Here is a 123524-nt window from a genome sequence, read left to right on the forward strand (position 1 = left end):
ATAGTCTTGTTTTTGGCACCTCTTGAAAAACTCTTTTTTTCTTTGTTTCCACAAGCCTCCCCAGGCATGTAATTTCAACATGCCATTTTATTGTGAAAGATTGTTTTTTAAAACAATCAGGAAGGCTGATCGATCGCCAAATGGCTGATATATTGCAACATAGCAAACAGTCTGCTTAATAATTATGAAGAATAACTCAATAATGTGGAAGGTACTGTATTTTTAAATCTCAAAAGGAAGGTTTGGACAACAGCCTGGACTGGAAGGATTAATGATTTGGGAGTTGCCGTGACATTAAACTTCAGAGAGTTGGATAACAGCCCAGATTGGAATGGAGCCAGTTGAAGCTGCGCTAGCAAAAAGACAGTTGGAAAAGTATATTACACAAATAAAGCTATACTCGACGGACGAAAGGATATATGAATTCTGACATGATAGAGAATCGCAGAGCCAGAGACAAGGAGTTAGAGTGTTATAATTGAGATGTGGAAATATGGAAACAACAATGAGAGGCAGGATTGAGATTTGGAATTATGCTTCAAGGTCCAGACTATGAGAAGCCTGAAAAAGTAATAATTACAATTTGTAAGATAATTTGACCTTTTTATTTTAGTTTTTTTCTTTTTATTGGATTATGATTTGATATGTTAATTGGATGTTTTTACTGGGAAATTAATAAAAATGATTTAACAAATAAAAGCACAATAAAACATCAAACGTTAAAATTAAATTTAAAAATCCCTTCCAGTAGCACCTTAGAGACCAACTAAGAGTGTTATTGGTATGAGCTTTTTATAAATTCACACTTCTTCAGATACATCTGAAGAATTCATAATTTGAAGAAGTGTACATGTACACGAAAGTTCATACCAATAACAAACTTAGTTGGTCTCTAAGGTGCTACTGGAAGGGATTTTTTTTTATTTTGTTTCGACTACGGCAGACCAACATGGCTACCTACCTGTAATCAAACATCAAAAACTTCCCTAAACAGGGCTGCCTTCAGATGTATTTTAAAAGTAAGATTGTTTTGTATTTCCTTGACATCTGATTGCAGGGCTTTCCACAGGGTGGGCACCACTACCAAAAGGCCCTCTGCATGATTTCCTGTAACCTCACTTCTCGCAGGGAGGGAACCGCCAGAAGGCTCTCAGAGCTGGATCTCAGTCTGGGCTGTACGGTGGGGGTGGAGACGCTCCTTCAGGTATACTGAACCAAGGCCATTTAGGGCTTTAAAAGTCATTGTCAACACTTTTGAATTGTGCTCAGAAATGTACTGGGAGCCAATGTAAGTCTTTCAGAACTTATCAAGTTAGTGGCTGTATACCCTCTGTGCTAACTTTATGCGAACCATCAAGCCACTCGATATATCTTGGACGGTTTCACCCAAGGTTTGAGGATCCCAGTGATGGGTGAGCACAGTTGCCATGAGGCTTCCAACCAGAGTTTATTCTTGGAGCATCCTGACATTGCTGCAGAAAGAGAGAGAGCCACAGAGAGGATTTCTGACCCCTGCCTGGACCCACCCCTAGGGGATTTTCAGGTGCATACTTTGGGCATCATACCTAAAAAGGCTCTGGGCAAGTTAATTCACAATCTGTCATATCCTAGGCAGGGGGTGGGTGTGTCTGTGAATGATGTAATCCCACATGAATTATGCTCAGTGTGGTATGCCTTTTTGTATCACAACGAAGTTGATCAGATCCTGCCACACCTTTGGCAAAATGTGACACTGAATCTGCTTTCTGCCTGCTCTCCTGTACATCCAGGTGATTTCTGACTGCTGGGTTTTGAATTGAATCACTGCTGGTATATTGATAAAGCCATGCCCATGGGCAGTGCCATTTTAAAAAAAAATAGAAAAAGAGGTGCCGGAACTCAGCATGAACACCTTCCTTGTTCTCCTAGAAAGCGTGTTCTCTTTAAAGGAGAGCACGTGTTGCGGATGGGGCCGAGCAAAGCACCCCATGGTTGCCAGGCAGGATAGATTGAAGGGGCTTGGATCGGATTGGTGGTTGGTGTTACTGGGGTAAATTTGATGTTGCCATTTTTGGGGTGGGAACAGAGGTTATTTAAACAAGGCTCACAGCATGTTCCTTTCTTTTCCGCCCTCCCTTGATTGGGCTTGTGCTTTGACCTTGCTATGCCTGTCATGGGGTCGTCCGCATTGGTGCGGGGGCCTGGTAGGAATTTTCCTTTTGGCTGATTAGTGTGTGCCAATTGGTTTTTGCCTACTGTGTAGCAAATTGTCACAACTTGTAAGGTTGGCGGTTAGGCATTGGTTAAATTGGTTGGTGGAGGGGTATGGATTGGCTGTGCCTGCCCCTCCAATGCTGCTGCTGCACGGGAATTCCATTAAAGGAATTCAGGGGCTTACCATCCTCTCGTCCAAACCCCTGGAATCGGGTGCGGACCGCGTAAGCTCCTGGGAGCATGCGGGGAGAAGCTGAGGGTCTGTGTCGCAGCTCCAGTTATCCCTGATCTTGTTCCTCCACACTGGCTCTCGCTGGAATCCGGGAGTCAGTGCTGTCCCCCAAGGCGGGGGGGACAGCTAGTCATAACCAATGCCTAAGCAACCACTCACAATTTGTATTTTAATAAAGTTGTGGCAAAATTATGCCAAAAACCTTAAACAAAAATTATGTGTGATGTGTGAGTTATTGGGGTTGCGGTGTTTTGGGGACCTCAGCACACAAGGGCAATGGTACCCACCTGAAAGGTGCTGGAACTGGGGTCTGGTGAGTTCCAGCTGAAAAAAAGCTCTGCCTATGGGCTGCTTAATTCAGGTTCTGTAAGTGCTTTTGCACAGATAAAATTGGCTAGAAGAAATGCTTTCCCCATGAGGATATCCTCATGGGTAAAGCATTTTTCTCATCACTATGTATTGGAATGCATTTTTCTTTTTAAATTCCTCATAGGTTCATATTATGCATTCTCCCCGGAGCTTAATTTGCTGTAGAGAATTTGTTCATTATTTGAATATATTCTGCTCTCAGGATATATCAGATTAAATCCTTGTAGTAGGATAGCACACAGATCTGATTTATAGAACCACTGGATTGAGTAATTGAGTATATATAGTGGATATGTTATATAAATGAAACCTTTTTGTTTCTATTTCTATTATTATCAATATTATTCACTCTGTTTAGAAAAATATTAATGCAGCTCCATTACCCCCTCCCTTTCACCCAAAGAAAACCGAAAGTATAAGTGTCATGACAGTTTAAAATAATGTGTAAACACACTAGATTCAATCAACACTATGACTGCAGTTTCTTCTCCACCAGCCTTTTAAGTGCTCCTAAGACATCCTGGTTTCTCAGTGTATAGATTAAAGGGTTTAACATGGGTATCAGTGCTGCGTTAAAGATATAAATAATTTTATCAATAGTATGACTGTCCTTAGATTGAGGTTTGATATATGTGATTATAGAATTTCCAAAGAACACCAGCACTACAACTAGGTGAGATCCACAAGTAGAGAAAGCTTTCAGTCTGCTTCCAGATGAATGGATTCTCAAAATGGCCACAAGGATACGTGCATAAGAAAAGAGGATGAAACAGAAGGGGAAAAGGACTGTGCAGGTGCTGGTGAAGTACATTGTCAGTTGTCCCACAGCCATGTTAGAACAAATTAATTTCATGAGGGCTGTGAGCTCACATGCAAAATGATCCACCTCATTATGTCCACAGAAATGGGCAGGATTTGCAAGACAGGGAACAATAGCAAGTAAGAAGGCCATTGTCCATGATACAATAGCCAAAACAATGCAAACTTTCCAATTCATGATAAGCATATAACGGAGCGGATTGGAAATGGCAACATACCGGTCATAAGCCATGAATGCCAACAAGAAACATTCTGTTGATCCAAGGTATATACCAGTGTACATCTGAATGTAACATTTAGCAAAAGACATGACGGGTCTGTCCACCAAACAGTTGGCAATAGATTGTGGAACTGAAGATGTACAAAGACAGATATCAATGATGGACAGATTACAAAGGAAGAAGTACATTGGATTATGGAGCCGAGGATCAGCTATGACTACAAATAGAATGAGTCCATTTCCGATTATGTTTCCTAAGTAGATGATGGTCATTAAAGCCGCCAATCCTATCTTTGTTTTGGGATGTCCAGAAAAGCCAATGAGGACAAATTCAGTGATGTCAGTCTCATTCATTTATACGTTCTGCAGAAAGATTTTTTGGGGTGATCAAGGAAGATATTAAAGATATTCAATATCTGAGAAAGCTACATGATTAACCATATATAACTTATATATAAATCTAATTTATATGAATATTGCAAACCAAGATACTGATACCATTAAATTGCATCAACAATTTTTAGGATATGAACTATAGAACTGGTAGCTAAATAGATGATCAAGAGGGGTGGGGTGGGGGGATTGGGTTGTTGTTGTTTTTTGATTATGTATTTTGTGGCTTTATATTTTGATTTTATCCTGTGATCCACCCTGAGACCTCTGGGTATAGGGCATAATAATAATAATAATAATAATAATAATAATAATAATAATACCATGCAACACATAACTGATATACAAAAAACCCAGTGATATTGTGGGGAAAGAGACTTGGGTGGGGGGAGTACATGTACTTCATAACCAGTTTGTCCAATATGCTAGCTGAGTAAATCCAATTAATGAAACCTCACATGCTACATGTTATGTATCACTGTGTCCAAATTAATTTACTGAATCAGCAAAGCTTGAAACAGTAGGAAATATGAAGTGCATGAGACAATACAAGGGCACAGCTACCAACTGCAAGTTGAGGCATGCATGAGGCATGCATTGCAATGCAAACATATTATTTCATGATGATCATATAATATATGGGACTGGAGATTGCAACATACACCTGGTTAATGGCATGATAGGTCTGTCCACTAAACAGCAATAGCTTATGAGAATGAAGTGGTGGTAAAACAGTGTCAACCATGGAAAAATGAAAAATGTGCATTCAACTTAGCAACTACGTAAGACCATGAGTCCATTTATAATTATTGTCACGAAGGAGGTTAAGATCAGAAAATTCATGAAGCCCATTCTGGCCTTGATTCCAAAGCAATACAGTTAATTTAATATATCCAATATCCAATGAAACACAAATATTTCTGTAAAATTCCCCTAATTCCAACTGTAGAATTGTTCAATAGAAAGGAAACCAATTCAGTTACATATGGCTCCTGGTTTTGTACTGGGATTTATTAGAAATAATTACAAATTAAAATATGACTCTAACAATAGCAGTACAATAGATCTGCCAGACTAAACTGAAAAACCCGAAGATGAATAAGTATCATCCGACCTTCTGATTGGGAAGCCCTAGGCTCTGTGGTTTAGACCACAGTGCCACCCACGTCCCTTTGGTAGACCAAATACACAAAATGATTGATTCAGCCAAAATGATTGATACCAATAGGCATTCATGTTATCTGCATATACCTAATGTCATAATATCTGATAATTTAGGAAGGAGGGCTGCAGCTCAATGGAAGAGCATCTGCTTTGTGTGAAGATGGTTCCTAATTCAATCTCTGGCATCTTCAAATATGGACAAAAACGCTCCCTGTCTGAAACCCCAAAGAGTCACTGTCAGTCAGCTTAAAAGATAATGAGCTAAATGGCCTAATAGTGTGACTCAGTATAAGGTAACTATGCTATGCTATCTAATTATAATTTACATGTGAAATGGGGGTTTTAAAGCTATTTTCTCTTGTTATCTTCCATTTTATCTAGAACTATGTGATGGTTTCTACCCTTTCAAATGCACACTAATAAAAAACAAAACAATGTTTTCATTTAAGGCACATTTTAAAATTTCCCAGCATGTTTCTAAAACATTTTTAAGAGTTGCAAGAGGAAGGGGGGGAAACTGTTTTCAGTTGGCTGGAAGCATCCCAGATTATTATTTCATTGATTTTCATCCCTTTCAGATGAAGGTTAAAAATGGGTAAGGCTTTGTCAAAGTTAAATCTTTAAACATTCCAGGGATTTCAGTTGGACTGATGCATTGTGACACTTTTAATGAAGCTTTATAGAACAGAGGTATATTATTTTCATAATTATTATTAAATTTATATATTGTTCTTCATCCAAGGATCACAGAGTTGTTTACAATACAAATCGAAACAGTGGAACCAAATAATCAGGTCAATTAAAAAAGAGCTTACCTTTTAAAAAATCTCTTCAAATGAGGGTGAAAAATCTACTCAGTAGTGACAATATGCTTTTTTAAACATCAGCTCATTGTGGTAGATTTCTCCCCACAATTTTGGTAAGATAATGCAAGAATATTTTGGTAACATAATGCAAGACTGAGAAGAAGATGTTTGGAGCTATAGTGGCATTTTTTGCAAATTAAAAACGTAATATACAGTTCTGGATCTAGTGTATTACTAACAACGCATGTTCAGAATCTATGTTACTGATTCCTTTTGACTCACTATGTTCATCAAATTAAAAAGAAAGGAAAGCAATAAAGGTCTGAAATCTGGCTATAGCACTTTTACTTTCTTAATTATTTTTCTTACATTATCCAGGCCTTCAGTAATTATCCTTATATAAGTAGCATAAGTTTAATTCCTAAACAACAGGTATGTGTATTTGTGTGTGTGCATTGTTACATCCAGCTAAAGATACACAGTGCTATATTAGTTCTTGATTTCTGATTTGCCCTTCCGCATTCCCATATGATACAATCCCCACTGACTACTTTGTTTGAGAGCGTTGAAAATAGATCTACAACTATCCAGCTTATAAATCTGAAGTTATCATCAGAAAACTAGGTTTCACAACGAAACTGTAGACCTCAACAACTTGAGCAAAATTAATTGCACTGAACTTACTTGAACGCACTCAAGGGTTATTCTGATCCCCTCCTGCATCCACTGACTCTGGTCTTTAAAAAGTGTAGGTGGCACTTTAGAACTTTCTACCAACAGATATTAGGCAGACAACATTATGGCATTGTTTTGGGTGCCTGCTATTATCTTTTGTGCTCCAGAAGTTGTGTTATGTTAAAAAGTATACACATTTTATACATGCTAGTTTACACACACACACACGTCCACACACACCTGAAATTAATGTTTATTTTGCATTTTATTGGTATTCTGGAAGAATATATTAGACTTGTAAAATGCTTATAGGTCTTCTGTTCTATTATACAACACACAAATGTTGTCTATATTATGCTGTATCTCATTTGTCCAAAGAAATGACTGGAAATATGGCAAGGATGTGCATTGGACTAAAAAATAACCTTGCAGTTGTAGGTGTTAATTTTTTAAAGTTGCCGATTTATTTTTCTTTTTTTAGTAAATGTTATTGAAATTGGGGGGGGGTACAAATATGACTATCAGATATCTTTTTATCAAGACTAAAATGCTAATCTAAATAAAAACACAGGGCAGAAATAGAGAAAAGAAGGGAATAAATGAATGGGAAAGGGGGGGGGGGATAAAAATAAAGAGAACTTCTGATTCTTCATCTGCCAGCTATATAGAAAATTATTCAACATGCCCACTCCAAGATAACACCCAACAGGAAATCTACCTTCTATAAACCAACACTATTTTCAGTTTTCAAAGCCAGATATTAAAAGTTCATTTTCTTTTTCATGCAAAAAGTCTATAAGAAGTTTCCAATCTATTAAATGTAAATATTAACAGTGATTATTCTGATTAAGCACATTGATTTCACTAACTCTGCTAAGTCCAGTAATTTTAATAAAGATTCTCCTCCCTGGAAGAGAGGGGAGTGATTGTGGGCGGGAGCCCGAGCTCCGCCTCCCCCACTCACCTGGCTGGCGCCCACGCCCATCGGCAGGCTCCCAACCAGGTGCCTCCGAGGGGGCGTTTACAGCAGCCTAAATGCTGCGGCGCCAGCCCCTCCTCGGCCTCATTCTCCGTCATCCTGTCGCGAGTCACCCACCCTCCACTCCCTTTGAGCTCAGGGTCTTAGTTTTTCCTTGGCCTTGCTATGGACCTTATGTTAGTCGCCCTGGTTGTCCGGGGGGCCTGGTAGGAATTTTTCCATTTGGCATTAGGCTTTTTGGTTTTTTCGCCTACCTCGTAGCAATCGTCACAACTTTTGTGGTATTGTTGGGTAGGTTAGGCATTGGAAAAATGTGTTGTGGTGTCGAAGAGCTAGGTGTGGCCATCGCCTATGCCTTCAATATTTTGGGTATTCCGTTAAAGGAATCTGGCGGTCGTGTATTCTGTCCGATGCCTGCTTGGCAGGAGGCCATGGCACGACCCTTGGTGACATCAGGGGAGAGCCTATAGTTGGATTAGCATCAACAGGCTCCACCTACTGGTGAATAAACCCCCCTTGTTTTAGATATCCAATGCCTAAGCCAATACGTTTTTCACTGCTGTAATCAATAAAGTTGTGGCCTTTTCTTGCCCATTAACCTTATATCTTGTGTCCTTGTGTATTCATTTCACATTGCGGGGGTTGGGTCCTCGAACCACAACTATCCTCAACTGTAGGTATCTGTGCATATAAATGTATTGCTGCTATATTGAAACAAATGTATTTCTGCTATATTGAAACATATTGAAATAAAGTTTCAGTCTTTTTCTAATTCTATATCCATTAGTCCCAATAGGAAGAGTTCTTGTTTCAAATGAAACTTGATCTCCAAAATCATCTGTATCAGCGTATGTATTTGAATCCAATACTTTTAAAAAGCTTTTTCACATGTCCACCAAGCATGATAAAATGTCCCTTCATTTTTCTTGACACTTTCGGCCGGTATTTGGAACATTTTTATACATTCTAAATAACTTCTCAGAATTTAAATTTTTGACATCAGGTGTAGGGTGGGAGGGCATGGCTTGACTTGGCAAACATGACTTTGCAGAACAAATTAAGATCTCTGCCGGGCTTATTTAGTTCCGGAAACCAGAGGTGATTCAATGCTAGGTTATAGGAAGATTTCATCTGATAAATGGGCCTTTTGGTTTCCAAATTATTTGCTTTATCATAGGGTTGAGGAACCTGTGGACTTCTAAATATTGCAGGACTAAAGCTTCTATCATCCCTGACTACTTATTACGGTTGCTCAGGCTGCTGAGAGAAGGAGTCAAACATCATTTGTAGGACCACCAATTCACCATTTCTGCTTTATCAGTAAAATAATAGCTTATCTTTCTAATATATTGAACAGATTAAATCATTCGGGTAGGATAGCCCATATCTGATTTACAGAACAACTGGATAGATAGATGATAGATAAAGAGGTCATACATTATGACAACAAAACCTGTGCTTTAGTTTCTTATTATTATGTTTTATTTTTTATGTTTTTATTTCCTTTTATTGCACATTTCAGAAATATAAAGTTCTTTACAAGGAATTTTTTTTAAAAGCTTATTAAAAACATGACAGTGATATGATAATTTAAAATGCCATTAAAACTCACAAGATTCATCCAATATTATGACTGCAGGTTCTTCCCCACCACCTTTTTAAGTGCTCCTAATACGTCCTGGTTTCTCAATGTGTAGATTAAAGGGTTTAACATGGGTACCAGTGCTTGATTAAAGATATAAATAATTTTGTCACTAGCCTGTTTGTCTTTAGACTGAGGTTTGATGTATAGTGCTATAGCATTTCCAAAGAACACCAGCACCACAGCTAGGTGAGATCCGCAAGTAGAGAAAGCTTTCAGTCTGCTTCCAGATGAATGGATTCTCAAAATGGCCACAAGGATACGTGCATACGAAAAAATGATGAAACAGAAAGGGAAAAGGATTGTGCCGGTGCTGGTGAAGTACATTGACAGTTGTCCCACAGCCATGTCAGAACAAATTAATTTCATGATGGCTGTGAGCTCACATGCAAAATGATCCACCTCATTATGTCCACAGAAGTGGGCAGGATTTGCTAGACAGGGAACAATAGCAAGTAAGAAGGCCATTGTCCATGATACAATAGCCAAAACAATGCAAACTTTCCAGTTCATGATAAGCATATAACGGAGTGGATTGGAAATGGCAACATACCGGTCATAAGCCATGACTGCCAACAAGAAACATTCTGTTGATCCAAGGTATATACCAGTGTACATCTGAATGTAACATTTAGCAAAAGACATGACGGGTCTGTCCACCAAACAGTTGGCAATAGATTGTGGAACTGAAGATGTACAAAGACAGATATCAATGATGGACAGATTACAAAGGAAGAAGTACATTGGATTATGGAGCCGAGGATCAGCTATGACTACAAACAGAATGAGTCCATTTCCAATTATGTTTCCCAAGTAGATGATGGTCATTAAAGCCGCCAATCCTATCTTTGTTTTGGGATGTCCAGAAAATCCAATAAGGACGAATTCAGTTATTTCAGACTCATTCATATCCTCTAAGTTCTGTATAAAGATTTGTTTTTGGTGATCAGGGGAGAAATAAAAGTTACTTAATATTTGAGAAAGTAAAAGAATTGACTATATATAAACTAGACATTTACAGTATTGAAACTACAGTATCAACCTTGAAATTGATAATGCTATGATTAGATAAAAATGTGTAGGATCAAAATTATAGAAACTCCCTGGATAGACAGATCAACTAATATTTATACGCATCACAGGTAATTTATTGAGAAAGCCTGAGATCTTATTAGATGTTTCCCTTTTTTTATTTCCTACGTTCCTGCGTTCTCACACCACATCTGGGGAAACATCACAAACACATTTTAAAAAGATTTCTAAGTGAATTCACTAAAAAATTGTTTAACATAAAAATAACAGGTCAATAGAATGCAAAATAATTTTGCCTATTTCTTGTGCTATATTAGAATGAGATTTCAGACATTTGAATATATGACTCCCATATAATATAATTTTATTTCTAGATTAGGACACTGGGTAAGCCTTTGAAAAATTTAAGTACTTTTTCATTCTTGTCAGTGGTAGATATGTAAGTATGCATGTAACTCTTCTAATGAAGCTATATAGAACAGAGGCATAGTATTTAATGTACAAGCTAGCATATCCAAGAATAACTAAGTGGAATACATAAGGTTAATTAAAAATGATAGCTTACCTTTTAAATACAATCTTCAAATCTATGCAGTTTTGACAATAGGCTTTCTCTAAAAACATTCAGTGTATTCTGGTTATTTCCAAATATTTCCCCCATAGTTCTGGTAGGATAACACAACAACAATTTCAAGAGACTTTGGGAAAGAAAGTGGGGCTTTTTGCAGCTATGATGGAGTTCCTTGCAAATTAAAAAGTAATATTTTTAATTATCCCTTAAATTGAAAACTGTTCTGTATCTAGCACATTAATATCAATATGTTTGCAGAATCCTTTTTTCTGATTGCTTTTGGCTTACTAGCTTTATCAACTTAAAAATGAACTAATACAATTAAAATCTCAAAGCTGGCTATATGGCATTTACTTTCTGAGTTCTTTTTCATATGCTCTCTGGTCCTTCAATAGCTATCTGTATATAGATAACACAGATTTGGTTCTTAATCAGGTGTATTTATGTTTCAATGAAAAAATATACTGAAGCATTGTCACATCTGGATAAAGATACATAACATTATATTACTTCTTGATTTCAGCTATATCCTTCTGCATTCCCATATGAAATAATCCCTATTGACTAATTTACTTGCAAGCATTCAAGGCACTCTATAACTAGTCATATAAATATATAGTTATTATCACAAAACTATTTACAGTGGTACCTTGGTTGTTGAACTTGATCCATTCTGGGAGTATGTTTGACTCCTGGAACTGTTCGAAAACCAAGGCATGGCTTCTGATTGGCTGCAGGAGCTTCCTGCACTCAATTGGAAACTGCTGAAGCTGCGTCACATGTTCAGCTTCTGAAAAACATTTGCAAACCAGAACACTCACTTCAGGGTTTGAAGTGTTTGGGAGCCGATTTGTTCGGGATCCAAGCCCCTTCGACAACCAAGGTACCACTGTATGTTCAGCAAAGAGTGTTTAGGCCTCAACCATTTAATGAAAAGGAATCACACCAAGTTTACTAGAAAACAGTAGAGTCTTCTAATGTGCTGGTGGCACTTTGCAACTTCCTGCCCAGAAATATTAGGCCAGTACTATCATCCTGGAGGAACTTTAGCCAAACCAATACATAAGCTTTGAAAGCTTTTGTGAGACTGACATGATGATGGGGAGCCAATATGCAGGAGGGCTAGAGTTGGGCTAGAGAAATGCAAAAGACTCTGCCTGGGGCTATAACCTGGCAAGTGAAGTTCAGGTGACTGAGACGGGATTGCACCTGCCTTGAAGTGGCCTTCTTTTGCTGTAGCAACTGAGCAATCAGACCTTACAGACTAACTTTTCAGTCTGGGCCACTGAATCTTATTATATCCCTAATAGTGGCTGGACCGCTGGTCTTATCTGCGGCCAGTGGAATGCACAGTTCCCCTGTCAAAGTGGTGAACTCCATGAGTTGCCAACAAGCCTGCAATGAAGCTGGCCCCATGAATACATAATCATCTAGATAGTGTCCCCTGAAGGCCAGACCTGTAACCCTAACCAGTAGAAATCATCCGCATGTCTAGGCAGCAGGATTCAGTATTACATTTTGCCATTAATGTGTCCATGCTGCATTTTCTAACTAGCCTTACAGCCTGTAATGAAGGCTAACAGGGAAGTGCCAGGCCCCTGCAGGTCAATAAGAAAGAGGCCAGAGACTTGGAATGCACTTGACTTTTTATTCACAGAAAGTAACATAGTGAATTGTCCCGGGCTTAACTCCTTCAGCTTGAGATGTTAAAGGAAACTTGAGCTCTGGCCCTGCCATTCCCCTCTAGCCTCTCACTCTGGAGCCGTCCCCAACAGACAAGAGACTGTGACGTGGGGATGAGCTCCTACTCTGGGTCTTTCTGGCTCATTGCTAGGCAACATGTAGGAGTCTACTAAAGGGGTGTGTGAGAGGAGGAGAGCCAGCAGGACTGAGACTACCCTGCTATGGTATGGCAGGTGTACTCTCTGATTCCTCCCTGTTTGTGTCTGCATTCACACCAAGATGCTCAACCTCCAGCCCTGTCCTGGAAAGGCCTTCTAACCCCCCTTGATCACTCCACCCTCATGCTTCCACCACCACCCAACTCAACCCTCCCCATTGTCCCACCACCAGGACCAGGGGTCTAAGTCTTCATCTTCCCTGGGGAGCTCCTGGGTGGAAGGATCCTCACACTCATCCAGACAGTACCTGACACAGCCTGATTAAAGGATGCATACTAACTGAAGAGAACTCATGTTATATAGAGTAGTTAACCAACTCACCTCTTGGATTTATTTATTTATTTATTATAATGTTTATGATTTTATTATCTGACTAGGTTCACACTCCTGTCTCAGTGACATCTGTGTTGGCTTGCCCATGTCCACAGTATGGAATATGTCAGGGTCTCCAAGGATGTGCTCTATGTGGAGATGGCTTCTGGCACCAGGCCTGTTGGCAGACTAACTCTGTGTTACAAAGATGTCTGCATACATGACCTGAAGGCAGGGAACATCAACCCTTGTGTTGTGACGTGGGGTTTGTGATTTCAGCTCTCTTGACATAATATGCTGGAGACAGTTCTGTAGTAACACTTCTTTATTAAAGCAAACAAGACTGAGAACTGAGGAGGGGAGAGCTACATTTATAGGGACAGGGAACTAGCTAGAAGGGATACATTTTGGAGGGAACAATATCAGGCAATCACAGTCCTGCCTTTTGGAGGAAACCAATAAGACAGAGGATCCAAATACAGCAGCTTAAATGAACCAATAGTAGCTGTACCCTCTGGAACCAAAAGGCAGTTACTTTACCCTAATGCACACACAGACAATAATAATACAGATATAAAATCCTTTGACTCAATACACAACACCCCTCCCCCCCTAGTGAGCACCGCAGACGTAATCTCTCAGGTACTGTGGGGGCCTACAAACTCTACTTGATCTCCTGACAACAGGTGTTGCCGGTTCTGGATTGGATGTTACCTGTGGTAGGGGGGGTGCTATAGGGGTTTCGTCAGGAACAGATGGAGTCCCAGACATCGCAGGGTCCCCTACCTGTACCTCGTCATCCTGAGGACTAGCAGACCCTGGTTCATTTGCTGAAGCCCCTGGTGACTGCACCTCTGGGCCATTTTCACTCTGGTCTTGCAGCTCTGCGTCGTTAGCCAGGGATGAATTATCTGACCCCTCCCTGCTGAGCGCCCGGCGCCTCAGCTGATCTATATGTCTCTTCCAAACTTGCCCATTTTCCAAGGTCACATAATAGGACACAGGTCCACTAGTCCGGGTGACCACACCAGCCACCCACCGCGAACCTCGTGAATAGTTCCTCACCCAGACCAGATCTTCAGGGGCGAGATACCTTGTTGTGTCAGTCTCAGCCTGGGGGGGTTGCTCTTGAATTACGGTTTGGCATTTTATCTGGGTGGACATAATCCAGCACCGTTACCAGTCTTCTACCCAAGAGCAGCTCAGCTGGCGACTTGCCCGTCGCAGTACACGGCGTCGCATGCTGCAAAAATAACATTCGCGCGATGCGAGCTGACCAGTTACCCTCCATTAAGCGCGCAATGAATTCTTTGGCTGTTCTTACCATGCGCTCAGCCTGCCCATTGGAGGATGGGTGAAAGGGCGCGGATGTGACCCCTCTTATGAAGTTATCAGCCAAGAATGCCCTGAATTCTTGGGATACAAAAGCTGCCCCATTATCTGATACAATGGTCTCAGGTAACCCGTGGGTTGCAAACAGCTGCCTCAACACCTCGATTACGGCAGCTGATGCCATGCTAGGGACCATCTCCACTTCTAACCATTTGGAATATGCATCGACAATAACCAAAAAGACCTTCCCCTGGAATGGCCCAGCAAAATCTAAGTGCAGCCGGCTCCAGGGAGATCTGGACTGCTCCCACCAGTGAACTGGTGCTCTGGCCACTTCTGGCCGCACCTCTTGGCATGCCTTGCATGTTCGTACCCATTGTTCTATGTTCTGGTCCATTCCAGGCCACCACACATAACATCGGGCTAGCGACTTCATCCTGACCATTCCCGGGTGTCCCATGTGAAGCGTCTCAAGAACCCTGTTTCTCAGTGGTGCTGGGATGATCACCCTATCTCCCCACAGGAGACAACCCTTATGCATGGACAACTCGTGCTGCCTTGTCGCATAAGGCCTGAATTTGTCTTCATGCGGACCACTTGGCCACCCCCTCCCCACCCAAGTGAGCACACGGGAGAGAACAGCATCTTTCCTCGTTTTCTCAGCTATATCAGTAGCCGTTACAGGAGCCCCCGGAAGTGTTTCCAGCATCATTATGTGCTCCGCTGGAGCAGGATCCTCATTGCTCCCGCCAGGAAGGGGCAATCGACTCAGTGCATCAGCGTGGCACAACCATTTCCCCGGCACATGGGTCAAGGTGTACTGGAACCCGTTCAGGAATATAGACCAACGCAACATTCTGGGGGAGAGAATTTGTGGCGTTTGTTTGTTTGGGTTGAACAACCCTAACAGTGGTTTGTGGTCCGTTTCAATGGAGAAATGGCGACCATACACATAATCATGGAACTTTTTGATTCCTGCCACAATTGCAAGCGCCTCTTTGTCAATTTGAGCATAGTTGCGCTCCGTGGGCGACAACGTACGGGAATAGAAAGAGATGGGCTTTTCCGACCCATCCAGTTCCCTATGACTCAGCACCGCCCCCAGGCCGTATTGAGAGGCATCACATGCCAGGACCAGCGGCTTCGACTCATCATAATGAGCAAGGACGCTCCTGCTACTCAGCATTCCTCGCAAGGAGTCAAAAGCCTTCTGCTGCCCCTGCCCCCATCGCCACACATTCTTTTTCTGCAACAGTCTATGTAATGGTTCAGCTACCGAAGCTTTCTGGGGTAAAAACGAATGATAAAAGTTAATAAGTCCCAGGAATGACTGCAACTCCGTCTTGTTCTGTGGTTGTGGTGCCTCGATGATGGCCTTAATCTTAGCATCTGTGGGGTGGATGCCTGATGCATCAATTTTAAACCCCAAGAAATCCACAGTTGGCACCCCAAAACTGCATTTTTCCCTTTTCAGTTGCAACCCCACCTCCTTGAACTTGAGCAACACTGCACGGACACGCGCAACCAGTTCCTGTGGGTCTTTTCCAGCAATCAAAACGTCATCAAAAAATGGCAAGACCCCCGGCAGACCTCTTAACAGGCGTTCCATGAGCCCTTGAAAAATCCCTGGGGCCACACAAACTCCAAATTGTAATCTGTTAACTCTGAACGCCCCTTTATGTGTGACAATAGTCTGTGCTTCCGCTGATTGTGGGGTTACTGGCAGCTGTTGGTAAGCTTGTGCCAGGTCAATTTTGGCGAACACCTTGCCCCCAGCCAGTTTAGCCAACAGATGTGATACGACTGGAATGGGGTATGAGTTTCCCCTGAGTGCCTTATTGATAGTACATTTGTAATCTGCACAGATCCTGACTTCCCCATTTGCTTTAAGGGGCATGACGATTGGAGTCTCCCACTTAGCAGAGTCCACGGGTGAGAGAACTCCCTGCTTGACCAATTTATCCAGCTCTGCTTCGATCTTGGGTTGCAGTGCAAATGGCACTCGCCTTGGTTTGAGTCGGATTGGGGCCACCCCAGGGTCCAATTCGAAGTCAACTGGGGGCCCTTTATAACAACCCAGTTTCCCATTAAAGAGACCAGCAAATTCTTTGCATAATGCCTCGCTCATCTCAGGGCAGGTTTGGATTGAATTAAGCCCTGATATACTCAGTCCCAGGGCGGGGAACCAGTCAGTGCCCAGGAGACTGGGGCGACTGCCCTTCGCAATCACCAGTTTGAGTACCGCCTGTTTGTCCCGGAACTGTACTCTCACGGCACACATTCCCATGACATGGATGCGGCCCGCTGAGTATGACTGCAAAGTTGCCGGGAAGGGCTCCAGAGGGGGCAACTTACCCCTGGGGAAGAATGTCCTCGCGGTCTGGTCCGACACGATAGTGAATCCAGATCCGGAGTCCACCTCCATGTCGCACAGCTGACCCTCAATCTTCACCTTGACGTGTGCCTTGCCTTGCGCTGGAAACTGCACGACCCTCCTGTTGATCTCCGTTACGTAGTGGCAGTCCTTTAGAACATGGTTTGCCGTGGGTGGTCTGCAATGCTCCAGTCTAGGTGCTCCTGTTGCTCCCAACGCCGCCGATCTACAGACCCTGGCGATGTGACCTGTCTTCCCGCACGTCCGGCACATAGCATCCCGGAAATGACAACTCTTCCGCTCATGGTTTCCGCCACAACCAGGGCACCAGCCTCGGTGCTCTTTGTGCACTGTGCAGGCCTGACGCACTGACTTGACCCCACGGACTGGGCTTTGGCTCGGAGTAGCCTCTAGCTTGACCATGGCATGCGCAACTTCTATCTGTGGCTTAGGGGCCTTGCGACTGGCATCAAGCTCCTCTCTTTCATAATTCTCCGTGGCGGTGGCCTCCTTCAAGGCTGAAGCAAGGGTAACCTCTTCTTTAGCCACGATGCGTCTTCTGGCTTTCTTGCTGCTCAGACCACCGATAAACCGATCCAGGAGAGTCTCTTCCAGATCTTTGAAGTCGCAGTGCTGAGCGAGCTTCCGCAGTTCAGCTAGGAATGCAGATACAGACTCCCCAGCACGCTGCTGCCTCTTATGAAACTCCAACCACCGGGCCATTTTGGTCTCAGTAGGCGCCAAATGGCTTGTCAGGCAGGCAAGAATATCTTCGAGAGGTGTCTCACTTAGCTTCGCTGGAGCAAGCAATGCCTTGGCCAGCTTGAAGGTCTCAGGCCCACAGTAGCTCAGGAATGTGGCCCTTCTTTTGCTGGCATCGGTGATCCCTTGAGCCACTGCGAAGAACTCGAAGCGTTCGACGTAGTCTTCCCACGTGTGGGGCTCTGATGGCTGGAAGGGCTCCAATACCCTTGGACTCTCCATTGTCCTGTGGGCAGGGTCGTCTTCTCAGCTGGCCAGTGAGTCTTGTTCTTAGCTGCAATCCGGACTCTGAGGCAGGGCTGCGTTTAACCGCTCCTCAGCATTCCGGATCCCATCCTCGTCGCCAGTTGTTGTGACGTGGGGTTTGTGATTTCAGCTCTCTTGACATAATATGCTGGAGACAGTTCTGTAGTAACACTTCTTTATTAAAGCAAACAAGACTGAGAACTGAGGAGGGGAGAGCTACATTTATAGGGACAGGGAACTAGCTAGAAGGGATACATTTTGGAGGGAACAATATCAGGCAATCACAGTCCTGCCTTTTGGAGGAAACCAATAAGACAGAGGATCCAAATACAGCAGCTTAAATGAACCAATAGTAGCTGTACCCCCTGGAACCAAAAGGCAGTTACTTTACCCTAATGCACATACAGACAATAATAATACAGATATAAAATCCTTTGACTCAATACACAACACCTTGTATACAACCACAGTGCCTAGAGACAGACAGGCAAGTTGTGTATCCATAGCAGTGACCAAAAGAGGAATGCCTACAGGGAGGAACACAATGAGAAGAGCTATGGTGCATCCTTTGCAGCACAACTGGATGCCTTCATCTGCCACAGCTAAGGTACTTATATATGAAGAAGAAGAGGAGAAGAGTTTGGATTTGATATCCCGCCTTTCACTCCCTTTAAGGAGTCTCAAAGCGGCTAACATTCTCCTTTCCCTTCCTCCCCCACAACAAACACTCTGTGAGGTGAGTGGGGCTGAGAGACTTCAAAGAAGTGTGACTGGCCCAAGGTCACCCAGCAGCTGCATGTGGAGGAGCAGAGACGCGAACCCGGTTCCACAGATTACGAGACTACCGCTCTTAACCACTACACCACACTGGCTCTGTATACAGCAGATACATTATGTGAAGAAAAACAGCAGATTTCCTTTATTTTCTTTTTTTGTTCCTTTTAGAAAAAAATAGACATCTCCATATTCTTAATTAACAAAACTAACAACCTATTAAAAGGGTTACATTAAAAGAGAGCACTGTATAAATATATATGTGGCCCCTTCACATCTCTTTGGCCTAAGGAAAATGCAAAGATTAAAGCATCATTTCAGTTTAACATACAGTGGTACCTTGGGTTACATATGCTTCAGGTTACATATTCTTCAGGTTACAGACTCCGCTAACCCAGAAATAGTACCTCGGGTTAAGAACTTTGCTTCAGGATGAGAACAGAAATCGCGCAGCAGCAGCAGGAGGCCCCATTAGCTAAAGTGGTGCTTCAGGTTAAGTACAGTTTCAGATTAAGAACGGACCTCCGGAATGAATTAAGTATGTAAACTGAGGTACCACTGTATTCTCAAGTATTAAGAGAAACCCTAAGGTTCAGTCAACAATATGATTACAGTTTCTTCCGTATCAGTCTTTTAAGTGCCCCCAGCACATCTTGGTTTCTCAGTGTATAGATTAAAGGGTTTAACATGGGTATTATTGCTGCATTGAAGACAAAAATAAATTTATCACTATCCTGATTGTCCTTAGATTGAGGCTTGATGTATTGGACTATAGCATTTCCAAAGAAAACCACCACCACAGCCAGGTGAGATCCACAAGTAGAGAAAGCTTTCTTTCTGCCACCAGATGAATCTATTCTCAAAATGGTCACAATTATACGTACATAGGAAAAAAGGATCAAGCAGAAGGGGAAAAGTACTGTGAAGGTGCTGGTAAAGTACATGATCAGTTGGCTCACTGCCATGTCTGAACACATCAACTTCATGAGGGCTGTGAGCTCACAGGCAAAATGATCCACCTCATTGTGTCCACAGAAGTGGGCTGGTTTTGCAAGACAGGGTACTATAGCTAGCAAAAAGGCCATTGTCCATGATGCAATAGCCAAAACAACACAAACTCTCCAGTTCATGATAATCATATAACGCAGTGGACTGGAGATGGCAACATACCGGTCATAAGCCATGACTGCTAACAGGAAACATTCCGTTCCTCCTAGGTATATGCCAGCATACATTTGAATGTAACATGATGCAAAAGGCATGACAGGTCTGTCCACCAAACAGTTGGCAATAGATTGTGGAACTGAAAAAGTACAAAGACCAATATCAATGATGGACAGATTGCAAAGAAAAAAATACATTGGATTGTGAAGCCGAGGATCAGCTGTGACCACGAAGACAATGAGTCCATTTCCAACAACATTTCCTAAGTAGATGATGCTCATTAAAGCCGCTAATCCTGTTCTTATTTTGGGATGTCCGGAAAATCCAATGAGGACAAATTCAGTGATGTCAGTCTCATTCATGTCTCCTAGATTCTGCATAAGCAATTTGCTTTTGGTGATCAAGGGAAGAAACAGAAAATGCACAATATTTGAGAAAGTATTGGCTACATATAATACAGGCATTTATAAAAAGAATAGTAGAAATGTGATATTGAAATTGATAATTTTATAACTAGATTAAAATGCTTGTAATCTGAATCATAGACACACACAAACAGGTTATATAGGTCAAATTAAATCAATTTTTAGTTTTACAGCCAATGATCGTACAGAATAAAAGGAAAACAAGTGGGGAAAATATGTACATTATTCAATGAGAAATAGGTCAAGAGTTATTTCTATGCATTGCATATATTACAGGCAAAAAACCTATATTTTAATTTTTTATGTTAAAAAGAAATGTTATACAAAATTCAACAAAATACAGTATTATCAAACAGGATTTGGCAACAATAAACATCGTCCATATACAATTATAGATCACTGTCAAATGAAATCAGAAATAAAATAAAACCAAATAAAATAAACCACGGGTATCTGAATATGTGGAACATAGTAACTGGAACTATTTATAGGACAGACATAATGGTTAAACCAGAGAGGGTTACAAAACATGGATGCTATTATACCAGAGAAAAGTAATTAAAGTTTTCAAATACTCTGAGTCGCAACCATAATCATTCACAGGCCAAGGGAGTTTCTCAGCCATGTTCTTCCTTGCTTACAAATGAAATATAGTCAGACCAAATAGGTATGGAATCATCCTTTCTTTCTTTGGCCCCTAAGGACTCTAAGCTCATTAATTAGTGCCCCCCCGGCAATAACCCACATGTAATTTATGGTCAGTTTTGCTTTTATTTATTTTTTCAACTTTCTAAAAGAGACTCATATTTGGGGAAAGATCTCAAACTTATTTATAAATAAATAAATAAATAAATAAATAAATAAATGGCAGTGTGTCGATTAAGTTGTTTAACATACAAATCACTGGTCAGTAAAATGCAATTTTGAGGCCTATCTTGTGTGATATTAGACTGGGTTTCTAGATATTTGAATGTGCAAGTTTCATAGAGATGCAAACTACAACTAAGTGGGGTTCAAGTGGGAGAGAGCTTCCCACCTGCCATGTGCTGAAAAGTGTTGCAGAATGGCCACAATATTACCTGTTAAGGGGAAAGAGCAGTATATGTATTTCATAACCAAGTGACCCAGAGCACCAGCTGAGCATTTAATGCAAGCTTTGACATCACAAGCTGCATGATACATTCTATTGTTTCCAAGTCACCCTGCTGGCTTAGGCAAGGCTGGAAAAAGGGAACATAGGAAATCCATGAAACAACCAGCAAACCATGGAACAAACACCAATGCAATGCAAATTTACCAGAGCATGATAATCAAATTACGTAGGTGCTGGAGATTTATTTTACTTAAAGCCCATTTTAAATTTGTTACATTTTCATGTTTCTAAGACATCTTTAACAGTAGATGAGCAATCTTTTGTTTTGAATTGACTGGTATTCTATTTTAGTATCCCTATTTATTGTTTTGTTGATTATTATCCTTTTCAGGTGCAGGTTGTTGATTCCTTATCCTCTTCTGCAAAATTACAAGCTAAACAACACTGCAGATTGCACAAGCACACACATACAGAAAAATGACACAATGTTATGTTATTTCAAAATCATTTCACTGGGTAAGACTTTGTGTAAGTTAAAAACATAAAAGTCCAATTGATTTCAGCGAGAGAGATGTAAGTAGGCATATTATTATTATTAATTATTATTATTATTATTATTATTAACTTACCTTCATCCAAGATTAATGAGAATTGCAACATAAAAACACAAAATGTATAAAATAAATATGAAAAATAATAACAATCAAACACTTCTAATGAAGTTTTATTGAACTGAGGTTCAGTGCATAATGTAAAATGCTGCACCCAGTTATAAGTAAGTGGAATACAAGTAATAAGCTCAATTAAAAGAGAAAGTTACCTTAAAAAAACCTCTTCCAAATATTGAGAATAATCTACTCAGTTGTGACAGTATGCTAAAAAAAAATCGGTGCAATGTGGTAGTTCCCCTTTTTTCAGAGTTACAGCAGGATGATGCAAAAATAATTTCAAGAGACTTGGGAAAGGTGAGAGAAAGAGCTTTTGAAGCTAAATTGGAGTTCTTTACAGATTAAAAAGAAATATTTTAAATTCTTCCTTAAGGTTATTCCAAATCTAGTGCACTCACATCAATACATTTTAAGAATCCATTTTATTGATCCTTTTTGATCCGCTATTAGCGAATTAAAAAGAAAGTTATACATTGAAGGTATCAAACTAGCTACAACATATTTACTTTACAAGTTCTTTTTCTTATGTTATCTGGGCATCCAATAACCATAGCTATGTAGGAAACATATCTTCCATTCCTGAACAGCTGGATCTATCTATATGTGAGTGAAAATGCATCTTGAAGCATTGTTACTTTCAGGTAAACAGGAATAACCTTATATTAGTTCTTGATTTCTGCTTTAACCTTCTGCATTCCCACATGACCTAATCTATACTGATTAATTCGCTTGAGAGCAATCAAGAACCACCAATAACTATTCAATGTATAAATGAAGTAATGATCACAAGACCATCTACGTTTCAAACAGAGAGAATAGCCCTCACCCATTTAATCAAAAGTAATTCCACTAAGTTCACTAGAAAGCAATAAGATTTGCTTTGATTTCACCTCATGAATCCAGTTAGATAAAGTATAGGTGGCAGCATCTACACTTATTTTTAGTATGAAAATGCTTTTGTTCCAAAAAGCCTATGCAGCCCTGTGATTTTAGTAGGTGTAAGAGTTTTAAAAATTCTTCTTTTATTTGAAATTATATTTTGTTTAACAGAACCCGTTTTTCAATATTTGGCTTTTCATTGGCATTTTATAACCAATTTTTAAAGTGTTTCTTGAAAACTACTTTTTCTTTTCCCTAGTAAAGGGTTTACAAATGTTTGTCAAATAAATAAATAAATAAATGCAAATCAATGTGATCTATTTAAATTTCCAAACATTCACTTTGCACTCAACTTGCTTTTTTGCTTTTTTAAAGGCTCCATTTGCATGCCCAGCCGCAGTCCCCCATCCCAGCACGCCTAACAGCTGAGTGGTAAATGAATGGACACAACTGTCTTGGATTTAAACAGTCACAACTTTTTTTATTTCAGATGTAGGAAGCTTTGGCATAGGCCAGGGTTCCACAAACTTTTTCAAGAGTCCCTCTGACCTTGTGGGTTGCTGGATCCACCCTGTCCTGAAAGGACCCCCTGCCACCACTCACGCCGCCACCACCTTGTCTTTGGCAGTGTCGTCGTCCTCTGCCTTGGCCAGGGGTCCGTGGGGCGCAGAGCCCAGGCCACTGGCCTGGTGGTGGAGGCAGCCTCCCTGCCACTGTTGCTTCCTTCCGCTTGGCTCTTGGCCATACACGGCCCCCTCAGCGGGAAGGGGCATTGTCCAGAGGCACCCACAGCTTTGGATTGGCTGCAGGAACTTCCTGCAGCCAACCTGAAGCCGTGCCAGCATAGTGGAAGTCTGTCCCCACACAGCGAGGCCCCTGTGCCATGCAGGTTTAGTGTGGGGACTGACCGCATGGGCAGCAGGGTCCACAGGGTCTGAGGGCCAGATTTACGATCCCGGTGGGCTGCATCCAGCCTCCGGGCCTTAGTTTGCTGACCCCTGGCATAGGCATTGGGTGTGTATCCCTCTCAGCCCCCCCTTCTGGGGCAACTGAGGCATGACAGAGTCTATTCAGGGGTGAATTCATCACAAAACACAGGTTTTACCCAATGCTCATTCCCCAAGGGGGAGAAATGGACACCATCAGGATGAAACAATTTGGGCATATTGGGCTTAATGTCTGGGTATTGAATTATGCGACACTGAAGATGCTGCATTACTTGTCGCAAGGCCCTATTGATTTTTACAAGGGCATAGTTTAGGTGGCTGATCTCATTGTGCCACGCCACTGACAATGTGGGAGGAGCTATGACTAAAAGATGCAGACTGCAGTTGTTCTAGGTCAGCGATTGCTGTCAAAATCAAGTCCGTACTTTTTCAAATGACAAGGTTGTTCTCACCCAGTTGGAGGATCGGGGCATCAGGTGGGCCGTGACTGGCGATGGCTATCTGGAGTGTAGGCATAAACACATTCCAATGCAATGTGAGAGAGAGTGAGAGCGAGCACAAAGGCTTCAGAGAGTCACTCAGGGTCCAAGTTAATGCTTTTGTGTGTGCAAGTGTGAGTCAGTAACTGTATATTACAGTTATGGACTGCTTCATTATCTCTAACCATTGGTTAAGACACATTTTACTTTAATCAATTACTAGTTCTTAGATTGCTGTCCCCCAACCCAAAGTGTAAATATGACTGTGATAAACTCATTTCAACATAGTTACTTTTGATAACTTATAATTTTATTATTGGTTCATTACATACACAGATATATACATGCACCTGGAAAGTATGCAAAAAATAATAATTGGGAGAGTGTTAATGCTCCTTGCAGTTTGTTTGTTTGTTCCTTACATTTTGGTGTATCAAGACAGAGAAAAATTATATTTCTATTGGCTTATTCTAGCTTGAAACCTTTGGGGAAGATAGCCTAAGACCCAATATACATATAGTAAAACACTTACAGTAGATACATACAGAAAAATGTTTAAATGAGTTTTCCTAATTTTACATTAGTGATGCTGATGATGCTGATATATTTTGGGGAAAATAATAAGTATTATTTTGAGGACAAAATTATCATGTGAAATAGGGCCAATGCAGATAGAAGAAGAGTGAATTTGTACATGTCTACCTCATTATCATATAAAGTGAAGGCAAGGTGAGGCTGTTTAAAACCTATTGAATGGAAGTATGGAACTCAGCCTTCTCATCTCACACACACTAACTCCCCATAATTCATCCTATTCTTCCACCAGTAAATTGCTGATGTACTGGAAGTGAGATGTGTATGAAGCAACAGAATTGGGTTAGGAAGGTTCAGCTCTATAAAACCAAGCACAACACTTGACATAAAAGAAACTTCACACCCCCCACCTTGTTTGGTAATAAGACAGACACATGAACCATAAATATGGCCAACCCCTTCTGGTCTATATTGGCCCTAAGGAAATACAAAAGATACGCATTTTAAGGACCTTTAGGCTGAAATCCCAAATAGTCTTTCTAAAGCGGAAACCACATTGGACACAATATATACATACAGTGCTTTTTTCTGGGTGGATGCGGGGATATGCATATCCCTAAACATTTTGTGAATCTAGGTTTGGCCTCACTCATATTTCAATATGAGTAGGAAAATGAGAGTACCCCCCCTTTTTTAAGAATTCATATATATATATAAATACAGATTCAATGCTGAGATCTCTGTTTCTTTCCAGTCAGCCTTTTAAGTGCACCTTTCACTTCTTGGTTTCGCAGTGTGTAGATTAGTGTGTAGGTTTAACAGAGGAACAACTGTTCCATAAATCACAGGTATAACTTTGTCTTTTTCTTCTATCACCTTAGACTGAGGTTTCAGATATGCATGTTCCATAGTAGATGCACACCACAGTCAAGTGGGAACCACAGGTGGAGAAAGCTTTCCACCTCCCACCTGACGAATGAATCCTTAGGATGGCCACAATAATACGTAAATGGGAAAAGAGGATGAAAGAGAAGGGGAAGAGGAGAGTGAAGCTGCTTGTAAAATACATAACAAGCTGGCCGACAGTGTTATCTGAGCAAATTAATTTCATGAGGGCTGTGAGCTCACATGTTATCTGATCCACTTCATTGTGTCCACAAAAATGTGCTGGGTTAGCAAGACAAGGAACTATAGACAACATGAAGGCACCTACCCAGGAGATAGCTGCCAAAGCAATGCAAACTTTCCAATTCATGATGACCATATAACGTAAGGGATTGGAGATAGCAATATATCTGTCATAAGCCATGACAGCAAGCAGGAAGCATTCTGTTGATCCAAGGTATAAGCCAGTGTACATTTGAAGGTAGCACATATTAAAGGACATGACCGGTCTGTCCACCAAGCAGTTGGCAATAGCTTGAGGGACTGAAGTTGTAGTGTAACAGACATCAAGTATGGACAAATTGCAAAGGAAAAAATACATTGGATTATGAAGCCGGGGCTCAGCTACGTATACAAAAATAATGAGTCCATTTCCAATTATTGTCACCAAGTAGGCTAAGATAAGAAAGCTCATTAAACCCATCCTTGTCTTGGGTTTCCCTGAGAATCCAATGAGGACAAATTCAGTTATCTCAGTATTATTCAGTTCTCCTAGTTGTGGCATCAGGATGTTACCTGAAGCAAAAGAAATTAAATGCCATTTGGATTTCTATAGCCATGATAATATCATTAAAACCTGGTCAGGTCTAATATGTTAGTAGTACTTGGGTTACACTGAATTCAGTGTGAAAAATTAGCCATCAGTCCCATGAATTTCAACAAAACCTAAATGTGACTAACTCTATGATTCTATGATCTTAGGTTTGATTCAGTCTAATTCTACTAACCTAATGCTATCATACTGATATTATAATAGAAACTGCAAAGTTCCCTTACACTGAATGTGTAAATTCTTAAACTGAAAATTAGTAGAAATTACAACAAATGTGAAGCTCTAGACAACCATGCAGAATGAAATTTTTTTTAAATAAATGTTCCCTTAATCCTATTAAAATAATTTCCAAGTGGAAAAGAAAGATGTCATTCACCAGAAGTACCATATGAAATTTCTAAGACATTTCTACACTACTCACTTTTCTAATATAAAGAGAGTTGAGGTAGCAGGTCACTTCCTTTACAAGCACTGAGTCTACAGAGAAATAGTCATAATGAAATTCATTTGTACAAGGCTGTCTCTACTATGCTTGTAATAGTCAAAGTGTGTAATGTTCAAACATCTTACTACAAAGATGGAACAAAGAAGAATAGGTGGTGTATTCATGTTATGCTTGTGAAAAGCTCATGTAACAGCAGCTTTGACAGTGAGAAGCACTGATTAGAAGCACTGAACTGACAATGCATGACAAAGCATGACAAAACTTATGCTCCTATGCTCCTATGAGAAATATGAGACCTCCATTTGGAAGAAATAGTACCTTTACAACTGGACTTTTTATCTGACTGCAATACTATATCAACTTTTCTACAAGTAAGCATTTTTCTACATCTCTTGGTCTGATGTTTCTATAGTTTTATGTGACTCCTTTTATTTATGGAATATAGATTCAGGTTTACAAGTGAGTAAATAAATACAAGTAAATCAGATTTTTTATCTTCTGTTCTTTATTGATTTTCAGGTCAATCTACCCCCCCCCCAGTGATAGTTGAACTCTTAGCCAATAAATATCTACAAACTGGTAGCCAAAATTGGACGGGAAGAAGAGCTTTGCTCCAGTTATGTTAGTGCATTGTAATTCTAATTTTTTATGCTGTAAATGTTTATGCTGTAGGCTTTTACACCATAGACTTTAAAGGTTATGGTGTGATTTTAGAGAAATACCTTGCTGTTGCCCCCTGTTGTTCATTGTGAAGGCCTTTGGCTATATACAATAAATTGATTGACTGAGCATGACACTGAAGAAAAATAAGGCAGTCAACATTACATTTCCAAAAGTATGTAATAGGGATAAAGAATAGAAACCATGTCAGAACAATTTTTGTCACTCTGAGAAAGTATCCATACAACTAGGCTTACAGAAAGATTTGAATTCATATCCTACATGGTCAATCTTATTTTTTCCAAGCAATTTATCTGTCTTATCAAGACATGGGATTACAATAATTATGAAAGTCCAAGTAACAGTGACCAACATGATGCAAACCACCCTCTTAATGATCTGTGTAGTACTCATGGATTGGTGAGAACAATGTTTCAGTCATGAGCCATGACTGATGCAAAATCTTTTTGTGACAATTGTAATTCCCCCTCCTTCTCCCTCGAAAATCATATTTCTCCTCCTTTTTTATTTCACTTGGTGGATTCAGCCAAAATGTCTGCTCCCCACCCAAACTGATAGAACTGACATCAACTAAAATGAAAGGAAGCCCATCTTAGGAGCGAACCAAAAGCAGGTAACAGCCTGTCAGTCTGCTGCTGAGATGCAAACACTATTTTCACCAAAAGTATATTTTTGAGTTTCAGTTCTTGAACTAGCAAGTGTTTATACCATTATATCCAACTTGTGAAGCACCCAAGATGGAATATGTGTTCTTATTGCAGGACCATTAATTGAGATTCCTGGGCAAATTCTATATACACGAATGGGCCACCAATATTGTGACTCTGCTGAGCTAGAGATCAAGCTGTTGACAGGTTTATAAGACAGGGAGAATAAAAATAACACCACAGCTAAGTTCACATTCTGTAGGTAATTATATTTTTGGATAAGATATGCCATAACATGAATGTTAATTTTACATTCCTGTTACATTTGTAGTGTATTTCCATTTCATTGCCAAAAACAGTAAAAAGAAGTGACACTATGGGACAATCAAGGAAATGTTGCTTCACATTATGAAGGAACAATGCAACTAAAACAGCTGCATAAACAAGTTTAGTATGTGATGCCTGGCTTTTTGTTACCTAAAAGTCTCTTCAGTGCTCCTAAAACTTCCTGGTTTCTGAGTGTGTAAACTAAAGGGTTAAACACAGGTGTAAGCACTGCACTGAATGCTGCAAGTACTTTTTCCATCTCATGAGTCTTCTCATTCTGAGGGAAAAGGTAGACAAATATGGCTGTGCCATAATACATAGTCACTACCGCCAGGTGAGACCCACATGTAGAGAAAGCCTTCATTCTGCCTCCTTCTGAGTGCATTCTTACAATGGCTGCTAGAATGCGCATATAGGAGAAAAGAATAAAACTAAGGGGAATAATTAGTGACAAAGTGCTGGTGAAGTATACACTTATTTGGCTCATAGAGGTATCCGTACAAATGAGCTTAAACATAGATTTGAATTCACATCCTATATGGTCCACCTCATTGTTTCCACAAAACCTAGCTGGCTTAGCAAGACAAGGGGCTACTGTTATAAGAAAGGCTGCTATCCATGTGGAAGTGGCCAACATGATGCACACTGTCCTGTTAATGATGAGTGTGTAGCGCAGTGGATTGGAGATGGCAATGTATCTGTCATAAGCCATAACAGCCAGGAAGAAACATTCAGTTGTACCAAATAAGAGAATAGAATACATTTGTGTATAGCATGCAGCAAGAGACATTACAGGCCTATCCACTAAGCAGTTGGCTATAGATTGTGGGAGTGACGTTGTTGTGAGGCAGAGGTCAATAATGGACAAATTGCAGAGGAAAAAATACATGGGGTTGTGGAGCCGTGGGTCACATATCACTACCACAACAATAAGTCCATTCCCAAGAACTGTTATGAAGTAGGAAATTATAAAAACTGTCATTAAAACCATCCTTGACTTGGGTCGACCTGACCAGCCGATGAGGATAAATTCAGTCACAGCTGTCTCATTTTCGCCTACTTCCTGCATAAAGGCTGGCCTGGAACATAGCAAAAGAAATACAATGTGAATAATTTGAAAATAGCTATACTTAAGCAAATTTAAAATAACAGCACTCGATGCTGTGAACTGTTGTGAACTGCCTTCCACAACAACAACAACATAGTATGCCACCCTTTATCTGTAGATAAAGGGTAGGATACTATGATGTTGTTGTTGGTGTACTTTTGGTCTCCTTTGGTGTCTGGCTTCACATAAACAGCTGATGAGGTTGTAAAATGTTTCCAGGACTATATCACTTCAGAGAACATAGTTGGATAGAGAGAAAGCACCTTGCATTTAGAAATTGCGGTGTCAGAGAGGAGAGTTCTACCTGAACCTCAAATTTTAAATACAATAAATTTCAGACAATACTACAGTCATACCTCGGGTTACAGATGCTTCGGGTTGTGTGATTTCGGGTTGCGCACCGCGCCAAACCTGGAACTGGAACAGGTTTTGGCGCATGCGCAGAAGCACTAAATGGTGCTTTGGGCATGCACAGAAGCACCTAATCGCTACCCGCCCGTGCACAGATGCAGCGCTGCAGGTTGCGGACGTGCTTCCCGCATGGATCACGTTCGCAACCCGAGTGTCCACTATATTAAGATTGTAATCTCACATGCCTTTATTAACACACAAACACACCCCAAATATAAATATAGGTGCATTGGGCTTTTCATAGATGATTATAGTAAAGAAGCAGGTAGGATCTAAATATTTTGCTTCCCTTTGGAAGGTATGGAAGTTTGCAAAACATTTGGGTAACAGACTCTTACACAACCAAAATGGAACATATGCTAAACTTTCTAAAATGGCACCAGAGTGCAAATGTGAAATATTTCTTGCATCAAGTAAGCATGAACTGCTCAATATTTACCATGTGTGTGTAATATGAACATTAGAAGAGCCTGACTGAAGCAGTTCAAAGTTTCTCATCTTTCCCCCCCAGTCAGCTCTAGGAGTTCGCAACAAAGGTCCTCACAAAAACTCATCAGCAATTTGGTATGCAATCTCCTATAATACACATTGAATGCACATTTGCCAAATGTGCAAATATGCTATTTCCCCCAATGAGTCCATTTTCAGGCATACTTTCCCCCAATATAAGCATTTTTGTAGACAGTTTTTGGTTGTACACTGAGTTTTTCATTGCAAAATTCAGATAGGTGCAAATAGAATAATAGAATAACAAGTGATGGGGACAGAAGAAAATGAATCCTCTCTTTATGCTATGCCTCTGCTCCCCACAAACATTATGAGCTAGCACATCGCTACTCAGAAGTAAATCCTATTGTTTTCATTGTAGCTTGCTTACTCACTGGTAAAAATGCATAGGATTTCAGCACTGGAAAACAGTTTCTGCGAGTTCTTCGATTAAATATTTAAGCATTTCAATAAATAGCTTTTGTTGACTCAAACAACATTTAAATGCCCCCCCCCATCTGAATGCATTGCCCCACCCACTCTGGGCAGCTTCTAATAAAATATTAAAAACAAAAAAACCCAAGAAACACTCAAAACCTCCCAGTACAGGGTAGCCTTAATATGTCTTCTAAAAGTCAAATAGATGTTTATTTCCTTGATGGGAGGACATTCCACAGGGAAGAAAAGAAAAGAAAATGACTAATAAGAAGGGTGTCAAGAGGAAATCTATATAATATTTATCTTTGTGGACCAAAATTAGATTGCACTTATTCTAGCATGAGAACAACATCAACCAAGCATTTTCTGCAAAATGCCCATTAAAAACAAATAAACTACTGTCGGATAAATTAAGAAAATTACTTTTGCTAGTGGAACAGGGAAGAAGGCTGGGTTTTGGGGAGCAACTGACACACCCCTAGCAGCCCCCTGCTCCACCTTCTGTTATATCTCAAAGGTTTCTCAACCCTCTGTATCAGATTTTAAAATGAAAACTGGTGCTGTACTGAACAGGCTAACCATATAGGGTTTTTAATGTAGAACTGGGAGGAGGGAAAATAGATGTTTGCATAAATCATACAAGGGGAATTAATGGAAATTTATGAATTCAAACATATCTTCATTAAAAAAAATAAAGATAATCATAATGAGGTCAGTAATGAGTAAGAAAATTCACTACTTGCCTTTTTAAGCCCTTCGCATAGCAGAAATCACCATCCTTTAGGCTGACAATATCCAATTGTCTTTTGAATTCTTATCTTAATTGGTATAACTCTTATCTCTAAGCTGAATTGTAGCAAGTTGATTTAAAAAAACATGAAAAATGTCCTCTAAGCTTCAAATGTGCTTCAAATGTCGGAAGCCTTGTTTTGAAATAGTTTACTACTTAATAAAAATGCACTTTAATCAGATGTTAATTTAAATACAGAATTGTGTACTAATGGCTATGCATACAACACATGCATTTATAAGTAGAAAAAAGTGCAAGTAAGACGCTGCAGTGTAATTCCCTTACTAACATCAATAAAAATGGTTGGAGAAATAACTATTTCCTCATTAACAAGAGTTTTTATCTGAGAAAACTTTGTGTCGTATGTGATTTTTAAGAAGAAAAAAAGAAAAACTATTTGCTTTCTTATTCCCTTTAGGCATACTCCCAAATGTCTCATTACTTCACAAAGTTATTCTTACCTAAAACTTCAAGTCATAGTGAATATCAGTAGTGGGGTTAACTTGAAAGTAAATTGAATTTGAGAAAGTTTTGAAATTCTGTGTGATGGCCTGGGACTCGGGCTCAGACTCGGAACCAGAGGAGTCTCAATCTGCACCAGATCCTTTGCCTCAGGCATCATCTGAACCAGGTCTGGGGCCTGACCCTGAAGAGTTCCAGTCTGCACAAGTTCCTCTGCAACAAACACCAGCTGGGCTGAAATTTGGGATGACTTCCTCTTTCCAACGGTGGAAAATGGCTGATCCCACACAATCGGACCTCAGCCGTTCTGATAATTCAGGGCTGATATGGGGGTAATTAGCCCTGGCAGCCTCCCCAGGGCAGGGGAGGACTGTCTCAACGACCCGCGGTCTGCCCCAGATTGCCAATGTGGCAGACGGCAGGTGCACTGGGTCACGGAGCTAGGGACGGCTGACACTCCTGCGATGCCACCCCATAGCCGGACGCATCTGTTTGGGAAAATATATAGATCTGGAAAACAAACAGACACACTCTGAATTGAAGAAGCTGGAAAAAATCTGCAGTATGTACAGTCTCTGGTGCAAAAGATCGAACTTCAAAGAGATCCTCATCATGACATTTGGAATGTGGAGGGGCTTGGTATGTAAAAAAACATTATTTTATCCTTAATATCAACAATCCGTAATGCATGCCAAGCCTCATTAAGAACTTAAATTGCTCTTCAAAAAGTGAGTTCAGGTGGACTTGCATATATAATTGGGATCTACTCACAGCCACTTCTCTTCTAAGACCGGAAATGTCTGTTAAAGACAAAAACAAAGGAGGACAAAATGGCTTCTACCCACTACGTCATTATTGAATATCTGAAATACTTCCCTGATTAAGAGGAACAGGAGCCAATGGATGGTTGGTTATAAAGACTGGAAACAATATTACATATACAACTGTTTGCAAAAATATGTTTTTTTGATTACAAGCGAGAGAGAGGGCTAAATGGATGTCTGGCAGCCCCCCTCCAGGGCCCGGAGGGGGGACTGGGAGGATTCCAAAGGCCAATTGCTAACTGTCTGATATATGGCTACACTGCAAACAGTCTGTTTAAGATAAATCAACAAGGAGGTTACAGAAGGAAATTTCTCTCTGTTTCTTTGATAACACCTGGACGGGAAAGATTAACGATCTGGGAGCTGCCAAAATAACAACTCTCAAAGAGCAGGACAGAACTTTGAAATTGGATGCAATTAAATGAAGTGGTGCGATGAAAAAACAGCTGAAGGAGTACAATATACGGACAAATCTGCACTCCATAGAAAAAAAAGTATCTGTTTTCTGACATGAATGAGGATCGTAGAACCAGAGTCAAAATGGGGAAGGGAAAAATCGGACATGGAATTATGAATAACATTGAGGATGATGAGAGGCAGGACTATGATGTTGAATGCGCTTCGAAATTCAGACCGTGGGAAGTCAAAACAAAATTATTACAATTTGGAAGACAATTGGACCTTTTTTATTTTAGTTTTTTATTTTTATTGGATTTGATTTGATATGTTAATTGGATGTTTTTATTGGAAAATTAATAAATGCTTTAAAAAAATATTTTTTTTATTTTTAAAAATGATTATACTTTTCAAGTTTATACATTTCACTAATTTTACAATCATTTCGACATTTCAAAACTTGACTTCCTTTCCCCTCTTTCTGCAGTTCCTTAAATTTATTTTAAATATCTTCTGCATATCCAAATTAATGGTCTCATTTATTCATCTTCTTTAAATATATACTCTTGTGAAACCACAGGTTATTACAATAATCCTGCCAATGTTCTGTTTACAATTTATCTTTAAATATTCAATAAACCATTTCCATTTTTTAATAAAAAGTTTGTTATCTTGATTTCTTATTCTTCCAGTAAGTTTCGCCATTTCTGCATATTCCATAAGTTTTTGTATCCATTCTTCCTTTGCTGGGACTTTTGCTTCTTTCCATTTTGGGGCAAGTAACGTTCTTGCTGCAGCATGAATAAGTTTCTATACAGTTTAGGTCACTATAATTCCCAAAAAGAAAGCTTCTAGTTTTGGTTACAAAAGTTATTTTAAATATCCTTTTTATTTCATTATATATAATTCCTCAGAAAAGAAAATATAGATGTTTCTAAAATGATGCATGGGATAGAGAAAATGGATGTGGAAGAGTTCTCTCTCTCTCTACACTAGAACTTTTGGACATCCATTTAAATAGAATGTTGGCAAATTCAGAACAGAAAAGGGAAAGTACTTCTATATACAGCACATAGTTAAACTCTGGAACTCACTCCCACAGGAGGCAGCCAATAGCCACCAACATGGGTAGCTTTAAAAGAGGATTAGACAAATTCACAGAGGAAATTTCAGAAGACTTCTACAAACTCTTGCTTGTTTGCACTGTTTTGCACAGGGAGTTCTCCAAACTCAGCATGAAAACTAGTTGCAGACAACCCATTAAAACTTCTACTAATTAAAACTACTGTAATAATTTCAAACAGTAATGAGGCAATAGAGAATCTGCTCAGAGGGAATAAAAAACAGTAAGTATGCAAATAAAATGCTATGCCATAGTTTCTTAAATAAAATCTCCCACTGAAAGCCAGATAGCTGTTTCTCCATTCATTTGCACAGATGATATGGGGAGTCTTATTCAAGCAGTTTGTCTGCATTTTTCTTTCTTTTTATGAATCTGTAATTGCTGACTTCTTAAACACACTAGACAATATAAAAATAGTGGATTATCTTCTTCTGAGTTCAATGAGATTTAAGAAGGCAAGTATAATTTTTGCCTACTTTTCGTTGTCCTCATTGTAAGAATTCTCATTCAGTCTGTTTGGTAGTAGCGCCATTGCTTATGCAGACACTTTTATTTTTTATTGTTTATTTCTTTTTCTTTTTTCTTTAATCCTAAAATACTCCTATTCCACTTTTGGAATGAAGAAAGGGAAATTTATCAGAAGGCTTGTTGTGGTGGGGGTGAGAACCAAATGTTTAGCAGTTGTGCACCATTTTCTTTTTAGGATAAAGTTTTGCAGATGTACACAATTTTAATTTTAGGAAAAAACCCCAAGTGGGTAACCCCTGAGGTAGCTCAATGGGGAATAAACTTCATGCTCAGTGACCAGTGGAATGCTGACTCACTATTGGAGGAGGGTAGAGAGATATGCAAAACTCAGTTGGAAAAGAAATGGAATAGAAGTATCCTGGGTGATGACTTAGCTGACTGACTATTGTCAGGATTGGGGTGGTTTTCTCTCAGTTATATGTCAGGCTCTATTATCAGACTCTTCCTTGAATTATTAAACTCAACATAATTAAACAGTAGTTAATGTATAGGTGTATTTTAATATGCATGCAAATAAAGCTGCTGTGTTATGAATGCCTCCCCGGAACTAAGCCTCACAGAACATAGCAGCAATGATGAGTAAATATTCATAACACTGTGTTTCAAAAAAGTGCAATATAACTTACTATTTCGGTTAATTGAAAATATCTGTGACCATAATATGCTTTTCAATCTATTGTTGTTTCTGATTCTCTTCATTACATCTTCCTACAATATGATATAGAAAATATATATGTGTTTTTCGAGTTACAGGTAGGTAGCTGTGTTGGTCTGCCGTAGTCGAAACAAAATAAAAAAAATCCTTCCAGTAGCACCTTAGAGACCAACTAAGTTTGCTATTGATATGAGTTTCGTGTGCATGTGTTGTGTTATAAGACTGATCAGTTGTCAAAATCCTGGGATATCTTTCTTGAAAGATTTTATAGGCTCAATGAAAAGAATGAGTGTTAGACACAGTTGCAACTTTTAGCCTGCATATCAGCTGGAAGGTTAGTCTAGAATCTTCTCCCAGTTTATTGTTTTTAAGTGGGGATTTGAGAGGCAACCTATCATGCAATCTCATATGATGCAGTGCAGGAAATCTTCTACAGCAGCACCTGCTGCTTGTGCATGAACTACGATTCCAAAATAGACCAACCATGGTACACAATAGTTGGTTCTAATTAAATGTATTTAAATGTGCTAATATATAATATATAACATACTGTAAACTTTCAGATCCATCTTCATGCAGCAAGCGGGAGAAAATGAGACAGAAGTGACTGAATTTATTCTCACTGGGTGGTCAGATCGACCCAAATCAAGAATGGCTTTAATGACCTTTTTGATCATTTCCTATTCAATAATAGTTATTGGAAATGGACTTATTATCTTGGTAGTCATACACGATCCAAAGCTTCATAATCCCATGTATTTCTTCCTCTGCAATTTGGCCATCCTTGACCTCTGCCTCACAACAACAGCAATACCGCAATCAATAGCTAATTGCTTAGTGGACAGACCTGTAATGCTTCTTCCTTTGTGCTATGCACAGATGTATTCTCTTCTTCTGTTTGGTACAACAGAATGTTTCCTTCTGGCTGTCATGGCTTATGATCGTTATGTTGCCATTTCCAATCCACTGCGCTACACCATGATTATGAACAGAACAGTGTGCATCCTCCTTGCCACTGCAACATGGACTGCTTCCTTTATGATTACTGTGATTCCATCTATTACTAATCCCATTCGATTCTGTGGAAACAATGAGGTTGACCATATAGGATGTGAAGTTAAATCTATTATTAAGCTCATTTGTGCAGAGTCCTCTTCAAGCCAGATAAGCATGTACTTCACTAGCACTTTGACACTGGTTCTCCCTCTGGGCTTCATCCTTTTTTCCTACATGCGCATTCTTGTGACCATCCTTAGGATCCACTCAGAAGGAGGTAGGACAAAGGCTTTCTCCACCTGTGGTTCCCATCTGACTGTAGTGATCATGTACTATGGCACAGCTATATTCACTTACCTCCTTCCACAAAATGCAGGGACACATGAGATAGATAAAATAATATCTCCATTTAATTCAGTGCTGACTCCAATGTTTAATCCTTTAATTTATACACTCAGAAACCAAGAAGTCTTGGGAGCATTGAAAAAACTGATAGGTAAGAAAAAACCAGACATGACATATTAAATAGATACATAGCTTTTTTATTTGGATGTTTCCCTTGTAAATCACCTAATTGTGTATGTTTTATTTTCACCAGATTTCATTTTAGGTTCAGCAAACTTCAGATTAATATTGCAGGCCCTTTAAATGAATGTTCACCATCCAGAATTCTTCAAAAATGTATTTCCCTGCAATTCTGTTTGTTGTAACGTTAGCAGTGATGTAATTTATTCTCGTCTGTTTTGTAACTATACTATCAGTTGCGATTGCAGCTTGGCATTTTTAATATATTTGCAGTGTACACCACCACTTCTACTATAGTATTTGCTCTATAGTATTTGCCCTGCATTCCCTGTTATTGTTTCTGCATATGTTCCAATAGTCACTCCCTGTATAAAGCAACACTAAGTCAATAGTATACCTTTCTGGAAGAAGAAAAACAGGTTATCATTCAGCAACTTATTTCATTTAAAGGGCCTATAAGATTGACACTTGGTTTCTTGTAGATCTCTCCTTCCTGTGTGCAGGAGCTGCAATACTACAAGAGTTGTGGAGTTGAGGGTTGTGTTTTGCTTCATCTTAACTTTCTGCCTATTAATATCAAGCCGGATCCTTTAGTGCATCCTTTTAGGGACCTACTAAAAACATTATTGATTAGACAAGCCCACCCAGATGCTTGGAAATGCTGCTGGGAATTTTGCTCTGTTTTTTGCATTTTAACTTCTTGTAGAAGGCAAGTGTGTTTATATATAAATAAACCCAGTTCTATTCTATTCCATTCTAAAAGTTAATCCCTTGCACCGTAACTCTTGTTTACACTGCCTGTTTTATTTTTCTACTTTGAGTGTTAGTTAGATAATTAGGTAACACTGTGCTTTATGCTGCCACCAACTCATTCTTACATACCCTCCAACATTTATCTGATGAAAATAGGGACCTCCTATTCCATAATGATAATTTTAATATTTATACCCCACACATCTTACTGGGCTGTCCCAGCTACTCTCGGCAGCTTCCAACATTCCTAAAAACATTAAACATTAAAAAAAACTTCCTTATACAGCATTGCCTTCAGATGGTTTGGGGGTCGGATAACTCCATACTCTCCAACATTTCTCCAATGTAAATAGGGACATCCTAAGGAAAAGTAGGACATTTTGGGATAAAATCTGAAACCAGGATAGCTTTTCTAAATCAGGGATGTTCCTGGAAAATAGGGACACTTAGAGGGTCTGTTCTTGCCCTCCTTCAATTTGATTTAAGCTTATTGTTAAATATTTTTAGGTCTCTGGGGAAAAAGTGTCATATTTGTCTGGCTCTGGATCAGCGATCTTTCTTGTGCATGTGTGTCGTGTGTGAATGAGTTGCACACACACACATTGGCAAGCACTTTCAAATTTCAATCAATTCTCATTCTGTCCATCAAGGATGAAACAGGTATATGGAAAACCATGTGGTGCCCTCAGGAACTAAGCAGTCTAACCAGCTATAGGAGCTTAACATGAATCTTTGGTACTCTTGATCAGTATATGATATGCCTTGCATCTTTCATCATGTGTAATAAATTGTACTATAAACACACACACACAATATTCTATCAGAAACAGGTAGGTAGCCGTGTTGGCCTGCAGTAGTCGAAACAAAATAAAAAAATTCATTCTAGTAGCACCTTAGAGACCAACTAAGTTTGTTATTAGTATGAGCTTTCATGTGCATGCACACTTCTTCAGATACACTGAAACAGAAGCCACCAGACCCTTATATATAGTGAGAGAGAGGGGAGGGGTATTACTCAGAAGGGTGGTGGGAATGGGTGATTAATGATTATTTTTAGGGCTATAATCTTTAATTAATTTCATAGCTCAATTGTTGAATCATTCTGCCACATTGTCTCTAGGCCATGATCCCCCTCATCGCAAAAAGAATATGGCATTTAGCCTGGAATACCTGTGGGCAAATGACAATAATTTATGCATGAAGGAAAGACCCTTAGCACAAGTGCTAGCAGTGTTCTTAATTATTGCCGCACATAATCCTGGGCCAGACCTCAAAAAATAATAATAATACTAGGGCTAACACTTTTTTTTTTGCCTATCATGTGATAGCAGAGCAATGAATAGGCAGAAAAGTGAAAACAAGCAGTTAGCAATAGCTTGTGGGAATGAAGATGCAATAAAAATAGATATCAAGTATGGGCCAGTAGCAAAGGAAATGGTACATTAGGCAACAAGTCCATTTGCAGTCATAGTTATTAAGCAGAAAGAGTCAAATGGAAAATAAGGAAATGCATTTACTATGCCTACTGGATTTGCAAAATTATGTGTAAAATGCTTGCCAGGGAGATTACTAAAACTTATTTGGTATTTCTATGTAGATCATCCAATCTAATAGTGGCTGTAGCATTATTTTATAGTAGAAATGAAAGATCCATGTTTACAGCACAAACCAGACCCAGGATCCACCAGGGCAAAAGAATTTGGATTTGGCTAATCTTGTACTTTCTTGGGTAGGTCAGGGCTCAGCCACGGATAGCTCAGCGTAAGTTCCTTACCTCCCAGGTGAACCAGAGATACATGAGAGTACATGTCTCACTTCAGGGCTCCCCTGGTATAACTCACACCAGTATAAGTCCCTAAAGCGGGTATTTGGGAAAGGGGGACTGGATGGGTCAAGGAGAGACTTACTCCTATTATTGTTTATTATTGTTTATTGTTGTTTGCATTGTAGTTCCACCACAATTCATCTAAGAATAAAACTGATACATATCACAGAGATTATCAGTCTTCTTAGCCTGATGCAGAGCCCTATTACTGTGATACAGAAGGTCTTTAACAGGTGCAATCCCAGTCAGTTCTGGGGGACTATTTAGTCCCATATCTGATGATGATGGTGGTGGTGGTGGTGATGATGATGATGGTGATGTAGAGTGTATTTATGATTAGATACATTAAAGCATTAGAGTTTGAGTGTAAATTTAGTTTCTCTTCAATTCTAATGCATTAAAAAATATTATAGAGATTTCTTCCCACTCTTTCTTTTTCTCAGTTTTGTCAGGCTGATGCTTTGGCTTTCCACATTACACTCTTATTCAACCCAGCCCAGAGCTCTGCCATATACATAGAAACAGGCTTTTACCTCTATGAGGTAAAAAATTGTGTATTTTTACCTCTATTCCCTGTCTATTTTAAAAATCTGCTCATCATTCAAAGAGCTGAGTCACCATAAAGATGAGGATGACAGAAAGTTTCTTAGTATGCACATGGGGAAATGTATTCAAATCTGTAACTGTTCTGATTTCAATGAGAGAGTCTTGTTTGCTTAACTCTCCAGCTAGTAATATATTCTTCTTAACAGCATGAGACCATTGCAGAATTTCTATGTAGTGCTGTGCCAAAGCCTATCTCCACTTTTCTCAAAAGTTTTCTTCCCCTGTAAAAGGGACTTCCATTTTTCTATCTCTTTCTTGGGACACTGGATTCCAGTGGATTCTGGTGTGGTTCTGAGCTTCCTTTATCACTGTGAAGTGGCTGGCGCGGGGGGGGGGGCACTGTGTGTTTCTTATTTCTTTCCATTAAACATTTCTTCAGAGTTCTACAGCCTTCCTTGCTACCTGGGTTTCCTGCTATGAAAAAGCTGCATTGGGAGGAATTATCCAATCTTTTCACTGAAGTGTTGGAAACTGGGAAAGGTAGCTATGAATTGCTGATAGCCTGACCTCAGTGCATATGGTTCTTAACAGAAGTCCTCCTCCTCCTCCTCCTCTCTCTGCATTTATTTATATCCACATTGACTTCTTTAAGATGAAACCATCTACTTTCAAAAAATAAAAATAATAACAATGGAGAGCAACCAGACACATACAAGAAAGCTTGGCTAGTTTTTCAGGAGGCAGGAGCTCCTGGGAGGCTGCAGGTGTTGATGCTGATTAAATTGCCTTCCACATAAGTCTCAAGTATACAAGTATACTCTGGCTGGGACAGCTTGTTGAAATGCTCTCCACTTGTCTCCAGAACTACAAAAACATAAAAAAATGGGTCTCATATCCTAACAGTGATGCTTTTCTACAAAACAGAATCCAGACAACTGTGAAATTGATTTGTAGAAAGGACACTCACTAGTCCCCTTTGGCCTCTTTGAAAGTAATTGAACACAACCAACCCCCGTCCCTTGCACTGACCATGATAATTTCACTGGAATTTGCTTTCGCCTTTGATAGTTTTTGAATACCCCCCATCAGTTGATGATAAATGGTTTTAAAATGGTTTTTAAGATACTGGAGAAAATTTTGGCACAGCACTAATTTTATATGTTCTTAGTCAATTCATCTTTAGAATAATGAATAGCCAGAAAGGTGAAGCCAGAATAGCTAGAAAGTAAAAGGTAGGGTATTTTAGGCTATTGGGGTGGGTGTGTGTAATTTGAAAGAGGCTTATACAGATAGAAGACTATTTGCAAACACTGGGGGAGGAAAATTCTTAGGTTATTGATAGAAATATTGTCATGATCCTTTCCATTAGAATAAACCCACTAGTATACAAGGAGAAGTCCTAAGTTAAAAGCCTCTCTCTGTTGCTAAAATGCAACTTCGGTTTCAAGAGGTGCATTTCTGACAACCCCATTTTTGAAGCAAGGAAAGGCTATGAACTTCCTGTACTACTTCTGTAATGCTCTGAAACCATATATTTTATAATATTGTTATAATAGAATATTGGGCAATGACATCTATTGTCAGGAATGGTGCACCAGCTTGGTAAAATGAAAATATTGTTGCACACAGTTTCAGTCAGATGGCTGCATATAATATAATTATTATATAATTATTATTTCTATACCAATTAATATATTCAACATCTCTAAGCGTAGCAGAGCAAATTAAAACACACCGAATCACATATTACAAATATATGTTATAAACCAATCAATGCAAACTATTGAAGTGACTGAATGTTCAGGGGTTCTAATAACCAGTTCAGTTCTAATAACCAGTTTCAGCATCTTAAAAAGCAGAGACATCACCTTACCAACAAAGGTCCGCATAGTTAAAGCCATGGTTTTCCCAGTAGTGATGTATGGAAGTGAGAGCTGGACCATAAAGAAGGCTGATCGCCGAAGAATTGATGCTTTTGAATTATGGTGCTGGAGGAGACTCTTGAGAATCCCATGGACTGCAAGAAGATCAAACCGATCCATTCTTAAGGAAATCAGCCCTGAGTGCTCACTGGAAGGACAGATCGTGAAGCTGAGCCTCCAATACTTTGGCCACCTCATGAGAAGAGAAGACTCCCTGGAAAAGACCCTGATGCTGGGAAAGATGGAGGGCACAAGGAGAAGGGGACAGCAGAGGACGAGATGGTTGGATAGTGTTCTCGAAGCTACAAACATGAGTCTGACCAAACTGTGGGAGGCAGTGGAAGACAGGAGTGCCTGGCGTGTTCTGGTCCATGGGGTCACGAAGAGTTGGGCATGACTAAACGACTAAACAACAACAACAATAACCAGTTCACACATTTAACAGGTTTAACTGGCACTTCACCACTTCCAGCTGCAAATGTTGTGGAAGATTTGCATGTTTAAGAGTTGCCTCAGCCCCCAAAGACAATGTGAGTAGAAATTAAGATGAACATTTCATTTCCTACCACAGTTAGTGTTCTATATAGAGATACTATGTAAAAGAACCATTTTAAATTTCTAGACTAGAAATTGGGATGGGTATGTACAACAGACACAACAGTTTTCAGATAACAGATTTCAGTTACAGATAAGACATCTACACACAAAATAAGTTATTTTAAAAGTGTAATTAGTTACCTATAAGCTTTTTGTAAACAGAAGCTTCTTCAATGCTCCCAACACTTCCTGGTTTCTGAGTGTATAAATTAAAGGATTAAACATGGGCGTCAGCACTCCATAAAATGCAGAAATTATTTTGTCAACTAAACGCGTGTTCTTATTTTGAGGGAGGAGGTATGTAAATATGCATGTGCCATAGAACATGCAAACCACAGCCAGGTGGGACCCACAGGTGGAAAATGCCTTTATCCTGCCTCCTGATTTCATCCTCAGGATAGCTACAAGGATACGCATGTAAGAAAAAAGGATGAAGCCAAGGGGCAGAACCAGTGTCACAGTGCTAGTGAAGAATATGCTTATTTGGCTCGTAGAGGTATCTGTACAAATGAGTTTGAAAACAGCTTTAAATTCACATGATAAATGGTCCACCTCATTGTTTCCACAGAATCTAGCTGGCTTTGCAAGGCAGGGGACTACTGTTAGCATAAAGGCACTAAACCAAGTCACAGAAGCCAAGACGGTGCAAACTGTATTGTTCATTATGAGCATGTAGCGCAGTGGGTTGGAGATGGCAATGAATCGATCATAAGCCATGACAGCAAGAAGGAAGCATTCAGTTGTGCCAAAGAAAAGGCCAGTGTAGAGTTGGGTGAGGCATAAAGGAAAAGATATGACAGGTCTGTCCACCATGCAGTTGGCTATAGACTGGGGGACTCCAGATGATGACATGCACAGATCAAGGATGGACAAATTGCACAGGAAAAAATACATGGGGTTGTGGAGCCGGGGATCAGCTATGACCACCACCACAATGAGTCCATTTCCAACAACTGTAATCAAATATGCAATTATCATGAACGCCATTAAACCCATCCTTGCCTTGGGGCGGCCCGACCATCCAATGAGAACAAATTCAGTCACTGCGGTCTCATTTTCTCCTACTTCCTGCATAAAGGCTGATAAGACGGGGACGGGGAGAGATAAATAGTGATGTTTAAATAGTTTTGAAATAGATTAGAATACAGTTGAACAAATTTATTTGTTATTTACTGGGCATATCCATTTTTTCAGATGCCTAGTTTATGTAACAGAAGATGAAGCAATAAAGCATCAGACTGTGAGATTAAATGTGACCATATAGGAAAAATTGTGAGCATAAAAAACATCTAAATCTCAGATGAGTGTATTAATGTGGGCTGACACAAAATGCCTGAGATGTGGAGATCCCAGGGAATATTTACAATGTTATTTTGTGTCTAGAATTGTTATGGTTGAGTTAATTATTTTATTCATTTATTTACCATCATTTCTAAGCAACTTAATTTTGTTTAATCCCTAAGTGTTAAAAAGGATAACATAAAAACAGTAAAACAGAATGATAAAAACATATAAAAAGAGCAAAAATATAAAAGCACTGATGTATTTATATATTACTTTTTATTTTATTGAGGGAAAGGAAGGTAGTGCCTTTTCCAATAGAATTTTCCATTAATTTCTCCTATTTTGCATCTTTAGAAACAGAGTAATCCTTCTACATAATACTATAAATATGACTTTGGTCCATAACTTTCAAGGGCTAGAATTCTCTGTAATAGTGAATTCAGGTAGATGAGTGACTATCAGTTTAGAAACTAAACAATGTCATTCACAAATTAAGGAGTTGATTACTAGACTCTTGACATGAAGAAACATAGAAGAGTATGGAAAGAAATATGTTTCCTTCTTTGCACACCCCCTTCTATGGCAGGGTTAGGGACCCTCAGATCCAGGAGTTGAATGCAACCCTCTGGGTCTCTGCCCCCCCGGCCTTTCTTTTCTTTCAAGGTTGCAACACTTAGCAACTCTGTTTTGAACCCTTAAGTACATTTGCATGGCTGAAATATGCATTTGAAGTCTGATCATGTCTCTTGCTTGCCTAGACAGATGATAGAGAGGAGTGTGAGTGTGTGTGTGTGTGTGCAGGAACTAGTCTATGGACGTACCCCTCCCCTGACACAGCAAAGGTCTGCACACTCAAAAGAGTTTGCCACCAAGCTCATCTAGCCCGACCTGTTGTGACAACTCGGTTGCTTCTTTTCAGTTCTGAACTCTTTGCCCCGATCTTGGACTCTGCAGGGCTGAACTATTCTTTCTAGGCTACCTACTCTCACCTTTCCTGTCACCTGGCTAGAGTGCAAAGGCTTCTGTGACTCACTGCCTATTGCTGAGCCTATACCTCTACTTTGCCTCAGTAAACGTCTCTTATACTCAAGTAAGAGACTCCAACTACTGAACTTTCTTAAATTATCATACCCTCCATTTCTCTGATTAAAATAGGGCTGTCCAAGTCAAGAAGAAGAAGAAGAAGAAGAAGAAGAAGAAGAAGAAGAAGAAGAAGAAGAAGAATTCTACTCTGCACACCTGACTGTGTTGACCAAGCCACTCTGGGCAACTTCCAGTATATATGTAAACTTAATAAAACTTTAAGCGTTAAAAAAACTTCCCTACACAAGGCTACCTTCAGATTTCTCCTAAAGTCTGTACAGTTACTTATCACATTGGCTCAGGGGTCCCATAACTCCATACCCTCCAACATTTTTCCAATGAAATAGGGATGCCCTAAGGAAAAGTGGGACATTCTGGGACCAAATTAAAAACTAGGATGCCTTCTGTAAATCCAGGACTGTCCTCGGAAAATATAGAGATTTAGAGGGTCTGATTATTATTATTAGATTATTATTATTATTTCATGGGTGGCCATTTAGAGGGTAAAAGGACACATGTTTCCTTTCCACAATGTAAACTTTTAAGGAAAATTTATGATGCAAATATATGTCTTGCGAAACAGAACAAGAAAATAACATGGTGAACATTTTATCCACAACATTTTCATTTATCCCTTCCCCATACAGTCAGAAAAACAGAAATGAGCAAACCTTGCATAGCCATTTCTATTAATTTTAACTGGTCTTTTAGTACTTAGGCTGTGACTACCAGTGGTTGCAGCCCCCTAGTAAGAAAATTACACAGCCAATGGAAACATCAATAATTTTATTATAATACTAATGACTAGTTACTGTTGTTTCTAGGAGAGTGAGGGAGAGAATAGTATTTTGCACATTATATATGGAACAAAATTGATATAAATACATAAAACATGTATTATGATGTATAATTATTATAAAGAATAAAATGTGTAAGAAAATTCATTACCTTCTTAAAACTCCTTGAAATCAAAAGCCATTGAAGAAATTCTACTTCTTTGTATTATCTATTTTAATAGTACTATCCATACTTTATGTATTAACTAGTTGCATCAAATTGGTTAAAACTTTGGTGTTGTTGTTTTAAAAAAGAAAACATAGGTAGAATTTAACTGTAAGCAAAACTAGAAAAGAAATAACTTGGTAGAAATCCTGGTTTGAAATAGTCCTATTCATTAATACAAATACAATTTACATTACCTTTTAATGCACTAATAGTTTGAGCACTCTTAGAAGAATTAGCACTGGAGAATCAGGATTATTATTATTTTTTAAGTGCCAAGCAAACCACACAGATGGCGCCTGAGTAAATTAATAGAGATGTAACTAATTTTCAATGGGAGTTTTTATATAGGAAACAATGGGCTAGATTTTATTTTAGTACTCTGCTTTTTGTCTTCCCATTGGGTGCATTCCCAAATGTCTCATTACTTTCTGAAGTTACTCCATAACTAAAACTTATGACCACAGTAAATAACATTGCAAAAACCAACTTGAAGGTAAAATAATTGTTAAATATCAGTCAATGTGAAATGCCATGTTGATTTCAGATCGTTCCTCCAGCGGAATTTATGTAGCATCCTTGCCAGTATTATTATTTAGTATATTTATACATCAACATTATTTAGTACATTGGTTTAGCATTTTTGTGTCCCAGCTTTCTTCAGCCATGGATCTTTATGGGTTTTCAAGGCTGACTTCCATTTGGGCAGTGATCAGTCCTAGGCTTGCTTACCATTGGCAATTTGGCATTATCATTTATCCCCAGACCATTTATCTCCACATGAGAGATGTGGAGCTATCACAAATGGTCCATGACCAAAAAAGTCACAACTCTGTTGCCATCTGCCCCCTTGTTTAAAGAGGGGAGAGACTGCTTCAGATTTATCTGTAGTTTTAAGACATAGAGACTGTCTTGAAATTCTTGGCAAAAGCACCTTTTGAAGGAGCCTCCCCCTCCCTTTCTGAAATATCCTTTCTGAGGCTCTTCCCCATATCTCCCTCACTCTCAGATGTGCACCAGGTGGGCACAGAACATACGCCTCCTTTGGTATCCAAAATCTGAAATAAGTCTCTTGACAAGTACGTCAGACCCCATTGATGCTCTCAGTTAGATGGCTATAGTAATACAATAGATTGGGCCATTTTCTGACTCCCTCTCTCTCCTCTACCCCAGAGTTGTGATCAAGATTTCACAACTGAGAGTCAGGAATTACCTAAAAGGCCCAGAGTCTGTAGTCTGCAACAGTTTGCTTCAAGAGGAACTGCAGTAAGAATTATATAAACTTTGTCCATGTAACAATATGGCCCTGGAAAATAGGGACACTTGGAAAGTATGCAGAATTATGGTCTCCACATTTCTGCAGTACTGTACTTTGCATGGGAAAAAACTTTCCTCATTAAAATTCTTCACATTTCTCCAAAGATACACATTTTGTGTGCAGTTTTGATTAATATTGCAAGCAATTTTCTGAGTTGCAATGCATTTTTGTGTGTTGTTTTCATGAACATAGGCGTTTTTAGTTACGCTTTCACCTAATTCTGCCAGTCCTAGATGGAGTAACGTTCCCTCTGAAGATAGAAGTTCGCAGCCTAAATGCCCAGGTCTCTTCAGCGGCCAGGAGTGCTTTCGGACAGCTTTTGGAAGTAATGAACCTGTTGCCAGCTTCACCCATTCCTTTATATATCTGATTTGGCCGCTATGATATATTCCTTAGTTACATCCTGTTCAGATTACTATAATGCATGATGTGGGGCTGTCTTTGAAAATGACTTAGAAACTTCATCTGGGTCAAAGACCTGCAGCCAGATGGTTGACTGGGGCTGGTAATAGGTAGCATACAACTCTCTTGGTAAAACAATAGAGGCTGGCTTCCAGCCTGTTTCCTGCACAATTCAAAGCGCTAGTTTTATGATGTATAAATCCCTATGTGGTTTAGGTCCAAGCTATCTGAAAGACCTTCTTCTCACATACAAACCTGCTTGGGTTTTGAGATCTTCAGGGGACATAAGGAGCTTTTAATGGGGTATGCCAATAGTTTCTGTCCTATCTGCCACAGAGGCTAGACTAGGAATAGCCTGGCATCAGGAACTGGGCACTTGAGTGTCTGTCTAATTCCAGAGCCAGACTGTGCAGGCAGTATAGCTCCTGAACAACCAATTTATTTTATTTTGTGATGATCAATGCATATGTACAGAAGTAGTCTGAAATCTTACATTTTAATTTTAATTTTTAAATAAACACCTTATGTACATGAGCACACATATACATATACACAATTTGTTGAGAATCAGAGTTAAATTCGGACATATTCCTATTTATTTTAAATAAACTACCAAATCAAGTTTATTTTTTATTTTTTAAAAAAGATTGGATTGGGGTATGAATATAACAGTTTATATATAGGAAAACACCAATATATATCAGTGGACTAAAAGCATCTAATAACATACTTCTGTATTACTTTTTTCCACTCACCAGTCTCTTCAATGACCCCATTACTTCCTGATTCCGGAGTGTATAAATCAGAGGATTAAACATGGGGGTGGCTATTGCATAAAATACAAAAATTATCTTGTCACCTAAATGGGTTTCTTTACTCTGAGGGGTGAGGTAGGAGGCCATACATGAACCATAGTACATGACCACCACAGCCAAATGAGACCCACATGTAGAAAAAGCCTTCATCCTACCCCCTTCAGAATCTGAGTGCATTCTCATGATGGCGACAAGAATGCGCATATAAGAAAAAACGATGAAAATCAGAGGGAAAACAAGTGTGAATGTGCTTGTAAAAAACATGCCCAATGTATCAGCAGAGGTATCAGTGCAGAGTAACTTAAAGACAGCTTTGAATTCACATACTAAATGGTCCACCTCATTGTTCCCACAGAATCGTGCTGGCTTTGCAAGACAGGGAACTATTGTAACCATGAAGGCAGTAGTCCATGTCATAGCAGCAAAGGTGATACAAATATTCCTGTTCATGATGAGTGTATATCGCAGTGGGTTGGAAATGGCCACATAGCGATCATAAGCCATGACAGCCAGCAGCAAACATTCACACGTTCCAAAAAGGAGACCCAGAAGAATTTGAGAATAGCACAGTGGAAGGGACATAACAGGTCTATCCACTAAACAGTTGACTATGGATTGTGGGATGCCAGTCGATGAGAAACAAAGGTCAATGATGGACAAATTACAGAGGAAAAAGTACATAGGACTGTGCAACCGGGAGTCATTTATGACCACCACAATAATGAGTCCATTTCCAACAAGGATAACTACATAGGATACAATGAAGAGGACCATCAATCCCATTCTTGCCTTGGGTCGATCTGACCACCCCACAAGGATAAATTCTGTTACTTCCGTCTCATTTTCCCCTACGTCTTGCATGGGTGTAGACCTGAAACAGAAGAAAGGGAGATGCATTATCTCTTGATCTGCTTTCTCTTTCTTACCGTTTATTTATTGTCCTGTGAGTTTTCATGATCACGCATAGTATTGTGCCTATATGTAAAGGTATACATTAAGAAGTGATTGTCAATGTTTGGTTTTATGGTTAGAGAGCATGAGGGAGATACAATTTTTTTAAAAAAAATGTTTTTAAAAATGTAACCCAGTAATTGTTCCTCAATCTATTACGTACCATCCCAGAGCAGGGTAGCCTTCAATAATGTTAGAGGAAGCAAATAGATTAATAATTTTAGAAAATGGACAAAAATACAATGCTTCTGTCAGTTTTTAATCAAAGTGGAAACAATTCATTTCATTCCTTTCTTTTCACTTTAGGTATATCCGTGGGCAACATTTTATCAAATGAATACATGTTGATTATACTGGAAATCATTCCAAATAAAACTTTTTTAAAAATAGATCCATTTTTGAATAATTCAGGGAAAATCAATGTAGTGACCTCCAGATGATATTTGACTACAGCTCCCATTATCTTTGAGCATTTGACATGTTGACTATGGATGATGGGGGCTGTAGTCCAACAGCACCAATCTTTCAGTAACCACTTTGATGTCTTCTATGATCAAGCAGTATATAACTTTTATGAAATAAGTAAAATGAATAGATATATGGAAGACACCATGTTAGCTATTGCTAGTATAGAAGATGGACTTCAATGAGGGAATGAAAAATTCCAATCCTTTCAGTCACAGTGCTTAAGGATAAACTAAGCGTGGCATCATTCACACAACTGATAATTGTTTGATTTTTAAAAATGTGTTAATTCATGTGAAGGCAATACTTTGGAGGCAGTAGGAAAATCTTTTGTTAGTCTCCTGCTGCAATCTCAATCTGGATTCTACCTGCCACATGCATACCACACCTGCTCTATACACTGGGTGTTGAGTACCATTCTCACCAGTGGAAGCTTTACTTCCAGTATAAATAACAGATGCAGGGGACTAGTCTGGACTGAAACCACAACAAAAGGCAAAGTATTTAAACACCCACCATCTCCCACTGATCTAGGTTCCCTCCCCTCCATATGTATCTTCTACTTGCAAACCACTGAAAAAATTGTTAAGCCCATAAAATGTATTATATTTAATTCAGCTCTCTGTAGGCCAATTTCTTGACTTAACATTAATTACAAGGTTGTTGGAAGGATAGTGTGTAGGTGGCTACCATATATTCCACCCTAAGCTCATTGGAAGAATGTGATGTGATGGATAAAATTTTTTAAAAGCTTTTAAATGATGTTTGTGACTCCATTTTGACTGTGATGATATAGAAGCTGAGAGATTCAATTAGACACAACAGGCGCAATCCATTGAATGATACGTTGAAGTCCTTTTAAAATCATTCAAGAATTTAGCAACGGAATTGATTTCTACACATTGGGAATATGGCTATCTTGACTGTACACATATATTTTGGATTTCAATTATTAAATGTAGGCATCAATATTATATAGTATTTAAACATAAAGATTGACATAAATGTACAAATCAGTTAATTAGTATTATTTCCTTTTTTTAAAAAAAGTGAATAATATCTCAATATAGCAATAAGAAACTTAAACAAAGGACTTGCCTCTTTGTATTTCTTGAAAAGAAAGAAGTATAAGTTTTTCAAAGTGAATCGTCCCCCAGTTAGTGATTTATCTTCCAGATTGCACTGATATCACAAGTATGTGAGTAGGGTGATGAGGACAGAATAAAATCTAGCAAGATGAATAGTAATAAATTCTAAATAATTCCTCTCCGTCTTCTTCTCTCTCCCCTTTGATTCAAATTTCTGTACTGAAATGCAGCATCTAATCAAGTGGAAGGATTTATTAACGGTGCCGATTTATTAAAAGGGTGTGGGAAATCATTTTGGAAAGTTTCTAGGAAATAATTCAAATAGTGTTGGGTGTAGATCTCAAGTCTAGCACAGAATTATTAATCTGATTATTTTTTTTAACACTTACAATTTCTTCATAATTCCCAACAGCCATAATCCCAAATGCCTCATTTGTTTTAGAATCAGGGACTGAATGTTATTCTGTTAATTTGCCTATACTTTAATTCATGAGTATACACAGTGCTTTTTTTCCATATATATATATATATATATATATATATATATATATATATATATATATATATATATATAGGGGTGCTCTCATTTTGACTCAAGAGAACCACAATTTTGTAGTTCAAACTGGGAAAAATAAATACAGTAAATGGACAAAACTCCACAAAATGTTTAGGGGTATGCATACCCCTGCATCCCGCCAGAAAAAAGTACCGAGTATACATGAATCCAATGCACATATTGGAAGCTCTTTTATATTTAAAAATGACCTAATGAAAGAATGTCTGCATTTTTTGTGTTTATTTATCCTAATACACACATTTTTGCAAGTGATTTTCCCCAATATATTTTTGTGTGTATACACACTTCCCCCAAATATATGCTTTCTTGTGGACATATTTTTTTTTTTTTTTGCTGCAGAACTGCAGTTCAAAATTTGGAGACGTGCAAATTTGGAAGGATCGCTATAAAACATGAGTGTGACTACCGTTTAACATATATAAACAATTTAGTACCTAAATAGCTTCTTCAGTTTGAGGGATAAGGCATGCAGACTTACTTGAGCCATAGTGCATGACCAACAAAGGCAAATGAGAACCACAGGTAGAAAAAGCCTTCATCCTACCCACTTCAGAAGGATAACAGTGTTCCAGTTTGCATATTGTTTCAGAAAATATGAATTTGGTTCCCATTACAGTGAGAAAAGTATAGAATTTCACCCTATCTCTATACCACTTATTATGGTACTTTTGTTTTATGATTAATCTTAATGGATGTTGTGCCCTTTTTTGTAATCTTTATGTATACCACTTAGAAACATTGTTGGTTAAGCAGTGTATAAATAGCAGAATTGCATTCACCTGGTGTGTTATATATGTTAGGATACAGAGAAGCATGAATTTGCTTCTTCTTTCAAATTGATATAAATGATTTTTTTCTGTAAGCGCAATGCCATAGTTGCAAACCAATGTTCTCTTTCTATTTGTGTGATTCTACAATTAAGCAATGCAATACAATTGCAAAACTGCAGCACAGCCATATATTCCCTCCAACTCCCCTTACATCAGATGGCACCACACATCTCATAACATACTACATAATGTGCCATGCAGCTTCTCCCTGTCATTTCTACAAACCTTAAATAGTCCAGCTGATCTTGCCACCTCAGACAGGCACAAAATAGTGATTCAGCTCAAACAATGGGGTTTATATATTCAAAGAATATATAAGTGGGAAAAGATGCTATAAATCAGTGAGGGCACAGAAACCAAGAGGGTCTATTGTGGGCAATAGGATGAACAATGGAAGCGTTTGGGAAGGTAGACATCGAATTGGCCATGCTGGATGGGAGTTGTTTGTAATTCACCACATTGTGTATCCCTGGGGTGACCATATGTACTGGTTCTTGGGAACACTTTAAATGACCTTTTCCCACTCCTCCATCACCTCATGGCTAGGGGTTTGCTTTTCAACTCTTGGTGGCTTCATGTATCCCCTACATGCAAAACCCATGGTCATTTTATTTCCCAGCTCCCTCAGAGAATAGGCTAGGAACACGGTGCTTTGTAAGGGCACAGTTCTCACTTGGCATCAGTTGTTGGACACACGAGTCCTTCTCTAGTGGCATGTTCAGAATGTTCAGGCAGTACAATTCCCAAATAACCAATATATTTTATTTTCTGATCATCAACTCTATTGAATACAATAGTTTCACAGATTAGTTTTCAAATATCCAAAACTTATATTTAGTTTTGGAAAAGGCACAATTATCCTAATCTGAATTATCCTAATCTGAAAATAAATACCTCCATTCTAGTTATTGGAAGATGTTGGTTGCATGTTGGAGTTCCCATTCTTTTAAAATTCTACTACAATGAGTGCCCCTTACTATTGCTTGAACATAATTGATATAAAAATACAAAAAAGCAGCACAGTATATATAGAAGAGATTTAAAGTAATTAAGACCATTAAAGAAGCCCAATTTCACATTGTACCATGGAGAGGGTGTCCTATATGTTTGCATTTGTTGCTTATATGATAAAATCCCACCAAACAGTATACTTTTTCATGATACTCCAAGCACTTGGCAACACATAATTTATTAGCGCCCCCCCAGCTGATGCTAAATTTAATACATTTTAATACCGAAATGAAAGTTGCAAGTCCTGTCCATTTGGGGGCAATTGAGATTCTGGCAGCTGCCAGCTGTGTTCCAATGAATTCAGGCTGAAAAAAAGCCCTGGCAAAAATCTTTCAGTTGATTGTTCCATTGATTTGGTAAACAAAGCTACAGTGAAGTTGCAATGGGATATTTGGGTATTTTGGTCATTTCTTGACTAACCATTGTCCTGAATTTGAATACTTGTGGGCTGTACCACCATAAGTGAAAAAAATTGCCTCTTTTTCAACATCCCTTCCAACACTTATGAGAAAATTGTGATGCCATATGGGCAATTTGCACTTGTGCACATTTCTATCTACATAAGATTTTCATAGAACACTCCCTTACATAAGCTGAGACTGCAGTTGAAATATCAACAGAATGTTAGATTTGAAACATCTAATAACATAATTTTGCATTATTTCTTCCCACTCATTAGTCTCTTTAGTGCTCCCATCACTTCCTGATTCCTGAGTGCATAAATCATAGGGTTAAACATAGGTGTAACTACCGTGTAAAATATATAAACAATCTTGTCACCTAAATGAGTTTCTTTAGTTTGAGGGATAAGGTATGCAGACATACCTGAGCCATAGTACATGACCACCACAACCAGATGAGACCCACATGTGGAAAAAGCCTTCATCCTACCCCCTTCAGAATCTGAGTGCATTCTCATGATGGCAATAAGAATGCGCATATAAGAAAAAGAAATGAAAGCTAGGGGTAAAATCAGTGTGAAAATGCTTGTAAAATACATGCCCAGCGTGCTCGCAGACGTATCAGTGCAGAGTAACTTAAAGACAGCTTTGAATTCACATACTAAATGGTCCACCTCATTGTTCCCACAGAATCGTGCTGGCTTCGCAAGACAGGGAACTATTGTAACCATGAAGGCAGTAGTCCATGTCATAGCAGCAAAGGTGATGCAAATGTTCCTGTTCATGATGAGTGTATATCGCAGTGGGTTGGAAATGGCCACATAGCGATCATAAGCCATGACAGCCAGCAGCAAACATTCACACGTTCCGAAAAGGAGACCCAGAAGAATTTGAGAATAGCACAGTGGAAGGGACATAACAGGTCTATCCACTAAACAGTTGACTATGGATTGTGGGATGCCAGTCGATGAGAAACAAAGGTCAATGATGGATAAATTACAGAGGAAAAAGTACATAGGACTGTGCAACCGGGAGTCATTTATGACCACCACAATAATGAGTCCATTTCCAACAAGGATGACTGCATAGGATACAATGAAGAGGACCATCAATCCCATTCTTGCCTTGGGTCGACCTGACCATCCCATGAGAACAAATTCAGTTACTTCTGTCTCATTTTCCCCTATGTCCTGCATGACGGCAGATCTGAAATTGAAAAAGAGAAATGCATTGTCTCTTGATCTCCTTTTTCTTTATTACCTGTTATTTCTTGTCCTTTGGGCTCATTATTCCACAGATTATTTCATTTGTGGGTAGGCATGTTTGCATCTTTCACAGCCAGACATACAGAATAGCAAAACACAATAAATTTAAGCATGTCCATCACATCTCAATGTTTTAGAAAGCATTAAGCCAATATTATGAAAAGTGGCTTCAAAACACTGTTTTTGAGAATAATAGTTTGTTTTATGACATTGAAGTTCTTTTACGTGTCACATCACATTCATTCGTAAAAAATACAATACAGTTAACCTCTGTTCACCTATTACCAACTTTCCTAGAGTGGGGTAGCTTACAATGTTAGAAAAAGCAAATAGATGAATGATTTTATATGTAAAACTATTCAGGTAAAAGTATGGGTCTCCTGTGAAGTGAACCTAGAAATCAGCAATTGAATTAATTTCTACATTAAATATCCTTTATCTAATTGGGTTCCATATATTGGACCTGAGCTATCAAAGAGAAAAATTGATATTAAAGTACAAATTGGTTAATATTATTTTCAACTGTTTTTAAAATAGCCTACCCAGTAGGGAATTAAACAAAACAATGCCTCCTTGTATTCCTTGAAAAGTAGAAGAAAAGTTGATGATAGTGTAGTTGATGATATTGTAATGATACCTAGGGTTGCCATATTTCAAAAAGTAAAAACCAGGACAATCCGAAAGTTGTTGAGCTTTTCTTTACAAAAATGCCAAAAAATATGCCTAAAATTGACTTGCTGAAGATCCAGAACAAAGCACCACCTTTTGGAAATTTCCAGTAATGTCCGGGAGATTCCGTATGTATATCAGCCCTATGATACGACATAAATGTTTATAAAATCAAAATACTCCCCTCCCCCTCTTTCTCTCTACCCCTTGACTAAAATACCTGTTATATAGGCTGATATTCAACAACTGATCAAGTAGAAGGATTTGCTAATGCTGTTGATCAAACACTGCTCATTAAAACAGGATGTAAGATCATTTTGGAAATTTCCTAGCAAACAATCCTAATAGACTGGGGTGGGGGTTTAAATCTGTTTAACTGATGAGTTAAGCCTAACTTTAGTCTAGATGGGAGCTTTTAATCTGATATTTTCATTTTTTAATGCTCACTATTTCTTCAAAATCCCCACTGGCCATAATCCCAACATGCTTAATTTATTTTAGAACACCAAAGAAGGGATGCTATTCTGCTAATTAGGATATTTTTGCCCATGTGACTCATGAGCGCAGCAAAAGAACCAGACTGTACAATGGTGATGGGATAAAATCAGGCCAATTCGTTTTTCACAGCCGCAGGCAGGGCAAAGATTGGCATGGCATCGGGTCCCAGGATCAGTTCATTGTTTCACAAGCCTCAGGTTGCTGGAATGGATCCTCTGGGTTTGGATCGTTCCAAACCTGTACGACGGAAGTCAGCCAGTGTTGAACCTTGCCGTGGTGCAAGTCAAGCAAGCAAATTCTCACGGTGGGACCAGGGTGCAGATTTCAACCAGGCAAATATCAAACCCACGCTTCGGTTTGCCATGGTCAACCCTCCTCTTAGGCCCATTATGCCCCCCCCCCATACTATGTTGATCCTGACCAATGCCATTTCTACCACAAGGGAGGACCTACCACGGTCTGACTCCTGCCAATCCAAACCTGCCCCCACGGCCAGTCCAAAGGCACAAATAAAGATCTTCCAATCAAATGTTAATTGCCGCTTTCTGACAGGTGAACCCCACCTAGGTGAAAGAAGTCCGAAAACTCAAACCTGATCAAGGGGTGACAGATTTTCCAGGCCACCCTAGAGCATTACAGCACGCACCACGTGCCACTGCCATTGCACCCTATCCACCTGCAGAGGCTGATCTCCCCTCCAAGAGCATCGTTGCACCAAGATGACCGGGTGATGCACATTTTCAGATCTCCATCAGGCAACGAGGCAATGTCTTTTAAAATGGTCCACTCCAAGTAAACAGCCTTTTGTGTCCATAGGTTGCCTTCAGCCAGATAAACGACCAGCAGGTCTAGTGAGCAGAAGTACTGAGTGCATTTGGAAAGCACTAGGGTAGCATAACTCGGCTCCTGAGCCCCACAGGGGTGCCACAGAAAGAATGCAGTTGGTCAATGGAGCTGTGGACTCAACAAAGCTGGAAACCTCTGTTATAATAATATAACATTGTGTGTGGGTGTTGTTTGTTTTGTGATGCTTCCCCAGTGCTATGGAATTAGGCTGCAGCATTTGGGACTTTATACAGTTATGTATGACATGGAGAAAGTAGATAGAGAAAAGTTTTTCTCCTTCTCTTAGGATTCTAGAACTTGTGGATATCCAATGAAGCTAGATATTAGAAAATTCACAATATACATAAGCAAGTCCTTCTTCACACAGCATGTAATTGAACTAGAGAACTCTCTCCCACAGGTGGCAGTGATGGCCACCAACTTGGGTTGTTTTAAGAGAAGATTGGATAAATTCATGGTGGGTACGTTTATCAGTGGTTACTTGTCATGATGGTTATGCTCCATCTCCACAGTCAGAGGCAGTATGCTTCCGAAAATCAGTTACAGAAAATTGTAGGAGGGGAGAGGGCCCTTGCGTTCAGGTCCTGTTTCTGGATTTCTTACAAGCATCTGGTTGGCTACTGTGAGAAAACATGCTGGACTATGTGGGTCATTGGTCCTATCCAGCAGGTTGTTTTTATGTTAGCAGAAGCAATAATAATAATAATAATAATAATAATAATAATAATAATAATAATAATAATAATAATTTATTATTTGTACCCCGCCCATCTGGCTGGGTTTCCCCAGCCACTCTGGGCAGCTTCCACAAAGACCAAAAATATACTAATATGTCATACATTAAAAAACTCATTGCAATCATTGTAGTAGCAGCAGTAGTACTCAAATGGAAAGAGTGCATGGTTACTTTTCAGTGGATCTAGACTTGGCTATGCTTAATGTAGTTCCCCTGAAATCAATGAGACCATATAGGTATGGTTAACTTGTCCTGTTGGTTTAAACGGGTCAACTCTAAGTATGAATATATTGGGATCCATCCAATTAATTGTAAAAAAAATAATTATATTGCCCTTCTCAAGTATTGTTTTACATTATACAAATGCATACATCCCTGTCATTTAATAAAGCAGCAGCAATTTTTAAAATCATGACACTTTCCAATAAAAGCATTCCACAAGTGGGGAGGCACTGCAGAAAAGGCCCGTTCTTGTGTTGCCACCCTCCTGACCTCTTGTGGAGGGTGCACATGAAGAAGGGCCTCAGAAGGTGATTGCAGGGTTCAGGTCAGTTCATTTTTTTTAAAAAAAAAAATTTATTACTTTTAAAGATTACAGAAAAGGAAAAGAAAAGGAAAAAAGACAGAAGAGAAAAAACAAAAAATCAAGAAACAATACAATACAATATATAAACAATACAAAACACAACCTAAACACATTAAACTAAGCACATTAAACTAGGCTAAACAAAACCCTAACCCACCCTAACCCTAAACAAAACAGAACAAAAACCATTTAAAAACATACATCACACCTTTTCCATACTCTATCTTTCATTCCCTTGTTTCCTCGGCTTCCTCTCACCTCCCTTTTTGTATTCCACTTCTATTAATTGTTTCAGCAAATCCTTTCCATCTTTCTCTATTTTCTATCATATTATAAATATCTTAACACATTTTTAAACCTTATTTTTCATTAAAACTAGAATGCTTATATATGATTAACTCCTTATAACCTTTCTGCTAAGGCCATGAAATTTCTTTCCACCATTTTTCTATCACTCATTAATTTACAGTATTTCTATATATAAACTTTAAATTTTCCAATCTTCTTCCACCATCTCCTCTCCCTGGTTTCGGATTCTGCCAGTCCTTTCCGTCAATTCCATATAGTCCATCAACCTGGAGATCTTATGTCCGAGGCTCTTAACTCTTTTCCGTGCCCCTTCTGCAGGTCTTCTTCATATTCTTTAATGCCAAAGAGCAGATCTCGGGAAAACTCCAACCTAACAATGCTTTTATTCCTTCTGGACAGGTCAGCCAAATTTCCATAGTTGAAACTAAGGTCTATAAGATGTTTCATGACAGGTTTCAAAATTCCTCCAAATCCAAAGGCCCCCAGAACTCCAATCTCCTCCAGACCCAAGTCCATGTCCCAAAAGTCAGTTAATCCCTGCATAGAGGGATCTTTCCAACTTTCCTTCTTCCGTCCAATCCGGGATCCGATCCTCAAAATCTGGCTTTTTCTAGATTCAATCATAGAAGGCCTCAACTTGTAGTCCTCAATTTGCTTCTGTAAGACTGAGGATCCTGCTTGTATTACTTTAGGTTCAACAACCACAGCTTTCCCTTTCTCCTCCACAATTTGTCCTGCCAAAGTAGATTCCTGTACCAAGTCCTGAATTATTTCTGTATTGGTGCTCACTTTTTGTCTCCAATTAGTCACTTTTTGTTCCAAGTTGTCAATTTTAAAAGACATGTCATCCGTCTTCTCATGAAGCTGTTCCAACGAATAGCTTATCTTACATAATACCGTCACAATGGCTTCTCCTGTCAACATTTTGAATGGTCCAAGGTCAATCTCTGGTTCTCACAATTTTTTATCTTGCAGCTGGCGATTCCCCAGTTACACTCCTGTAACAGTTTCAAAAGCTCCCTCTAGAGGGAAACAGTCTCCACTTGTATCAATCCTTTCAAACACAACTCAAGCCATAAAGATAGTTTCAATTTTCAATTACTTTTCCTCCTTTTTAAACGCAGAAGAGGACAATGGAAACAGTATCTTTCTCTTATTTAACTAGCTGTCAAAAACGTTCTGTTCTCAGTCAATGAACTCTCTCAAAACTTCACTCTTTCTGGCAGCCCTTTTCGAGGTTCAGAGCAGTGGTAATTTAGTTTTTCACTCTCTCCTGCAGGCTCGCTAAGTCCAAAATTTCCCCCCTCTTCTCCTGCTTCCAAGGGGTTTTTTGTAGTTTTAACCGATGGAAATTTAATCCTTTGCCAAAAGCTTTCAAAGACTTTAGCTTGTAACGTCTTTGCTTCAATCTATTTACAAAAGAGGAAGGCGGACTTCCTGTTTAAGACCTTCCCGTTTCGATGTCAAATTAAGGTATTTAAGGATCCAATTTTCCGTTCTACTCACGGGTAGTTGTTTAAAGTCCAATTGTCCACAGGAAGAAGTCAGCGCTCTCCGGCAACAGCAATGCGGCTTCACTCCGTGAAAGAAGCAGTCAATTCGAAGCACCGCGCCACTCACCCCACGTCGCTCCAGATCCCCAAAACAGGGTTTCCCCGCGAGTAGGGGAGGCGCAAAAGGTGCCAGCCAAATCCCAGGTTCACAAGCTTCTCCCGCTTGTGATTTCAATGGGTCTCCGCCTTCGCCGTGGAAACGCAGGGTTCAGGTCAGTTCATATGGGGAGTTGTATAAAAGAGAGCTCATTCACAAAAGCAATTGTCTATAACTTAGCCATACTGAGGTCGTTGAATTAAAGTAACTATATAAATATGTAATAAACATTCAACATGCAATTAATTAACATGACAGAATTTTTGTGGGGGGGAGGGGTATTCTGGAAGTAGCTTCTCAAGTCAAGGTAAGAACACCCCCCCCCCAAAATTGATTCCCCCCCCTGATTGTTGGAGTAATTAGAAACCATAGATGGGATATTTGATGTTACAGCATTATTAGCAAAATAAACAAAAGGCAGCTAGGGTCTAATAAAACTTCTACCTGATTAACATATGTGGAAATGAGACAAATTACATAAGAAATTTATTTTATTTTTAAGAAAGAAATAGACAATGGAACTATTTCCACTTCTATATTCCCAAAAGTCATAATCCCCAAAGCCTTGTTTACTTAAGAACACTCACCAACTTTCTAAAGTTATATATATATATATATATATATATATATATATATATATATATATGAATGAGTTAAAGACCATTGTGAATAGCATTTCCCATATTAACTTAGGAACTTAATTTGCTAAGTGCAACAAGTTTATGTATCTCAGTAAGAATCATTGTGCACATTAGCTGCAGTCAACAAACCATGTCTGGGTCTCATAGTCAAAAAGAAAAAAAAATCTACTAGCTAGCCAGAATATAGTAAAAGTGTCTTTGAGCACATACAGAGTGCCTCTTTCTGTCTCTACGCTGAGCAAGTGCAAATTGTCCAACCCCTCCACTTTTCCTCTTTTTCACAACTTTTTCACAGCTGCACTAGAAATTCAATTTGGTTCAAATTTTATTGCAGACCTATGTAACTACAATTCCCGAAACAACAGGCAAACATAAACACAAATATTCTTCAAAATTCACACTGTTCTCAATATTGTGTGCAGTTCTTTAATCTTAAAATGTATACTGAAATGCATATATTGGGGGGAAGTGAACATTAAAGGTGTACATTAGTGAAAACTACACGCAAACATGCAGTATACTACATTATGCAGAACTGCTTACAAAAAGGGATATATTTGGTAAACTAGTACACTAAAGTATGTATATTAGGAGAAATACTGACGCCACCCTATCTCTTTCCAGGCCACATCCATCACTGGCCCTACTTGAGAAAGGGGTGTGTGAGTGTAGAAACTAATTTTCTGAACAAAAGTAAAATCTGAATGCCTTGCTTCGCCCACTTTTTCAGTTGCCCCTGTGCACTACTGGCATGTGCCCCTCTGAAGGTTGCAAACAAGGAAGGAAAAACAAGTATTTCGCCCTTTGTGACATCAGGGAGATGTTTATCCACTATGTAATTATGAAAAACACTATTATTGTTTTTCCTTAATCTGTAATCAAAAAAGAGAGACGGAGAGATTAAAAACAAGTGCTTCAAATTTTGAGCTCACTTAAGTACTGGTTACAATGTGCTGCATAGGTTGGAGGGTGTGTGTTTGTTGTGACACATGCAGAAGGGATAAATTGACCTCTTACAGTTGCTGCTTTTTGTGTGGCAAAGCATGCCGTTGTGCAGTTGTGGTATGGGCAGGCATGTATTTGAATTAAGGTGCTTGCTGTTGCTGCTGCTGTTGCAGCTACAGCTCCCTCCCTTTGCTTGCAAGAAAACGTCAGAAAAATGCACAAACACCCAAGACCATTTGTATAAGCCTGGAGAAGTGATCATCGGTGGGATTCTTTCTCTTATACAACATGGGGTATATTTGCTCAATTTTACATTCGTTCCATACAGAATTCATGATTTTCCTCTGTAAGTTTTGCATATGATTTTTTACTAGTAATCATTTTTACTACTTAATATTACATATGCCAACAATTGCACAGCAGATGTGTGTGGAATGCTACAAAGTTCTGCTTTTCATATGATGTTAATGGGCAAGATGTATAATTCCAATTTCTACTTGTAATACATTTATTAAAGACCTACCCACTGTGGGTGGCACAATAGTGTAGGATTTTGACCCCATCCCCAATTTTCCTAGGAAAAGCCCTTCAAAACAGCACACTTTAATGGGAGGGAGGGAGGAAGAGAAATTAGTGCATGACACCCTTCCTGCCCAAAATATGGTATCCTGCCCACCATGCTTTAAAAATAGGCAATTCCACTGGCAATAACCAGACAATTGTTAAGTCCAGCTGATCCAAAGGCAGCAAGCTAATCATTAGGACAAAGTGCTTAATTCTGGCTGGATCTGTCCCAGGTTTACAAGAAAATATTTTCCTTAATCCCCATTTGTCTGACTCAGTTCAACAACTCTGCCTGGAGATGCTGAATCAAAATTCACACTTCTTTTCTGATAGTAACCTGCCTTTCTCAAGCTATTAGGGAGTTGTCTAATAGCTTTTCAGTAATTAAAAACACCACCAAGCTGGAAGGTAAATGAAATGAGGGACTTGTCTTCATTTGGGGGCATGTGTGTGTGGACAACGGAAGAGGTTGAAACAGATGGTGAGTACTCTGAGGCATGTTGAGATGAATAATGATCTCAGACACTTACACATTGGGCTTTGTGGCCCATGGAGCAGGATGTGGATCACTTTTGGGGATAGCCTGCATCACTCTTTTGGGGTTTTGTATCCTCTTCTTAAGAGTGCCAAAAGGTGAAAGTTAGAATTCAGAACCAACTCGCCATATGGTAAGCTCACCCAGTCAATATGATAAGGAGCCTGATAGAATTGGGTTTCACATAGTTTTCATTGCCCACTATGAATTTTTATGACTTCATTATGTTCTTATATTATTTTAATAAGGGGCCCTAATTTTATCCCATTCTCTGTGTGTGTTCCTTGACTATTTGCAGTCTGCTAATGCATAATATCTAATTGACCTTTGTAAATCTCATTGTGAACCTCATTGCAGCATAAAGTTTAAACATTATCAACATGTCCTCGCCATGATTTTTGCCATTAATGAGATCAACAATAACCCACGGCTGTTGCCCAATATCACACTGGGGTTCCATATCTTTGACAACCTATATAACTCAAGAAGAACGTATGAGGCCACCCTGGATCTACTTTTCAAGCAGAAAAATAATATACCAAATTACAAGTGTGGTAGGAAAGATGTATTTTCTGTTACTGGAGGACTCACTTCAGAATACTCCATGCAGATGGCCTCCATCTTAAGTAACTTCAAAATTCCACAGGTATGTGCATGCTTGCTGTTCAGTTATACCCTCTCAATTTTTCATTCTTTGAAAAAAAAAGATATAGGAAAAATGTAATTGGTTCACATAAGTGCTGATTATTAATAGTTTGGGAAGCTCAATCTGTTTGTGAAGAATGTGAAGAATGTGAAGAAACTGCATTTTCTTCTTTAGGAACAACCTGAAGATAAATAAAGAATGCAAAAAGTTTGTAGAATAGTTTATATTTTCTTTCTAATTGACATATAGATAATCATAATTTCAAAAGTAAACATAATTTTAAAAGGTAAACATCAATTTTTGAGCCATGCACATGGTACATCTGCTGAAATCCTGTACCTTCTTATACCAAAAATATTCTGGATTGTTCTATCTCACTTTAACGGCAATAATGTAAATACATTGGATATATCACAGAAAAAGCAATTAAGCAGAATTAATCTACTACCAACACACTGTTTTTGTTTCAAGACCATATTGCAGATTACACCCACAAGAACACTGGTTTGCAAGAGCCCTAGGCTTACTTTTATATACTAGGTACTAGTTTAGCAGAGACAGGTGTTGTAAATCTTTATTTAGCAGAGCTATTGATCAACTTTTGAAATGAAGTATCTAGAACATTAAAAGAAAGATTTTTTCCATTCAGCATTTCCTAAGATCTAAAAAAAGGGGGGATCCTTGCACATTTGTGAAAATTGGTGTATTAATGGAGGATACATTTCCTATTCTTACAGATATCATTGTTTTGTTCACAGATTGTACACTCATTGAAAATTAAATGTGAATAACAGTAAGTGTATAGCTCAACTATTGTGTAAACAAATTCACAAATTGTATACTTTTTGAATGTCATGTGTGAACATAGTCATCACCTGGATGGGGTCTTTTGGTTGCAGATGCTTATAAAGGCAGTTTTTTAAAAATCTTGAGTTTTAAAGGAAAACATATGTTTGCTCATTTGTTAGATCACCTTTGACTCATTTGAAGCTACAGTGAATGATAAAAGTGATTTCCCTTTTTCATACTGGACAGCACCAAGAGAAACCATACATCATGTTGGTATCATCCAGCTACTCCTGCATTTTAGATGGACATGGGTTGGCCTCATTGTATCTGATGATGATGCAGGGGAAAGCTTTGCACAGAAGCTGTCTTCTTTGTTTATCCACAACAACATATGCATTGCCTTCTTGATAAGGGAAATAGTAACTCATTTTCTTCTTAATAATTACTGGAAACCTGAATGCACTGAAATAATCATGGAATTAATGCAAATACTTATTTCAAGCAATGCCAGTGTGATTATTCTCAAGGCGGATGCTCTGTTGTCGAATAGCTTAACACACTTGATGGAAATAAATGAATTCAAGATGAACACCAATGTAGGGAAGGTTTGGATCATGCCGCTTCAGTGGTATTTCAGCACCTTCTTAAAGGGAGAATTGATTGGCAGAAACATTTTCTTTGGTGCATTTTCCTTCTCTGTCCACACAGATACAGTTCCAGGTTTCCATGATTTCCTTCTGAATGTAAAGTTTGATAAAACACTAAGTATGTTCCTCTGTTTCTTCTGGCGATTAGCACTGCTACGGTGTGAAAACTGTAGAGAGGAATATTTAGAAGATCTTCCTTCCAAGGTTTTTGAGATGGATATGTCTGGTGAGAGCTACAGTATCTACAATGGTGTCTATGCTGTGGCACATGCTTTGCATGCTATATACTTTTCCAGACCAAAAGCTATGTTGCATAAAGTCAATGTGGAGCCTGTGAATGTTCACCCATGGCAGGTAAATTAATCACTTTAAGGCTGGGAGTACCTATTTGTAATCCACAGTTTTGAGAACATGTTGTGGGCACCAGTTACAAAATGGCTACCATAGTTATTAGGCAATAGAACAGCATGGCTAACACATCAAAATACTGGGAAAAGAAAAAGGAACACAAAACTGTATGGGTATATGCCCCCATCCATGGGGGGGGGGAATGATCTATATCAGCATTCACTGTGCTTGCTGACAAAGAAAGAAAAATCTCTGCTTGTTGTCTCTGTTTAGAACAAAAGGTAGGCCAGGTACCGAATCGTGGTCTTTACTTGGAGAGAATTAAATCATAAAACTGCTACCCATAATGTGTGGAAATAAGGTAACAGACAGCTTTTGAACTTTTCTCTGTACTTCACTTCAGCTATAATTTAAAATGCTTGTAAATGACCTCATGGCATATTGAGGGCATGCAGAAACTATGGCTACCATTTTATAAAACTCGTTTTATTTTCTTCCAATCCAGCTCCATGCTTTCCTGGAAAACATCCGCTTTAACAATGGAGCTGCCCAGGAATTCTTTTTTGAGAAGAAGGATTTGTCCATTGGATATGATATCATCAACTGGGTCACTTTCCCCAATGAGACCTACCTAAAAGTCTTGGTTGGAAGGGTTTCATCAAGTCAGAACTTCAGCATTATCAAAGATGCCATTGTGTGGAATACAAGATTGAAGCAGGTAGGAATCAACTGTGGATGGAGCTGCTATCCGCACTCTTGCTATAGAACCTTAAGTCCTCTTATTTGTCTTTAATAATCTCTGAGCCCCACAGAGGTAGACTGGTGCAATGAAACTAGGCTTCTTTTATACAGGGTGAGTCTTTTAAAAGAGGCCCCGTGGAACATGTGTACTCTGTATCCACAGAGCCTCTTTTAAAAGACTCACCCTATACATATTCAGGTTCAGTGTTTCACCACAGCAGACAGAGTTGCTCATTTATTGCAGTAAGCAGCTGGAAACCGGGCTGCTTCCTGGCTGGCAGGGCTTGGGCCTCTGCTTGCTCTGGGAGCCAATCAGCTCCTAGGAGTACAGCCAGGGAACAGAACAGAGGGTAAATTGTGCTCCCTTGGTCTGCGTCCAAGCTATAAAAGGAGACCAGAGAAGTAGGAATACTGGATTCCTGGGGTAAGTATGGTTGGACTCATACATTTTTTTATGAATAGGTGCCACCACATTCCATATGTGTTGAAAGCTGCCATATTGGACAGAGCAAGATAGTTCAAGAAGGCAAACCACTCTGTTGTTATGACTGCACTGCATGCTCAGAAAACATGATTTCCAACAAGAAGGGTATGTGGCAGTACACAGCTATGCAAGGGGGGGGGGTCAAATATGTGTTTCATGTTTTTATATACTTTGTCAGGACCAGGAAAGGGCAAAAAGCTCCTTCTTGTGCCGTACATTCCTAAACCTATGCAGGCCCCCAAGGAATTACAATTTGCGATTTTTAAAGATTCACATACTGCAAGACAGAGTTTATATAGGCTGACACCAGGTTATCCAGAGAACTGAGGATTTCTTAACATAGAGAGAAGTATATACATATAGAACCAAAGAGTCCCCAATACCTACTCATCCCCTTTCCCCCAGAAACAGAATCTAGGAGTCTCTAACCAGGGCAACCAACCCTGGGCTAAACCAGAGGTTAACCTGGACCTATTCTGAACTAGTTTATAGGTAGGTCTTACTTTAATTAGCATACAGCCACCAGAGGAAAGAGATGTTGCTCCGCTCTCCCTCCTCCCTCTCAGAGAGGTGGCTTCATAAAGGAGCAGCTGTGCAGATGAAATCAGTGGCTCTGCTTCTGCCCCTTAACAACAAACAAAAAGATGAATCATGCGATGGGCTGCTATCCTCTTCCAGTGATCAGGGTAGATTCCAGCCTTTTCATTCAGCCCCCCCTCCCCCGATACATGCTGGTCCTTCCTGCTCGGTACCCCATCCCCTAATAGTTGCAGACTGCTCCGAGTGATCCCATCCAACCTGATAGATAAGGATATGGAAGTATAAGCATCTCCTAATAATAACTTGATTTGTGATACATATGTCAAGAACCACATTTTGGACCATCAAATATATTAAACCAGGCTGTGGTATGACTAGGCTGATGGCTAAGCTGTGGAATGTTCCTAGCCCATCCCTCATATTTTTGTTCCCTTCTTGTTAAATTTATTTCTTTAGTGTATGTATGTATGTATGTATGTATGTATGTATGTACTTGCTGAAGGAGACTCTTGAGAGTCCCATGGACTGCAAGAAGATCAAACGTATCCATTCTTAAGGAAATCAGCCCTGAGTGCTCACTGGAAGGATAGATCGTGAAGCTGAGGCTCCAATACTTTGGCCACCTCATGAGAAGAGAAGACTGCCTCGAAAACACCCTGATGTTGGGAAAGATGGAGGGCACAAGGAGAAGGGGACGACAGGACAAGATGGTTGGACAGTGTTCTCGAAGCTACAAACATGAGTCTGACCAAACTGCGGGAGGCAATGGAAGACAGGAGTGCCTGGCGTGCTCTGGTCCATAGGGTCACGAAGAGTCGGACACGACTAAATGACTAAACAACAACATGCATTCACTATCCATTCTTGCAGTTCACCCTCAGCTTCTTTGCTGAAGATAGAAATTGGGCAAATAATCCTTCCCACACTTTCTTAAAATGAAAATTTCTTAAAATGTTTATACTTATGCTTAGTATAAACATGTGGATTGAGCCATTTTTGTCCAGTATTAATTAAACATTATGCCATTTCTTCCCTTCTGCATAAATGCTGTCATTTATATGATATATCCTATTCATTCCTTTCAGATGCAACTCATTGTGTCAAGTGCCCAGGAGATCACTATCCAAATGAGAACCATGACCACTGTATCCCTAAGGTTATATCTTTCCTGTCCTATCAAGAGCCCTTGGGGATTGTTTTGGTTAGTGTTGCTCTTTCCTTTACTGTGATCACTTGTTTTGTGATACAAACCTTCCTAAAGAATTGGAACACGCCCATTGTCAAAGCCAATAACCAGAACCTCAGTTGTGTTCTTCTCATTTCCATCCTGTTGTGCTATCTTTCTTGTTTGCTCTTCATTGGCAAACCTGGGAAGGTGTCCTGCCTTCTTCGACAAATGACTTTTGGCATCATTTTCTCTGTGGCAGTTTCTTGTGTGTTGGCAAAAACAATCATTGTGGTCCTGGCCTTCTTGGCCACAAAGCCAGGCAACAGGATTAGGACATGGCTGGGCCAAAAAGTGGCTACTTCCATTGTTTTTTTCTGCTCCCTCCAACAAGTGTGTATTTGTATTGCATGGTTGTTGTCCTCTCCACCATTCCCAGATGTTGACATGCACTCACAGCCTAGGAAGATCATACTGGAATGCAATGAAGGTTCCATCACCATGTTCTATTGTGTCTTGGGCTACATGGGGTTTCTAGCCATGATCAGCTTCACTGTTGCTTTCTTAGCCAGAAAATTGCCTGACACTTTCAATGAAGCAAAATTTATCACCTTCAGCATGCTGGTGTTTTGCAGTGTTTGGATCTCCTTTATCCCAGGTTACCTAAGCACCAAGGGAAAATATATCGTGGCTGTGGAGCTTTTTGCCATCTTGGCCTCAAATACTGGGCTATTGGCTTGCATCTTCCTCCCCAAATGTTACATCATTATTTTCAGGGCTGATTTCAATACTAAGATGGTGCTAACAAAAAAGGGAAATTATTGATTAGTTTTTGTTTGTTACATGTTTTTCTTTTCTTCTTTTGGAGGGGGGGCGGTTCCAATAAAGACTTTTTTTTACTGAACTTAGTAAACTGTGTAACTGCATGTTGGCTAATAACTTTCAATTGTTAAGCCATTGAGACAAGGAAACCATATCATATTTTAGGTGTCAGGTTAACCAATGAATTAATACTAGAATGAAATGAAGCCTGTGTTAGGTAAAGGTAAAGGGACCCCTGACCATTAGGTCCAGTCGTGGCCAACTCTGGGGTTGTGGCACTCATCTTGTGTTACTGGCCGAGGGAGCTGGCGTACAGCTTCCGGGTTATGTGGCCAGCATGACTAAGCCGCTTCTGGCGAACCAGAGCAGCACACAGAAATGCCGTTTACCTTTCCATCGGAGCCATGCCTATTTATATACTTGCATTTTGACATGCTTTTGAACTGCTAGGTTGGCAGGAGCAGGGACCGAGCAACGGGAGCTCACCCCGTCGCGGGGATTCGAACCGCCGACCTTCTGATCGACAAGTCCTAGGCTCTGTGGTTTAACCCACAGTGCCACCTGCGTCCTTTCTCACTGGTCAAAGATACAGCTTTATTGTACCTGAAAATTGCTTGGCACAGTCACTGAAGCCAAGTTCATAAACCTTGACATGCTGTTATTTTGTTCTGTGTGGATTTCTTTCCAACCTGCTTACCTGAACACCAAAAAGGTGGATATATAGTGGAAGTTCTGGACATTTTCACTTCCACCAGAGGCCAATTTTCTTACATCTTTCACAATACACACCAGACTACCCAGCCTCTTTTATCCCCATCAATCACCTCAGGTTAAAAGCCAACCCTTCTTCCCTTCCACGAATGTGCAACATGAACAGATATTCACATAAGTGTTGATGGTGTCAGAAGCTCCCTTGAAAGTCCCATTCTGGCTCACATGTGTGCTCCACTCCTCCTTCCCTGTTTGCTCACTCAACTACCAACTGGCCTGCTGGCCCCTGGTGGTCTCCTCTAATGATGGGGGGCCTTTCCTGGCCACCTGCAGAGCTGAGCTACTGCCCACCTTGTGAGGACGGAGCCACATTTTCTTCATTGTGCCTCCCCCACTCAGGTCTCCCAGAGCACAGGTGAGCTTGGCTGACTTGTGGTAGGAAAAGAGCCTCCATTGCACCCCATGCCTGCCTTTTCATGGTCTGGGCAATGAGGCAAGCCGTTCTAACTGCCATGGTTGGTCACAACCATCCAAAGAATAATTGTTTTCTTTTTTAGTTTGGTATATATGATTGTTATTATTTGCATCTTTTTGGATATATAGATGATATGTATTGATCTTCCACAACAAGTAGAGACTCCTCAGTGCAAACAGTTTACCTGTATGAATTGTAAAGTGACAGAATCAGCTCTGTATAGGATGGAGGTGATGTGCTTATCCTTGTCCCCACCCCCAATATTCTCAGTTAATGTCTGTGGGGGGCGGGTATAATTATGATGGCCTGCAAAAGAAGTTTGAAAAAGAGAGGAGCCTTTTTATCACCACCAACACCCACAGTTTAATGAAAAACGTTTTCCAATGATATTCATTGGAGCAATATTGGACTTGAGACATACCATTGTCACACTTTTGCACAGTTTCACTCTTTTGCCAATAAAATACAATAAAAAACACCTGTTGCTTCAAACTCCTAACTGCTCAGTTCTCATCAGAGAAAATTCCAAAAGACTGCAGTGGAGTCCCATGAGGTTTGGCTCTGCTCAATTCCAGTCTGGTTAAAATTACTGATGTGTGAAATTGCAGACTCTGTGTTGGCATCTGCTGGATGTAAATTCCATTACTGTTCCTGCATGATATTCCCATTTATTTGGGATAAAGTAATCTTTTCTTATGGTCAGTAAATAATTAATGTAAGGCAATGATCTTATGCCCAAGAAACTGGTGTAAAGCAAGCACAGCATAAGGTAACCTGCATACAGTACACTAGATGCAATGGGGCTTGCCAGGAAAGGGTACTACTGTTGGATGAGCCAGCCTGAGCATTGCAGAGGGAAAACAAACCTTCAAGATAGTATTTGAGTTACGCCACCCTTTTTGCTGACTTAACAGACAGCAGGTTGCCAGGTCACTTGACTGACCTGCATCCAAATAGAATCCAGTCTAAATCCTACCCCCAAAGTACTTAGAGGGACATAAGTATTGGGCAGTGGGATTGGATACAAGATCCCGGTGGATCTTGCTATAGGAATGCTTTCTATATCAGCGATGGACAATCTCCTGTACTGCAGATGTTGTGGGACTGCAACACCCATCCACCCCAGCCAGCATGACTATTAGTCAGGGGTGATGGTAGTTGTAGGTGAACAGCATCTGGAACACCACAAACTCCTCATCCCTGAACTAAATATTGTAAGGAGAACCAACCGTGTTCAGACAGCCTCACAGTGAAGCAGGTGGTACCTTGGCTGTGTCTGTGAATTTTTTTCGCTATTTCCCACAAGCAGAGAATGCACCAATTTGGGGAGGTATTTACCTGCTCTGTAATTATGCAAAACACTATTATTCATATGTAACCAAAAAATACAACAAAGAATTAAATAAAAGAAACCAAGGGTGGGTAAAGGCTGAATTCCTTTGAGTGCTAGTTACACTGTGCCTCTTAGAGCTGGACGTATGGTGATATATGCACGAAAGATAAAATCACCACCTACTGTTCTCACTGTGTGTATGGTGAAGCATTCATGCTGTTATGGGAAGGCATGTACGTAAATGCTGGTGGTGTTTGCTGTTGCTGTTGTTGTGGCAGCTACAGACCCCTCCTTTTGCCTGTAAGGAAATGACGGGAGAATGCAGAAACACCCAAGAACATTTGTATAAGCCTGGAGAAGTAATCATTGGTGGGGTTGTTTCTCTAAAACAACAGTGGGTTTATTTACTTGATTTTAAAGATGTTCCAGACAGAAATCACGATATTGGTTTGTAAGTTTTGTACAATTTTGTCTACTTCTAATCCTGGTTGACAATGTTAGATTTGCCAACAACTGCATGGCAGAAATTCCTCTGGAATGCCACAAAGTGTTCCTTTTCATAACTGAAGTGTCTCTTAGAAAATGTGGATTGTCGGTCAAAATCCTGTCACCTGTATGGAGCAATGTCCAAAAGATTCCCTGTAATGGGGTAGGATTTTGACCTCCCCACCCCCCAGTTTTTTCTAGGGAAAGCTCTTCAAAACAGCCCACTTTATTATGTTGGGTCCCATTGTATATGCCCCCACCTAAAAGGAAAGGAAAGAATGAAAGCTGAGCCAATTCACTGCCTTCTCACTGCATGTTATGCATAGGGTATGCATGACTCACGAGGGAAATATACAAGGCAGGAAGAGAAGGAGGTACAGGGTCTCACAAGGGAGTACCCTGCATAGCTTTCCCCGCTCAAAACTGGCTGCTCCACTGGCAATAACTATCTAATGTTAATATATTATGTCCCACTGATCCAAAGGCAAAAAGCTAATCAATGGGATAAAATCTGGCTGCATCTGCCCTGGGTTTACAATGACTTACTCTACCTGTTCCCTCTCTGTCTGACTCAACTGAACAATTATGATCTCAGATACTGAACCAAAATACATTCATCTTAACCTCCCTTACTCCAGCTAGTAGAAAGTTATCCAGCAGCAATTTTAAAAACCAAACAAACCTGTGCTGCTAATAGCAAATTGAACAATCCCAAACTCACCTTTATAAATCTCAATGTGAACCTCATTGCAGCACAAACTTCAAATATTATCAACATGTTTTCGCCTTGATTTTTGCCATTCGTGAGATCAATGACAACCCACAGCTCTTGCCCAATATCACCCTGGGGTTCCATATCTTCAACAATTTATATAATTTAAAAAGAACCTTCCAATCCGTTCTGGATCTACTTTTCAAGCAGAGAAATAGTATGCCCAATTACAAGTGTGACAGGAAAAATGTATTATCTGTTATTGGGGGACTCACTTCAGAATATTCAAAGCAGATGTCTACCATTTTAAGCAACTACAAGATCCCACAGGTATGCACACTCAAGCTTTGTATGGATGATGTCCACTTGCTTTTCAATTATGCTCTATCAATCTCCCTTTTTCATAAAAAGAGTATGAAAAAAATCAGAAGTTGTTTCTCAAAAGTGGAAGTAATTAATGGTTAATGACACTGAGTTGGAATACTGATTAAAAACTAAACTTCAACACATAAATTAACACTTAATAATGGTCATATTTGCTCTTCATTACATTCATACTAGAGCCATTTAAAACCATAGACTTAGATTACCTAAATTAATGAGCAACTACAACAAATAAATTTGGGCTATCTGTGTTGCACCAAGACTAAATGTAACAGAAAAATATTTAGCTGCTAACAAGCTCCTCATGCAAAATTCAGCAATGGTTTCGCATGAATACAGAATACATCCTCAATAAAACACGATTATGTAGGAGATCTGGCTTTTCCTTTATCTACACATTCTATGGACTAACTATAGCATTGAAAGGTCATTTAACAGAAGTGTTGAAATACTTTTGAGTTGAGGTATGTAAAACATTTCTAGCTGAAGAAATAAATTGTCAGCCAAAAAGAACAGAAAATAAAAACCCTACTTTTAGGTGCCTGTACATGAAAATAAGCATATTAGTGTGGCACCTGTTCTATTCTTACAGATATTATTGTATAGTTTACAGATGGCGCTCTGATTGAAAATTTAATGTGATTAATGGTATGAATGTATTGCTGAACTACCGTATTTCCATATAGAAATATGCAGATTGTAGCCTTGTTGAATGTAATGTGTGACCACATGAAAGGTGTTCTTGGATGCAGTTGCTTATTAAGGCAGAGTTCTTTTGTTTTTTATTTGTTTGTTAGCTCACTTTCGGTTCATTTGAAGCTACAGTAAGTGGCAAAAGTGATTTCCCCTTTTTGTACCAGATGGCACCAAGGGAAACTACCTATCATATGGGGATCATCCAGTTATTTTGGCATTTCAGATGGACATGGATTGGCCTAGTTATATCTGATGATGATGCTGGGGAAATCTTTGTGCAGAAACTGACTCCTTTGCTTGCCCAGAACAAAATATGTGTTGCCTTCTTGAAAAGAGAAACAGTAACTAACTATATTCTTAACAATCACATGCAATTGGATTACATTGTAAGAATCACAGAGTTGATACAAACACTTGCTTCAGCTGATGCCAATGTGATTATTCTCAAAATGGATGTATTGTTGCTTAATATTTTAATACAGTTGATGGAAATAATTGAAATCAATGTGATGAGCAACATAGGAAAGGTTTGGATAATGCCTCTTCAGTGGGATCTTGTCAGCAAACTAAGTGGAGAAATGATTGGCAGAAACATTTTCTTTGGTGCCCTTTCTTTCTCAGGCCACACAAATGCAATGCCAAAATTCAAGGAATTTCTTCGGAATGTCAAGCTTGATGACACTTTAGAGATGTTTCTCTGTTTGCCGTGGAAAACTGCATTTAAACTGTGTGGAAGCTGTAGAGGAGAGGAGAATTTGGAGGAACTTCCTATAAGGATTTTTGAAATGGAAATGTCTGGTGAGAGCTACAGTATCTATAATGCTGTCTATGCTATGGCACATGCTTTGCATGCCATATACTTTTCCAGACAAAGAGTTATGTTGTATAAAGGCAGACTTGAGCATGTGGAAGTCCAGCCATGGCAGGTAAAGTGTAATCACTTTAAGGCTGGGCAGTGCTTTTTTCTGAGAAAGAAGGGGCACTATTGACATTAAAATGTGGTGGTAGGGGCACAGACATGGGGAGGGGCCAGTGCATGGTGCAGGGGTGTGACCTGATGTCAAGACTGAGCAGTCAGCTGTTTCATGCTCTGTCTCTCACACACAAACCTACTGGAGAGCTGCTACCCAGATGAAGCAGCCTACCATGGCCATTGCCACCGGGGGGAAAATAGTTCCTGGAATGGTGTTCCGGTGTACTCCACCGGAAAAAAAGCACTGAGGCTGGTGTTGTCTATTTGGAAATTTGAGATCATGCCTTGGACACCAGTCACAAAGTGGCTACCATGGTTAACATGGCATAACACAACATTGCAACATATCAAAACACCAGAAAAAGAGACAGGGATATAAAACTGAATGGGCATAACCCCCCCCCCCCACTGCCTGTCATTGGACAAAAGAACATATATCGCCATTCACTGCACTTGCTTAGAAACATATATTCCTTGCCCACCCTTCTTTGTTCAGAACAGAAAGCAGACTAGATGTCAAATTTTGACACCAATGAAATGCGGTCATGTCTAAACAGATTTTCAATGTAGAGATTGAGCCTGTGCAAACAGGAACTCAGCAGGAAGAACAAACTAAGTCTCATTCACTGTATATTTTTAAGAATTATGTGGAGATAAAGTGACAGAAATCTTATGAATTTGAATCCTCTGTGCTTCACTTCAGGTCCAATTTTGAATTTTTTTGTAATTGGAATATTGAATGTACACAGTAACTACGGATTCCATTTTATAAAAGGTGGTGTGCTGTCTCCCAATCTAGCTCCACCTTTTCCTGGAAAACATCCATTTTAACAATGGAGCTGCCCATGAAGTCTTGTTTGAGAACAAGGAATTGTCCATTGGGTATGATATCATCAACTGGGTCATTTTCCCCAATGAGTCCTACATCAAAGTCTTAGTTGGAAAGGTTTTGCCAAGCCAAATGTTCAGCATTATGGAAAATGTCGTTGTATGGAATCAGAGATTAAAGCAGGTAGGAAGAAATTGTGTATCTTGATGGAATGGAGCTGCTGTCTGTGCCATTTTGCACTCCTGCTGCAGAGCCTTCAGTTTATAATTTCTCTTTACTAATTTCTGAGCCTTCCAGAGCTTGACTGGGGTAATAAAATATCACACAAATCCAAGTTCACTGGTTTTTAGCAGCAGACTGGGTTGCACTTCCACTGCTGCATGCAGCTAGGAGCCTGTCAGCTTTCCAGCTGACAGGACTTTGGCCTCTTGCTTGCTCAGGGAAGTTGGATCCTCTTAACAGAGGGTCCATGTTGCCCTGGGACTCCCCCCAACCGGCTTGGCCAATCAGCGATGTGACAAGGGTTGGGGGTATTTAATAGGCAGCACGACATGGGGACCTCCTCTTGCTTTGCGCTGCCGAACACCCGTCCTCCCACCTGTTAGTTAGGTCATGTCTGGCCTTGCTTTGGACGTCAGTTGGTCGCCAGTTTTGGAACGGGGGCCAGGTAGTAATTTTCCCCAATGTGGCAGATTGGCTGTGGCCACTTGGTTTTTGCCTACCTCTTAGCAATCGTCACAACTTTGTAAGGTTTGACAGTTAAGCAATGGTTTAAGGGGATGTGGGGAGGGGATGTGCGGCCATCACCTGCCCCACCATTTTGATAGGGTATTCCGTTAAAGGAATCCGGGGTCTGGATCTCGTCCAAAGCCCAGGGAGGGGCTAGGGCCATGCCAGGACCCCCGGGAACCCCAGGGGTGAGCTCCAGTCAATATACATTGATGGAGTTCCCTCTGCTGGTAGTTTACCCCTGCAGGTTCCCTGCTGGGTTAGCAGGAGCCTGTTATAGTCATTAGATACCAATGCCTAAGCCAATACCAGTCACACTTGTGTATTCAATAAAGTTGTGGCCTAAATTTGCCCATTAACCTTTAAACTAAATTCTGTCTTCACTGTGTCTTTATTTCCATGGGGTGGGTTTCAGGGCTCTGCACACAAACAAATGACAAACTTGATTAGCTCCTAGTGTTAGAGCTGTAGTGCAGAACAGGTGGCATATAGTGCTTCTTGTCAGAGAAATAGTAAAAAAAGCTGTGTATGGCAATTAATAAAAGAGTGAAAGTGTGGGGCTATATGCACTCTCTAGGAAGTCATAGCTCCCAGCAGAATATTTAAAAATAAAAAATGTGCAGCACAGTGAAGCATTAGGAATATAGGCTGCTACATATCTTTAAACATCCCTTATAGTTTGTTTTCATTGTTTCCCCATTTCCCACCACTAAAAAGACCCTAACTACATCAGATTTCATGCAAGGACAGAAGTGATGGGCTGGCCTATGTTTGAGGACAAGGTTCATGCATTCTATCCCCCCCTTTTTTTAATGAATAGGTGCCACCACGTTCCATATGTGTTGAAAGCTGCCATATTGGACACAGTAAGATAGTTCAAGAAGGAAAACCAGCCTGTTGCTATGACTGCACTCCGTGCTCAGAAAACATGATTTCTAACAAGAAGGGTATGTGACAGTGTACAGTAAATTTTAGAAACATGAGTTTTGTGTTCTATACTTTATCAGGACCACAGCACAGCAGGAAAAAGTAAAAAAACACTCTTCCATCTGCAGTGCATTCCTAATTCTATTCAGGTCCCTGAGAAATTACAATTTGCAAGTCCGTGTTTATATTGAGGATTTATCAACATAGCAATCAGTATAGTTCTGTAGTGTGCAGGGCTATGCACTGACATACAATACTAAACCTCAATCCAGGGCTCTTGAATCAGGGTTAACCACCTGCTCTACCTTTAACCTGGTTCTGAAGTATTTTAGGGAGGAACTTATTTTTAATGAACATGTAACCGGGAAGGGGAAGCAGGAAGGAGCTATTGCTTTCCCTCTCCTCCCACTTCCAAACTAGGAGCAGGAGTTCAATTCTCTGACAAGCTTCTTACACAGCAGCACCCTGTCACATGTAGGATCAGGGCCTCCACTGAACGGTTGCTCAGCAGAGGTTCCAATCCTGCTCCTTTACATGTGGCTTGACAGCAGAGAAGCTGCTTGCAAAGAAGCAAGCATACACCCCACAAGATTCACATCTCAGTTTGTCAGAGGTGTCAATCCTTCTTTGTGCATAATGCACTTTTGCAAGCTGCTTCTCTACAGAAAAGCCACCAACAATTGAGTGCTTTTCACTGGGCATGTTTGACATCTCAACTGAAACGCTGTTCAAGAAAGGCACTGCTTCTGCTTCACAGAGCTACTTTGCAGTTCAGTGGTCAACAATGTCCAGGGCGGGATCTACACTGACATGTTTAATGTTATTTCCTGTTATTAGGACGATGGTAGATATGTTGTTTTAAAACGTCACAGGGCATACTTATTAATTAACATGTTTTATACCTTGGTTTATGCATCTAATTTAAATAATACCCGGCCACAACATTTTCCTAAATGTTGTTTCTTTCCCTGCTCCTGGTCACTGGTTGCTCTGCTTTGTCCTCTGGTGTTACATTTTAATTCTTCCTCCCTCCCATCTTTCTCTCCCTCCATTGTCTTTGATTTCTGTGCCCCTCAAATACCACTGGAGGGGATGGGAGTTTCAATGACATAAAAAAGAAGGTAAAGTGCTACATAGGGACATATGAGCAGTGTTTTACCAATATCGCAGCATAAAATGATTATTCATTAAGTGATAAAAAGACAAGGTGATAACACATTATGAATGTAAAAAGGAGGACATCATGTGTTCATCTACATTATCGAAACCATTTCTTAACCCTTCCTTAACATTAAAAACGATGAGCATTGATCCACCCTGGGACTACTGTCCTGAATCAGCCTTCAGAGTTTTGAATCATGATTGCAAGGGAATATATTGGAACTTTATTGGTGAATCAGTTTTCAGGATATTTTTGTCAATGGACACACGTAAGTTAAAACGGTTGTGTTTTGCAACCAGACCCAGAAATAAAGAAGCAAGACACAAGTGATGATTTGAACATTTTATTCATAAAATCTGCCCCTTGCTGCCACCTCTGCTGCTTCCTGAGAAATCAGCCACAGCATGCTGAAGAAGGTGGGAGAGAGAGAAAAAAGAGATGGAAAGGAACAGGCTGTGGCAGCAGTGGCCCCACTCTTCCCAGCCAGTGGTGGAGGGACCTTTTCCCTCGAGGGCAACATGGGTGGTGGTGGTGGGAGGGACATTCTGCCCCCCTCCCAGCTGTGCCCTGTCTGCTGCCTGAGGCAACTGGCTCAGTGTGACTCAGGGACATGGTGGGCTGATTCTGCTTGGCAGAGCCAAACACTTCCCATTCCAAAGGGCATGACAAGATATAGCCCCAAAGCCTGGGCCCCACCTTACGGCAAGTAGTGAGGTCTTATTGCGCCACCAAAAAGATTATTATTATTTTAATGATCATTTCTTCAAGTCACCCTGAGGTACCTCGCTGAATGTAACCCTCCTGTCTTTCGGCTTTGTTCCGTGCTTAGTATATATTTGGAATTGAGACGCCTTCATTAAAACATTTGGATTGAATCATTTTTGTCCGGCATTCACAAGGCATTATGGCATTTAATCCTTCCTGCTTAAAGCAAAGAGTGCTATTTCAATGACATTCTCTTTATACCTTTCAGATGCAGTTCATTGTACCATGTGCCCAGAAGATCACTATCCAAATGAGATCCATGACCACTGTATCCCTAAGGTTATATCTTTCCTATCCTATCAAGAGCCCTTGGGGATTGTTTTGGTTAGTTTTACTCTTTCCTTTGCTGTGATCACTTGTTTTGTGACACAAACCTTCCTAAAGCATTGGAACACACCCATTGTCAAAGCCAACAACCAGAACCTCAGCTGTGTTCTTCTCACTGCCATCCTGTTGTGCTATCTTTCTTGTTTGCTCTTCATTGGCAAACCTGGGAAGCTGTCCTGCCTTCTTCGACAAATGACCTTTGGCATCATTTTCTCTGTTGCAGTTTCTTGCATGTTGGCAAAAACAATCCTTGTGATCCTGGCCTTCTTGGCCACAAAGCCAGGCAACAAAATCAGGACACGGCTGGGCCAAAAAGTGGCTATTACTATTGTTCTTTCCTGCTCCCTCAAACAAGTGTGTATTTGTATTGCATGGTCGTTGTCCTCTCCACCATTCCCAGATGTTGACATGTACTCACAGACTGGGAAGATCATACTGGAATGCAATGAAGGTTCCATCACCATGTTCTACTGTGTCTTGGGCTACATTGGCTTTTTGGCCCTCTTCAGCTTCATTGTCGCTTTCTTAGCCAGAAGCTTGCCTGGCACTTTCAATGAAGCCAAGTTTATCACCTTTAGCATGTTGGTGTTTTGCAGTGTTTGGATCTCCTTTATTCCTGGTTATCTGAGCACCAAGGGGAAACACATTGTGGCTGTGGAGCTTTTTGCCATTTTGGCCTCCAATACTGGGCTGTTGGCTTGCATCTTCTTCCCCAAGTGTTACATCATTATTTTCAGGGCTGATCTCAACAAAAAGAACCTGCTAACTGGAAAAAGGATGGGCTGATTTTGTATGTTAAATCTTCATTCTTTCATCCAAATATGTAATTCCTGCAATCTGTTCACTTTGGTGATATATTGCTTTTTTATTGCTGGAATGTAATGAAGGTTCTATTATCATGTTGTATTGCATTTTAGGCTACATGGATTTTCCAGCCATGATCAGCTTCGCTGTAGGTTTCTTAGTTAGAATATTGCCTGACACTTTCAGTGAAGCCAAATTTATCCCCTTCAGCATGTTGGTGTTTTGCAGTGTTTCGATCTCATTTATTCCAAGTTACCTAAGCATCAAGGGAAAATATATAATGGCTGTGGAGGTTTTTGCCATCTTGGCCTCCAACACTGGGCTATTGGCTTGCATCTCCCACACGAAATGTTGCATCATTTCCCCCCAAGGCTGATTTGAATACCAAGCTGCTGCTAACAAAAAAAGGAAATGATTGATCAGTGTTTTGTTTGCTACATGTTTTTTGGGGTGGGGGTCCCATTTAAAAGTTCTTTCCCGAACTTAGTAAACTGTGCATTAGCTTGTATCTTTCTCCCCAAATGTTACATGATTGTTTTCAGGGCCAATCTCAATACTAAGATGAATTTGGTGTTAAATCTGAAATAGAGGTCCTACAAAATAAATTTATGAGGCAGATTTTGGGGCTTCTCTGCAGGACACCAGCAGCCCACCTCAGAACTGAGTTGGGCCTCCCTTGCTAGTAGTCAGAATTGATCTAGTCTATCTGAGATACTGGCACAGACTAAATGCCTTTGAGGATCATAACCTTACTAAGCTCTGGTTAGAGCAACTAAGGACAGGGGGCTGGGCACAAAAGTGCCAAGATAAGCTTAGGTCTTATAATCTTCAGATGGATACCTGCTTAGCCCTTTGCCCACATGACCTTAGAAATTGGATTTTTGATCAGGATGCCAACCAGGACCCGGATGCCATCCATCGTTGCCGGTTGTTACTCTACTTGGTACCTTCAAATTAAAACAAATCACTCAAGGCCCAATTCTGACATTCCCAAAACTACACAGGGTCTTTGTAGAACTCAGATTCCAACAGATGCCCTCAGCAAATTTAGAGGGGAGATATTGGAGGATTCCCCATATGGATTGCAAATGTATATATGAATGCCATCCGGTAGAGGACATCACACACTATCTGCTGATTTGCCCCCTGTATACAACGCCCGCAGGAAAATTAATATCGCCAATTCTTAATTGGCTTGCAGGTTGATCCACACAGGAAGTCACAGTTGAACTCCCAGCAGATAAACATTTATACATTACACACCAGGTAGCCAATTTTGCGTTAGTAGCCAAGAAACTCTGTTCCAGCTATGTGAATGCACTCCAATTTTAGTTTTTAATGTTGTAAATTTTTTTATGTTGTAAACTGATACAGGTTGAATTGTATGATTTTAGATGAAAGTTTTCCTTTTATTCTCTGCTGTCCATTGTAAAGGCATTTGACTATATACAATAAATTTGACTGAGCAATACTATGATGCTGATAACTCAAACAGCAAATGATGGACCAGTGTTTGTTTCCTACGTATTGTATTGTATTGTATTGTATTGTATTACTGTTAAGCACTTTTTTACTGGACTTAGTAAACTGCTAACCCCATGAAAGTAATGACTGAATGCAAATTTATTTCTTATGTGTATTTTTTTGTACTAGTACACTTTTTGCACTTCTCATAACAGACAGCTTAAATCGCCTGAATCTTTGAGTCATGAGATAACAGCTTTTTTTGTAGGGCCCCATTTTATTGCACCTTAGGAACAATACCTGAAAGTAATGGAATGGTACCAACAGATTACAGACCTTTAAATCCCCATATAGTGCAGCAGGCAGGTCACCCGAGGCTCTTAGACCACAAATGTGAATAAGTTTGAAAGGGAATGCAGGGATATGAAGAAGAAGAAGAAGAAGAAGAAGAAGAAGAAGAAGAAGAAGAAGAACTACTACTAGTCAGGCTTACTCAAAGTGGCAAAATGACAAGATCGTGTGGCTTAAATAGGATCCTAGACAAGAAACAAGTACTACATAAGGCATTATTTAAACGGGGAAAAGGCTTCACTCATTAGACAAAGGTGGATGGAGTTGAGTGTGGGTACAAGATGAAATAACTTCTGTCACAGTGTCCCATTGCACCAGAAGTGGTTCAGTCATGCTCGCCACATGACTGGAAAAATGGACAAACGTTGTCTCCCTAGGCCTGAAAGTGAGATGAGCACTGCACCCCATAGTCAAATTTGACTGGACTTAACTGTCACCTTTACCTCGGAAGAGCTTGGAACTTCATCCACTTCTTTTACCAAAACCAACAAACATTGTAACTTCACTGAAGCAGGTGGAAACCTGGTTGAGTCTGGGAAATATTTTCTTTGGTTCTCACAAACAGCATAGGTGACATCAGGGAGAAATTAATCTACTCTGTAATTATGTGAAGCACTATTATTAGCTGTCCTTCATCTGTGACAAAAATTAAAACAGAAATGTTGACCTCACATGAGTGCTGGATGCAATGTGCCACTTACAGATGAGAACGCAGAGATAAATGCAGGAAGGACAAACTGACCATCTTCTATCCCTGCTGTGTGTGTGGCAAAGCATGATATGGTTCAATTGCAGATGGGAAAGCTTGCCTTTAAACCAAGATGCTGGTTATTGCTGCTATTTTTACAGCTGCAGCTTCCTCCTTTTGCCTGTAGTTGAAATGACAGGAGCATGCATTAACACCCAAGACCATTTGTATAAGCCTGGAGAAGTAGTAATTGGTGGGGTTCTTTCTCTAATTCAACCTGGGGTATATTTGTTCAATTTTAAAGTTGCTCCAGATGGAAGTGATGGTGCTCCTTTGTAAGTTTTGTACAGTCTTGTTTTTAATAACTCATATTCATATTTGCCAACATTACATTTGGCAACAGTCACATTGCAGGTGTGTTTGTGGAATGTCCAGAACAGCTAATTTTTCAAAAGGTTTAACTGAAGTTAATGAGGAAAATGTATCGTTCAAATTTCTGCTTTTAATAAACATCCAGAAACTACATTTGGTGCCTTGGTAGATTTGCCTTAAAGGAATGGCGAGCATTCAAATCCCTGAATTCCTAAAATCCAATCTGGATAAGCTTTTCTGACTTTGAATAAGTGCATGGGAGCCAACTCCTAGAAGCTTCTCCCCCCAAGTTGATAGGCATTCCCATTCAAATGGTGTGTGTGCACTGCATCATGTGAGCAATTATGCAGGGTGGAGCTTAGCTGGGCCCCCACAATATTTTATTTAAGTTGGCACCCCTGAATAAGTGACCCTGGAAAGAACTAGAGTTGGGACCAAAAGTCCACACTCTGCATGAAACCTTTTTACCAGAATGGCTTTTTGTTAAACTTCACTTTTGTCTTTTCCACTCCCAGATTTCCCAGCGAGAAATCTTCATAGCAATTACTTAATCTCTTTGAAGAAATCTAGGCTGTAAAACACAGGTTTGGGGTCAAAATGCAACCCCCAAGTGGGGGAAACTTACCCCAAATAGCCTCCATAATAGGAAGGATTTTGACCCCACCCTATTCTCCTAGGTGTAGCCCTTTAAAACAGCCTGCTGTACAAAGCTGAGTCAATTCACTGTATTTTTCTTACATGACAAGCAGGGCCAGGAGGCCATGAAAGGGAAGTAGAGAAGGGAATGGAGAATCCCCACTACTATTACTGAAGAAAGGCAGCTCCATCCAATGTTTCAAATATTAAGTCCAGTCTATCTAAAGGCATCCAAAGGAATATTACAATGAAATATTCTTTCTCTTCCCCATTGGTCTAACTCTCCTCTCACATTCTGAATCATAATACATTCCTCTGTTCCACATTTATTTTCGTATCTTAACCTGCCTTTCTCATGATTTGTCCATGATTTTTAAGTTAATCAATAAGGCAAAGTATTTAAATGTGGCTTCATCTGTCCCAGATTTACCATCAAATATTATCCTTCCCCCTCACCCCGCTTCAGTTGAGCAACTCTGTTCATACATGATGATTCGAAATACATTCCCTTGATTCAGTTTTTTTCTGATCTTAACCTGCATTTCTCAGTCTTGTTTGCATGTGTGTGGCATCTCATTTAAAGAGATATCTCTGCTGCTAATAGCACTTTATGTTCTCTCTAATTGATGTCTTAAGTTTCACTGTCAACCTCATTACAGAACAAAGTTGAAATACTATCAACATGTCTTTGCCTTCATTTTTGCCATTAATGAGATCAACAATAACCCAGGGCTCCTGCCCAACATCACACTGGGGTTCGATATCTATGACAACCTGTTTAACTCCAGAAGAACATACAAGGTCATCCTGGATCTACTTTTCAAGCAGAGAAAAAATATGCCCAATTACAGGTGTGAGAGGAAAAATGCATTGTCTGTTATTGGGGGATTCAGTTCAGAACACTCTATGCAGATGGCCATCCTCTTAAGTAACTATAAATTTCCACAGGTTTGTGCATATCAATATATGTATAAATGATGTAGTTTACATGCAGGCTACATGATTGTTGTTTATTTCTTGGGCAAGGTGATTGAGTGAGTGGTTGCTGAACAACTCCAGGCACGCCTGGAAGATGAGGACCATTTGGATCCCTTCCAGTTGGGATTCAGGCCTCATCATGGGACTGAAACTGCCTTGGTTGCACTGGTCAATGATTTCCAGTGGTCCCCTGGTCCTGAATGGGGTAACTATGCCCCTGAAGGACCAGGTGCCCAGCCTGGGAGTCATTTTGGACTCAAAGCTCTCCATGGAGGCTCAGGTCAATTCTGTGTCCAGGACAGCTGTTTACCATCTCAATCTGGTACGCAGGCTGAGACCCTATCTGCCCACGGACTGTCTCGCCAGAGTGGTGCATGCTCTGGTTATCTCTCGCTTGGACTACTGCAATGCGCTCTATGTGGGGCTACCTTTGAAGGTGACTCGGAAACTACAACTAATCCAGAATGTGACAGCTAGACTGGTGATTGGGAGCGGCCTCTGAGACCACATAACACTGGTTTTGAAAGACCTACATTGGCTCCCAGTATGTTTCTGAGCACAATTCAAAGTGTTAGCGCTGACCTTTAAAGCCCTAAACAGCCTCGGTACAGTATACCTGAAGGAGCATCTCCACCCCCATCATTCTGCCCAGACACTGAGGTCCAGTGCCGAGGGCCTTCTGGCGGTTCTCTCACTGCGAGAAGCCAAGTTACAGAGAACCAGGCAGAGGGCCTTCTCGGTAGTGGCACCTGCCCTGTAGAACGCCCTCCCACCAGATGTCAAATAGAAGAACAACTACCAGACTTTTAGAACACATCTGAGGGCAACCCTGTTTAGGGAAGCTTTTAATGTTTGATGGACTACTGTATTTTAATATTTTGTTGGAAGCCACCCAGAGTGGCTGGGAAACCCTGCCAGATAGGCGGGGTATAAATAATAAATTATTATTATTATTCTTCACTCAATTTTCTGCCAGGGCAACCCAAAATGCCGTACAAAGAGGCCAACAGGGAGAACCCCCCTACCCACCACACACAAAGATACATTATAGCCAAGAGTGAAAAAGAAATATATTATAAACATTCCTCTCACTTCTAAAAGGCTAAAAATAGTTAAAGGCCAAAGGCCTGGTTGAAGATGAATGTTTTTGCTTGGTGCCTGAAGATGTCTAATGAAGGTGCCAGGCAAACCTTTCCAGGGAGACGATTCCACATATGGGAAGCCACTGCAGAAAATTCCTTTTGTGTTGCCACTCTCCAGACCTCTCATGGAGGGGACACACAGAGAAGGGCCTCATGCACCCATGCTGAAAGTATCATAGAACAACTAATAAAGCTTAATAAATCCATCAGTAAGGTTATAAAAAGTTGGTCTGTAGGTTTACCTTTACCTTTACATAAACAAGGTGCTAGCTATAACAGAGAGACATGATCTGTATCAACACATGTAGTGACTATATTTGAGTTGAATTATCCAAAACATTTTCCTCTGAATAATTTTTTTTCAGTTTTTCTTTAAATCAAAAAGAAAACATTCTATCATTAGTTGCACATTCATGAAAATTAGTGCATTAGTGGGACACCTATTCTATTCTTACATATATTATTGTATTGTTCACAGACCATACACTCATTGAAAATTACATGTGAATAAGGGTATGAGTTTATAGCTTAACACACAAATACACAGACTGTACCCTTGTTGAATGTAATGTGTGACCACAATGATCACATGGATGGTTTCCATTGGGTGCAGTTGCTTATAATAAAGACAGGTTTATTTTTCTTTTAGTTTTAATATATACTTTGTCTATCTGTTCATTAGCTCACTTTTGGTTCATTTGAAGCTACAGTAAGAGGCAAAAGTGATTTCCCTTTTTTGTACCAGATGGCACCAAGGGAAACTACCTACCATATGGGGATCATTCAGCTTCTTCTGCATTTCAGATGGACATGGATTGGCCTAGTTGTATCTGATGATGATGCTGGGGAAATCTTTGTGCAGAAACTGACTCCTTTGCTTGCCCAGAGCAAAATATGTGTTGCCTTCTTGAAAAGAGAAACAGTAACTAACTATATTCTTAACAATCTCATGCAATTGGATTACATTGTAAGAATCACAGAGTTGATGCAAACACTTGCTTCAGCTGATGCCAATGTAATTGTTCTCAAGGTGGATGCATTCTTGCTTAATACTCTAGCACAGTTGATGGAAGCAAATGAAATCAATTTGATGAGCAAAATAGGAAAGGTTTGGATCATGCCCCTTGGGTGGTATTTCAGCACATTACCCAATGGAGAACTGATTGGCAGAAACATTTTCTTTGGTGCCTTTTCTTTCTCAGTCCATGCAGATACAGTGCCAGGATTCAGTGAATTTCTTCATAATGTAAAGCTTGATAAGACACTAATGATGTTCCTCTGTTTGTTCTGGCAATTAGCACTGCTACGGTGTGAAAGGTGTAGAGAGGGGGATTTAGAGGATCTTCCTGCCAAGGTTTTTGAGATGGATATGTCTGGTGAGAGCTTTGGTATCTACAATGCTGTCTATGCTGTGGCACATGCTTTGCATGCCATATATTTTTCCAGACCAAGAACTATGTTGCATAAAAGCAAACTGGAGCATGTGGATGCCCAGCCATGGCAGGTAAAGAATCACTTTAATGTTTGGAATTTGGAAAACCATCAGTCACCCGATTGCTACCAAGCTTAGCATGGTTCAACACAGGATGGCTACTGCATCAGATTACCAGAAGAAACGACAGGACCACAGTACTCTATGGGAATATTTCACACCTCCACCCAAAAAAACACACTATCTAACAAAGAGCTCTGGAGAATATGGAAGTTTGCTCACTATCTGGCAACATTTTGGTTGTCCTAAGTATTGGTAAACCTATGAGGAACTGGTGGGAGTCTGCTGTGCATTTCATGTCAACAGTGGTAGAGCTGTAGATTGCTGAGAGAGCATACTGAGAAAATGGATTTCATTTTAAATATTTGTTGCAGTTTCTCCCAGTCAAGCTCCAAAATTAATTCACTCTTCTATTACCTTACTGTGTGGAGATAAAGAAACAGAAGGCCTCTGAATTTGATTCTTCTGTACTTTATTTCAGGTCCAATTTTAAAATGCTTCTACATGATCAAATGTTAGATTGAGCACACAGAAACTATGGATGCCACTTTATAAACTTTATTCTGTTTTATCCCAATCTAGCTCCATCCTTTCCTGGAGAACATCCATTTTAACAATGGAGCTGCCCAAGAAGTCTTGTTTGAGAACAAGGAAATGTCCATTGGATATGATATCATCAACTGGGTCACTTTCCTTAACCAGTCCTACCTAAAAGTCTTGGTTGGAAGTGTTTCATCAAGTCAGAACTTCAGCATTATCCAAGATGCCATTGTGTGGAATCAAGGATTAAGAATGGTAGAAATAAATTGTTTATCTTAATGGAATGGAGATGCTTCCTAGGCTATATTCAGTTTGTCTTGAGTACTCTCTGATACCCATAGTGTTAGACTAGTGTAATAAAACTAGGCTTGTCTCCCATAAATGCAGATTTACTGTCTCTCCACAGCAGGCTGGGTTGCACTCTCACTGCAGCAAGCAGCTGGGAGTCAAGTTGCTTTCCGGCTACCAAGGTTGGGTCCTTTGCATGCTATGAGAGCCAATCTGGTCCCTTGAGAAGCTCTCAGGGCAGAGCAAGACCCAGATGGGAAAGTGTGCTCCCTTAGTCTGTTTCTGGGCTGGAAAAGGAGACCTGGGCTGTTGCTGCTTTCGTTTTTCAGCTGCTAATTGAGCTTACTCACCCTCCCTCATTTAAGCTCACTTTGATCTGGACAGATGTTGGTCACTGGTTAACAGAGCTGGGAATGTTTTTTTTTTTTCACTATGTAAATTGGACTAGGTTTCTGTGGTTTTTGCCATCCACGTAGCAAGGCTGCAATTTGTCAGCCAGTCTCACCTATGTCACAAAACAGTGGAACAAAACGGTTGGCACTTAACTTTTCTTGTTGAAGTTGTTGAATGGGTTACAACTGCTTGAGTGTTTTCCATGACATCTTTAGTTTAGAATTTTAATTTGGTAGTCTTCAGTTATAATAATTTTAACTACATTTTAAAAAATGGATTTGAAATTTGACATGCTACTGAAAATATCAAATGTTGATGCAGAGTGAATTTTTACTTGAACTCCACTTTTAACTGCTTCATCACATCACAATTCAGAGTTCTTTCTCTTCGGGTTAGGACTGATTTATTTAACATAAGACCCCCAGTGTTTATCACATTAATTATTTCACACATTTATCAGCATAATCATCGACTGCCTTTTTGTATCAAAGCCAGGCAGCTTACAAATGTGAATAAAACAGGTATGAATTCCTACAGGAAAAATATAAAACAGCAGGTTAAAATGTTAAACATTAAAAGCAGTTTGAAATTGCTTCCCCTTTCAGAAATAATATTAGAAAAGTATCAGATACAGGAATTGTGTGGATCCCATTTTTGAGGGGAGAGGATATTCCATTACATCAGCATCACTGTTGAAAATACCCTGTCTTGCTCACCATTCTATGTTTTCATACAAGGACCGGACATAAGGTTGGGCCTCTGAAGATGACTGTAAGTGGTGGGCTGTTTCATGTGGAAGGGCAGGGTTCCTGAGGTAAGTATGGTCATGTATTTTTTTCCCCTGAATAGATGCCACCTCCTTCCATATGTGTTGAAAGCTGCCATATTGGGCACAGCAAAGTAATTCAAGAAGGGAAACCAGCCTGTTGCTATGACTGCTCTCCGTGCCCAGAATACATGATTTCTAACGAGAAAGGTATGTGGCAGTACACAAATATGTACAGGGAAATTTTCAAAAGAGTTCCATGTTTTATATCTTGTCAAGACCAAAGTGCAGAAGGAAAACTTCTCTTTGTGTGGTGTATTGTGTGTCAAGACCCCAAAGCCACCCCTTCGTTGAGAAATAACACACACAAGGACATGGATATTAGGTTAATGTTATTGGGCAAATTTGGCCAAAACTTTATTGATTACAGAATGTGAGCGGTATTGGCTTAGGCATTGAATGGCCCTGACTATATCTGACTCCTTCCCAATGCGCAGGAAGTCCGGTAAGGGTAAACCACCGGAAGGGGGAGCCCTGTTGATGCATACCAACGAGCTCCCCCTGGTGTTTCCATCGGTGTTGTGTCATGGCCCTAGCCCCCGACCCAGGCTTCGGACAAGATCAACACCCACAGATTCCTTTAATGGAATACCCTTAAGCTTGGAGGGGCAGATGATGGCCACCGTTGCCGCCGGAAGGACCCCAAGGGAAAAACAAACACAGCACGTGGTTGCTGGAAAGCCTTGTGCATTCAATGCAAAGCTGGCTAAGGCAGAGCTGAGCAGGCGGACGCCAGGTAGGTGCCGCTAACAAAACAGAGCTGACTGGGCCTCCGCGGGCAAGACGTTCCCAACCCAAATTAGCAAGGCAAAGAAGAAACAACCCTCTCCCCCCGGACCTAGTCCGACTCACCCGATCACCACCTTGGGCACCGGAGCACGGGCAGGCGGCAGGGAGCCCAAAAAACCAATCCCCACCCCTCTGCACTGCTCCTGAGTAATTTGGCAGCCGGCTGTTGATCTGTAGAAGTGAAGCAGCACACATGGCTCAGCAGCAGCAGGCAAGCAGCAAAAATCCCAAAGCGCTCTCAGCGGGCAGGCAAAGCCCAAGAGAACAATGGAGAAGCGGAGACAGCAACATCCGACTTGATTGAGGAAGCAAGCCAAAGAGGAAGCCCTCTGGCTCGCACCTCTGCTTAAACAGACCCGGCCACGCCCCCCTGGCCAACGGATTGGCTGGGCTCTGACGTGGCCGGTCCACCGCAACTCCTCCCCACTAGGAAGTGGAGCAGATTTCTTAATCCTAATCAGGTCCTCAAGAAACTGCGGTATGCAGTTTTTTTCCAAGTCAGCATTTATGTATTTTATGTAGTCATGCAGAGAACTGCAGATTTCCCAATATAGTGAAAATATTCTTAATACAGATCTATAGTATGTAAGGCTACCCAGTGACAGCAAAACTAGGGTTCCAATTCAGGGCAATCCACCCTGGACCAATATGGGGACCGCCAAACCCATCCTTCATTCAGTTACTCAAAGGTTCAGTGAGAGTTATGTTTAATTAACATGCAGCTGGGAGGATTTTTTCTTTATTAACAAAATTATTTTTTACTGACCATTGCTTTGGGTCACCCTGAGGTACTTTGCTGAATATAGCCCTCCTGCAAATAGTAGTAGTAGTTATAATAATAATAAATAATTCTATCCCAGGTTTGAAGAGAATTTCATTTAAAATTGTTTTATATTCAATATATATCCAAAATATCTCCATTTAAATAAGTGGATTGAGATGTTTTCATTACCATTAATTATGTATTACGACATTTCAACACTTCCGCATAAACAAGGAGTGTATTTTATATGAAATATCTTTTTATCACTTTCAGATGCACTTCATTGTATCATGTGCCCAGGAGATCACTATCCAAATGAGAACCATGACCAGTGTATTCCTAAGGTTATATCTTTCCTATCCTATCAAGAGCTCTTGGGGATTGTTTTGGTTAGTGTTGCTCTTTCCTTTGCTGTGATCACTTGTTTTGTGATACAAACCTTCCTAAAGAATTGGAACACGCCCATTGTCAAAGCCAACAACCAGAACCTCAGTTGTGTTCTTCTCATTTCCATCCTGTTATGCTATCTTTCTTGTTTTCTCTTCATTGGCAAACCTAGGAAGGTGTCCTGCCTTCTCCGACAAATGACTTTTGGCATCATTTTCTCTGTGGCCGTTTCTTGCGTTTTGGCAAAAACAACCCTTGTGGTCCTGGCCTTCTTGGCCACAAAACCAGGCAACAGGATCACGACATGGCTGGGCCAAAAAGTGGCTATTACCATTGTTCTTTCCTGCTCCCTCAAACAAGTCTGTCTTTGTATTGCATGGTTGTTGACCTCTCCACCATTCCCAGATGTTGACATGTACTCACAGACTGGGAAGATCATACTGGAATGCAATGAAGGTTCCATCACCATGTTCTACTGTGTCTTGGGCTACATTGGCTTTCTGGCCCTCTTCAGCTTCATTGTAGCTTTCTTAGCCAGAAGCTTGCCTGACACCTTCAATGAAGCCAAGTTTATCACCTTCAGCATGTTGGTGTTTTGCAGTGTTTGGATCTCCTTTATTCCTGGTTATCTGAGCACCAAGGGGAAACACATTGTGGCTGTGGAGCTTTTTGCCATCTTGGCCTCCAATACCGGGCTGTTGGCTTGCATCTTCTTCCCCAAGTGTTATGTCATTGTTTTCAGGGCTGATCTCAATACCAAGAAGCTGCTAATCAAGAAAAGGAATAATTGAACATGGGGTGTTTTTTTATTCTGTTTTGTAACATGTACATTTCATATACCTTTATACTATTGTTTACTGCAGGAAATTAACTTTGTGGCTTAATATTGGCTACTAATTTTAAGTTTAAGCCAGTTGGACCAGTAAACCATGTCAGAAGTGGCTTTTGGCTGTTAGATTTACTGATCACATTATTCTGGAATCAGATCAAGACTCCACTACCATGTTCTGTCCATCCTCACTGTACAAACGTACTTTTACAGCAGCTGTCATAGTTAGATGGCTAGATTCTGGTATTTTATAATGTTTGTATGTCTTTTCTAACCAAATTCATGATACCAAAAATGGAATATACTGAGATAGTGGAAGTGTTGGCCATTTTTGCTTCTGACACTGGCCGGTTTTCCTACACCATTCTCATAAAAAATTACATTAGTCTTCTATGAAGTAAACTGAAATCCAAATGTATAAGAGAGAGAAAAAAGCTTTATTCTACAAGGTTAGGAGGGCTTGTGCATACAAATAAATGTAGATCAGCCACAAGAGGCCTGAAACTCTAAAGGGAGAAACTCTGCTGGGTGATTAAGCTTGAAGATCATAATTGTTGGGGGAAATAAATTAAGTAATTGACATTCAACTGTGTGAGAGTTTTCTTCTTCTTACTATCTTCTCAGGTATGTTTGACACTGCTTGTAATATTCCAAATGATGGAAGAAAATGTTGAGGATCATTAGGATGAACTTAAATTGAACTGTGAACTGAACTAGTGGGTAAATATAGGTAAATATGTCCGGACAGTAGTTTTGACATACACCACCTCCCTTCATCCAAGTAGGAAGGAACTATTATCCCAGTCCAAAGGCATATTCCAAGCTTGCAAATGTACTAGAGAAGGTGTGGACCAGGGCTCTCTCTCTGATTTTGAAATTATACAAAGGTTCATTATGGATTTATCTCTTATATGCCTCTTCTTACCCTTCTTCCCAGCATCCTTTGTGTTAGGTACTTGGAAAGAGAAAGGCATTTACAGTAAATTGGATGTAAAAGATGTTGACATTACATCTTTTTAATTGATTGGCTGAAGCCAAAGCAGTAGAAGGATTACTAACATGACCGTGCAGTGGCAGTGTGCCTGAAAAGTTGTGCTGATAGCTTTCTAATTAAATGAAGGAAGCAAACTGAACTGGGAAGTTAGGAATATAAGAATTCCAAAAGGTGCACCAAGAAATTCAATACAATTCACGCTAATTGAATTATCAAGGTCTATTAAAGAAATGACCGCTCTGTTGGGTACGATTTACCCATTGGTAACATATTAGTTATAATTGACATATTAGTTATAATTGGTCACATCTCTCCTTCATATCCTGCGGTCTTTTTCTTGACCTCTTTCAGAATTTCTATATTGAGAGATCTAGATAAAGATAACAACAAATAAAACATCAAGAGAACAGAACAAAAAACAAACAAACTAAGTGACCTTTGGTATTTTCCCCCAATCCTAGAAAGCCAAGGTGAAATCTCAAGGTGGCTATGATTTTAATGAGATAAATATTCATTATTCACCTATCTAGATCTCAGATCCCATGGTGTTGTCATGGCCCTCTGTTTTATTCTCTGTAGTGAAGGATCTGTGGGAGCCTAGCAATATAAATCCATAGGGATAATAGAATACAAAAAGTTTTAAGTGACTTCAGGGATTCCCCCCCCCCCCGCCCGGTTTAGTTGTGTAAGAACTGTTAGAACACATTTTCAGAACTGAGAAGAAATCTCAAAGGAATCTTGTTGGGTTTTTTTAAATATCAATTTTAATTATTCAGCTACCTGCATTTCAGTTATAAGCATGTGTTTAAGAGGACACACCTATCCAAGTTTTCCACTGTTTAAGTAGAATGAATAAGAGAAGCAATCCATATATATACCTGTATATAGTAATTGAAAAAGGTAAGTGGGAGAAGAGTATATATGGATGGGTAGATGGAAATCTTTGTGTATTCAAAGTGGTACTTTGGGCATATTGATACAAACAAATGAAATGGCAAATAGTAAATAACTCTACTTTTTAAATGGTTGTTTTAAATACTGTTTAAATGGCTTAAATTGGTTCTTTTATTGTTGATTTATTGCTCTTTTAATATGAATACTGGAAGTCACCATGTGATCTTGGAAAGATGAAATGTGGTTTAGAGGAGGAAATGTAAATAAGTAACAAACAAACAAACAAACAAACAAACAAATCAGTAAGGGTGCTGGGCAAGTATCCTATTAGCACCACAACCAAGAAGAGCCTTTTCACAGCAGCAACCCACTTTACTTTAGATGATAAGATCATCCAGATGAGGGCTTCTGCATCTGACCAAACTGTAGGAAGAGACATATATTGCAATAGGTGATCCTTCAGAAGGTCTCAAGTCATGTAGATCTTTTCTGTCTGCATACTCCTCATCACATCCTTGGTGAATTATCAATGTGTTAATTGGGTGATTTCCCCCCTCCCCAGCAGTTAAACTTACGGAAGAGAAGAATAAAGAAAGAAATGAAACAAATGTGATGGAATTCATTCTTCTTGGCTTCCCGGGATCTCAGTATTTACAGATGTCCATCTTCATGCTCTTTCTTATCATGTATGTGATGGCACTGCTGGGAAATGTGGCCATCATCATTCTGGTAATAGCAAATCGTCATCTCCATACTCCCATGTACTTCTTTCTATGTAATCTCTCCTTCCTAGAAATATGGTACACAACAGCTACTATCCCTAAGAGTCTTGCCATCTTTCTGGGGAGGGGCAGAAGCATCTCTTTCACAAACTGCATTATTCAGTTTTACTTTGTGTTTGCCTTAGGGTCCACAGAATACTTCCTCTTGTCTGTCATGGCTTATGACCGATATTTGGCCATATGTTACCCTTTGCGTTACAGCAGTATCATGGATAGCCAGCTTTCTTTGCAGCTGGCAGCTGGCTCTTGGCTGTGTGCATTCCTCATTATTCTTATACCAGCCATCTTGATCTCAAGGTTGACTTTCTGTGGTCCCAATGTGATCAATCACTTCTACTGCAACATTGATTCATGGATAGCCATTTCATGCACCAGCACCTTTGAGACTGAGATAGCAGCTTTTGTTATATCCATTGTTGTCATTGTGTGTCCCTGTGTGATCACCTTTCTTTCCTATATATTCATTATCAATACCATCCTGCACATTCCTTCTGCACAAAGAAAGCAAAAGGCTTTCTCCACCTGTTCCTCCCATCTTGCTGTAGTGCTCATTTGGTATGGATCCACTATCTTTCTTTATGTCAAACTATCTAATATCTCTTCAGATATGAACAAAATAGTCAACATATTGAACACAGTTGTGACTCCATTGCTGAATCCTTTCATCTATACACTAAGAAATAAAGAGGTGAAGGACACAATTAGAAGTTCATTGCACTGGGGTTGAACCCCACCCCACATGAGTCGTGAAATTCAAAAAGGGCATAAAAAGTATGTCACAAACGTGTGTAGACCAGTAGTGAGGATCTTTCAAGGGCCACGTTAGAACAATGGTACCTTCCAATCTGGCCCATGGTCTCCAAACCTCTGCCCCACCCCACATGAAAATTTGGCTGTAAAATGTGAGTGATTTTCTTAAGTGTTGCAGCTGGGAAGTAAAGGGTTAACTAGGGTGCACTGATATTAGGGGAGATTGTCCAATTCATGTAAATGAGACTTTATTATAAGTTTACTTGCTGCAAAGGGGGGTGGGTTATCCCTCATCTCAGCAAATACCACCATATGCAGCAAATAGGCTTTGGAAATTGTCTGATTCATGATGCCGCTGTGGAGAGAAGTTTGGGGTGGGGAAGGTTATTAACCTTTTGCTTTTCAACAGTGCCACTTTCCTGAAAATGATCCTATGGCTATTAGGCTTGCAGAAAATAGTTAAATTACCCAATTGTGCAGATTAGGGGAGGGAATAGGGTATGGAAAAAGATGAAGGGATGAGAAAGAGAAGGGTCAAGTCTGTGTTATGGATAGTGGTTTAATTGACATGGAAATGAGAATGCCAAAATATGTATTGGTGAAAAGGTTTAAGATGGGGATTTTTTTATAGGTTAAAGCCAAGAAGAGCTCTTGCTTAGTTAATGATTGCTGTTTTCTGGAAACTAATATGTGAGTGTTGTAACCTTAGATAATGTGATGAAGGTATTGGGTTGCAAATCTTCATTTTGAATAGAGTTGCTTTTGTGTCTTTTGTCTCAAGGCTTTGTGAAGTCAGGGCATGCAAAAGACCCTCTCTGATTGAGAGAGGGAGAAAACATACCTAGGCTAAAATGGATGTTTTGGGAAGAGACAGACCTTTGTTCCTAGGTCTGCTGGAATTATTTCATATTTCAAAAACTGCTGAGCCTGTGCTGGAAGCAGAAGACATTGTAAGGGTGTTTTGGATGTCGGAATTCAAGCGAGCAGAGCCTCCAGCTCTTAGGAATTTGGCCACCCTCCAGGTGCCCGGCTTGAATCCTTGTTGACCTCCCCTGCCAGCGTCTGCCGGCAAGATCAAAGGAGGTCTCTTCGGCGATCCTTTTCAAACGTGAAAAGAACACACCACTCCTCCCCCTCCCATCTCCAGGGGGGGGGAATGAGACAGACAGAAATGTATCTACATGTCTTTATTTCTGTCTTTCAGCAGTACAGAGAAACATGTCTGCACACTCTGATTCCCAACTGCAGAGAGAGAAAAAACTCCACCCATGTACTTCCAGTACAGGGTCATGTGTCACTCTGAGCTAACATCCGGCGCTCAGAGCAGTGAATAGACTGTCCCTGGTTCCCACGGTACAATCCAATAACATCCACATCCTGTTTACCATTCCAGCCACCTGGTGCTTGCTTCTGCATTGCTCCTTTTTCGTAACATCCTCCCCCAAAAGAATCAATGCGTGTTGCAGCAAGCAAAGCATGATCCAGAGAGGAAAACAAACAGTTGTTATACACATAACACTCCCCTGTTGTTTCAGTTCCACCCTTGGAACTCCCCGCCACTGGTTTCCCCAGTGTACCTCTCTGGTTGTCTGGTTTCCAAGGAATGAGTGCATCTGCATTACCTTGGCTGGCAACTCTCTGTTGTGTCTTTGTCTCTGACTTAGACACAGCTCCAACCTGTCCTCGGTTGTTTACAACAGCAACACATGCAACAGCTAAGTTAGCAAACTCTTTTGAGTACCTCTTGGGTGGTTGACCCTTTGTAACTCTCTCAGACCTACGTATGAGGTGCTGATCCTCTCTGCTTACTGGTCCAGTCTCAGGACTCTTTGGAGAACTAGTTCCAATGGTAAACAGTGGTTCATCCTTCAGTTGTGAAGGCCTATCTATTGTGTGAGACTTCCTCTCAATGACTGTGACAACTGAGCTCTCCGAGCTATCAGTGTCATCACTTTCATTACAGCTGTAATCAGTAAAATCATCATCATCTGAATCGTCCTCAGTGGGAAATGTGTGTACTATCACTCTCTCCTGTTCAGGAGCACTCTCTAGAAATTTTGTGAGAATCACCTGACCAGATTCAGACAAAATTACTCTGTAGAGACCCTTTTCATACCCCACAAAAATGCCTCTGGCATTCTTTACTCCACCTGGAGCTTCTGTTCTCACGTGAGACCCAAAAACCTTGAAATGGGCAACAGAAGGTTTTCTGTGGAACAGTTTCTCAAAAGGAGAACTTCCCAACTCTTTTGAAACCTTTCTCATTTTCGTATAACAGAACGACATTAGAGACTCGGCCCAGTACTCATGTGGCAGATGTGAACTTAGCAATTGCGCTTCCATCCCCTTTTGCAATTCTTTGTTCACCCGTACACAGACACCCCTGTTCCACGCTTCCGCTGAAACAGCAATCTTGTGTCTGATCCCCTTCTTCTGCAGGAACCTTTGGAAATCCTGTAAAAGAAAAATCTGCTTCTCATCTGTGAATAGACAATCAATGTTAGCATCATGCATACTCTTAACTTTGTCACAAAACTCCTGAAACCTCTCCAAGGCTTCCTGTTGCTTTCTCAACACATAAACCCAGACATAGTTAGAGAAATGATCCACACACACAAGATAATATCTTGCATTGCCTCTAGATGGTTCTAGAGGACCAATCACATCAGCATACACCCGCTGAAATGCTCTGTTGACTCCGGTCATCTTCTTGCTCACACCTGCAAGAGAAACTAGGTTAGACACAGATGAATTACATTCCATGTAATCACTTTGTGCAAAAGTCAACAAATATAGTCCATCCTTCTCTCTGGCCGAAAGAAATAACTCTCCATCTTTGTAGATCTTGCAGCTCTCAGCATCGTAGGACAGTTTCAGTCCTTTCTTTGCAATCTGCGAAACACTCAGCAGATTGAACTTCAATTCAGGAACCAAGTAAACATTGTTTATTGTCAAGTCCAGACTCTTAAGATAGACAGTCCCCACGCCGGCCGCTTCCAGCTCCTGACCGTTGGCCTGTTTCACAGCGAAGCTTTGCTTCTTAAACGATGAAAAGAGCCCTCTGTGTGGGGACATATGAACTGTAGCTCCCGTGTCAATAACAAACGAGTTCCCAATGTCTGGCGTGGTTCCTGTCGCCATCAAAGCTTTTCCAGGTTTTACCGAAGTCTTGGTGTGACCTTTGCCTGACGCCTCAGGCTTTGCTGAGCGGCCCTTCGCTCCTTTAGGCTGACGTGGCTTCTTGCAGTTCCGCTGAAGATGCCCAGCCTGTCCACAATTGTAACATCGGACAGCGTTCAAAGCTAGAGCTTTCTCTCCAGTAGCTTCATCTGCGGGGGAATTAGAACTCCGTTCCTCCCTCCCCCTGTCCTTTTCTTCCAGTGCAGCAAGTCTGTCATGTTCAGTCAATACTACGGCAGTCACCCTTTCCGCGGTCAAATCGTGAGCGGGGAGGGAACCAAGCTGACTGGCAACGGTTTTGTAAGTCCGATTTAGGCTGTTGATCATCATGAAGCAAAACACTTCCTCCTGCAGACGGAAATTGCGTTCCACCATCTGCTGGCGCAGATATTTCATCTCCGTCAGGTGCGCTTGAACATCTCCATCAGGCGCAAGCCTCAGATTGGTCAGCTTCTCAAAATACAGCAACGCTGAAGAACCAGCATCCCTCTGATGTGTTCTTCGCAGCATTTCCCAAATTTCCCGTGCATATTCCAAACCCTGAATATGCACCAATTGGTCATCTGACACACACAGAATTATAGCCGTTCTGGCTTTCAGATTCTGTGACTCCCAACCTAGGGTTGGTGCTGCTGGGATGGGGTTCTCAATCACGTCAAAGACCCTCTGATTCTGCAGCAGGGCCTTCATCTTTATAGACCAAGATGAATAATTGTCATTAGTGAGGGGAGGGGGATAGGGCAAACCTCCCGCCTTCTTGGAATCCATGCTGAATCCAAGGGTCAGTTTTCTCAAGCCAGCTTTCACTTTCACGCCAGTATACTCCAAAAGTCTCTGTTTACTGCTTCACTGGCTGGCAAACCTTTGGGCTGTTTTTTCAAAACCCTTGCACAGCTGCGCAGATACACTTTCGATTTCCCAGGCTCTTTTTAGCCATTCTTTAACTTCACAAGTGCTGGCAGACGTTGCCTAGCAACCTGCTCAGGACCGAATTCCTTATCTAACCACAGGAATTCCTGGTATGCCAGCTTGCCCTTTCAGAGCTGTTTTTCTTAAAATGCAGCTCTTTCTTGTGAACCAGAGAATTAAACCTTTCTGCGTTCACTTTTCTCTCTAGCCCAAAATGCAGCATACCTTTTGAGCATACACTCCTCTCGGTGTCCAGCTTGTCTGTTCAGCTTCTGGCTGCAGGCAGACGCTTTTCTTTATCTCCTTAGGTGCAGAGGATGGCAACGATTCATCGACCTCTCACCTCTCATGCAGATTCTCATAGATCAGATAACCATCGGTCTGCTACCAGATGTCGGAATTCAAGCGAGCAGAGCCTCCAGCTCTTAGGAATTTGGCCACCCTCCAGGTGCCCGGCTTGAATCCTTGTTGACCTCCCCTGCCAGCGTCTGCCGGCAAGATCAAAGGAGGTCTCTTCGGCGATCCTTTTCAAACGTGAAAAGAACACACCACTCCTCCCCCTCCCATCTCCGGGGGGGGGGGGGAATGAGACAGACAGAAATGTATCTACATGTCTTTATTTCTGTCTTTCAGCAGTACAGAGAAACATGTCTGCACACTCTGATTCCCAACTGCAGAGAGAGAAAAAACTCCACCCATGTACTTCCAGTACAGGGTCATGTGTCACTCTGAGCTAACATCCGGCGCTCAGAGCAGTGAATAGACTGTCCCTGGTTCCCACGGTACAATCCAATAACATCCACATCCTGTTTACCATTCCAGCCACCTGGTGCTTGCTTCTGCATTGCTCCTTTTTCGTAACATAATTTACTGTACTCTGTTTTGTTTCTGAAGAGTTCTGCTAGTAAAATTTGAATAAGATTTTCATGGGTCTGGACAATGTTTCATTTCCAAAAGGAGTCAGTTTTCATGCATCCAGTCTCTTCAAACTGTGCAATATTAATATTTGTAACAGTCTGTTTCTGCCAGCCAAGCAACTCCATGTCTGGGTTGTTGTGGCCAGCTTAGGATGGGGCACATGCCTTTATAGGTATTGTCTGTGCCTCGCAGCATAGCATCAAAACAAACCAAAAATGATATATCAAAGCAAGCAGATAAATATATGCACGTCTAGGAGAAGATAGCTCCATCAGTAGAGCACGAGATTCTTAATGTCAGGGTTGTGGGTTTGAGCCCCATGTTGGGCAAAAGATTCCTGCATTGCAGGGGGGTTGAACTAGATGACCCTTATGGTCCCTTCCATCTCTACAATTCTATGATTCCCACAGCAGATACCAATTAGTCCCAGGCTTATATTGAGTATAAAAGTGGTGTTTACAGGCCTTCCAGGCCATTTTCAACATTTGGTTCTACACAGCTGGAAAGGGTGCAGTAACAACTTTCCTGACTATACACAAAGGGACATTTGGTCTTGAAGAGGGCTGTCATAAGCTTTTATGAGTGTCTCTTCCTTCTTATGTATTTTACCCTTGCCATTCACCCACTATGATTACTCCCACTGGTTTATCTTTATGGGCATGGGAATTAAAGGAAACCTCTGGTTTTAATGGCATGCCATATATGTACAAAAACAATGGTTAATTTCATTCCAAATGTGAGGAAATTTTCTAGACATTTAGAAGAAACCATTCTGTTCCCAGCCTGCATAAATAGGGTGATCTACCCAGGATTTCTCCCTAAATAAGGGATAGACAATATTTTCTCCTGCAGAATAACATTTTCTCCTCCCAACAACCACAGCCAGCATGGCTAGTAACCAGGGATGGTGGTAGGTAGGCAGCTGTAGGAGAACAATATCTGGAAGATCACAGGCTCCCTATCCCTGGTCTAAATATTGTAAATGAAAGCAATTGTGCTCAGGGAACCTCACTGTGAAGCAGGTGATATTTTCTCTATTTCCAATGAACAGAGGATATATGACATCAGGGAGGTATTTATCTACTCAGCAATTATGGAAAGCACTATTATTCATTTCCTTAGTCTGCAACAACAAGAATAATAAAAATAAAAATTATAATAAGAAGTCTAAATTTGAGCTCACATGAGAACTGGTTCCAGTGTGACACACAGGGTGGGTGTTCTGTGCAAGAAGGATAGGGATAAATGTACTATCTACTGCTAGTGCTGTGAGTGTGGTGAAACAATATGTTATGCAAGTGTAGCATGGGTAGGCATGTTTTTACATACAGACACTTGCTGTTCCTACTATTTTTGCAGCTGCAGCTCCCTCCTTTTGCCTGTACGGAAATGACAGGAAAATGCAGAAATATCCAAGAGCATTTGTATAAGCCTGGAGAAGTAATCATTGGTGGTGTTCTTTCTCTAATACAACCTTTGGAGTATTCACTCAATTTTACAGCTGTTCCTGATAGCAATCATGATGGTGCTGTGTAAGATTTGTACAGTAGTTACTAGTAATCAGTTTTGCCAGATGGTATTAGATTTGTTATCAATTTAAACTGCTGAACTTCAAGAAGTGCTTTTCATATTGTATTACTGAAGTTAATGGGAAAGCTGTAGCATTAAAATTTGTTCTTGTAATAGATTTATTAAAGGTCCAGAAGCAACCAAAGATCTTTGAAGAGCTACTCACTCAAACGGATTAAACTATAGATCAAAAGCCCACCCCTTGTTTTCCTAAAGAAATGGAAGAGGAGCCTGTTCAGTGTAATCCCACTACAGTGGACGCTTGGGTTGTGAACATGATCCATGCAGGAAGCACGTCTGCAACCCACAGCGCTGCACGGGTTGCGATTTGCCACTTCTGTGCATGCGCAAAGCACAATTTGGTGCTTCTGTACATGCACCAAAACCCAGAAGTAACTCGTTCTGGTACTTCCGGGTTTGGCACGGTGCGCAACCCAAAGCGTCTGTAACCCGAAGTATGACTTTATATGATAAACGTAATAAGAATGGGACTGGGGTGGGAGAGAGAAAGCAGTGCAAGGTTCATGAAGAAAGTATCCTGACCAGCCCCACTCCCCCCCCCATCTCAGTGTGAGAGTTCCACATCTACTGTTACAAATCTTCTGTTACAGATTTTAACTCCAGCTGATCCCAAGCACACAGTGCTGAATTTTGGTTGCATCTGCCCCAATTTTAGAATGAAATATTCTCCCCCTTCCCCTCCATTGAACAACTCTACTCACACATGCTGATTCAAAATACATTCCCCCGACTCACACTTATTTTCTGATCTTAACCCTCATTTATGAAGCTAGAGTGTTTTGTTTGGCTTTGCTTTTTGGAGCAGGAGGTCTGACAGCTCTTCTTTTATACCTGTGCTACTAATTGCAATTTATGTTCTCTCTAATTGATGTTTCTAAATCTCACTGTCAACCTCATTGCAGCGTAAAGTTAAAACATTACCAACATGTCTTTGCCTTGATTTTTGCCATCCATGAGATCAATGACAACCCAGGGCTCCTGTCCAACATCACAGTGGGGTTTGATATCTATGATAACCTGTTTAACTCCAGAAGAACATACAAAGTCATCCTGGATCTACTTTTCAAGCAGAGAAAGAATATGCCCAATTACAAGTGTGACAGAAAAGATGTATCGTCAGTTATTGGGGGATTCGGTTCAGAATACTCTATGCAGATGTCCATCCTCTTAAGTAACTACAAGTTTCCACAGGTATATGCATATCAATATATGTATGAATGAATTCAGCAGTGTTTAGTTTGCTTTTCATTGTTAGTATGTTAGTGTTGTTAATATTGTTTTGTCAATTACAAGTGCTGTAATGCTTTGTGAATGTTATAATATGACTTTTTGTGGTTGTTTTATCTGTTCAATCTATTTTTAAAGTTTTTCTGTTAATAGTGTTTTATAGAAGGTGCTTGTTTTATTTATAATTTGTTAATTGTTTTATATCATTTATGCTGCAATTGTGATGTTCTACTATGTTATTATTTATTGTATGTAAACTGCTTTCTGACTCATGTGAGTGAAAAGCAGCATAGAAATATAATAAATGAAAATGAAATGAATGGTGTCCACTTGCTGTTCAATTATATTCTTTCAATTTCCCCTTTATTATAAATAAAATTGAAGAAAGGAATACGGAATACGGTAGTTGGTTCTCAAAAGTGCCAATTATTAATACTTATTGAAGCCGAATGTCTTTGAGAACTGCAGTTTCTTCTTCAGGAGCAATCTAGAGATAAATAAATAAAGTAAAAATCAACTATTGACATATGTACAAAAAACAAATTTTGTAGAATATTCAATACTTAGATTTATCAAATAGAGAAATGCTACGTTATTTATTTATTTATTTATTTATTTATTTATTTATTTAAAATGCAGCCTTTATTTGGGATCAGTATATAGCACTCACCCTGTGGAATGCCCTCCCATCAGATGTCAGGGAGATTAAGAACCACACAACTTTTAGAAGAAATCTTAAGGCAGCCGTGTATTGGGAATTTTTTTAATGTTTGATGTTTTATTAAGGTTGTTTTTTTTTTGTGTGTGTGTGTGTGTGTGTGCTGGAAGCCACCCAGAGTGGCTGGCACAACCCAGCCAGATTTTTTTTTTTGGGGGGGAGTATAAAGAAAATTATTCTTACATTTATATATGTTTATATTGGTTAGAGTAGAGCCATTTAACCAATGGACTTTCATTATTTCATTTATTTCAATGGATCTACTCTGAGTAGGGCTAAAACTGGATATGACCCATTCGTTTTACACACGAAGAATAATAAAAAAAGAAGCTAGTATGTTTATGGGACCCTGCAACAAATACCTTCGGCTATTTGTCAAGAAGCATAAGAAATACTAAATATAAGAGATAAGCTCCAGATTGTTAGCTTTTGGTGCAGTTTCCTATAATCAGAGTTGATTTATTATTATTATTATTCTTTAGAGTTTTAAAATTATACACCTCTGTTTCTTAGCTCACTTTTGGTTCATTTGAGGCTTCAGTAAGTGGGAAAAGCGATTTCCCTTTTTTGTACCGGATGGCACCAAGGGAGACTACTTATCATATGGGGATCATCCAGCTACTCTGGCATTTCAAATGGACATGGATTGGCCTGGTTGTATCTGATGATGATGCTGGGGAAAACTTCATGCAGAAACTGACTCCTTTGTTTGCCCAGAACAAAATATGTGTTGCCTTCTTGCAAAAGGGTACAGCAAATGACCTTGCTCTTAAACATAACATTAAAAGAATTATAGTGATGGCACAAACACTTATTTTAACTCATGCCAATGTGATTATTCTTGCAATGGACTCTCTCTTATTCCATATATTAGTGTTGTCCTTAGAAGGCATTGAATTAAAGAAGAAAGTCCTAATAGGGAAGGTCTGGATCATGCCACCGCGGTGGTATTTCAGTACCTCTCCCAATGGAGAATTGATTGGCAGGGACATTTTATTTGGTGCCTTTTCTTTCTCAGTCCACACAAATGTGGTGTCAGGATTCCAGGAATTTCTTCTGAACATAAAGTTTGATAAAACACTAAGGACATTCCTCTGTTTAGTCTGGCAATTTCTAATAAATCAATGTGAAGGCTGTAGAGGAGTGGAGAATCTGGAGGATCTTCGTTCAAATGTGTTTGAGATAGATATGTCTGGTGAGAGCCACGGTATCTACAATGCTGTCTATGCTGTGGCACATGCTTTGCATGCTGCATATTTTTCCAGACAAAGAATAATGTTGGATAAAGGCAAAGTGGAACATGTGAATTTTCACCCATGGAAGGTAAACAAATCACTCTGAGGATGGAATTTGGCTATATATCATGGGATAATGGGCATATTTTGAATTTTGAGAATGAGTCTTGGCCACCAGTCACAAAATGGTTTCCATGGGTATTATAGGACTTTTGGGTTCAATGGCATCCACAGGTGCAATTTTGGCTCCCTAGTCCAGGGAATGTCCTTGTGTGGTTGTCTGAAGCTGCTGAGGGGTATGTGTCTATTTTTTTCTGTTTAGCAAATTGGTGTGGGGAAATTCTCTTAAGATGTTAAGAAAAGTATTGGGGGAGGGTAGAATATATTTTTCTCCCTCCTCAACCCAATGAAAGATAAATGGAGAATATGGAATTTGCTAACTATTTTGTGACATTTTAGTTGCCCTTCTATCAATTTTGGATTTGCTTTTGTAGGCCAAGGTGACTACCTTACTTTTATAAATAAAATAAAACCAAATAACTGACACCAATGAATTCAAACTGAGAGGTTGTAAGTTGATAGGGAACTGAGGAAAATATTATTTCCATGTTTATGTTAACAGTAGTTTGTAGATGTCTGAATGGATGAGAGTAAGAAGATTCACTCCAGTTGATAATAATTGTTGTAGTTTCTCCCAATCAAGTTACACAACTAATTCACATTGCTATTCCCCTTTTTTGTGGAGGTAAAATGATAGAAATCTTCTGAATTTGTACTTTGGGTTCAGTTTTAAAATGCTTGTACATTGCAGAATTGAACAGGCAGAAACAATGGGTTCCATTTTATAAAATTTATTGCATTGTCTCCAAAACAAGCTCCATCCTTTCCTGGAAAACATCCACTTTAACAATGGAGCTGCCCAAGAAGTCTTGTTTGAGAACAAAGAATTGAGCATTGGATATGATATCATCAACTGGGTCACTTTCCCCAATCAGTCCTACCAAAAAGTCAGGGTTGGAAGAGTTTCATCAGGTCAAATGTTCAGCATTATCAATGATGCCATTGTGTGGAATAGAAGATTAAAGGAGGTAGGGACATGTTCCATATCTTAATAGAATGGTGCTACTCTTGGTTATCTGCATTACTGATGTGAAACCTTCAGTCCATCATTTGTCTTGAATGATCATAGACTGGTGCACTATATCTAGATAAGTTCAGATAAGGTGTTTCTCCGCAACAGACCATGTTGAATTCTATGCAAGGCATGTGACAGGGAATTGTTTTGGACCCTGGCCAGTGGTGCTGGCAGTATTTGAGTCTCTGATGACCCTGGGAGACAATCAGCACCCATGACTGACTCCTAGGGGCAGAGCTTGGGCATAGGCCTGATGGAACACTGTACTTCCTTAGTTTGTACCATGACTGTAAAAGAAGAAGAAGCCTAGACTATGACAGCTTAAGTCCTGCTGTCATTGACTGATTCTCTCTCTCTCTCTCTCTCTCTCTCTCTCTCTCTCTCTCTCTCACACACACACACACACACACACACACCTTTGTCACAGCAAGGCCTTAATTCATAAGCCTGACTCACATATGTCACAACTCACCCAGGGAGGAAATTGGGCAGAGTCTCCCAAACTGGTATTGTTTGAGGCATGGAGCTGGAAAACAAATGTCACACACTTAAGTTCCTGTGGGATCCATCTGATTCTGTGCTATTAGTCACATACACTTTTGCCTGAAGGGACGCAGGTGGCACTGTGGTCTAAACCACTGAGCCTCTAGGGCTTGCTGATCGGAAGGTCAGTGGTTCAAATCTGTGCAACGGTGGTGACCTCAGCTTCTGCCAATCTAGTAGTTACAAAACATACCAGTGCAAGTAGATTAATAGGTACCACTGCAGTGGGAAGGTAAACAGCATTTTTGAGCACTCTGGCACTCATCATAGTGCCCTGTTGCACCAGAAGCGGTATAGTCATGCTGGCCACATGGCCCAGAAAGCTGTCTGTGGACAAACAGAGGCCCCCTCAGCCTGAAAAGTGAGATGAGCACCGCACCCCATAATCGCCTTTGACTGGACTTAACTGTCCAGAGGTCCTTTACCTTTTACTTTTTTACCCTTTTGATAGACACACCTTCTTCCTTTCTCAATGAACTGCAGGGTAAATCAGTACAGGTATATGCATTTCTTAATGCTTGTTTAACCTGAAGGTAGGCTGTCTGAATCGTGCATTGCTTTGTAACAATTTGTTGGGTCTCTGGACCTTAATAAAGATTGATAATGATATATTTTTATGAACAGATACCACCACGGTCTACATGTGTCAAAAGCTGCCATACTGGACACAGCAAAATAGTTCAAGAAGGAAAACCTGCCTGTTGCTATGACTGCACTCCGTGCTCAGAAAGCATGATTTCTAACAAGAAGGGTATGAAGCAATATAAAGATATGCACAGGGAAATGTGTTGCAGATTGCTGCATACTTTGTATGGAGCACAGCACAGCAGCAAAAGGGTTAAAAACTGCTCCTTGTACAGTGTAATCCTAATCCTGATCAGGAGGACCCCAAGAAATTCATGATTTTAAAGGATTGAGGGGTTAGAGCAAACTGCCTCAACCTCGGCTCTCCAGACTCCCATGATCCCTAGCTAGCAGGACCAGTGATCAGGGATGATTGGAATTGTAGTCTCAAAATATCTGGAGGGCTGAGGTTGAGGAAGCCTGGGTTAGAGCCATTGCTTTCAAAATAGGCATTGTTCCATCCTGAGACTTCTGTCAATCTGGATATTATAAACAAAACTCCACAAACCTCTAGAGCAGGCATTTTACTGAAGTTCACAAGGCACACGTAGAGATATTTACTCACATTCGAGTGTATGATGTTCTTTTGCTTTGAATGAATGAAGTTAGGAAACTCTCCATGAAGTTCTTTATGGTGTTTTCTATGGAGTTTTTAATGGAGTTTTTTAAGAACAAGTGAATTTGCCTCTCTTCCTGGACTTCCAAGAACTAAACTGAACTAGGTTGTAAAGGACAGAAGGAGGTTTTCTCCGCTCTGGGCAGAGCAAATAGAAAATAAAATACTCCTGTGCCTTCATTTCCCAGCCTACTTTGGGGAAAGGCACTACCTTTCCTTAAAGGGACAACATTATTCCTTTTACTGATACTAATATACTGATATGCTATCACTAAATAATTGAAACGGGGGTGGGGGGGCAGAACATATTTCTGGGAATAAATGGACTAAAGGGAAATAAATGTGTTGAGACAATTTTGCCCAACACTAATTGCGTGCATATATTGTATATATTATATTGCAGATATTGTATATATTATATTGCAGATGCAGCTTATTGTATCAAGTGCCCAGAAGATCACTATCCAAATGAGAACCATGACCAGTGTATCCCTAAGGTTATATCTTTCCTATCTTATCAAGAGCCCTTGGGTTTTGTTTTGGTTAGTGTTGCTCTTTCCTTTGCTGTGATCACTTGTTTTGTGTTACAAACATTCGTGAAGAATTGGAACACACCCATTGTCAAAGCCAACAACCAGAACCTCAGCTGTGTTCTTCTCATTGCCATCCTGTTGTGCTATCTTTCTTGTTTGCTCTTCATTGGCAAACCTGAGAAGCTGTCCTGCCTTCTCCGACAAATGACTTTTGGTATCATTTTCTCTGTGGCAGTTTCTTGCGTGTTGGCAAAAACAATCCTTGTAATCCTGGCCTTCTTGGCCACAAAGCCAGGCAATAGGATGAGGACATGGCTGGGCCAAAAAGTGGCTATTTCCATTGTTCTTTCCTGCTCCCTCAAACAAGTCTGTATTTGTATTGCATGGTTGTTGACCTCTCCACCATTCCCAGATGTTGACATGTACTCACAGACTGGGAAGATCATCCTGGAATGCAATGAAGGTTCCATCACCATGTTCTACTGTGTCTTGGGCTATATTGGCTTCCTGGCCCTCTTCAGCTTCATTGTAGCTTTCTTAGCCAGAAGCTTGCCTGACACCTTCAATGAAGCCAAGTTTATCACCTTCAGCATGCTGGTGTTTTGCAGTGTTTGGATCTCCTTTATTCCTGGTTATCTGAGCACCAAGGGAAAACACATTGTGGCTGTGGAGCTTTTTGCCATCTTGGCCTCCAATACCGGGCTGTTGGCTTGCATCTTCTTCCCCAAGTGTTACACCATTGTTTTCAGGGCTGATCTCAACACAAAGAACCTGTTAACTGGAAAAAGGATTGGCTGATTTTGCATGTTAATATCTCCATTCATTCATCCAAATATGTAATTCCTGCAATTTGCTCACTTTTGTGGTATGTTGCTTTTAATCAGTTTTCTAGTGACAGAAGTGTTAATGAAGTATTAATAAAGTAGGGCTGGTAAAATAGTTGACTTTGGGATGTCAGGTTGAATGATGGAACCACACTGGAATAAAATGAAGACTCCATCATCTCGTCCTACAGTCAGGTTTCTGGTCATCTGCAGCTTCACTTTTGCTTTTCTAGCTGGGACATCACTTGACATGTTCATTCACACTGAGCCCCTCGTCTTAGGCATGCAGCTTTTTCTAGTGTTTGGATTTATTTCATACCTGCTCATCTGAGCATGATAATAATACAATAATGCTATTTAAATGAGTTCGTGGGAGAGGGTAATTAGTAATTGTAGAATAGGGTGAACTGTACCAAAGATTGGAAGGATGAGACACACAAGGAAATAAAAATAGAGATGTTTGTTCTTTCCTTCTCCCATGTAATGGATTATAGGATTGCCACCTTAATTAGTCATATTTAGCTTGAAAAGCCTCACTTATTTAAATGGAAACTGAATGCAACATAATGATTGACCTAACACCACACACTAGGAATGATTGATATAGCCATGTTTCTGAAATATAATTTCAGCACACTGTCCCTTACTCATATTAGCTCTCAAACCTCATCATTAAACTAGTTACAGACTATATTCCCTAGTGCCTTGTTATTAATATTTCTGTCTGTCTCTACAGAAATAATCTCTGGTGAATCTTGCTTTTTTAAAAAAACAGAGAATAAAAGATGTGCAAACTGAATGACAGAATCTAAAAGAATTAAAGGTGTTTAGATCAAACCACCCAGACAATAGGAACAAATATCAGGAGTGTAGATAGGGTATGAAGGAAGATTCTTAAAAGCCATTTCTGAGATGGAAAGTCATGGCTTGAGTCATATTTGAGTGAGATGGACAAATATGACAAAAGTGTGACTTAAGAATCCCTCACTCCCCCCCTCCCAAAATCCAGAAGATACCCAGATATAATCATTTGAATGAGACGCATCAGAAGAAAAGCCCAAATGTGCAGAAGCCGATTGAGAAAACTAGACAGAAAAGGTAAGGTTTGTTACATATCCCTTATCCACTCTCTTCATTTCAGATGTAATTGTTTCAGTCACAACCCATAATAAAATTTCATACATCATTTCATACAAGGAAACAAGGGAAAATGAATACTTAACAGCAAACACAAAAATGAATTCACACCCCATGATTAACAATTCAGCAAACTATCTTTTGGAGGTTTTTTAAATGGCTGTTTCCAAAAGGGTAGCTGTATTAGTCCCTTGCAGCAAAACTGGCAGTCTTCTGGCATCTTAAATGCCAACAGATTTTAAAAACTTATTCCATAATAAATTTCTTGGGATTGAGTGAGGTGCCACAAGACTGTCATATTTGCATTTTTCACTTTGACACATAATTTTGTGATTAAACATTTCTGCATTATTGTTTAAAATACTTCTTCCTCCCATAATTAGGATTACCTGATGGAAATTTTTATGCAGCAAAATAGAACAACAATGAATCTATTAATTCTCCATGGATTTGGGGACCTCCAGGAACTTCAGTTTTTTGTTTTTCCACTGTTTTTAGGAATTTATGGAATAACAATGGTCGGGAATTTTCTTATTTTAATATCTGTATCAGTTGATAAGAAACTTCACACTCCCATGTATTTCTTTATTGGCAATTTATCATTCTTGGAACTCTGGTATACCTCAAACATTACCCCCAAAATGTTGGTGGATTTACTGAGAAAGGACAAGACCATTTCATTGACAGGCTGCATCATACAGCTATACATTTTCTGTGCCCTGGGAACTGTTGAATGCTTTCTCCTGTTGCTCATGTCATATGATCGTTATCTTGCCATCTGTAATCCACTGCACTATGCCAAATCAATGAATTGGAATTGTTGCCTTAAATTAACTGCTGGAACATGGTTATGGGGATTCCTGTTAGCTGCTGGGCTGAACATCATTGTATCCACGTCTTTAACACTTTGTGGCCCCAATCAGGTTGATCATTTCTTTTGTGACTTGACACCCTTGTTGAAGTTGTCCTGTTCTGATATCCACCTAGCAGAAGTGGCCATCTTTGTAGCATGCTTTGCTGTGTCATTAGTTCCTTTTCTTCTAACCATCACATCATACGTCTCTATCATACTGACCATTTTCAAAATTCCATCATCATCTGGAAAGAAGAAAGCCTTTTCCACTTGTAGCTCTCATCTAATTGTAGTAAGCTCCTTCTATGGGACTCTGGGCATCACATATGCAGTCTCTATAGGGACACAGTCAGTAGAATTAAACAAAATACTTTCCTTGTTGTATACTGTTCTGACTCCTATGTTTAATCCAATTGTATACAGTCTGAGGAATAAGGAGGTTAAAGAAACACTAAGAATGTTGTTGAGTAAAGCTTTGGCTTTCTTAAACTGGTCAAATGCTATGCAGCAATATTGATAATATTTCCCCCAAAAAATGTTGAGGTTGGATTTGCTATAAGTAAACTGCAGCAAAAGGCAGCAATATAGGGCTTGAGACACTGTATGCCAGCACCACAGGACACATTATACTACAGATGTGGTAAAATCTTCCAATTCCTTCTAGTCTACCTAAATACTTTAGCCTTCCTTAAACATTCTTGAGACACACTTTCTGAGAAGGGAACTTGCAAATCTGCTTTGAAAATCCCATTACCTGCAATCTTGTGACCCAAGTCTGGAAGCTCCCTGATAAATTCTCATAGTCCTATTGAAATTCTGCGCTCGTATTTTCATTATTTCAAATTATAATGCACTCATCATGATAAATATTTCTAGGTCAATTTACAGGGTGTTGCTACAACACTAGCTTTTTAACAGCGGTGCTGCTGTTGCTGCTGACTAGTAGGGTGAAGAGTGAGGTGACAAGGTCTGCAGGATGTGGTTGACGTGATATGAGCACAGGGTTGGCCCCACCTGTGTGCCTGCACCATGCTAACCTCTTTGCACCCTTTTTCCTCCTGGTAAGTGGCAGCAACAACACTGCTGGAAAGCTAGCATTACAGCTCCACCCTTCTGACTCTTCCTTTCTTTCTCACACAATGTATCTAAAATAGCAAGTTTGAATTTTTATGTATAAACTTTGTAATTTATTTTGAAGTACCAAGAGAAACGAATAGCAGGCTAACCTTCCCAATGGATGCATTTGGGATATGGTATACATTGCAGAGCTCTTGATTTATTGGTTTTTGTTTTAAATAATTACCACCTTTTGTTTCTTTGAAGTATACACTATTGTTTTGACAGCAATAAGATTCTATTTCTTTTTATGTGTTTTAAAATTTAATAAAGCTCCCCTCCTCTCTTCTTCCCCAACCTTATACTGTATACAACATAAATGTCTCACATCAAATGTAACTGATTTGTAGAAAAGACTCTACGACCTGAAAATAGAGACGATACAGTACTTTTGTAACCCAGGAAAATCTTTAATATAGCTTACAGAAATAAATACAAAGAATAAAGATTAATTTAAGACACAGGAGCCTTTGCATTTAACTCAAAACATCTGCAGGAAGGATAATGTATTGAAAGCCACACAAAGTTTATTCGGCTCATCACAGAGAGGTCAGTGACACGCTCCTTCCATTGGCTTGAATAAGCTTCTTCCTTTCCATTACTGTAATTATCATAGGTTTGTAGCCATCATGAGAAGATAAAAGCTGTTTCCATGCATTTGTCCGAACACACAAAGGGTTAAACTAGAGATGGGGCAGGGGTGCACATACAAGGTCTGTAAAGTATAATTAATTAATTGACACTGAAATAAGAATGGCTCTATGTATTGCTGAAAGGTTTAACATTGGAAAATTCCAATGGAGTATAGTCAGCCAGAAGAGCTCTCTAAGCTGCCTATATGGGTTGATAATTCAGTATTGTTATTGTTCTCTGGTAGCTCTGTTGTGGTGGTTTTAATCTTAGATCATATGAGAGGTATTGAGTTGTAAATTGGAAGGGTGGTGGCTGAATCTTTGATCTCAGGTTCTGTGGAAGAAAGGGTGTATAAATAACCCCTCCAGTGCGTGAATACAGCTCCAGGAAAAATGGAGACTGTAAGGAGAGACAGACCTCTGATTTTAGATCTGTTTGAAGTATTTCATATTTTATTTCTAAGATGCTGAGCCTGTGCTGGACTTGCACAATATATTCTATGGAAATATTTGGATGCATCTTTGTGTTTTTGTTGTTTTGAAGCAAGTTCTGCAAGTAAAGCTTTAATTAAACTCATGAACCTTGACAATGTTTTATTTTCAAAAGGAGTGAGTTTTTATGCACCCTGTCACTTCAAACTGTTCAATATTAATATTTGAAATAAAGCCACCACCCAGAGTACCCTGACTGCTCTTTGGCCCATCAATACTTTATATTGATCTGTTCTATGCTCAGCTTGTTAATTCCCCCAGGTTTGAAAGCTCTTCACACTGTTCTGCAGCTGTCCCATATGTTGCTTGCAAGAATCTGAAATTGCCAGATGCACAGAATATTCAAATAAAGAATTACCCCACTGGAGGGATCATGAACAGTTTTCTTTGACTTTTCCGTGGATCTGTAAGCAGGGGCAGTCTCCTTCCATCTCCTCCATTTCTTTCCATGCCTCTCCCCACCAATGGTAAGTTTTTTGTACTTTCAGTTTCCAACTGCTTAAGAGCAGACATGGTTCCATGTTGTCTGAGACCCAATATTTCCTGAGATGTGGAACAATATTCACTTAGGAATATCCTCATCCAGAGATCCATAATGAATGCACGAGAAAGCACAAAAATCCATGGAATGGACAAAAAGATGCACAATTTCAGGGCTGGGATGTGGGCTGTGTCCACTCTCCACATATTGGCTATCAATGGGAATGACTAAACCCTGAATACAGCTGATAACACATTCACATCACACTGAAAGTATATGACGCTTCAATGTTTATACCTTATTCACAGATTGGATGTGTGTGTGTGTGTGTGTGTGTGTAGGTGGTACTTATGCACATAAGTATGTTTCAGAAGAATCTGTACATTTTTTATAAACAAAAAAAAAACAATATCAGATATGGAAACAATAATTTTTAAATACAAATTTACAGTGACCTGTGCTTCTCCACATTCACATGGTATGCCAACATTCTCTTCACTCAAGTGGCAATATAGGCTTTCTAGTCAATAGCTTCCTCAATGCATTCTGGACATCCTTGTTCCTCAGACTGTATATAATAGGATTAACCATTGGTGTCCCCACTGTATAGAGCATAGAAAAGACTTTGCTTAAATTGGGATACCAAGTTGTTGTAGGTACACCATACACCACCATCAGTGTCCCATAGAACACTGTAACCACAATGAGATGCGAGGAGCAGGTGGAAAAGGCTTTCTGTTTGCTTTTGGCAGATGGGATCTTAAGGATGGTGGAGACGATTTTATAGTATGATATAATAGTGAGAAGGAAAGGAGAGAAGGTTACAAGGATGGAGATAAGAAAAGAGGGGAACCTCACTTTTTGTGTGTCTCCACAGGCAAGTTTGATGACAGGGGCCAAATCACAGAAAAAATGATTGATCTCATTAGAAGCACAGAAAGGCAACATAGAAACCATTATTATGGTGAACACTGGGGTCAGAAACCCACCAACCCACGACCCTATTGCTAGCTGAATGCACACTCTGAGGCTCATTAAGTTTCCATAATGAAGTGGTTGGCATATGGCTACATAGCGATCATAGGACATTGCCGCTAGAAGAAAACACTCAGTAACTGCCAAAGAGCCAAAGGTGTAAAACTGGAGGAGACAAGCTGAGAAGGAAATGGCCTCATGGGCAGTCAGTAATGTTTTCAGCATCTTTGGAACCACACTGGTAGTGTAGCATATTTCTAAGAAAGAGAGATTTCCTAGGAAGAAGTACATAGCTGTATGAAGGCTGTGGTCAGTCAACACAACTGCCATGATAATTATATTCCCTGTTAATATTACTATATAGACTGCAAGGAATACCACAAACATAGGGATCCTTAGCTCATGAAGGTTTCCTAGTCCCAGCAGAATGAATTCTGTGATCAGTGTATGATTAGGGCTTCCATTTCCATCTGGAAAGAGAAACACACGGGGTATGGAGGAAAGGAAGACCAACAGAACAAGAAATTAGTTCAGCATAATTTGAATAATTTGATTTGCTATTAATCATATAGCGTCCCTTAGATTGTACGATCACATGCAGCCATGGGAAAACTCCTATCTAGGTGCCAGACTACATCAGCCATGCACATAAATACACACATAGGAAACTCACAACTTCCACCCCATACTGGGCTACCTCCAAATGCAATGCTTTAATTATCTCTTATGAGTGTATGACACTCATTCATTTTCATGGTGACCAGAGCTGAAGGAACATCTTTAGTTTTTGAATTAAACATGACTCCATGGTGTGAGGCAAGTGTCTAGGGCTGTCACCTCTGAACTATGTATTGATTTCCCAATCACTAATGATGCTTTTTGGCATAATATAAGCAGCCTTCTAGGTGTGTCAGAAAGGAAAATCAGGGGAATCAGAGTAGACGAGCTTCAGCAGGAATTTTTTCAAGGTCTGTCATTTGGTTCACACAGGGTTTTAGCCAATTAAATTCTACAGAGTGCACTCACTGATATACAGTGGTACCTCACGTTAAGTACTTAATTCGTTCTGGAGGTCCGTTCTTAACCTGAAACTGTTCTTAACCTGAAGCACCGCTTTAGCTAATGGGGCATCCTGCTGCCGCTGCGCCGCCACTGCATGATTTCTGTTCTCATCCTGAAGCAAAGTTCTTAACCTGAAGCACTATTTCTGGGTTAGCGGAGTCTGTAACCTGAAGCGTATGTAACCTGAAGCGTATGTAACCCGAGGTACCACTGTAGATCTAAATTAGTCATGTCTATTAATTTAAAGGAGTGTAGTTGAAGTATGACCAGCACTGGCTACAATCTAAAGTTTCATGTGATTCCATCTTCCTTTATGCTATTTATAAATAGCTTTATGCTATTTTCTACATACAGTCTTAACTGTTCTGCCTGTTCAGCTTCATTTTGTTCTACTGCTCTACATTCTTAAATGCAGCTGTGTCAGTGATTGCTCCTGAGAAACATATGTTGGCTCACCATGTGCCCTTTTATTTTATGCTGAGCACAACATAGTCACAAAAATCTATCATAATTTCTATGACAATCAGCTGCAAAGGCACAGATAGGATTCAATGGTAAATTTCACAAAATTTTGTCTGGCCATGTAGAGAAGGGGAAGCCAATGTGGTGTCAACCCTATGTTGGACTGGCCATACTGGCAAGGGCCAATGGAAGTTGTTGTCCAACATCTGGAGGCCACTAATTGGCTACCCCTCATCTCTTTTCCCACAATTTTTACAAGAAAGATAGGAATAAATTGTTAAAATAATTTGCGAAACATTATAATACAGTGGTACCTCGGGTTACATACGCTTCAGGTTACATACACTTCAGGTTACAGAATCCGCTAACCCAGAAATAGTACCTCAGGTTAAGAACTTCGCTTCAGGATGAGAACAGAAATCGTGCTCCAGCGGCGCGGCGGCAGCAGGAGGGCCCATTAGCTAAAGTGGTGCTTCAGGTTAAGAACAGTTTCAGGTTAAGAACACACCTCTGGAACGAATTAAGTATGTAACCAGAGGTACCACTGTACCATGCTCCCTCATTCAAAGAGGAACTGGACCCTGTGATGGAAATATGGGGAACCTGTAGTTCTGCATAGATTTCTGGACTCCAACTCACATTAACCCAGCCAGCATGGTCAGAGATCAGGGATGATCAGAGTTGCAGTCCAGCAAAATCTGGATGGCTAAATTGTCATTAATTCTACTCAATATTGATCTAGAATATATTCCAATGTATAGTTAGCAGAGTAAAAACTTAAACACGTTGCAGGATTCCACCAAAAATAGACCAGATTGATTAATTAATTAATTAATATTTCATCCAGGAGAGCTTTACTGCTACTGAAGGTAAATGAGCATAATGTTCACAAATCCAATACATTCAGAATTGGCACTGCCCATAAGAAATCCAGTTGCAGCAGGCTTAACTTAAATTTACAATAACTTAGAAGTGTAAACTTTAATACTAAGCATACTATGTACAGAACACCACACCAGAATGAAAAGCGATAGAAAGAGAAAGTGAAACCCTGGCTCCTTCTGGCCGATTTTTATAGTCAGCATGAGATAACAGAACCAGTTTAAGCCAGATGTACTCAGCTTCTCTAAAGGAATAACCCAAACATCTTGAACCTTCTGCTTGTTTCTTTCACACAGAGAAGCTTCCAGAACCCTTCAGATCTCTACATATCACATCAATACTTTGAGTAAATCCATTGAAGGAATGGGGACATAAGTTAGATTTCAGTAGGTCTTCTTTAAACTTAAGTCTGGATGCAATTCAGAGTTACTGTTTAAAAGTGCTTTCAAGGAAGGAAGGAAGAATAAATTTTGTTTTACCTTTCAAAATATTGCCTCCAAAATGCATCTTGAATCTCCGTCTTGACAATTATCACAGAGTATTTTATTTCTCTCTCTTCCTGATACTTAGAATATAGTCTTTAGAATATAACCGAAAATCTGTTTTGATGTAAGAAGCAGGAAAAGTAGTTCGCTCAGTATTTTATGTGGAGGAAATGGGAGGAGTGATGTGACATCCTGGCACACCAATAAATGAGGTGCAAGCATCACTAATTAAAAGCAAATTATATTTGGCAGTGCTGTATTGACTTGACTGCAGCAACAATAGGGACTACTTTGAATCACCAGTATATATACACTTGGGAATATTTAATTATGAGTCAGCTCAAAGCCTAAATTACTGAAAAACAAGGGAGGATATAATCAATATTTGATATTGGGGAAACCCAGCCAGATGGGTGGGGTATAAATAATAAATTTATTATTATTATTATTATTATTATTATTATTATTATTAGGCAGGATATTTTGCCCACTTCTTTGGTTGGATCAGTAAAAAAATAAGTTAATGTCTTAAACTTAAGTAATTAAGTAAACATCCAACCATCTGTAGCCACTTGGGAAGAAAAAAATGGCCATTTGAGCTTTTTACCTCTGTAATAAATCCTGTGTAAACATGTGGTGAAATACATTAAAAATAATACAGATACAACATGGTGAATGCCACAATGGTTTGAAACCTCTAACTATGAAATTTTAATGTATTCAATCTGTCATAAAGATTGGTGCTTATTTTGGCTTTTTATGTGGTTTCTTTCTGTGGATCAGATCCTCAGTGCAGGCTGGCATGGTTTAATATTGAAATTGCCCTATAACCCTAGTACATTTTCTATCTGGTCCAAGACATAAGAGAACAACTGGCATCCTCTTTCTAATAGTTGCAGAAAAGGTGAAACACTTAACCAGATTGCCCTGGCAAATATGAAGGTTATCAACTCCCTTAAGGAAGGAACTCAACTTCAAACAATGAAGCTAATTTTGGGGTAAATTTATGATTTGAGAGCCATAAATAAGAACATAAGAAAAGCCTGTTCTCGGAACTACAGAGATAAGAACTTGTCTCCCCACAAATAGTAGTGTCTTTCCCTTTTCAACTTAATCTTATCTCAGGAAAGCATGACAGAGTAAGGTGTGAGGAACACTTTTGCACCTATGAGGCCCCCAAAAGATATTTTAATTATAGTTTCTTACAATGGCAAATTAGCAACACGCATTTGCTCCAACTCTTTCCTCAGCACTCTCAGTTTCTGTAGATACATCCACTCCTTCTACATATCTCTAGGAGAAATAAGATTTCTTTAGAATAGAATATTTGAATGTAACAATGACTGGGCTCTGCCTACATACAATTAATTTGTAACTGGCTAGCCAGGTTGTGCATTTAGTTCTGTTTTTCTTTTCCTTGTAATAAATCAAAAATTTCTGCTTGTGTGGAAGTATACGAATGTCGAGAAATCCATACTTAGGATTCCCATCTTTAGGTATCCATACTTAATGAATGGTAATCAAGGTGACAAGAAGGCCCAGTCAGCTGCCCATTCTGCTTCAGTACTGGCCAGTGGGGTGTATCCTCAACCTGCTCAGACTTAGGGAGACAGCATATCTGCTGCTTCTGCATCAATCACACACTTGTGGTGAGGTGGTGGAGGGTTGTCCTTTTAAGGGCTGGGGGGGGGATGCCTCCACCCCGCTACTTTTCCCAGCAGCACCACACTCCTGCCATCTCTCAGTGCGACTTATTTGTCGCTTCAAGACTATGTAGCAATCTTTGGCAGATCCACCTCTGGGTGGGTTGGTTTTTTCACCTACTACATATTGAATCGCTGGGTCATGGGCATTAGATGGTCTGCTGTACTGTTAATTAAGTTAATCGGGTATTTTATTCATTCATTTTTGGCAGGAAGGGGAGTCGTTACGTTTCAGCCTGGTCACCCCCTTAAGGCAGGTGCCACAGAAAGAATGTAGTTCGTCAAGGGAGCCTTGGATTCAAAAAGGCTGAAAACTTCTCCACTAGTGGTTACAATTTGTTCAAGTTTGCTCCTGCAACAGTAGTGTTTTCCCTCTGCAAGGATTTTTAATAGTGCACCAGGGAATTATATGCAATTCAAACAAATTGGATGTTCAGGATGCATTAAAAAGTCCACTTCAATGGGATTGAAATATACCTTAAGTGACAGATTGCTCAGAATTGCTCCTAGATACTTGGTCTGTCCTTCAAATCCCTTGGTGTATTCCTAGACTCTCTGTGTTGAAGGATCTATGGGAACACAGCAAAGCTTAAGTTATCTAAGGGATTTCTTTTTCCTCCATAGGTATTTAAGACTTGATAGGGGTATATTTTCAAAGCTGCGGTGAAATCTGAAAGGCACCGTGGCTTTTAATAAGATAAATATTGCTTATTCAACTACAGTAATTTCAGTTACAAACAGCTGTGCAGGACAACATCCTTACCTGAATTTTTAACTGGGTGAGTAGAAAGAATAAGACAGAATAATTTCAGTAGTTGAAAATAGTAACAGTGGAAGAATAATATATATTATAAGTAAATTGATACAAAGAGAGCAGTAGATAGTTGGTAAGTGGCTCTATTTTCGAGTGTGTTTCGGAATATAAACTTTGAGAGAATTCAACTTTTTGTATTCTCCTGAAGCAGTTCCAGCTTCCTGATAAGGCAATGGGCCATGAAAGGGAACAAAGGATGTGGATCTGTACGAGACAGCAAATGGGGCTCCTTGTCCATTTAGAAAGACAAAGTATTTGATTAGAAGTAATGTGAGCTAGAAGTGATGTGAATGTTAATGGCATGAACCCCTCCATTGTAGTCTCAAGTAGTGTGTGTGCGTGACTACTGCATTAAAAATAAATTAGTGAAATTGAACATATCATTTTGTAATGGATAAGTAAAGAGTACGTTATGAAAGTCAGTTTGTATATACTGTATAAGTGTTCAACTTCATCATATTATGGCAGGAACACATTTTCCTCTCCCTCCAATACTACTTTATAGTAATTTAAACAATGGGAAATTTTTTAATTGTAGAATATCATTCACATGCTTTCTTTATTTTTCAAGACCTTTTAAGATTTTGTTTTTAAGTTCCTGTGGCATGGTTGGTGGTTTTATTGTGCACATTTTGGTTCTGTGCTGCGTGTGGTACTTTGTAGTGTGTTTCTTTATGTGTTGGGAGGGGCAGTGATCTCACTTTCATGATACTTTGTGTTTTAAAGCTTATAGGTTTTATTTATTGTTCTATACTAAGTTTTATTGTTTTACTTTGTGGACAACATCATATATGTGATGATGTACCTCATAAAGAGAATGAAAAGTGATATTCTTTCCTTTTTAGACACTTTCCTTTTTAGAGGCATATGCATAATGTTGAAATCATTGTTGACAGAGGCTTTTAAAAAATCGAATTCTAATTTAACTTTATTTAATCTATCAATTGGAAGGAAAAGGCATGTAGCTTGAGGTACTCTATGCAGCTCGTGGCTTCAGTGGTTTGGCATGACTATTGGCAGGTGCAGCTGGTTTGCTGGCTACCACCATTCCTACACTGGAATAATCTAGGATCAATAATCCCTGCCGTAGTAACCTCCCAAGTAGAGTATTGTGACTCACTCCATATGGGACTGCCCTTGAAGATAGTCCAGAAGATGCAACTGGTAGAGCAAGCAGCCACTAGTGTCCTAAGCAACATGAGACCCAAACACCTCAAAAGTACCTTCCCCCTGTATCAGCCTTCCAGTGACTAAGGTCCAATGGGAAGGCTATTCTTGTTGTCCCACCAATGGTTTAGGCCCACAATATAGTAACATGGAACAAAACGTTATCTATAGTGATAGCCCACTTAGGAAACACACACACTATTGGTCTGTTTGATGATATCAATAGAAAAAGGTAGATAAAGTGAGGTCTAAAAAGAAGTCAAAAGCAAGTAATAAATAAATCAGTGAGGGTACTGGGTGAGCCTCCATTTGGAAAGTATTTCGTTAGCAGATAGCAACAATGAAGAAGGATCTTTTCACCTTACAAGATAGTGAGAGTCAGTGATATTTTTCTAGAAAAAGAGGTGCTGGAATTCACTATGAATGCTTCCCTCATTCTCTTAGAATGGCTATGGTGATCGTAATACTATTATGTATATAGTACATTAACTGATTTACTCCATGAAATAATAATATATTCATATATACATCCGGAACACAGCTCCCGGATGCTCTTCTGGTCTGGTACAATCAGCATTTCTTCCCACAGAGGGGCTTAATCATGGAGCTGTACCATGAAGACTATGCAGTATACAATCATTAGTTTAGAGAAATGGGCAAATCTGTCTCTATATACATATCTCCCAAGGGAAGAACAAAA

At 39.9% G+C, this 123524-nt stretch overlaps 10 protein-coding genes and 1 pseudogene across 10 annotated transcripts; 2 read left to right on the top strand and 9 right to left on the bottom strand.

The window, feature by feature from the left end:
• Nucleotides 1-3263: 3263 nt before the first annotated feature.
• LOC128399720 (olfactory receptor 13H1-like) lies at nt 3264-4187 on the bottom strand. The gene has a single exon (XM_053361413.1). It carries the CDS (start codon nt 4185-4187, stop codon nt 3264-3266), a length of 924 nt encoding a protein of 307 aa, XP_053217388.1.
• A 5290-nt stretch (nt 4188-9477) lies between these two features.
• Nucleotides 9478-10401, bottom strand: LOC128400448 (olfactory receptor 13H1-like). Its single transcript, XM_053362636.1, has one exon. It carries the CDS (start codon nt 10399-10401, stop codon nt 9478-9480), a length of 924 nt encoding a protein of 307 aa, XP_053218611.1.
• Nucleotides 10402-19404: 9003 nt separating this feature from the next.
• On the bottom strand, nt 19405-20322 carry LOC128400449 (olfactory receptor 13H1-like). The gene has a single exon (XM_053362637.1). The coding sequence runs from the start codon at nt 20320-20322 to the stop codon at nt 19405-19407; it is 918 nt and encodes a 305-aa protein (XP_053218612.1).
• Nucleotides 20323-25710: 5388 nt separating this feature from the next.
• On the bottom strand, nt 25711-26573 carry LOC128400450 (olfactory receptor 13H1-like; annotated as a pseudogene).
• A 2350-nt stretch (nt 26574-28923) lies between these two features.
• Nucleotides 28924-35372, bottom strand: LOC128400451 (olfactory receptor 13H1-like). The gene is made up of 2 exons (XM_053362639.1): nt 35317-35372; nt 28924-29881 (listed from the first exon to the last, which is right to left on the bottom strand). Exons 1-2 carry the CDS (start codon nt 35370-35372, stop codon nt 28924-28926), a joined length of 1014 nt encoding a protein of 337 aa, XP_053218614.1.
• A 1302-nt stretch (nt 35373-36674) lies between these two features.
• On the top strand, nt 36675-37544 carry LOC128400452 (olfactory receptor 13H1-like). The gene has a single exon (XM_053362640.1). It carries the CDS (start codon nt 36675-36677, stop codon nt 37542-37544), a length of 870 nt encoding a protein of 289 aa, XP_053218615.1.
• A 5784-nt stretch (nt 37545-43328) lies between these two features.
• LOC128398641 (olfactory receptor 13H1-like) lies at nt 43329-44183 on the bottom strand. The gene has a single exon (XM_053359890.1). The coding sequence runs from the start codon at nt 44181-44183 to the stop codon at nt 43329-43331; it is 855 nt and encodes a 284-aa protein (XP_053215865.1).
• Nucleotides 44184-49013: 4830 nt separating this feature from the next.
• Nucleotides 49014-49890, bottom strand: LOC128399496 (olfactory receptor 13H1-like). Its single transcript, XM_053361020.1, has one exon. It carries the CDS (start codon nt 49872-49874, stop codon nt 49014-49016), a length of 861 nt encoding a protein of 286 aa, XP_053216995.1. The 5' UTR covers nt 49875-49890.
• Nucleotides 49891-54671: 4781 nt separating this feature from the next.
• On the bottom strand, nt 54672-55532 carry LOC128400806 (olfactory receptor 13H1-like). The gene has a single exon (XM_053363367.1). The coding sequence runs from the start codon at nt 55530-55532 to the stop codon at nt 54672-54674; it is 861 nt and encodes a 286-aa protein (XP_053219342.1).
• An 8517-nt stretch (nt 55533-64049) lies between these two features.
• LOC128398642 (vomeronasal type-2 receptor 26-like) lies at nt 64050-69843 on the top strand. Its single transcript, XM_053359891.1, has 4 exons — nt 64050-64304; nt 66594-66806; nt 67292-67418; nt 68939-69843. The coding sequence occupies exons 1-4, from the start codon at nt 64050-64052 to the stop codon at nt 69841-69843; spliced, it is 1500 nt and encodes a 499-aa protein (XP_053215866.1).
• Nucleotides 69844-115769: 45926 nt separating this feature from the next.
• On the bottom strand, nt 115770-119162 carry LOC128398643 (olfactory receptor 6F1-like). The gene is made up of 2 exons (XM_053359892.1): nt 119135-119162; nt 115770-116719 (listed from the first exon to the last, which is right to left on the bottom strand). The coding sequence occupies exons 1-2, from the start codon at nt 119160-119162 to the stop codon at nt 115770-115772; spliced, it is 978 nt and encodes a 325-aa protein (XP_053215867.1).
• Between the last annotated feature and the right edge of the window lie 4362 nt (nt 119163-123524).

This window comes from Podarcis raffonei, chromosome 13, assembly GCF_027172205.1.
Source record: "Podarcis raffonei isolate rPodRaf1 chromosome 13, rPodRaf1.pri, whole genome shotgun sequence".
Classification (NCBI taxonomy): Eukaryota; Metazoa; Chordata; class Lepidosauria; order Squamata; family Lacertidae; genus Podarcis; species Podarcis raffonei.

Excerpts from the sequence above, each read along its gene's own strand:
- LOC128399720 (XM_053361413.1), bottom strand. The coding sequence starts at position 4,187 with ATGAATGAGACTGACATCACTGAATTTGTCCTCATTGGCTTTTCTGGA.
- LOC128400448 (XM_053362636.1), bottom strand. The coding sequence starts at position 10,401 with ATGAATGAGTCTGAAATAACTGAATTCGTCCTTATTGGATTTTCTGGA.
- LOC128400449 (XM_053362637.1), bottom strand. The coding sequence starts at position 20,322 with ATGAATGAGACTGACATCACTGAATTTGTCCTCATTGGATTTTCCGGA.
- LOC128400451 (XM_053362639.1), bottom strand. The coding sequence starts at position 35,372 with ATGGCGCTACTACCAAACAGACTGAATGAGAATTCTTACAATGAGGAC. Across the intron at positions 29,882-35,316 it reads TACAATGAGGACAACGAAAA|GCCAGCCTTTATGCAGGAAG; the intron begins GTAGGCAAAAAT and ends GCTATGTTCCAG.
- LOC128400452 (XM_053362640.1), top strand. The coding sequence starts at position 36,675 with ATGGCTTTAATGACCTTTTTGATCATTTCCTATTCAATAATAGTTATT.
- LOC128398641 (XM_053359890.1), bottom strand. The coding sequence starts at position 44,183 with ATGGGTTTAATGGCGTTCATGATAATTGCATATTTGATTACAGTTGTT.
- LOC128399496 (XM_053361020.1), bottom strand. The coding sequence starts at position 49,874 with ATGGGATTGATGGTCCTCTTCATTGTATCCTATGTAGTTATCCTTGTT.
- LOC128400806 (XM_053363367.1), bottom strand. The coding sequence starts at position 55,532 with ATGGGATTGATGGTCCTCTTCATTGTATCCTATGCAGTCATCCTTGTT.
- LOC128398642 (XM_053359891.1), top strand. The coding sequence starts at position 64,050 with ATGATTTTTGCCATTAATGAGATCAACAATAACCCACGGCTGTTGCCC. Across the intron at positions 64,305-66,593 it reads GTAACTTCAAAATTCCACAG|CTCCATGCTTTCCTGGAAAA; the intron begins GTATGTGCATGC and ends CTTCCAATCCAG. Across the intron at positions 66,807-67,291 it reads GGAATACAAGATTGAAGCAG|GTGCCACCACATTCCATATG; the intron begins GTAGGAATCAAC and ends TTTTATGAATAG.
- LOC128398643 (XM_053359892.1), bottom strand. The coding sequence starts at position 119,162 with ATGCATTTTGGAGGCAATATTTTGAAAG. Across the intron at positions 116,720-119,134 it reads TGGAGGCAATATTTTGAAAG|ATGGAAATGGAAGCCCTAAT; the intron begins GTAAAACAAAAT and ends TTCTCTTTCCAG.